This window comes from Syngnathoides biaculeatus, chromosome 4 (genome assembly GCF_019802595.1).
Source record: "Syngnathoides biaculeatus isolate LvHL_M chromosome 4, ASM1980259v1, whole genome shotgun sequence".
Classification (NCBI taxonomy): domain Eukaryota; kingdom Metazoa; phylum Chordata; class Actinopteri; order Syngnathiformes; family Syngnathidae; genus Syngnathoides; species Syngnathoides biaculeatus.
The window spans coordinates 20,642,500-20,764,395 of record NC_084643.1 but is presented as its reverse complement, the minus strand read 5'-3'; the positions used below and the strand labels follow the sequence as shown (position 1 = coordinate 20,764,395).

Below are 121,896 nucleotides of genomic sequence, written 5' to 3'. Positions count from 1 at the left end.
TTCTGTTTGAACTATTTTGCTCTTAATCAACTATTTTGGTATTTGTTTTTCCCCTGTTGGAGTCAGTGGTTCACCTAGGGTGACTATACTGACTTCCCCCTGAACAGGGTGACAAATACGTTCTGTTTGAGGTAATTCTCAAGCTTCTACCACAAGTGGCGGAGAATTCTTACCTCTGCATCCTCAAACAGTTGTCACTCAATTTCCTGTTCAAATGAGGTAGCAAACCTCCACTCACACTTTTACACATGCACACGTTTCACGGAGCTCACGTACAGTATACACCTTGCCCTTTTCTCAGTTTTACATTTTTTTTAATTAATAGTTTAGAGCATTTCTGTCAAATTGAGGCCCGAGGGCTAGATCCGGACCACCACGCGATTTTGTATGGGCCATGAAGGCAACTCTTGTGATTCCATGACTCTTCTTAAAATCTGTACTAAAATCTCAAATTATCATATTAATGATAATGTTGAGATACTACAAGCATTTTTCTGTGACCACACATGAATAATAGTTGTAAAACCCTTTATCCTTGATTTCTAACTCAAAACTAGCTCATAAAATGTTTCATTATTTTATGGTTTCACAGTTTCAGCAGAGGGCAATCGTAACTATGTGGCCCATGACAAAAATTAGTTTGACAAAAGAATGTCATTTTGCAAAAAAGTATGTTTTTACAAAGTCAAAGAATAAAATATATTTCATAAAAGTTTCGAGTATCAAGTCGTAGAACTACAAAAAACCCTCAGAATTTTACAAAAGTAAATTACAATTATGGGTGTAAAAAAAAATCTAAATTTTATTGCAAACTATTACTTGATTCTGGTAAAATTCTGATTTTTTTTTTTTTTGTTTTCCTGTTTCTACTTCATTTTCATTCATCTTCCAGCTGTTAACTATTTACATTGTTGTGTAGCTTCTATGAACCTTTCCAGTGTGTGCATGAGAGCCCCCAAAGATCTCCTCCAAGCATTGACAATACGGTGGTGTACAGTGGACTCTCACATACTTGCGTTACGACACCCACCTATTTGCAGAATTGTTCAATGTTTATGTAAGTTTAAAGTTTTTTTCTGTTCTGTGTTGGGGCCCCAACTCCAAAAATGGTTATTGATGGTTTATGACCACTTATTTAAGATTTTTGCAGGGTTAAAAAAAAAGTTCTTCAATTCAATTATACATTGCATCAATTATCTGCTGATTTAAGCTATTCATGGTCCCTATCAGCCGCAAATAGTGTGGGTTCACTATACTCGCAACTGCCTTTACACGCTTGTCATTTACGTCACTGCCAAATGCGCATTTGAGATCAGATCTGGATTAAACCCGGTGCACCAGGTTCCCTCTGGTAGTATATACAATTTGACAGGTTTTGTTTTTTCTGATTGTCATTAACCTAATTAGTCAGTGTTCCCCTTCAGTCTACCAGGGGAGGATGACATCACCGCATATGGCTGGGGAGGATGAGGAGGGCCTGTTGACTCTTCATCACATAGCCTCCCTTCAAGTGCCTCCAAAACATCGAGTTACATGCTCGACATCCTCGCCTTTTGTCTGCCTGACGTGCTCGCAAGGTGTCTGTACAAAAGAGACATTCAAATACAATATGAATATCTATGAAAACTTGAAATAAAAAAGAAGCATTTAAATTGTTGGGGTAAGAGAAGTAGGTATTGTGTGAATTTAAAAAAAAAGATGCGGTGTTACAAAAATAAATATTTTATTTATATTATACAAAACACAGATTGTAATGGACATGTTGGTGAAGGAAACAGGAAGGAACTTTGAGGGACAAATGGTGGTGGACTTTGAAAAAAGAATGGAAATGGCAGTAATGAACCCTTTTTTCCCCCAGAAGAGGCAGGAACAAAGAGTAACCTACAAGAGCGGCGATAGAAGCACACGTATATGGATTATATTTTGTGCAGAAGATGTAATCCAAAGGAGGTTACTGAGTGTAAAGTAGTGTGAGGGGAGAGTGTAGCTCAACAGTATAGGATGGTGGGGTGTCGGATGACTCTGGTAGTGGGTAGGAAGACTAAGAAGACAAAGGTAGAGCAGAGAACCATGTGGTGGAAGCTGAGAAAGGAAGAATATTGTGCGGCCTTTCAGAAAGAGGTGAGACATGCTCTCGGTGGACAGGAGGAGCTCCTGGAAGACTGTATTACTACAGCCAAGTTGATCAGAGAGACAGGCAGGAGAGTACTTGGTGTGTCTTCTGGTAGGAAAGAGGAGAAGGAGACTTGGTGGTGGAACCAAGTAGAGGTGAGGTAGCAAAGGCAAAACAAGAGCCATATGACGACATGTACTCCAGGTTAGATACGAAAGAAGGAGAAAAGGATCTCTACAGGTTGGCCAGACAGAGGGATAGAAATGGGAAGGATGTGCAGCAGGTAAGGGTGATTGAGGATAGAGATGAAAATGTGTTGACTGGTGCCAGTCGTGTGCCAAATAGATGGCAAGAATGCTTTGAGAAGTAGATGAACGAAAAATCAGAATCAGCATTATTGGCCAAGTGCGTAAAAACAAACAAGGAATTTTTCTCCGGCAACTCTTGCCTCTTCAACTCTTCCTTCTCTCTCATTTTCTTCATTCATCAACTTCTCAAAGTATTCTTTCCATCTATTTAGTACACTACCGGCACCAGTCAACACATTTCCATCTCTATCCTTAATCACCCTGACCTGCTGCACATCCTTCCCATCTCTATCCCTCTGTCTGGCCAACCTGTAGAGATCCTTTTCTCCTTCTTTCGTGTCCAACCTGGTGTACATGTCTTCATATGCCTCTTGTTTAGCCTTTGCCACCTCTACCTTTGCCCTACGTCGCATCTCGATGTACTCCTTTCGCCTCTCCTCAGTCCTCTCAGTATCCCACTTCTTCTTCGCTAATCTCTTTCCTTGTATGACTCCCTGTATTTTGGGGTTCCACCACCAAGTCTCCTTCTCCCCTTTCCTACCAGATGACACACCAAGTACTCTCCTGCCTGTCTCTCTGATCACCTTGGCTGTCGTCGTCCAGTCTTCCGGGAGCTTCGGTTGTCCATCGAGAGCCTGTCTCACCTCTTTCCGGAAGGCTGCACAACATTCTTCCTTTTTCAGCTTCCACCACATGGTTCTCTGCTCTACTTTTGTCTTCTTAATCTTCCTACCCACCACCAGAATCATCCTACATACTACCATCCTATGCTGTCGAGCTACACTCTCCCCTACCACTACTTTACAGTCAGTAACCTCCTTCAGATTACATCGTCTGCACAAAATATAATCTACCTGCGTGGTTCTACCTCCGCTCTTGTAGGTCACTATATGTTCCTCCCTCTTCTGGAAATAAGTGTTCACTACAGCCATCTCCATCCTTTTTGCAAAGTCCACCACCATCTGCCCTTCAAAGTTCCTTTCCTGGATGCCGTACTTACCCATCACTTCTTCATCGCCCCTGTTTCCTTTACCAATATGTCCATTACAATCTGCACCAATCACAACTCTCTCGCTGTCTGGGATGCTCAGAACTACTTCATCTAGTTCCTTCCAGAATTTCTCTTTCAACTCTAGGTCACATCCTACCTGTGGTGCATAGCCGCTAACCACATTATACATAACACCCTCAATTTCAAATTTTAGTCTCATCACTCGATCTGATACTCTTTTCACCTCCAAGACATTCTTAGCCAGCTCTTCCTTTAAAATAACCCCTACTCCATTTCTCTTCCCATCTACTCCGTGGTAGAATAATTTAAACCCTGCTCCCAAACTTCTAGCCTTACTACCTTTCCACCTGCTCTCTTGGATGCACAGAATATCAACCTTTCTCCTAATCATCATGTCAACCAACTCCTGTGCTTTTCCTGTCATAGTCCCAACATTCAAAGTCCCTACACTCAGTTGTAGGCTCTGTGCATTCCTCTTTTTCTTCTGACGCTGGATCCGGTTTCCTCCTCTTCTTTGTCTTCGACCCACAGTAGCTGAATTTCCACCGACGCCCTGCAGGTTAGCAGTGCCGGGGGCGGGCGTTGTTAACCCGGGCCACGACCGATCCGGTATGGGATTCTTTAGATGAACGCTCATATTTGTTTGGCACAGTTTTTACGCCGGATGCCCTTCCTGACGCAACCCTCTGCAGCTCGGAGTGACCAGGTTGGATAGGATTAGAAATGAGCTCATTAGAGGGACAGCCAAAGTTGGATGTTTTGGAGACAAGATTCGAGAGAGCAGACTTCGATGGTTTGGACATGTTCAGAGGCGTGAGAGTGAGTATATTGGTAGAAGGATGCTGAGGATGGAGCTCCCAGGCAAAAGGGCGAGAGGAAGACCAAAGAGAAGGTTTATGGATGTGGTGAGGGAAGACATGAGGGCAGTTGGGGTTAGAGAGGAAGATGCAGGAGATAGGCTAAGATGGCAAAAGATGACACGCTGTGGCGACCCCTAACGGGACAAGCCGAAAGGAAAAGAAGAAGAAGAAGAAGTCACTTCTGCCCTGGCACGACATTCAGAACAAAGAACAACAAAGTCACAAGAACGAGAGGCATGAGATGAGCAAATGAGAGGGAAGGAAGAGTAGACGAGGCAAGACCAGGAAGTGGGAATGATTAGTAACAGGGAGTTAGAAAAGCATTCAAGAGGATGAAAAATGAAAAGGCAGTCGGTCCTGTTGACATACCTGTGGAGGTACGGAAGCATTTTGGAGAAGTGGCTGTGTAATTTTTGACCAATTTGTTCAACAGAATACTAGGATGTGAGAAGATGCCTGAAGAATGGAATAAAAGTCTGCTAGTTCACATTTTTAAGAATAAAGGTGATTTGCAGAGCTGTGGCAACTATTGAGGAATAAAGTTGAAACACAAAATGAAGTTATGGGAAAGAGTAGTGGAGGCTAGACTCAGGACAGAAGTTTCTGCGAGCAACAGTATGGTTTCATGCCTAGAAAGAGTTAGACTGGAATCCCCCTGGACCATGATGTTCGCGGATGACATTGTGATATGCAGTGAAAGCAGGGAGCAGGTGGAGGAAGAATTAGAAAGATGGAGGCATTTACTGGAAAGGAGACGAATGAAGATTAGCCGAAGTAAAACATATATATGCGTGAATGAGAGGGGTTGGAGGGGGAAGATTGAGGAGATAGCGAAGGTGGACGACTTCAAATTCTTGATGTCAACAATACAGTGAGTGTGGTAAGGAAGTGAAGAAACGGGCCCAAGCATCAGCAGGACTGGAGTGTGGCATTAATGAAGATGTTGAGATTCACTCTAGGAGTGACCAGGTTGGGTAGGATCAGAAATGAGCTCATTTAAGGGACAGACAAAGTTGGGTGTCTTGGAGACAAGGTTTGAGAAAGCAGACTTTGGTGGTTTGGACATCTCCAGAAGCGAGAGAGGGTGTATATTGGTAGAAGGATGCTGAGGATGGAGCTGCTATGCAAAAGAGTGAGAGGAAGACCAAAGAGAAGGTTGAATGATGTTATGAGGGAAGACATGAGGGCACTTGGTGTTCGAGAGGAAAGTGCAGGAGATAGGCGCACATGGAAAAAGATGACACGCTGCGCCAACTCCTAATGGGACAAGCCAAAAGAAAAAGAAGATTCTGACTTGATTTGGGTTCAATTATGAGCGGTGAAGACAATCATTAGATGTCTGTACCACATGGAGAAGTCCATTTTGTACGCAAATAAATAAATACATAAATAAATAAATAAATAAATAAAGGAGTTTGAGGCGAGGTCACGTAACTACCCACCTCTCTTCTATTGGCATCTGGTGACTCGCAGCAGCGCGCACATGCTGACGCGCACTGTGATGCGCGCGTACCTCCACACCGAGCTGACCGGCCTGCGCGCGTCCCCGGCGGCAGCCGTCCGCAGGCTTTTGTCCAGCTGGTCCCCGATAAGCCGCAGACGCGCCGCGAGCGCCTGCGCTGCGCAGCCAGACGGCTCACGTTGCGCCGTGCGTCCGCGCGCGGCCTCGATGGGCAGCGGCGGCGTGCGCCGCGGCGGTGTTGGCCAACGGCACATGCTTTCTCTTTTGACGCTCCTGATGGATGAGTGTGAGAACCGTGTATGTGCAAAGCGTTTTGTTTACCGCACACGCGAATTATTCATGAGGTAGGGGTCACGTGACGTTGAACTGACGTCATGTCTCGCACCCTCAAGAGAGATCACTGGCGCCCGTGTAAATGTTTTTTGTACTTGTTTCTTTCTTGATTATTTCTTCATTATCTTCACATAGTTTCTTGCTATATTTTCAGAGTTTTATTTATTCTAAATAGTAGCTATTTTGAAGCATTTGAAATCAACTTGTTTTTTATTGTAAAATTTAAAACACGTCTCTGTTAGATGAATGATCCTTTTTTTAAAAAAAGTACAATATCCTTTATATTTTAATACAAGGTACTGTATATATTTTTAGTCAGCATCATTGTGGTCAGTAAAAACTACGTGTTATTTCATTTTTTTGTTTTTTGTTTTAAACTCAGTACTGTACGAAAGACGAATTCGCTGTGTCCGGAGGAACCATGTTTCCCAGAGCCATGTCACTTGTCGGATATTTTACAATGAAGGACACGTGTTTTGTTTTGCCTCCACGACTTCCGTAGTCGAGACTTTCCTGCCTTGTTTTGACCTTTTAACACACAATGTTACCACTTTATTCCTGACATTTCTTACGCTATGGCGGGGGACGAGCTCGCTGCATTCCGGGACCGTTGGAAACGTGAGCTGTGGAGTAAAAAAGAGGAGCAGCGGGTCGTTCCCACTGGGCCCTCGACGAAAAGGAGTCATGCCGGGGACGAAAATAATGACGCGAGTCGAGGTAAAAGCGAAATAAAATCCGAGAGTAGTGTTGGAGTGGAGGAGGCCTGTTACGTGTCCATCGCCAAGGGGTTGCTAGGCGGCAGGACGAGTCCACTTTTGGACAGACTCGAGGAGGAGAAGAGCAAGAGGAAAAGGAAGTACCAGGATGAGCTCGCCGCCTACAGGGGGTCCCTAAAGAATCCTCAGAGCAAAGCCAAGAAAGAAGAGCAGTTGGTGGATCAACTTATTCTGGATCTGGTATGGAGACATTCACACCATCTCCCCAATCGCTTCACTCACTGTGTTCTTGTACTAATGTAGAATGAGGCAAGCGACGTCCCTTTCTTTGACATGGAGTTGCCATATGAGTTAGCACTGAAGATATTCCGATACCTCAACCGAACTGAGCTCGGCCGATGTGCTCAGGTGAGTAGTTTTAAAGCCCAAGTGTCATCCCTATAAACATTCTAAAATAGATATTGTCATGAAAAATACATATAACATTATTCACATAAATGTCTATGTGAAAAAATAAATATGAGCGGAGAGCACGTCATCCATGCGCAAAGTTGCGGAAGTGTCATTTGACATCCAAGTGGTCGCCATATTGGTTGCATTTACTGTCCGTCACGTCACCCTGGGCATTTGCCATTGAAAACATCCTGTGGCCCCTACTGTAGGCCACGCTCCTTCAGCTTTCAACTTTGAGCACAAAAAGTGCAATGGTACAAGTATAAAGTCCATGTTACAAGCATAGAAATGTTAAATTGGGATAATGTTGTAGTAATTTTACCAGGCTAGTAGGAATTATGTCCAAAGCAAAAGTAAAATGTTACAAAGTTGTACTATACAGTATTAAAGGTTAGGTGTCATCCCTATAAACATTCTAAAATAGATAGTGAAATGAAAAATACAAATAACATTATTCACTTCAATGTCTAGACGAGAAAATAATTATGAGCGGAGAGCACGTCATCCATGCCCAAAGTTGTGGAATTCTCATTTGACATCGAAGTGGTCGCCAGATTGGCTGCATCTACTGCCCGTGACATCACCACAGACCTTCACCATTGAAAACATGCTGTGGCCCCTACTATGGGAGACAAACACGCCCCTTCTGACACGGAAACTCTTTTCACGACAAACCAGAGCTTTTGGAAAAGTATGAAAAGCAAATCCATTCTCCCGAGTGTTCAAGCAATATCCAGCAACACAACAAGCTGGCATTTTGGCTAACACAAAGGAACAACGAGCTACCTTCCAGCAGGTAAAACTAGGATAAACAGACGAGACCGCTTCAGTGCGCTCTTGCTCAGTACGTCACTTCCTGCTTCTTCTTGAAAACAAATCCCTCGAGAGGATTTTCATGGCAGGAGTTACAAAAAGCCATATATGTCAAAAACATGTTTTGTGGTGAAAAAACGGCTGGAATCTTACCGGCTGCCATTTTTTCATTAATAACATACGAAAAATCATGCATTTCACGACAGTGGACCTTTAAACATCTATATGTGCATCCGTCCATCCATGAGGTAGGAGAAGGTAAAAATATTGATTCATGGATGGGTATTCCTCTCCCCAGTTCAATAGCCATTCAGCAAATCCTCACAATTGCATCTCACACACACACACACATACACATATATTTATATATGAAGAGTTCAGATTCTCCAAAAATCTTGTAAAAACCTTTCTACCAATGTATAATGCGGACCTTTGATTTGCTGCTACCCATACGCTCAAAATAATAATAATAAAATAAAATAATAAAATATTTTTGTTGCAAATATATTTGTTCTGTCATTTTTCATTCCTGCATGATTGGCAAAAAGTTATTGTATTATATTTAAATTTCTTAGGTTAGACATTTCATATATTGGAACGAAAGTACAACTTTTTCACAACCCCTAGCAGAAATAAGAATAGATACATATGAAGAGTTTGTTTTCAAAACGAGACATAGGCATTTTTTTCAGATTTACGAAACTCGCCCCAAAATTATCCATTCGGAGCTGGATAATTTTGGCGCGAGTTTCGTAAATCGGAAAAAAATGCCCATGTCTCGTTTTGAAAACAAACTCTTCATATGTAGAAAAGCCTGCTAAGGTACTGGTATACATTTGTACCAGTGATTCCCAACCAGTGTGCCGGGGCACATTAGTGTGCCGTGAGAAATCTTCTGGTGTGCTGCAGGAAATTATCAATTATCCCTTAATTGATCAAAATATTATTTATTTACAACAAATAATGTATCTTTGCTCATCTATCTATGACAGTGGCATATAAAGACAGACAGAACAATTACTCTTCTATTAAATGGAAGAAAGGATATAACTGATGTGTGTATCCACTTTTTGTGACATTTTTACTTGTTGGTTTTCTGTGAGATTTTTTAAATTTAAGATATGCACCTCAGCGCCAACAGAGCTTAGGAATCATTGGTTTATGCGTTCTCCCCGTTATTCGCTCATTTTGTTTTCCGTATACCTACGTATAATACTCTGTTGACTTGTAAAGATTTTTTTTATAGAGAAAGTTATTCACAAATCATAAAAAGTATACTGAACCCAAAAAAAATCAATAAGTCACCCAAATATTACATATTCAAAGTTAAACTAGACTGTTATAACATTTATTATGAGTATATTACTACTGTGTAACAATATTTAGAAAATGTGTATGTAATATGCTGGTAGTTGATATGCAAATGGTGCAAGTGTAAAACAAAGTTAGCCCCTGCTAATGTTACAACACAAAAAACAGTAAAACAAAGTCTTGAATGACAAGCAACATTCCGCATGAATGTTATCCATCTTGCTCATTAATATCTGCAATTGTCACGCTAGTGTGAAATGTTTTGTAAAAAGCCAAAGAAAACTCCAACCCTGTACAAATTGATGGTTTTGCCGCTGGCAGGTGAGCAAGGCGTGGCGAGCTCTGGCTGAGGACAGTGTCCTGTGGTACAGGCTGTGTGCGCGGGAAGGCCACCGGCGCGGCGCCGCCATGTTTGACTCACCCTGCTGGAAGGCCACCCTGCGAGATTGCCGCAATGCAGCGGCCAACGTGCGTACCAACTGGAAGGTGAGTTGCGACACACACAAACCTGTGCATCTTTTCACCATGATGTCACATGTATGTACCTGTTAATACAAATTATTTTTATCATCAATCAATTTATCTATTACTTTTTCAATGAATCAATAAATCAAATGTAAATGTATTCAAAATATTTTATTATAAATGTATTATTGAAACAAAAGAGGATATAATGTCACTACAGAAAATCCACATATTGGCACGATCCCGCCTCCTGAGTTCCCATGTTGGTGAACTCAAATTACAGGGCACTTCCGACGATAATTTGCCCCTCCGTACAGGGCACTTAACCACGCCTCCTGAAGTTGCGTCACCCCACGCTTGCTAACCTCAGACAAACAATTAGCACAAATGGTGGCGCAGGAAGAAAAGACGAGAGTGAAATTGTCCGATTTACCAGCTGATTTTTCACTCGCATTGTTACCGAATAGTGAAATATCATTGAAGAACAGACAGCAGGGCTTCAAGTATTTCAGCGAGGGCTATTTCAATGGTATTTCCATGCATATCGACAGAGAAACCATCGATATGAGCGCGAGATCTTTCCGGAGCCAGAGGAAGACTGAGAAGCCACATAATATAATATATTATAACCCAAAGACGAATTCGTCATTGACAGTTTCCTATTTTCGTCTTACCTATCACACTTGTGTGCAGAATCTGTATGTGTATCTGTATAGCCGTTTGTGAACCGCTGTATGAAGGAAAAGAAGAAGGCGAGGCTTGATTTACGAGTTGTTTCTCTCGTTTTCTTTGTGTAACGTCACGCGCTTCCCTCAATAATTATTCTTGAATTAGTGCCGAACCTACGTAAGTCCCGACTGAGTACGACAATCACTACTTTAGTGTCCCCAAACATCCTTCCTTCAGTCTTGGTGTCTCGGTGCACGTCGAAGGCTTTTAGGACTCGCTATTCCGGTTTAGCTTAGCTCACTAGCCGCCAACAAAGAGACACGTTTGTGCACTCAGGTCCTCGCAAAGTATCGCTCAACACAGATCAAATGTGTCAATCATTCACACGTAGCTATGTTATGCAAGCGAAGAACTGCTAATTCATTTATATGAGACATGTATTGAAAATCAAATATAGGACATACCTTCGTGGAAACATAGTCCGGTTTAGCCTAGCTCGCTAGCCGGCAACAAAGAGACACGTTTGTGCGGTCAGATCATCGCAAAATATCGCTCAACACAGATCAAGTGTGTCAATCATTCACACGTAGCTATGTTATGCAAGCGAAGAACTGCTAATTCATTTATATGAGACGTATTGAAAATCAAATATAGGGCTTGCCTTCGTGCAAACATATCTGTTCCGGTTGATTTTAGATGGATTCAGTTGAGCATGCCGTCTTCCACAAAGTTTGATCCATCGAAGACATTTTTCGTACTCGGTCTTCGGTTTTGGAAAGGGTACGAATTGAACTCCACCAACTATTCTATCAGGATACCTGTCATCACTATTACAAAGTCCGTGACTACACTGCTTAACCATATCTATTGTTAAGGAACCCAAATACGTGATAAAACGCTAACAAAAGATATACTGGACCATGCGACTTTGTCAGAGGTAATGGCGGACGCCAAAATTAATGCAGATCTCTGGCCTCTGATTGGTCATCGATGCGGATGACGCAATTTCTACGGAGGGGTCAATTGTGGATTCGAGATGATGTCAATTAACTTGGATCAGTCAACAACATACTCCCCTGGCACTTATTTGCTTGCTGTGGGGGTCCTTATTCATTGCTATAAATAACTTACAATTTTGCAAACTTCCTGGATATAGAGTTCGTGCACCTACGTCATCAAATCACGTCACTGGTCGGAAGTACTGGTCAAACAACGCATTCTTCAATGCTAAATCGGTTGGAGATGGCGCTAAAATACATCTTACAGCACGACGCCCAGAGTTTTGGCTGATACTGTTAAACATTTAGAGGGTGATAATAAGAAATTGGACTATTAACCAGCTTCCGGTTGTCTTGTATCTGGTGAGTAAGTCGTCGAGATTTACACGGAAGAGTTTGAAAGCGTATAAAAGTCTGGATGCATACAAATACTTTGTTGCTGGATCTGTTCTCAATCAAGAATAAATCCCACATAGTGATGGAGCCACTCATATTTTTTCAATTCAAATACAAATATTTAAATAAATGACCCCTTTATTTACACAAACTTACATTCATTAACTAGAAAAAAGAGCGAGTCGGCTCCTCCGTACACGAAGCGTGTTGTGGCCACACGTTAAACTTTGGTAAACTTCTCTGTGACAGACATTTTTTTTTAAATATGCATCGTTCTCAAAAGACTCCAATGCGTATTTTAAAAAAGAAAATCAACCGCTGGGATAGCCTTCAGCCCCCGTACACGGTAAACCTCTGTGTGACTGTTTATTTTCTTTTTTATATCCGCATTGGACTCATTTGAGAACAATGCATATTGGAAAAAAAAGTCTGTCGGGGAGAGGTTTACCGAAAGATTTACCGAAGATTAACTTTGTTTCATATACGTTGGAGACAACTGTAATTTTTTTTAAAATGCATTGTTCTCAAATGAGCCAACTTGGCATTATAAATATCCATCCATCCATTTTCTTTGCCGCTTATCCTCCCGAGGATCACGGGGAGTGCCGGAGCTTATCCCAGCTGTCAACAGGCAGGAGGTGGGGTACACCCTGAATTGGTTGCCAGCCAATCACAGGGCACATAGAGACAAAAAGGCACACTCACAATCACACTGACAGGGCAATTTAGAGTGTCCAATTAATGATGCACGTTAAAGACTCAAAATTGTTCCGCGGTGTGTTTGTGAGGGAGACTGCTGTCTGTCTCTGTGTGCCCTGCACTTGGCTGGCAACCAATTCAGGGTGTACCCCACTTCCGGCCCAATGATGGCTGGGATAGGCTCCAGCATTCCTGGGAACCTCGTGAGGATCAGCGCCTCAGAAAATGAATGGATGGATGGACATTTTCCTACAACAATATAAATTTACATAATTTACTATTCTTTATTCTTATTAAATGATGGCTTTTTCTTTTGACAGATTTTATATTAATTATTTTCTCATTACTTATTTGTCATAGCTTTTAACTTCATTGATTCAGTATTTGCTGCGTTTTCAGAATCGTGTTGGCTCTATCAGTAAGCTGCAGTTCGAGCTGGGAAAGGTGCTGTGTGACGTCAGCTCCTGTGACAACTATGTCGTGGCGGGGTGAGGATAAAATTTTCATTTTTTCATCAATAATGAGTTTATAATTTAAAAAAAAAAATAATGCTTGTCTTGTGAAGAAACCCAGCCTGGTTCTCTTATTTTTTAAAATAGAAAATACATTTTCAAAGATAACTTCTTTTGGTGAAAAATATACACTTTTTTTTTTGTCTGTAAAAAATAGGTCGACAACAGTTCCGAATGTAGCAGTTCGCTCTTTGAGTACATTTTTGAACACACCCAACTCATTTGGGATCCACACATCACTAAACAGAGATTATCTGTGAGTTATGGTGTTGTGATGATCATATAAAAATGTGTGCAGCATAAAAGATGAGTGTGATGCTGGATGCATGACCTTCAAAGAAATATTTGTAGCTTTTGGAAGAACGATAGCAATGTACAAGGAGGAACTATCAAGGACAAAAGAAAAGAATGAGTGACCTATGATTTCTCAATTCTCAAATTGTGTTACTTTGGTCACTTATTTCGTTCTCTGTGTGTTATTAATGCTATTCCTAAAAGCTTTTCCTTGTAAAAACTTCATTGTTTCGTTTATAGCCATTAGTATTTTACTATTTCAATCCAGGATTTTCAAACATTTTGTGTCCAGCCAGGGGCCCCTTGCAATGAGTGGAGACTTTTTTTCCAAAGGACCGCATCATATTTGTAACAAAAATGAAACCTCTATTTGAGGGAAAAATTGCCCAATGAGTAAAATCAAAACTGAAATTATATAAAAAGCATGTTGATGTATTTGTATTTAATGACGATAATTCATTTTACCTGATTCCCTCACAAGATTTTGTCACATTTGTTGACGTTTTTGCAAAATGGTTACTGTATCAATTTCAAGCCACAAAATAATTTTAAATCAAATAAACCAATATCGTATTTGAATCAAATTGGCCCCCACAAATAATGATACATATCGAATTGTTGTTAAGATGAATTGTTACACCCCTACTTTACCCCCCCACACACATATTTTTCTCTGAAAAAAATTTATTACTGTTATCTGTTTCATAGTTGTTTTTAAAAGCGTACAATTTAATTAGACTTAAAAATAGAACTTTTTCTTTTCATCAAATGAATGACTATGATCCCCTTATAAAATCTCATGTTCCCCTTAAAATATAACCCTTTTTTAACAATTTGAGTTATTTTATTTTTATTTTTTTAAATAATGTGACTCCCAAAAAATTGCATGTTTTGGGGGAGGGGACACCATTTTTTAAATTTCTATTTTGCCTCAAAATACACATTTGTGTTCCCAAACAGTGTTTTCTGCATACAGATGTAATTTTTTTTGCACTGAAAATATTTCCATGAAAACAAATCCCGTTTGTAATGTTCATATTTTTTTTCATTTTGTAATAATTAAATCCACTAATTTTGTGTCCTGTTGGCAATTTCTTTTTTTCAGAAAATGTTTATTTCTTGAAAAAATAAAATAAAATTTGGGCGGCATGGTGGTGCGGCTGTAGAGCGTTGGCCTCACAGTTCTGAAGACCGGGGTTCAATCCCGGCCCTGCCTGTGTGGAGTTTGCATGTTCTCCCCGTGCCTCCGGGGGTTTTCTCCCGGCAGTCCTGCTTTCCTCCCACATTCCCAAAACTTGAAACATTGATTGGACTTGGACACTCTAAATTGCCTCTAGGTATGGTTGTGAGTGTGGCTGTTTGTCTCGATGTTCCCTACAATTGGCTGTCAACCAGCTCATGGTGTACTCCACCTCCTGCCCGTTGACAGCTGGGATAGGCTCCAGCACTCCCACGACCTTTGTGAGGATAAGTGGCTAAGAAAATGGATGGATGGATATAAGAATTTGTCTTTGTTTTTCCTAATAAAAAAAATAAAAAAAATCACCTCATACATTCATTTTTCTTGATTAAGGTTTTGAAATAAAACATTTTTAATATTCTGTTTCTAATATCGTATGACACAATTATGGCAATTGCTTTATTACCCTCTAAAAAGAAATTTTTCTCGATTTAAAAAAAAAAAAAAAAAAAACTTTTTTGTTTTTGTTTCAATAATTCAATTCTCGTGGGATGGCGTAACATAGTCGTGTGGTACTCATCAGGTACTCATCAGGTGATGTGAGGCTGTGGGACAGGTTGCACTGGGACCTGCCGTCGTCCTACCTAAAGTCTAACCGGCTGTCCGCTCTCTGCGAGCCCCGAGCGCATGTCGCTCATGTGCAGGTCGCCGGTAACGTCGCCGCAGCTGCCTACCGGGACGGTATGATAACTAGCAGCAACTTTATCTTCCATAAATAAATAATTATGTTATTTTCTTTACTTATAAATAAAATTTACTTGTCTTACAGCTCTTCCCTTAAGCACTTCTGCTTCAGTTTAATAAAAAAAATGTATTTTACAGTTTAAAAAATGTTTTTTTTCTGGATGTTTAAACTTTCAACCAATTATCTTGACCCACACATAAAAAGTATACATTTAAAAAGATACATTTTAACTTTTCAAGCCAATTTAAATGAGAAGAATGATTACATTTTGAGAATATAGTCATAAAGTGGTACCTCTACTTCCAAAATTAATACGTTCCGGAAATCATTTTGTAACGTGAATTTTCTGTAAATAGAAGCGTAGTTTACATGTAAATAGCCTAATCTGTTCCAGGCCAACCATTTAGGCCCTATCAAAAATAAGTATTCAAAGTACATAATGTAAAGAATAATAAAAAATTATGTTCATTTACCATTGGCATTGGGCGACTATGTGAAGAGAAAGATGAGTGACAAGCAAAAGGTATCGTGGAGGAAGGAGGATGAAGTAAACTTTGACAGCCAAGAGAAAACATGTACGAATGTACGCATACACACAACTAAATTCCACTAAAGTTTCTTTTGGCCCACGGTGAAGAAAGATGAATAAACTTGCAAAAAACAAACAAAAAATTTGGAAAAGTTGTACCAATATGTACTAGTGTGATTCAGTGACAGTCGAGTGTTACGAGTGTAAGATACATTTGAACTTTTCGAGCCAATTTAAATGAGAAGAATGATTACATTATGAGAATATAGTAATAAAGTGGTACCTCTACTTCCAAAATTAATACGTTCCGGAAATCATTTTGTAATGTGAATTTTCTTTAAATAGAAGCGTATTTTACATGTAAATAGCCTAATCTGTTCCAGGCCAACCCTTTACGCCCGATCAAAAATAAGCATTTAAAGTACATAATGTAAAGAATAATAAAAAATTATGTTCATTTACCATTGGCATTGGACGACTATGTGAAGAGAAAGATGAGTGACAAGCAAAAGGCATCGTGGAGGAAGGAGGATGAAGTAAACTTTGACAGCCAAGAGAAAACATGTACGAATGTACGCATGCACACAACTTAATTCCACTAAAGTTCCTTTTGGCCCACGGTGAAGAAAGATGAATAAACTTGCAAAAAACAAACAAAAAATTGAAAAAGTTGTACCAATATGTGCTAGTGTGATTCAGTGACAGTCGAGTGTTTAAGGGAAACGAAAAGCATCATGGGGAAAGATTGATGTCCCTCCTAGCCAATGGGGTACCAGGAAGATGCTCTGGTGATAACCAATGCGAGAGCAGCTCACGCCACACAAACCAATTTACAGGACTTTGGGGGCTGGGCATCCAGCGCCCATTTTTTCCCTTCGTATCCTAAATTTTCCTTTGTAACTCGAGACAATATTTTTCTGAGGAGGTGTTTCATAACCTGAATTTTTCATTACTAGAGACATCCTTAAGTAGAGGTACCACTGTAGTTGTATATATTTGTTTTGTCCACCATGGCTCCATTTGTTGTTTTTATTCATGCATTTTTCCCCCTACAATTTTTAAGAATATTTGAAAAAGAATTTTCTGGATTTTCAAGGATAAATAAGATAGCGTCTTCTTCAAAAGCGGTAGACTTTTAAACGACTGAGGCATGGCTTGTGTCACAGGTTGTGTAGACATCTGGAGCACGCAGTCAGGCGGCGAGCCCATTTACCACCACCAGATGGCAGGGAGCCAACGAGCCTTGGCCCTCAGCCTGGAAGGCTCCATTCTGGCTTCTGCAGCTGACTGTGACGTCCGACTAGATGGTGCCAACGACTGTGGTGCATGGAGGATGCTGTCTCTGACTCGCCTCCCTAAGCCTGTATGTTTGTTTTTGTTTTTTTTTCCAAATCAACATTTTATTGCATATAAGTGAGAATTCATGTCTGCATGTTCTGTCCGTCAGGTCCACAGTTTGGTGTTGGTGCCTGGCAGCAGGGCGCGGCGGCGAGCGGTTACCGCAGTGGTGGCCGGGGACTCTGTGTACCTGCTGGATGAAGAAGAACAGGAAGACCTAACGACTCTCCACTCGGTGTATGGACACCCTGTCACTTGCTTGGATGCCTCCGAGCGTCATGTAGCACTAGGGGTGAAGCATGGCAGCTGGGCCATGCATGACGGCGGCAACAAGGTGAGCATAATGTTGGGACAGGATTCGGAGGATTCGAAATATTGATGCCACAAGATGGAAACAAACGACTTAAAGATCAGATGATAAAGATTTTATGGGGTCAGTTAAAATTCACATTTGCATTGTTTATATGTTATGTAATACTTGCACATATCTTCCAGCAACTTTTCAACCTCAGTTTAGATAAGTATATTTTCATGGCGCATATTGAGTCCCTCGATGCTCAAGACACTGAGATGTGGTTACTCTATCCTCTGCACGGGCTACTAGAAGTGATGTTGTAATTGCCAAACACAACGCGCTACAAACTATACGCAATGTTGACCAATGTGTTGGAACATGTGGAGGAGGATTTCGACGTAGAGGGCGCACCAAACTGAACTTGGCACATCAATTTGTGCTAGCAATTAATTTTGGCTAATTTGGTCTTGTGAATGTGATATTTTTTTTCTGATAATTTGATTTTATTTTTTGTTTATGTGACCTGGGTTATGATTGTGTAAATGCTAAAAGCATGCTGTCGTTCCGACTAACCACAGCCTTCCAGGTCTCACTGTCATTGCTCACCTGAGCATTGAAATCCCCCAGCAGAATGATGGAGTCCCCAGAGGGAGCGCTCTCTGGCAACCCCCCACCCCCACCCCCCCAAGGACTCCAAAAATGGTGGGTATTCTGGAATGCTGTTTGGTACATAGGTACAAACAACACTCAGGACCCGTCTGCCCATCCAAAGGCAGAGGGTAGCTACCCTCTCGTCCACTGGGGTGAACCCCAATGTACAGGTGCTGAGCCAGGGGGGAATTAAGTACTGTCTACCCACACCTGCTCGGCACCTCTCACTGTGGGCAACTCCAGAGTGAAAGTGAGTTAAACCCATCTCAAGAGGACTGGTAGCGGAGTCTAAGCCGTGTGTTGAGGCGAGCCCCATTGTATTTAGTCAGAACTTCTTAACCTCACACAAAAACTCAAACTCCTTCCCTGCCAGAGAGGTGACATTCCACGACCCTAGAGGCAGTTCTGTAGGCGGGAATCGGATCTCTGTGGTCCCGGTCACCGTGCAGCTTACACTGCACCTGTTCTCTACGGCCCCTCCTACAGGTGGGGAACCCAGGGGAAGGAAGACCCATGTTACCCTTTCGAGCTGTGCCCGGCCAGGGCCCACAGGTGCAGGCCCAGCCACCAGGCGCTCACCTTCGAGCCCCACCTCCAGGCCCGGCTCCAGAAGGGGACCCCAGTGATAAATTTCCTGGTCTGGATATATGTGGAAAATTTTTTATATTTCCAAGACTTTACAGCAACTCTATTTTCCAAAAACAAAAATTATTAATACCTGAAAAAAATACAGGTGTTTTTTTTTTTAAAAACTAATAATAATTTAAGGCGTTTTGAAGCACATCTACAATGTTTGTCTAAGAGCTCAGTATTATACCATGATCTTGGTGAATACCTTAACAATAACCCTAACAAGTACTAGTGCCGATCTAAATGTCATTGTTGTTCCAAATTAACGCACGGCACGCTAAAATGCTAGATTATGGCAAAAAGCATAGTAGCCTGGCACATAGTTTCCAAAAGGTAAATGTGAACTTTGCGTACTTTCCATTTCTATGTGAAGGCAACAGACCAATCAAGCCTACGTTGTAAAATCAGTATGTAATTTGCTCGCAAATTGTCTCATCAGCGTTTGACTACATTAGTACTAGACATGTTCCACGCGTAAAATGTCTTTGTGGGCTGGTGGCTCATTATTATTCTCGCCACACCTTGGGACCTCTTAGAAGTGAATGCTGAGTACCTTTTGTATGTGTGTATGTAGGGAGGGAGGGAAGGCATGCCAAGACGCAAAATGAGCGCACTTAAATAGTGTCAAGCCCTCAGAGAGGTCCTGTCATCCCTGAGTGTAGTTGACTCAACTGTGCTCCCCAAGTGGCATGATTGCACCTTTATAAGAGGTATGCCTAGGGAGCATGCCTTACTATATTTAGGGGCCTGTATGCATCCACGAGAGGGTGCGTTTCCCTCAGGAACCAGGAGTCGTGCAAGACAGTTGCAAGAGAGGTTGACTTCAGTAGGAAATGCGAGAAAGATAAAGAACAAATGGGAGAAAAAAGTTAAAATGTGGAAAAAAAGGGACAATTTAACCACTAGAGAAAAGAGAAAATTGTGGGGAAAAAAGAAATACTTAAAATAAAGTAAAAGGGAAACTAAAAAAGAGAAAACATGGGAGAAGCATAGTTAATCCCACACAGAGAAATAAAAAATATAGTAATGGAAAAAAAGGAAAAGGAAAGCTGGAAGGTAAATGGCAAATAAGTAAAAAAAAAGAATATAAATGATGATATTTTCACCCTACTTACAATTCATGAATTTGTCTTGTGCTGAAAATCAAGCAATACCGTGGAAAAAAAAAATTCGGTATTCTCTCATGAATCATGGTTGATTTGTATTTAATAAATCATCAACTCACTTACGATACAAGGCGCCTAATAGTGGATACTAGCAAGTAGATTTGAACACAGCCATTGTCTTCCAAATGGACAAGATGGCCAATATTCAACAATAGAACATTCTAGAAAGGACAATGATTAATCAACAACAGCAAGCTGAATGTAATTTTACTTTTTTTTTTTTTTTTTTTTCATCAAGCTGCCTTCCTTTGCCCACGGGTGCTATGTCTATGTGTAATTAAAGCTCTGTTGGTCCAAATAAGCGACAGGTACACACAGGCACACACACACTCTGTTGGCTCCCTCTTGAGGCTTACATCATTCTCTTTTATTCTCTCCTGTGGAACGTCTTTACATCTGCCTGAAGTCCCTCTCTCCATCCATCTGTCGTTTTTTTTGCGTTTTACTGATTTCACTAGAAACATCAGCTAGGTATGTCGTTTCTCATTTGCATTTGACGAAAAATGTGGGGCTTCCGATGACATAATTTTATGCAGGTAATGTTTTAAGTCACATTTGAGTGTTCCTTTTTTTTGTTTTTTAAACGTTATTCCACTGTAAAGAAAACAATTTAGCCATAATATTGCAGAAATTAGTTTATGAAAAAGGGAATAAAATGCAATGAATAAAACATGAATCAGTTTGTTAGTGCTTGCTCTTTTGAGCCACAAAATAAGATCAGGTCAGGCCAGTTGCCATGATTGTTCATACTATGCGTTACAGTAACACGCTGCCAGCCTGGTGCAAGGGCCAACTCTAACCAGTAATACGGTATATAGATATCAATGCTTGGTTAAGGTTTTATTTTGAAGTCCCCATCAGAGCCCATTAAAGAGGTGTTCCCATATGGCATTGTATGGACAATTATTAAGCCTGGACTTGTCTCTGTGACTGAATTTTGTAACCTAAATACTTATTAGGATAAAGTGGTTCAGAAAATGGATGGATGGATGGATGGATGGATGGGTGGATGGACGGACATACAGTGGATCTAGTGATCTAGACTAGAGTCAGTGGTGATGAGTGGTGGTAAGTGCCAAGGAGGGGTAATGGGGCAAAGTAGAGTGGAGTTGAGCATCCTGACTGCCTGGTGGAAGAAACTGTCTTTGAGTGTTGTAGTTTTGGCCTAAATGCTCTGCAGTCTCCTTCCTAATGGCAGCAGTCTGAAGAGGCAATGGGATGGGTGAATGGAGTCACCTGCGATCCTGGTGGCCATGCGGGCGAGACGGTTGTGATAAATGTCCAAAGGGAGGAGAGACACTCATGATCTTTTTAGCTGGTCTTCACGTGTGCTCCAGGATCTTATGGCAGGAAGTGGTGCAGGTGCCGTACCATATGGTGATGCTGCTGCACAGGATGCTCTCTATTGTCCCTCTGTAAAAAGAGGTCAGCATGGAGGATGGGGCTCTTGCTCTTTTCACATTCTGTAGGACGTAGAGCTGCTGTTGAGTCTTTTTAGCCAGTGCTGTGGTGTTTGTGGTCTAGGACAGGTCTCCGGAGATGTGTGCACCCAGGAATTTGGCACTGATCACCTACTGTACTGCAGCACCGCTCAGTTAGCAGGGAATGCTCGGTGTGCCCTCTCCTGCAGTCCACTATGATCTCTTAAGTCTTCTCCACATTCACGTGGAGATTGTTGTCCTTTAACCACATAGCCAGGAAGCTCACCTCACTCCAACCACGCCCTAGGTCCTTGGTGTCTCCGATGTCGCAAAAGCGGTCAGCAGTCTTCCTCAAGTACTGCCTCTTAGCTTCTCTGATGCCACGTGATTGGGTAACCTTGGCTGTCCTCAGGCTCACTTTGTCCCTAGTTCTGAAGGCAGCATTCCAGGCCTTTAGGAGCCTGTGGATTTCCCGTCAGTCATGACTTGTGATTGGCCTTGATCGAGATGGTTCTGGAGACCATAACGTCGTCGAAGTTGGCAAATTGATACACTCATGAGATGACTCACGTGATTAGTAGCTAATATGGACGTGTACATTTGGTGGAAAATTTTAATGTTGAAGTGCAATCGCTCATTATAGAGATATATTTTACCTTTAGCTCTGAGGCTCTAAGAGCTCTAAGATAATTAATTACTGGCAATCAAACCATACTTGTTAATCTGGCCTGTGTCTCTCTTACTCAATCACTGCCATTAATTGATTTCGAAGTCGTGTCCATGTTAACTGGGAAGACTAGTAGTGAAGGAATCAAATTTAAAAAAAAACAACTCGAAGTTCTTTGTCAAAAAGTTGAAGTCCTCAAAATGTCACAAAAGGTTTTACCGAGTCCTGGTAAACTCACACTGATGTAAGTGAAACAGGGTTTTAGCAGTTAGCAGAATAAGATCACATGTAGCAGTCTACAACTTTACTAACATCCATCCATCCATTTTCTTAGCTGGAGCCTATACCACCTGTCAATGGGCAGGAGGTGGGATACGCCCTGAACTGATTACCAGCCAATCGCAAGGCACATCAAGACACACAGCCACACTCACAATCACACCTAGGGGCAATTTAGAGTGTCCAATTAATGTTGCATGTTCTTTTGAGATGTGGGAGGAAACCGGAGTTCCTGGAGGAAACTCACGCAGGCATGGGGAGAACATGCAAACTCCAAACAGCCAGGGCCGGGATCGAACCCTGGACCTCAGAACTGTGAGGCTAACACTTTACAGCTGCTCCACCGTGTCACCAACTTTACTAACATTGGAAAGTTAAATTAAAGTCCTTGTTTTAAAAAAAAAAAAAGTTCCAAAAAGTCACAAGAGTTTGTCCCGAGTCATTAAGATAAGTTGTGGTAGAAGAGAAGCTAATGTAGCAGTGCCCAACTTTAGCAGTAGATTAAGGCCAAACACCCTTGTTTACAAAAAGTTGAAGTCCCAAAAGCATCAAAACGTTTTTTTTTAGTACTAGCTAAGAGTCACAGGTGTAAAAGAGGCATGTGGTAGATGGCACACTATCCAAATGTTGCAACCTACAATTTGAAACAAGCACAAGATCTGAGCCAAAATGTTCACAAAACGTTAAGCCTCCAAAACGTCAAAAAATGTTTCTCCTGTCTCCTGTTCAGCTAACAGACACAGGAGCTAAAAAGCAGTGAGCATGAGAAACTTACAAAGTAAGCTAGAGGTAATGGGAGCAAAATGAGGAAAGCATGAAAGACTAAGGTCTCCATCAAGATATACACTCAAACGTGCCACACCAGCGGCATGAGAGCTCAGTCAAAGTTCTTACCATGCAACAGTTCTCAATACTAAATGTATGTCTTCTATTGCAGATCCATGTGTACAGCTTGGAGACAGGCAAGCCGGTGGCCTTTGTCGGGGACTCGCCAGGAGACTTCACCTGTATTCGTCTCCACGACGACAATGCCCCGCACATGATGGTGTGCGGGAACAATGACAGGCGGTGGGTAATGTCCACACACACGAACATAAAAGCATGCAAACATACACAAAAGTTACCAACATTTGGACAAACAAACAACACACAAAAGACTACACACAAACCCCAACAAATAAATACACATTGACTAACACAAATGAAAGCTGAAAACCACAGGTCTGGACAAACAAAACAAAAAATACAGAAAACACAAATCTTTTTTATTCATTTATTTTACAATGTTGAAAGACAAGTTAATATATTAAAAATGACAATAAAGCTTTGTTAATAGGGATATTTGTTTCATTGTTTAAAAAAAAGTGCAAATAATAAAACCATTAAAGTATTGGACCCATAAACAGCATCATTTATAGTAGTCGTATCACTCAAATCTTAACAATATCCATCCCTTGTACTTAGTGAGACTTTTTTTCAAATTACTGCCCCATAACAGCGCGTTGAAAATTTTCGATACAGAAACAATTAGTACTACACAAAAAAAATGTATTTCAAAACCTGAATGTAGATAGAACCTCCAAACAGACACGCAGACGCGCGTACATGCCAGGTGAGGAGGAAAAGCACAAGAGTCTTTGTTGTTTTTGTTTTGTTTTTGGAACGTATGAGTTGCCAGGCCAAGATGAATCACTTTTCTAGCATGTTTTTTCAGACTCTTTTGTGTGTCCACTCATCATCGACACACCTACCAAAATTCATGTTGCCAACTAATATGATTTGGGGGCTGAATTTTGAAACTGGTACTCCGTGACACTAAGTACACTGGTAACAAAGAGTGATTAGCGTTTTAGTCATCTTTGTGATTAAAATTCATTTGGCTTTACTTTGCTTCAAGCTTTTTGCGTGATTAGTCTTTTCTCTGCCAATAAGAGGTCAGCTAGCATGAGTGCAATGGCCCCCGAGGACCTTCAGTTCCATCTGTTGAGGCTGTGCCTTCATTACAACATGTGGGCAGTCATTAGCATATTAGTATAATCACATTGGGTTTTTCCAATTACAAAAGGTCCAACACAATCACAGTTTAATGTCCACTCTTGTCTTCTAATTTGATTTTCTCCCCCATAGGAAATAACGAAAGTAAATTCATCTGTTCCGGGGGTCAAACTGTCGTCACTCTAAAACTTTCCTCACCAAACTCCAAGTACCATTCACAACTTTGACACAAGTGAAATATTCACCACTGTATAGTTACACTAAAATACAAGTAAAATAATGTAAAACTACTCATTGCATTATTTGAGAAGGAACTGTTGCGTTTTAGAAGTATTGCTGGAATTCACAATGTCTCCATGGTCGGAGTGGGAAAAAAAAATTAAAGCTAAAAAAATGAAAACTAAGGATGAAACATAAACTTATATCCACTGTTCAAAAATGGATACATGATGTAATCTGTCAGAAATTAGAAAATAGTATACTGTACATAATAAATATGAATGAATAAAAATATATATTGTCATGGATTTCACTTGGCCAAAAGTAGCTACAAATGAGCCAAAATGCAGAATTTGAAATGAACTGTATATTATTGATACAGTAGTGACTCAGGGGTTTATGATGTTCTGTGACCACACATAACTCAAATTACTTGGATTGTTTAGTAGAAAGTTAAGAATGGGACGAAGAGAAGTAGTTATCATCATGGAGGTCCCCTGCTGATTAGCTGGTGCGGTTTTGAGAGTCTGGAAAGTTGTCCTGGGCCCCCCGCCACTCAACTGCTGACTTGGGGCGAGAATGTCCAAGGAGACAGATTCACAGTCAAACTTAAAATTTTAGTCTAAATATGGCAAAAGACAACCTATGTAAAACTTGGTGGGTCTCCTCGGAAGAGGGGGACCGTTGAACGCGCTAAAGTGTTTGTGGAAAAAAAAAAAAGAGAAGTAGGCTGTCTGAATACAATTAGAATTAATTAGTATGGAGGAACACAGTAACAGAAGTACAGCAGTTCAAAAGTTTAACAAATGCAACACTATGAATTATTAGCAATTTTCTCATTTGGAACTGAACTCTGCAATGGGAACTGAACTATGTGAATTGGAACTGATAGTGTGTTAACAATATATTTTTTTATTTCTTTGTGCAAGGGCCCACACACATTCTACGCTTGCCTCGGCGCAGGCAGACCCAGGATTTTCTTGTGTGGCCTCCTCTTTTTGTTGTTGGGTTGCAGAGCGTTCAGTTTGTTTAGTTTCCCATCAAGCCGACTCGTGCGGTACTTTTGCAAGGTGGTCAACATTTCTTCCGCATGCTACTGAAAGCCACCCCATCAACTCTTGCTAATTTGCGTCATCTGTAATTTATAGAAATACACGATCACCACAAAGTATTTTGTTGTAATGTTGCACGGTGGAGGAACAGGTTAGAGATTTAGCCTCACAGTTTTGTGCACTGGGTTTTAAATCCCAGCCTTGCTGTAAATTTTGCATGTTGTCCCCATGCCTGCGTGGGTTTTCTCGGGGCACTCCAGTTTGCTCCCACGTCCCAAAAAACATGCATTAATTGCAAACAATAAATTGTCTGTAGGTGTTATTGTAAGTGTGGCTGTTGTCTGTCTCCATATCCCCTGCGATTAGCTGGCAACCAATTCAGTTTGCTGGGATAGGCTTCAGCACTCCGGCCACCCTTCTGAGGAATATCGGCTCAGATAATGGATGGATGAATAAATAATATACAGCAATAACTGTCATGCGGTCTTGCTCTTGACATAATAAAGATGGAAATTCAGGCAAATTGTTCTGTAAATGAATTTCAAATAACAGTAGTTTTGAACATAAACTGCAAACAGAAAGTGCAAGCACAAAACTCAACTGAACCTCATTTATTGTGCTTCCTTTTCTTCTTCTCTGGGGTGTATAGGCAGCTGGCAAACCATCTTAATGGTAAATGAGCAACCAACCAACTGGTTTTGTCCACTGTTGTGTTGTTGGCTGCATGTTGTAAAGTCTACTTTGATTTGTAAGTCCAATGCCCTCGCTTTGTCTTCACAAACCTGGTCCATAACCTGCCTATCCGTTCATGTTTCGGCCACTCATGTAAGCTGATTCTGTCAGCATTTGACGCAAAACAGCCGCAAACAACACACTTCCTCACCATCTTTGCTAGCTTTTTCACTCTCTGGCTACATTTTGTCTGGATGTGACGTCACATTCCGGGGAGTTGCGGAACTTGCCGAATCTAAGTGACATTGCTAACAAAATCTTGAGATGACTTTGACGCTAATTTATTTCATTTCTGTTGTGTTGAGAATTTTTAAAATATATTTTTTATTGAATTTTAGCTACATTTGTATGATAGACAAATAAAATACAGGTCCTCTGTATTAGACCTTTAACTACAGCAAGCAGTGATCAGAGGAGCCAATGGGTGCGCAGGGGATTTCACGATATGCGTTTTTTACTACTTCTACTAACGAGTTCTTTTTCAACTTGAGGAACGGTGAAAAGTATCTAAAGGTGAATCTTTGTTATTGTCTTTTATTGTCTTTAAAGCTTTTTTTTGGCACTTAATGTCGTGGAACATCTGCTTTATTTCATGGTGCCTCCTGTGTGTGTGTGTGTGTGTGTTGTGTGTGTGTGTGGTGTGTGTGTGCGTGTGTGTGTGTGTGTGTGTGTGTGTGTAGGTGGGTGGGTGTGCGTTGTGTGCGTGTATTTGTGTGTAAATGAATGAGTTCTTTGACAATGTGTGAAGCGTATCTGTTCCCAAGATGTCACTCAGCCGCAGATGAACGACGCTCATTGTTGCGCCAATAGAAATTTACACCCATTCAAACGTGAAACCTATGTGGGTCACAGTTGCATTGCGTGAGTTCACATTCCTAAATTGAATGTCAAACACTGCGAAGGCTGGACAATAAAAAATCTGGCTTGCTGATGGAGGAATAAAGATGTGTTTTGCCGAATTGTTCCACCTTTTCCAATATGTTAATACTTTTCTAATAGATATATTTTGCCCTAATAATTTGTCCAGCACTTTTTTTTCCATTTTCCATTAAACATTAGTTGAGATTTGTTAGAATATTTTTGCATTTTTATCCCCTTAATATTTGGTTAATTTTTGTTCTGTTCTTTCCAAAAAAGAGGCAAATGTTTGGCGATTTTCTTCCTTACTATATTAATGTGTATTCCCTATTATTTGTTTTTATCTTTTAATTATATATTGTCTTTTAATTATAGATACAGCTGAACCCAGAAGGTTTTTTTTGTCTCACTGTATGAAGTCAGACAAAACCTCTCAAGTTTCAAGTCAGTGAGAATCACCATCCATCCATCATTTTTCTGAGCTGCTTATCCTTATGACAGTTAATTTCTTAGAGAATTTTATATTTTTTTCTTCAAGGTCAAAAGTTTCAATACATTTCCTTAGTATGGAGTAGTATTTCCTTTGAACTACATGACTTGGGTCAAACGTTTTGGGTAACCATCCACAAGCTTCTGACAGTACTCTGCTAGAATCTTGGCCCGTTTCTCCTGACAGAGTTAGTGTAACTGAGTCAGGTTTGTCGGTTGCTTTGTTCACACACGCGTTTTCGGATCTGCCCACAAATTTTCAGGGCTTTGTGATGGCCACTCCAACACATTGACTTTATTATCCTCAAGGCACTTTTTACCCATTTTGTCAGCATGCTTCGCGTCATTACCCATTTGGGAGACCCATTTGTGCCCATGTTTTAGCTTCCTGGCTGATGTCTTCAAATGTCGCCTTATTTTTTCCATGAAATGTACTTTCTTCATGATGCCGTCTATTTTATGAAGCGCTCTAGTTTCTACTGCAGCAAAACAGCCCCATGACATGATGCTGCCACCTCCATGCTTCACAGTTGTTATGATGTTCTCAAGTCTACAAGATTGCCTCTTTCTTCTCCAGCTTTAATGCTGGTCAATGTGACCAAACAGCTCCACTTTAGTTTCATCAGACCACAGGACATGTCTCCAGAAGTTAAGATCTTTGTCTTGGTGTCTTTTGACAAACCATAATCTGTCTTTTTTTATTCAATTCAGTCAGGATTGCTTGGCCCCGTCACTCAGTGTGGGGCAGGCTTATGGCTCCTGGTTGGCCTGGAAATGAATGGTTCACAATCCCCCTGATTAGTTGAAGTGCCCTGAGGGAGTGAAGTTTGGGCATGAGGCATGGATGCCCATGAATAAACAGAGGAAGATGGATGTATGTTTATGATTTGTCTAAAACTGTAAATGTGTAATAATTTGCCTCTGTTTGTGTGTTTTCAGGGTGCGTGTCTTTGATCTGCGCACGGGCTCATGTGTGTGTTCGTTGTACGCACACCAGCTGGGTGTGACGTCGGTGCGCATGGACGACTGGAAGGTGGTGAGCGGAGGTGGTGAGGGGCTGGTGTGCGTGTGGGAAATGAGGATGGGAACCAAGTTGTGGGAGATGCACAACAGGTGGGTCTCTGACCTCCGCTCTCGTCTACATTTCCCATTGAGGAACATTTTTTGCCTGGTCTTGTGTTATGTGTGGGTGCAGACATCCCGTGAGGCACGTGCATTTCGACAGCCGCACGCTCCTGACGGCCAACATCCCTGACGACAAGACGCCGCGGGGGGCGTGCATCACCGATGACGACCTTACGGCTCACCGCAGGTAGGACGCCCACGTGTATGCATGTTGAAAATTCACAATTATTTATGTTTCTTCAATGTTCTTTTAACCTTTTTCCTTCACCTCAATGGAAAAAAGCTAAACTACTTTTTTTTCAATTTTGTTATAATATTGTGTTTATAACATATTATCTTCATTTATTCTTCAAATTTTTGTTTGTGCGAAAAAAAAATTATTGAATATTTTATGATAGTTTTTGCTTGATTGTTTCCTGAGTTCATCAAAAAAATTGCTATAATATGATGTATTTTTACCCAAAAGGTCTGTCCAGTTTTTTCATTCTTTTTTCAATTTTTTAAAAATTATTTTTCTGCAGTTGTTTACTTTTAACATTTGTTAATATATATTTTGTAATATTTGATTTAGTATTTATTTCTATTTTCTGACACTTATTTTTTGGGGTCTAATGTTTTTCCTGTTTTGTGTAACATTTACTTTTTGGAATTTTTTTTTTTAATCATTTATGGTCTAATGTGTCAGATAGATAGACAGACAGACAGACAGATAGATAGATAGATAGATAGATAGATAGATAGATAGATAGAGATAGATAGATAGATAGATCTCTTAATTAGTCTTATATTGTTTTTTTCTTTCTCATAATTTTTAAAAATATTTTCATGGAATGTTTTGGTATTGTGCCAGAACGATCCTTCCTAGCACCAAAAAAAAGTGGTATTAAAAACAATTGAAAATGTCTTTTTTCTTCCCAAATTTATCTTAACTTAGAATAATCAACTTTGTTTTCCAAGCACTGAAAAGAAATGAAGCAACATGGAACATGAACTGTCAAACAATTAAAAACAAGTACAGGTATATGCTAAAACAAGGGCATTTTAGCCAGTCAAAAGCCCAAAGAAAGACACTTTTTCCCAATGATGAGCGACTGATTTTGAATGTGCGTTGTTCTCCTCCAGGCACCGAGGAATCATCTGCCACTACGACTTCTCGGAGGAAGCCAGCACCCCAGATGGCGTACTCCCAATCTGCCGCTCCAACTACAACCAATCTCACGGCTACAACTACAACATTGCGCTCGCCGTACCGTATGACCGCCTCAGGTGACCGCTCACCAGCGGTACCCAGTCTTTTAGGATTCCGCTTCGACAAGTTCTCATCCGGGGTATGTGCCTTCAACTGCCACACGATTAGGGACAGACCCAGTCCCATTTACGCAACGGCTGAGTGTTAATATCTGGTGTTCATTAGAGGTTAGGTGTTCGTTAGAGAGGCCCGAGTAATGTCAATGAAAATTTTAAACGTAATTAAAATAATGTATTGATATCCAACAAAACCAAATTCCTCCCCAAATGGTTCTTTTCATATAAAACACACAAAAATAAAAAAGAAAAGGTTTGTTGTCTTTATTTGTCACAAATAAAGATAAAAAACTTTGGTGATAAATTGTTTGTGTTTTGAAATTATTCACAACACACAGTGTGTCCCAAAATATGTATAGACACTTTAAATAATTGTAAACTTGATGTTTATTATAATTCAAATAATTTTCAACATGTAAAAGGATTTCCAAATATTATTTAAAGTGTGTATACCTTGTATGTGTTTGTTACATATTTTAATGCAAATTTAGTGGAAGATAACTGCTCAAATTAGTTGCACAAATAATAATAAAGTAATCATTTTTTACTATTGTGTTCTGTATTACAAAAGTAGCAAAGAATACATTCCATTCCATTCAGGCAGTGTCCCTGAATGTACCTTATGCACACAGGCTGCTGCGATATCCCTGCCTGATGTAAACAAATGCTGGCCGAACTGAATTGGTTGCCAAATTCAGGCGAATTTTGTCCTGGAAGTCCCCAACAAAGCCTGGCAATCTCAGATGAAACTGAACTTTGGTTAAAAAATTGCTCACGTATGCCAGAATGAGTGCGTCTCGATAACATTCATCAGGTGGAAATGAAAAAAAATCAAATCACGTTTGTCCAAAATATAAACTACAGTACTACGTGAACTTTCTTATAGTGACCTCCTGCATCCATCCATCATCCTTCCATCCATCCATCCATCCATTTTCTTTGCTGCTTATCCTCACAAGGGTCGTGGGGGGTGCTGGAGCCTATTCCAGGGGACACTCGAACTGGTTGCCAGCCAATTGCAGGGCACATGGAGACAGACAACAGACGGACTCACAATCACACCTAGGGGCATTTTAGAGTGTCCAAATGTTACGTGTTTTGGGGATGGGGGATGATACTGGAGTGCCCGGAGAAAACCCACGCAGGCACGGGGAGAACACGGAAACTCCACACAGACAGGGCCAGGACTTCGTGCAATCTGGTCTGATTTAAAAGTTTAAATCAGAGAGTTTCCTCTTTAAAAATGGATGACATGGAATTAATAATTTTTTTTTTTAAATAAATTTGAATTAAATGTATATATTTTGAGGTTGTGGGGTGTCGGGGGTCATGACCTCCACGGTATGATGTTCTTTTCCACAAAATATGAGATTAGATGAAATATGAAAAACAGTATAATGATTTAAAGTACAAATGATGAAACATGTTAATTAAATATAATGACCTTAAAACTTTGAAAACTTATAATGTCCCATTATTTATGGTTATGTATTTTAAACTATGAGGGGATCAGGAGGTGGCTTTCCCGCAGCGCACGGTGGTGGTATCCACATCCAAAAAGCGGATGTGCATCCGGGACTCCATCTCCAGACCTTTTAGAATCTGCACACCAGCAATAAATGAATAAATACTGTACATTTAAAAGACAGCATTAACGAGCAGTTGGATTCCAAACCTGTTCAAAATGCTCAAAGGTTATCCCTTCATAGAATTCGTCCGGTGCCTGAGTGGTGAAAAAAAAAGAAAAAAGAAAGTCTATTGGAGCTGTTCGTGTCACGCCGTTGTAATCCATTACGTTAATGAGATAAATTTTAAATAAATGATGTATATACATTTATCATGTATAATTGAAGTAAGGAAGAAATATGTGGTTAATAATGTGGTTTTAATCCACTTTTCTTGAGAAGAAAAATCCATTGACGCATTTATTCAAAATCAAGACAAGTAAATGCAATTGGTGATGTTAGTTTGAGAAATTAATGGATATACGTAGTTAAACAAGCGTTTCCATTTCATATTTGCGTCCCGTTTTATGACAATGTGTACGGTTACCATGTGCGGCACGTTGGTGCTGGCCACTTCCAACATGGCCGCGTCGGCAATGGCCTTGGCAGCCTCGTGGCCGATGGTGCCACTTTTGGACAGCAGCTCCTCCACCACCTCAACATCATCAGGGGAAAGAAAAACATTTTTTAAAGTCTGGTTGTAGGCGCCCCCCGCCCCATGATTCAATTTTTAATCAAGTATGTATGATAGACTGGCAATTCTGTTCAATTTTGATTGCACGCTGTCATTAGGTGGAAGGCGATGTGCTCGTCTCAATTTTTAAATCTGTCAATAAGTGAAATTCATTCTATTCAAATGACTAAATCAATATGTAAATTATTTGCATCTTTATTTATACCCCAGTGATTTTTTTTTGCTTTCATTTTGTAAATTTACTTCATTTTTTCATATTATTGTCTAACACAAACTTGGATTATTAGACCATATTTTGTTCATAACATTGAACATGATATATTAAGTATTTTTAATGTAATTTAAAAAAATAAACAATATATTTTATACTTCGAATTCAATTACTTTAAACCCATTAATTAGTTCTTTTTGTTTAAGAATTTAGCTTTGTTTTACATCATCTGAATAATTTAGTTATTTAATTGATTAATTAGCTATTGATCATAACATTCAAAATAAAAATACATTATTTCAATTTTATAAATTACATTTCTTTCACTTCATAATGAATGATTTATATTTGATTACAGTGATTGTTTTTTTTTATTTACATGCCATTCACTTATTTCTCCATTTTTATTTTCAAATAATTCATCAAGTTTCCATTACTTGATTGATTTAATTATTTTCCTGATTTTAATCATTTAATAATTTCACTTCATTTGACGCGATCTGATATCATATGAGGTCGTCCATTATTTCAGCGACGGACAAAAGTATTGGGACACCTAGAGCAACGGAAAGCAACGCAAAGTTGACATGAACCCACGCAAAATCCCGTGAAAATTATTTGGTACCTTCCTGTACTCTGCCAGCGTGATGGTGCCGTCGCTGTCCGTGTCGTGCATGTTGAACAAAACTGCAAACAAAGTTTTCCTTGTCATCATCATTGTCTTCATCATCATCACTAAACAAAACAAATCTCACAAACTATCATCAGAGTTCAGTAAAGATTTTGTTTTCAAAATTATTACATTTAAATAAAATAATAATAATAAAATATATAGTAACAGAATAGATTGAATAGAATAAGATAAAATTTAAGTAAATTATTTAAATCTAAAATCCTATTTAATATGGTGGAAATATTGAAATAAAAATAAAATAATTGATACTTGAAAATGAGAACAAATAAAATAAGATAAAAGTTGAACTACTACAATTGAAAAATCTGTGAAAATGGGCTTTTAAAGGTATAAGTAAAATAAAACGAAGTATATAAAATGAAACTCCATGGGTTTGAAAAATAAAATTCATCCATTTGCCCCGACTGCTGATCCTCGCGTGAGTCACCAATGTGCTTGTGTATTTATAAAAAATATTTGAAAACAAAATTACTAATCAATATATCTTATTATATATTCAGGGATATTAAAGAATTTTTTACATTTTTCCAAATTTTTTTATGTATGAATAAATAGTATTTAAATTGTGGAGTTACTATAATGATCATGAAAAATCCCAAACTTCGCAACCTGCTTTTAGATATTTGCATTTTTCTTCAAACAATAACAAACAAATGATCTTAAATAATTATATGAAGTGCAACGGCTGGATGGCACGTGCGATACTTTGTGTTTGTTGTAACTTTGCACTCATGTCCTGCAGTTAATTTTTGCCATCAAATGTCATATTTCACGTATCGTGCGGCGGCGTTAAAACGGCATCGGCACCGGAATTCGGGTCAAGTGTCTTGCCGGCTCGCGTCTATTCTTTAGATCACGAAGCCACAGCAAAGAGGCTCACAGCGCAGCTTTCGCTTCCTGATGACCTGACGCTCCTCCTCGCTGCTCTTGTGCTCGGGGGGACGGAAGTGACTCATGACCATCAGGAACTGCTCCAGGCTGATCTCCTCCAAGGAGCCGACTGGCGTGTCTTCCTGCTGCTGGTTTCTGCCAGTGCGGAGGAACACCGTGGCCAATAAGAAATCATTGTCCACCAACTGTCTAATTTTTTTTGCCAATCCAAACAGAATGTTTCATTTAAAAAAAAAATAAATCATACAATCCCTCTCTAAAATTTAACTTTTGACTAATAACCAAACAGTATGACTTCTATTTTGAGCAGGAGGGGGTGTGCCAACCATCCCTGGAGTTTTTGCATTGGGTAAGATTCCCCCTACCACAAAATAAGAAGCATCAGTGTAAACTACTTTTTGAAATTACAATTATTTTTTGCCAGAAAGGCAAGAAAAATGCACTGGACTCAGGACAGAAGTATCTGGAAGCAACAGTATGGTTTCATGCCTAGAAACAGTACCACAGATGCATTATTTGCCTTGAGGATGCTCATGGAAAAGTACAGAGAAGGACAGAAGGAGCTACATTGTGTCTTTGTAGACCTAGAGAAAGCCCATGACAGTACCAAGAGCGGAACTGTGGTACTGGTGTGCAAGTCTGGTGTGGCGGAGAAATATGTTAGAATAGTACAGGACATGTCTGAGGGCAGCAGAACAGTGGTGAGGTGTGCCGTAGGTGTAACAGAAGAATTTAATGTGAAGGTGGGACTGCATCAGGGATCCGCGCTGAGCCCCTTCCTGTTTGCGGTAGTAATGGATAGGCTGACAGATGAGGTTAGACTGGAATCCCCTTGGACCATGATGTTCGTAGATGATATTGTGATATGCAGTGAAAGCAGGGAGCATGCAGAGGAACAATTGGAAAGATGGAGACATGCACTGGAAAGGAGAGGAATGAAGATTAGCTGAAGTAAAACGGAATATATGTGCGTGAATGAGAGGGGCGGAGGAGGAAGAGTAAAGCTCCAGTGAGAAGAGATAGCAAAGGTGGATCACTTACTTGGGGTCAACAATAAAGAGCAATGCTGACTGTAGTAAGGAAGTGAAGAAACGGGTCCAAGCGGGTTGGAACAATTGGCCGATGGTGTCTGGTGTGTTATGTGACAGAAGAGTCTCTGCTAGAATGAAGGGCAAAGTTTATAAAACAGTGGTGAGGCCAGCCATGATGTACGGATTAGAGTCGGTGGCACTGAAGAAACAACAGGAAACAGAACTAGAGGTAGCAGAAATGAAGATACTGACGTTCTCGCTTGGAATAAGCAGGTTGGATAGGATTAGAAATGAACTTATTAAAGGGAGAGCCGCAATTGGATGTTTTGGAGACAAGGTGAGAGAGAGCAGACTTCAATGGTTTGGACATGTCCAGAAACATGAGTGAGGATATTGGTGGAAGGGTGCTGAGGATGGAGCTGCCAGACAAAAGAGCGAGAGGAAGACCAAAGAAAAGGTTGATGGATGTTGTGAGAGAGGACAGTGGGTGTTAGAGAGGAGGATGCGCGAGATAGGCTTATATGGAAAAAGATGACACGCAGTGGCGACCCCTAATGGGACAAGCCGAAAGAAAAGAAGAAGGGCACTAATGATGCTACGACCTCCTGACCCCCCACCCACCAAAAAGTAAAACAAATAGCTTTTGACTTAAAATTACACCATTGTACATTTTTATGGAAGTGAGAGGGGTGGAGCAACTTTGCATGACCCCCCCACACACACACACAGACCTCCAAAAGTAGCTTAAATATGAACATTCCCTCGACAGAAATGAATTTTTAACTCAAAATTGTACAGTTTTTCTGAGCCCCAGATATGAGATGAGAGGGGAATTATTTCGTGCACACAAACTACTACTTTGTGCATACAAAATATCATTTTATATGTTGTATGTAGTTGTTTGTGCTGACCAAATTGTTATAGGATGTTCACGAAATAACAGTGTCTCCATACTAGACAGGAGGGTAAGCAAATCGAGCGCACCTTCTTTCCGAAGTTGAAGCTCAAGGCGAGGCTAAAGCTCCTGAGCTACACAATGGACAGCGATAGTGATGAGAATATGGAAAGAAGAAAATAAACTCACCATGACGCCATCGCATGCGTTTTGGATGCGTCATTTGAAGCAAATCCATAAAAGAGCACTGAATTTGGTGACCCTACAGTCAAGGACGGACCCACAGCGACTTCATGCCCACGAATAATCACTATTTCATATGGACGAAGTAGTAGTTTGTGCATACAAATTAGTTGTGTGTGGAAATTAGTAGGTCGTGCACACAAACATCCTTAATTCCCGGCCTACAGAGCGCACCTAGTTATAAGCCTCGGTACAGGGAAAGAATTTAACGTTAGCGCGGGGCTAGCGTTAGCACGGTGCTAGGGTTTGTACCTAGGCTTATAACCAGGTTCGCTGATGCTAGCGCCGCATCACCACATTAACCGCAAGGTTGAAGGCGTGTGAAAAGGTAGGTTGTAGGTCGGAAATTACGGTACTGCTTTATGCGCACAAACTAGTATTTTTTTTTCACGTCATGTCTGGAGCTCTGTGCAGTTACATGTGAACCATCCTTTTAATAAAAATTTACCTTTTAATTTGAAAATCTACAATTTGACCTATTTTTGCGCCAACTTTATCAGTATTTTTTTCTCCCTAAATTATTTTCTGTTCCCTACAAATAAATGTAAGGAAATATAAATAAAGAAATAAATATGAACATTACACTATATATATATATATATATATATTATATATATATATATATATATATATATACACACACACACACATATATATGTAAACAGTTTCTTGGTTCCATTTCCGTTTGTACCCAAAAGCACACAATTTGACTCTTTATTATTATTTCTTTATCTTTCAGTCTGGCGCACCCCTTGGTGCGCAACATAGTTTGGTCTGGCCTGAAAGTCGTGTGTGGCAATAAATTCCACACAGATATGCTGTGAATGTCCTTTGATCCCGGCCGAACAATTTTTAAGAGCTTTTAAAGGATGTTTGTGCTGAATGTGGGAAAAAAAGCTCGTGCTTCACTCCTTGACTAAACTCCGCCAACTAATGGAAAACTTTTCGCAAACGTGTCTCATTACCGGGAAGGAAGATGACAACTTCAACTTTCCGAATGAGGAGCCTAGCAACCATCAGGACTCATTATTAGTTGTCATATTCCTTTCTTTTATTCTCTATTAAATAGTTATAATAGTCTATTAAATATTTATTTGAACAAATCACTCAAAAATCAAGTTAAATATAGAATAAATCAAGTAAAATCCAATAAATATGGTCTAGTCTTGTTTTAGTATTTATGAAAATACATTAGAAGCTAAAAAAAATCAAAGAATCAACTATCAATTCATTGGATGTTTTATCATATTGTTGCATATAAATTACAATAATGTGAAGCGTTATGTGATTCTTATACCAAATTGAGAATTATTTTATTACAATTATTTGTAGTCGTACAACTGTGCTTAAAAAAATTCAACTATGAATATTAATCAAGGTAACACATGTAGCATCATTAAAAACCTCATTAAACTATTATTTATCATAACATTTTTAAAGCCAAATATTGAAATTCATTTAAAAAATTTAATATATGATTATTAATACTGTACTGAAATGACTTAAAATAATACAATTATTAGTTATATTTTATTTTATTTAAAAGTATCTACATTAATTTACAATTTCTAGTAATTCTAAATTCTTGTATCCCTTATTACATGCTCTTACTTGGTTGTTGTAGCAAAAATGATAATTATTTTAAAAAGTTGAAACGTGATTTTATGTTTAAAAAAATGCAGAATTAATGCTAAAAACCATGATTAATAAAAACAATATATAAATAATAAAAATCATTGTTGATATAATCGATTTAAAAAAACGCTAAAAATAAAAGATGCCAAAGGAAAAAAAAATCCATTTACTTTTAACATTTCATTGCGTAAGCATCATCAATAATAATGAGGATTGCCATCCATCCATCCATCCATTATCTGAGCCGCTTACCCTCACAAGGGTCCCAACTATCTTTGGGCGAGGGACAGGGTACATCCTCACCTGGTTGCCAGCCAATCACAGGCCACATCGAGACAAAGAACCATTCGGACTCACAACCACACCTACTGGCAATTTAAAATCCATGCAACACGGATTCGAACCCCGGTCCTTAGAACTGTGAGGCAGACACTCTAATCAGTTGCACCACCGTGCCGTTTAATGATTTTCATCGTGGAGATTATTTGCTAACCTTTTGTCAAAGAAGGCATCGATGATTTGCTTCTTAATGGGATTGTTGGCAAGTGCTGGGATGCTGTCCAAATTCGCTCTGCTGCAGTGCGACACGCACACACATACACACACAGGTCATGGTTGGTTTTGATTGGACAATTTCCACCATTTCTCATTATATCACATCAAAATTGGACAAAACTGAAGAAACCTTGGCAGAGGTCCGTGCTGGACTGAGTGAGGTACAAGTCTTTGGAATAGATTGGCTTTTTTGTTTTGTTTTGTTTCTTTGTTTTGTGCTAGGGTGTGTATTGATCGCAAAAAGCAGGAGGAGGAGTTAAATGTAACATTTACGAGGTTTCTTCAGTGTTTGCAAAGTGATGATATGGAAGAATTTAGTCCGGTTTCCTCTTTTTCATTAAAAGAAAAAATGTACAATGTAAAGAAACAAATGCTCTTGGTGTGAATCCTCTGATCTATGCTGAACAGACGAATCATGCGACGTCTCGCAGGCTGTTTAAACTTGGATGTTTTTGCATGACTTCAGAAGCGTTATTTTATCCGTCCATCCATTTTTTTCACCATTTATCCTCAATAGGGTCGCAGGAGTGCTGGAGCCTATCCCAGCTGTTATTGGGCACACCCTGAACTGGTTGCCACCCAATCGCAGGGCACCTGGAAACAAACAACCATTCACACTCACAATCACACCTACGGGCAATTTAGAGTCTCCGATCAATGCCTGTTTTTTTTTTTTTTTGTTGTGGGAGGAAACTGGAAAACACAAAACAATCAACTCTTTCACTCTGTTTCCGTCATGTTATGCTTCACATTTTCTTCTGCTATCCTACTAACTTTGTGTGATTGGTTAGGGCTTCATTTACCCACAGTGCATCACTACACCGACCTATGATTGTGCTTTCTCTCTTGGGCTATGTTTTCAAAATAATACTCCTTTTCAAAGTAAGAGCCCGCTCGACTTTTTACCTCAGCATCTCTTCGTTTCCGCTCAGTTGTCGGAATCTTTTGTGGAGGTTTTTGATTTGCTCCGTGGAAACTGCGACACGTGCACACACAAACACAAAAGTGAGACGCCACGTGCAGAAATGTCCATTATAAAAATTGATAAGTGAATAAGGAAATGACCCACTAAAAGGTTCAGTCACACACAAACTCTCACTAGATATAATATTGTCAATACAATTTTATATCCCCTTTTTTCTAAAATAAACCCCGTTTTGATAAAAAAGTTAAATTAATTTTGGGTTTCAAAAACTGTCCTTGACATATATTCTGTAAGGATAATCAAAAAAATGTATGCGAAACAGTTGTGCAACCTATCATTTTACCAACATGAAAGTAGATGTAATGAAAAATATTCCACACAATTTGAAATCAAACTTGAAAATAAATCACTTCACATTCATCATAGACTTTTTCAATTGATCAGACAGATCGTGAAAAAAAACAAAGTATTTGCCATCTCATACTTCATTTTCCTTGAATAAATCAATAATTCCATCCATTTTCTTTGCCACCTATCCTCACAAGGGTTGCGGGAGTGCTGAAGCCTATCCCAGGAGTCATCAGACAGGAGGCAGAGTACTCCTTGAACTGATTGCCAGCCAATCACAGGGCACATCGAGACAGACAACCATTTGCACTCACGTGCACGCTTATGGGCAATGTAGAGTCTAAATCAACAATTATTGCTGTAAAAGCATCTTTTGGAAAAAAAAAAAAGAATGCTATACCGGGACACATTGGATGAATACACTTAATAAATAAAGTGACCATGCAGTGTGTAATCTCATGTGGATCGGTTCTGTTTCACTTGACTGTCAAAAGAGATCAAACAAATCTCCTTCTTCAGCAAGAAAATGTGCACACTAGTCAGAGTACAATAAAAGCATCAATTCAAAACTCAAAGCACCCCAAAGTGAAGTGTGGCCTTACATCCAGTCTTGCGGGCCAGCTCCTCATAGTGCTGCTGGCGCTGGGGACGTGCCTGCCAGGATCCCATGGCCGCTCCCGAACTAGCTGGACTTTGTGGCCAAGTCAAAGTCAGCTCACCCGCAAAGTGTGACCACCACCACGATTGGCTGCGATGCTCTGAAGGAGCCTCCCTAGCTCGCTCTCCCTCTCTCCCCCGGTCCCTCCCCTGAGTATCCGCCCTCCTTCAGGGTCCTAAATCCATATTGCTTATCTTGCTTTGACAAGTTTATGGACAAAACCATAAAGACGCTTGATACAAAAGTAGACTCTTTGTCTTCCTGACTAGTAGGACAATTCCATTTTTACTCCCAACTCTTTTTGTCCCACTAGTATATTGACTTAAAACTAGATATGAAACGATATCAAATCAATGATCAAACGGCATCATTAAAATATTTATTTGATATCCATCAATTCCAGCCATTGCCGTTTCTTGCCCATTTTTGGGCGGGCAGAAGTAATAAGTTCAACCACCCCTAAAATTTGAGTGATCAAATTTTAAAAAATAATGTTTTGTCATTTTAAAATAACCTAGTGAAGTGTTAAACCATAGAGTAGTTTGTCGAAATGTAAAACTGTTCAACAACAACTAAAAATACAATCCACCCTCCTATTGCTTCAAATGTGATTTGGTCCACCCAGTTCCTCAATTCCGTCTTAACGGTAAACTTGTACTCATTTCCTGAAGTCTGAATAAATTTGGTATTAAAATATTTTTATTCCTGAGTTTTCCTTTTTCTGATGTTTACATTTTTTTGATTGACTGAAGTACACGGCTTATACCACTGCTCAGTTCCCAACTCTGATTTCATGTTAAAATCAGACACTTTTTATGTACTCATTCACATTACAAAAACAAATGGAAATACTATTGTGAACAGAATGGATCCATGATAGCCGTAGTCCAGAATTTGAACTCAATAATAGAGTTGGCGGACCTTTTTGTTTCTGGTTTGCAAACAGTTTCAATAGGATTACGAATCTGTGTATTAATTTCCCACAATCAAAATGATAACAGGCACAGTGGTGCAACTGGTTAGAGTGTCTGCCTCACAGCTCTTAGGACCGGGGTTCAAATCCCGCCCCCCACTGTGTGGACTTTGCATGTTCTCCCTGTGCCAGTGTGGGTTTTCTCTGAGCACTCCGGTTTCCTCCCACAGCACAAAAACACCATTCATTGGACACTCTAATTTGCCCATAGGTGTGATTGTGAGTGCGGCTGTTTGTCTCGATGTGCCCTGCGATTGGCAGGCAACCAGTTCAGGGTGTACCCCGCCTCCTGCCCGTTGACAGCTGGGATGGCATGGTGTGTACCATACTAAATTTGGGGAATTAGGGAAGTCCTTTGAAGGTCAAGGCCATCAGACCATCTCAGAGCAGCTTGATGTTCCTGTAACTGCAGTTTTACATATTATCTTGAAATGTAAGATCCACAGGACTGTAGCCAAGCTCCATGGATGTGGCTGCACAAAAAAAATTCTGACAAATTGAATTGCAGGAAGAAATTATGGGTAAACTCCATACATTGTTTAAGCCAAAATGGACATCATGGGAAATGTCCAAGAAGGACACCATTGTTGAAAATAAATCATTAAAAAGCAAGACTGCATTTTTGCCACACTGCGTGTTCACATACCACAAAGCTTCTGGGAAAATGTCCTGTTGACAGATGAGTCAAAAGTTGGAAGTTTTTGGCAAGGCCCATCAGCTCTATGTTCTCTGATCCAATAATGAAGCGTATCAAGAAAAGAACACTGTCACTACTGTGAAACATTGGAGGAGGCTCTGATATGTTCTGGAGCTGAGTTGTTACATCTGGCACAGGGTGTCTTGAATCTGTGGAGGGTACAATAACATAACGAGACTATCAAAATATTCTAGAGAGAAATATGCTGGCCAAGAATGGCTAGAAGCAAAACACTGAACTCTATAAGGCCTAATCAAAATCCAATGAACATCCGTGGAATGTGCTGAAACATGTCTGGAGGAAGTTGGAGTACAAGTAGTTAAGACTGGTGGAGCAGTTAGCGCGTGACGAGTGGGCCAAAATACTGGACCTGCTGAAAGGAAGTCAAGTCTCATTGAAAGTGGTTTGACTGCATTGATTGCCTCAAAAGGTTGTGCAACTAAATATTTAGTTAAACGTGGTCTTTTTTCAAAATTCATATGTAAACTAAATGCTACAATGTGAAGTAATATTATTATTGCATATATTTTAGACATCAATTGAAAACATTTGAAAATAAAGAACATTTTTGAAATCCATGCAAAATCTGGATATGTGCCAGCTTTCATAGTCAAATCCTGAAGAAACATCCTTGACCCCGCCCCTAACGTCGCCAATGCTTAGCATTACAGACCATTCGTTCAAGCTAAGCTAAGATGCACTGCAGGCGTGGCAAACGCTGATTGGCTGTCAGTTTTGCAGCCGAGCACATTGGAATGTCTGAGCGAGAGAAGAATTTCAAAAATAGTTTTCAAATTTAGAAATGTTTCTTGGTGAAATCTGTGGATAACGCTGGCATTAAAAGAAACACTGAGCCCTCATCTACTAACTTAAAATGTATGCTCCCATCCCCATTATTTTCAACAAAGTTTTCCTTTAAGGGTGTCATCATTTTTATTCAGATTTCTTTCATGAGGTTTTTTTTTCTTAATACGTAAAATTCTGGTGAGCCACAATTCGACCGCATCCATCGATTTTCCAAGCCGCTTATCCTCAAAAGGGCAATGTTTGATTAATTTGTCTTCAATTGTATTTACTTTTGGTGGCACGGTGCTGCAATTGGTTGGAGCACTGGGCTCATAGTTCTGAGGACTGGGGTTAAAACCCCCCAAGTGAGATTGTTGCCCTGCTACTGACTGGCAACCAGTTCAGGGTGTATCCTGCCTCCTGCTCGATGATAGCTGAGATAGGCTCCATAACTCCTACGACCCTCGTGAGGATAAGCCCCAAAGAAAATGGATAAATGTATTTCGTTTTGTCAGATACAAGTTATTTCTGTGACTACTGTGGGGTATTCTCTGTTTAACTGAAGGGTCGGAACAATTTTATCCATGGATGTATATTATGTAAAGAATATTATGACGTTTTGAAGTACCAACTCGGTGATTCTCAGTGTTGTAGTCTCTGTAATGGTATCAGCGAAGAAAATGGACTGAATGAAATGTTGAAATTCATACAGTGGCTTAAACTCAATACAGTGTACTACATTCCCTTGACTACAGTTCTGTTTAAGTCCAAGGAACCCATTCAACCCTTTCTGTTTTCAATCATTTTTTAAGGTCCAATATTATTTATTTATTATAATAATCATTATTAATCTTATTTGCAATACATTTCAATGGACTCATGATTGAAGTCATTTTTGCCTGTCCAGCTGGTCAAGCTTTTTTGATGGGGATGATGAACCAACAAACAAAAAAACATTTGAAGGCCAGTCGTGGAGCAGCGTGTTGTTGTAGTTGTTGACAGCCGAAGGAAGAGGTGGTGATTGGAGTAAACTGTTGTCAAAATAGTGTAGCTTGATTTACCCAGCAGATATCAGTAATTCACACAGCAGATGTCTACTGTACAACTGATCTCTGTATTGACGAATCCCATAAATAACACATGTCAAAAGCGAAGTAATCTGTCCGAGTCGAACTGACCTGCATGTAATGCTTATTGTGATTATATTTACGGATATGTTCCAAATGTTTTTTTTGCGTCACTTGGACGTAGTCCGGCTCTCTAACGTTAAGCGGGCTCAGCTGCCGTAAATCTACCATAGAAGAAGATAAAGGCGGAAGTTAATGAGTCTTCAAGTGACTGTGTGTAAGTAAACTTGAGAGGACGTAAATGTCCAAATGTTTCGATAGTGTCTACTGGGCCAACGGATAGCATATTTTCACTGTTTTGAAGAACGATGGCGTCTTTCGAGGAGGAGGGAGGGAGAGAGGAGAACGTGCGACAACGAAAACAACTGCAAGCTCTCGGCAACAATCGCATTGTGTCCATCCAAGGTCTGCATGTCCGCTTGTCTTCCCCTTTGAGCGGTTTAATTTGTCAGGAAAGTAAGGGCGTTCTCGGTGATTTTGCAACGTTACAGCAGGTAACGTCAGCAGATCATATTTTTCCTTTCCCCCCAGTTTGCCTTAATAATCAGTTCGTTCAGCTACATCAGATGATAGTCTGGTCTATCACGAAGTGAACCCCCCCCCTCCCCAGGATCCCTTTTGACAGCGAAAATTCAGATGATCCAAGCGTATCTAATTATGAAAGCAAATTTATCCACGTAAACAGGTCAGATGAATATCGACCTAAACAATGATATCGTCTCAGTTTACTCATAAATGTACTTCGTGTGAAATGTGGGCGTGTCAAAATGAAGACAAAGCTGATAAACTCGAAGAAAACCACGACTGATTCAACTTCTGTTGTTTTTTATTTGGAAGGCTAAGACCTGCGATGAAATTACAGTATTGCCTGTACTTAATGAAATTAAGGAAGTCATTTTGTAACGTGAAACTTTCGTTAGTAGAAACTCGCTTTACATGGAATTAGCCTAATCTGTTTACTCTCAATGTTTCCTGAAGTACCAATCCAAGTATGTTTGCCTTTGACTGCTTTTAATAATCTTGCGGAAATGTGCAAGGCAAATGTCATCGAAAGGAGCGATCGCCCGACTAGTTAACACATTTTTGGAGTTAACACAAGATATTAATGGTGAACCAACTCGTCGATGTCCTCGCTTGTCCGTCCAGAATCCTCATGGTGAACCAACTCGTCAATGTCCTCCTTAGCCTTTCCCAGCCAAACAATTTCCTCAACTTCAGGTTCAACCTCCACTTTGAACCTCTCTAATCGAGAATCAACGGCATGAGGCCACATGGCGGCAGCATGACGGCCCTGGCCATCAATTTCTTGGTGCCCACGGTGAAAAAGATGATTTAATATGCTAAGAAGTTTTAAAGTGTGCCCGAACGTATGACAATGGATTTGGTGACTAACATACAGGAAGTGCATCACGGCTAAAGACTGACGTCGCGCCGAGCCAATGGAGGGATGTGATGCCAGGAAGATGCTACGTGGTAGCCAATAGGTGGTGCTGCTCTATTGTGCCACGCATACCAAGAGACAGGATGTGCGTCATGGCTAAAGATTGACATCTCTCTTAGCCAATGTGATGCCAGGAAAGTGCTCCAGCGGTAGCAATTTGGAGAGCTGCTCTATCGCACCACTTTCAAACCGAGACTGTACAGGATGTGCGGCGGCACAGTGGGTCAGCTGGAAAGTGTTGGCCCCACAGTTCCGAGGTCCGGGTTCAATGCCGGACCCACGTGTGTGGATTTTGCCCTCCGGTTTCCTCCCGCATCCCAAAAACACGCATTCATTGTAGACTAAATTGTCCCAAGGTGTGATTGTGAGTGCAACTGTTGTCTTGTCTCTTATGTTCCGTGCAATTGGCTGGCAGCCTGTTCAGGGTGTACCCTGCCTCCTGCCCGTTGCCTCACGTGAGGATAAGCGGCTAAGAAAATGGATGGATGGAAATTGAACATGCAGTGTTGGAAATTGAATGTATTCAGTCTCAAAACATAACTTGGGGTCACCCGTAGAAGCCAGACCAAGCAACAGTCGAAGCAGGCAAACCATGTTACGCTCTTTTGGTCACATGCGCTGACAAACAGGGACATGCAACTCATTTTAATAGAATTTTTCTTATCTGGTGATGAACTGCACATATTTAATACGCTCGAGTATGATTGTTAAATCTTTGCTTCAATGTCAGGTTTTCCACATGCTCTCAGCTGGTGAATTTCAAGAAAATTGCATTTGCGTCAACCCACCCTTCAAGAAAGCTCCCGCACTGACTAGAGACCGAACACAAAGCCACACGGAAATGTTCGATCGTAGTCTCTTTTTGACTGAAACTTGAACCTTTTCATTTTTTGTGAGCATGCCGTCGTGTTGACTAACCCTAGCAGTAACAACAACAAAAACTTTACAGAACACTGTGGCTGGAAATCATAGACAATTAATGGCATTCTCCCAGTGGTCCAACAACTTTTTTTCCTGCGCTTGTTTTTGTCGGGCAGCAACATGCTTTAGAAAGACATCTCAGACTTTAAGCCAGTAGTTGGACTGTCGTGACATCATTGACTTGCTTGTGTCCTGCAGACGGCCAGCACCTGAATGGTCGTCCCTCTCAGCTGCAGGGTGAAGGCTCCAGTGTGGAGCAAGAGGATCTACTGGCACCCCACATGAAAGAGGAAGACAAGGATCAACAAGTCCGCACCATTAAAGAGGAAGAAGAGGACCGAGAGGCCCTCAATGTTAAGGAAGAAGAGGAGGAGTTTGATGTCAGCCATTTGCTACTGACTGTTGTCTCCGTGAAGAGTGAAGATGAGGAAGATGAAGCACCTGAATGGTCACAGCTTCAACACCAGAGTCCGAGTGGAGACCACCGCAGAGGACCACCCCCAGACAACTTCTTAGCTCCACTATCAGACAGCGACAACATGGAAGACATGAATGATACAGACTGTGAGGGTGAGGACAAACGGTCAAACAGTTCTGAAAAGGAAACAACTCTCGGCAAGAAAACATCTCAAATACGTGCCAGACGGCGTACACGTCAAGAACTTTTCACCTGCTCAGTTTGTGGTAAAACAGCGACTCAAAAGTCCAACCTGGTAAAACACATGCGAATACACACGGGAGAAAAGCCGTTCAGTTGCTCAGTTTGCAATAAAACATTCAGTGAAAAGGCAAAGGTAATAAAACACATGAGAAGTCACACAGGAGAAAAACCCTTCAGTTGTTCAGTTTGTGGTAAAACATTCACTGATAAACAAAATATGGAGTCACACGTCAGAACACACACAGGAGAAAAACCCTTTAGTTGCTCGTTGTGCGGTAAAAGATTCAATAAAAAGTCATATGTGGTCATACACATGAGAACACACACAGGAGAAAAACCCTTTCGTTGTTCTGTTTGTGGTCAAATGTTCACTCAAAAGTCAGATATGGTTCGACACATGACAAAACATACGGGAGAAAAACCCTTTAGTTGCTCCATTTGCGGTAGAACGTTATCTCGAAAGGCCAATGTGGAGTCCCACATGAGAACCCACACTGGAGAAAAACCCTTCAGTTGCTCATTGTGTGGCAGAAGCTATACCAATCGCAACAGTTTTTCAACACATATGCGGACACACAAAGGAGAGTAAATGTTTGAAAAGAATCCCCCTGCAATAGCTTTCATGCTGTTTGGGGACTATTTTGTTCACTTCAGTTCCATTTTAAGATCAACATACTTGTTTGTGCTTTTTCCTGACTAATGAGACAATTCAGCTCCACCTACAACAACTGTTTCTTATTGGAAACATTTTTTCCACTACTCGTGCACCACTATATAATTAAACCTATCTTGTAAACCAAGGTGCTACACCAGAAATGTATTTAAACTCAGCCTAGTTGGTGTGAGACATGCACTAGTAGCAGACTTATCCAATAAATGCTCAAAGCACAGCTTTTGTTTCTTGCCCACTACTAGTGCCACTTTTGGCCCTACTAGTACAGTACATAAGTAAACTTAACCAGTAACTGTGCTGCATTAGTAATACTACTAGGTCCAACTAGTAGTAGGTAATTGTACGTTCTTTCGGACTAGTCAGCTCTTGGTAGAATATTGCCTCACCGTTTTTTTTTTCTCACTACTTAGTACCGCTTTCAGCCCACTAATCTGTAAATAAACCTTACCAGTTAACTACTATGCTGCACTAGTAACACGATTAAGCCTAACCAGTGGGTATCTGTCATGCACTCAGTCATTATCAAGGATATCAAATGAATTATCAAAGGGCAGTGTTTATTTTATGTCCAGCTTAAGTTCCATGTACTAGTATGCTCTTTGTCCTCACAATGAAAACAAAAATCAGTGCACCAGTGGAACGAATGTCTTAGTAATGGACTTCTTTTTAGTAGTACAGGAACATTATTTAAGATGGATATCAAGCACAGCAAACAACTGCTATTTGATATTCAGCTTAAAGTACATGTACTAGTACATGCTTAGTTGTAACTGATAAGACTGTTCAGCACAGTAGTAGAATAACTACGGCAACCGATGACTGATTTTTTTTTTTATTTTTAACCACAGAGTGTCACTTTTGACTAGTACATACACCATTAAACACTACTGGCAAACTACTGTGCTGTACTAATAACACTAGTAGCGCCAACTAGTAGTTTCCCCACACTAGTAGCCTCCTGGGCCCAACTAGCAGAACTAAAATGTTCGCTCTTAGCCTTAGCTTCACCTTGTGAATAACGTAGTTGTCCTATTAGTGTGCGTAAATATCATACCGTAGTGGGAATAAGGAAAGACTGTCGTTCTCCTAGTATGCTGATTTGTCCTACTGGTGAGGACAAATTGTGACCTTGGGCTGGATTTCAAGGGAATGGAATATATGCTGAAAGGGGTTTCCCTTACTAGGTATCAAATTGTCTTTGCATGTTTTGACTTTTAAGTCCTGCTGGCCTGGTGATACCACAGAGGAAAAATGTGCATGAAAAATTAATTTGACAAACATTTTTGAGGCTTTCCTACAAGCAGTCCTTTGTTTTGTTTGTTAAAGATGAATGACAGCATCTGGAGTTTACTGTCCTTTCTCTGTTTTGTTTTTAACACTCAACGCACCGTGGCACTTTATTAGATATACCTCCATAGCTTCTGTGGGCTCTATGGTGTGATTAATTGTGATTGGTTAATGTGTCATTACAGTATAATTATTACTATTAATGCCGTGTGATCCTGTTTATTTTGGGCCAAAGAAACCGTAAACCAGTGTGGCTGACTATAAACCTGCAGAACCGGATCAAAAGGAAAACATTTTTTTACAATAAGCATAATTAACCCCTCCAAAAAATTAATACTTTTATAAATTATATTGGTAAATACATTAAAAAGCTATGAATGTAAATTGTGGAATTTATTACAGTATTCTGGCTGGAAAGTTAAATAGCTAAATTGTTCAGTATTCAAATAAGAATTTGACAAAGGAATGTTACAAAAGTAAACAAAAATTAAGGTAAAAATACAAAAAAAGTCAAATTACCCATATCAAAAAAATATATATATATACTGCTTTTATATTTTTCAATTAAAATTATTGAATACCCCTCTTATCATCATGAGTGTAATTATTATAAGTGAAGTCTGAACTTTATTACTTATAATCATAGAATTTCACTTTAGAAATCAATGTTTTCTACCATTTGCAATTTATAAAAATAAATATGAACCTTGTGTTTCCCTAAGGACCACAAGTAAGTCTTTTTTTTTTAACATGACTTTTTTTTTTTCATTGCATATATTAAAGTATTGTATAATTTCTCTTCAGGATCACAGTTAAAGGAATTAACTGTTTTTGTACTTGTATATATGTTTTTTAAAAATGTATTTATTGTAATTATGATAAAATTTCACTTCAGGATCACAATTACGAGAAAAATGATTTTCTTTTTTTGTCCTTTTAAATTTTTGACATTAATTGTGGTTAGGATTCTTGACCTTGATCATAAATACTGTGTTAAAAACACATTGAACACAAAGTTGACATACGCATACATGACAGTTACAGTATCTTTAATATTAACAATTACTGTGGTTGGTGGTCGGCATTCCTAATATTTTGGTGGCCTGAATGAGCTATGCGACTATAAGAAGAGCTTTCCTCGCTCCTGTTAAGTGAATAACTTTAAAACAAAAAAAGATGACTTTTTGCATGGGATTTGATGTAATTAGCCTGTGCAGGTGTACCTAATGAAGGGGCCAGTCCACGGGGCAGTCCACGTTTCTCGCCCTGTGTTTTCTTTTTCATGTTAGACATGAACAGACAGCAAATGTTGTGGCTACATGGGTGTGGGCGGGCGCACATGCGAGTAGAGGTCGCGCGCCACCTCCTCCATGTGGTCCGAATCGTCGGGGTAGCGTGTCCTCAGCTCGTCGTTGGCCACATAGTGCGTGTAGGCAAACTCGCAGAAGTACCGGCCCACCTCAGGGTGCCCGATCTCAGGAGGGTCTGAGTGAGGCTCCAGGTTCTCTGGGGGGAAGAGGCGGGATGAATAATGAAAGTGAATAAAAAGAAATAAATTTAAAAAAATACACACTCAAATATATAATCGTCATCATACTTTTCTTTCTTATAAATCTAGTTATAATAAATAATTGTTTAATTTTCCGTAACGCTTATCCTAAAGCGGGTCTCGGGCATGCGGAAGCCTATCCCAGCTGACATTGGGCGAAAGTGGGTGGGGAGTGGAGTAACACCCTGAACTGGACGCCAACCAATCGCAGGCCACGTATAAAACAAACATTCACACCTTTGGGCAGTTTAGAGTCTTCAGTCCAAAAATCACAATCTCGATAATATTCTTTTATGAATATAAAAGCCCAATAAAGAAATCAAATGTTTTCATTTTCATGACCTTTTTAAATTTTGAACAATAAACATAAAATTATACATAGTATTATGAATCTAAAGTTTTTTTAAATAAAAAAATATCGTTTTTATTTTAAATATACATACATCTATTTAAAAAGCTTTTTCCTCTATGTTTGTGCACCCTCATTAAGTAACCTTTTGCAAAGTTGTATTTAACGCTTAAAAAATACGATACACTCATTATGTTTTGGAATAATTTTACTTTATATATTTGTCTTAATTCACAAATAAACATCTTTTCATTTCTGCATGACATCTCACATTAACAACAAAAAAGGTGGCACGGTGGCTCAGCTGGTAAAGCGTTGGCCTCCCAGTTCTGAGGTCCTGGGTTTAATCCCAGACCTGGCTGTGTGGAGTTTGCATGTTCTCCCCGTGCCTGCGTGGGTTTTCTCCGGGCACTCCGGTTTCCTCCCACATCCCAAAAAAACATGCAACATTAATTGGACACTCTAAATTGCCCCTAAGTGTGATTGTGAGTGTGGCTGTTTGTCTCTATGTGCCCTGCGATTGGCTGCCAACCAGTTCTGGGTGTACCCCCCCCTACTACCCGTTGACAACTGGGATAGGCTCCACCACTCCTCGTGACCCTTGTGAGGATAAGCTGCAAAGAAAATGGATGGATTAACAATGAAAGAGTAACTTATTTCTGCATTAAAACAAAACCAGCATCCATCCATTTTCCATAATGCTTATCCTCATGAGGGTCACAGGTGCCTTTATTCAAATAACGATTTTCAAATAACGATATTAGAAGATCCTTAAAATGACAATATACTCAGATTAAAGCCATAATGTTATTCCTATGATCCCAACATTCAATATGATTGATACTTTAAATGTTGTGCTTTGCATTGGTTGGCACCGGTCACCTTGTGCTGCATATCGGCAGGTGCCGTCCTGCACCAGGACATTGTAGAAGGGTTGTTCAGCGCCATCGGGGAGCTGGTGGACCCTCATGGTGGTGATCCATTCCTGGCTCATGGTACACTTGGGGTCCCAGCCGTAGATGACGCAGTTGTAACCCGACCTGTGACGCAGCGGAGATGGAAAGTGGAAAACCGGGGCGGGGCAAAGGCCAGAATGTCTGCGCCGCTCCCGAACGCACCTCTTGTGCTTCATGACGAGCCCCACGGAGTAGCGGATGTCCCCGTGGTCGGCCGTCCCCCGCCGCTTCACCTCGGGGGCGGCGGGGTGCTTCTTGTGCTGGATGTGCTCCAGTGTGTGTTGGACCAGGTAGCCCACTGCGACATGTTGCGACGGGTCCAACGCCTGGATGTGCTGCAAGATGTCCAGAACCTTTCCGGAACCGACCGACAAATGCACCGTGTCACAAGGAGGAGGGGGTGCATGAGAGAGTGTAAGTATGAGAAGTACATTGTGATGGAGACCTTGACAGTCAATGAGTGCGTGAGAGAGAGAGAGTTGGTCTGATAGCGTGAGAGCGAGCACACGTCTACCTTCTCGGGCCAGATGCCGAGGTGGAAGTAGAGTCGGGCCTGCAGCAGAAGGTACGAGACGTTGTCTGGGTTGATGGTGAGGAAAAGGTCCAGCGTGTCCCTCAAGAGCTGGTAAGACGTCTCGTGGCCTTCCCTCCAAAACAAAACCAAAACAAACAAACGAGGCTTTTTCTTACCTTCTCATCACAGGTTCAACTTTGTCTTTTGCGTGCTAAGCCCTCCTCTTGGACGTAGCAAGACTAGCTAACTGGGATTAATAAATCAACTTTACATTGCTTATCAATGTTAGGGTATTTCTTAAAACCAGCTTTATATATAGTTTTTAAATATTTTCAAAAATAGTTATCTTTAAATACAACAACTTTCAAGAATTTTAACAGTTTAATTTTTTTAATTTAATAGTTTTAATTTTAACATTTAAAAAAAAATAATAATTTTCCCCTTTTTTCCCATACTGCAAAGCCTAATTTTTGAAATGCTCTTCTTTTTTTAGTTTCATCTGTCTATAATTGCAGACTCATTATTTAAAATAATAATTTCATAAAAAGAACTCCATGTGACACTGCTGTCTGGATATTTTTATAGTGATATTTTGTAGCTATATTTTCACAACTGGATACATATTTAAATGAAAAATATATTTTTTTGTCATGGATAGTTTTCACAATAACAGGGCCTTCACCATCCATCCATCCATTTTCTTTCCTGCTTATCCTCACAAGACTAATGGGGAATGCTGGAGCCTATCCCTGCCACGGGCAGAAGGCGGGGTACACCCTGAACTGGTTGCCAGCCAATCACAGCGCACATGCAGACGAACAACCATTCGCACTTACAATCACACCTCGGAGCAATTTAGAGTGTATAATTAATGTTGCATGTTTTTGGGATGTGGGAGGAAACCGGAGTGCCGGGAGAAAACCCACGCAGGTACGGGGAGAACATGCAAGCTCCACACAGGCAGGGCCGGGATCGAACGCAGGTCCTCAGAACTGTGAGGCCAACGCTTTACCAACTGACCCACCGTGCCGCCCAGGGCCTACACCTTTATCTTTAAATGCAAAAATAGTTTTTCATTCCGAGCAACTGCAATCAATAAATATCTTAAATTGCTTGATTAAAAAAAAAAAGGAATTTTTTTAAAATAATTTTTATTAGCAATATCAACTACAGATATCATTTTTGGACATAACTACTCCAGGGTTCATACTCAGTCTGACCCAAAAAATTTAAGGGCTTTTTAGGGGCATTCTTAGGGGCTGACACGAAAAATTTAGGGCTGCCACGGAAAAAATTTAGGGCCGACACGAAAAATTTAGGGCCATCGTGGGAAATCAAGAGTAAGGAAAAAAGACTCACCCAAAGGTGCCATCGGCTCTTCTTGGTTCATCAAACGTTCCAGTACCTCAGTACCTGTGACAGTGATCACCTGTCGCGCCTTGTGGTAGTTCTCATTTATATGACCATTGTCAACGTCTTCACATAGCAGTATACAGAAAAACAGATTCTAACTACAATTGCAACTATATACACACAAATGTCTTCTACTGATGTCTGTCTCAGCACCCCTACTCTAGCTCCTTGAGCCTACCCAGTGCCTCCTCTATTTGTTGCTGCAGAGGTGCCAAAGTGACTCTCTTGTCATTTGCTCTGCCTCTGGGTGCATTGGCCTCGGTGATAAACCTCAGATTCCTCTTTTCTTCTGCCTCCTCACACAGCCTCTCAATAAGCGTTCTCAATAAGCGTTGATATGTCAGTCTCTATTCTGGCTTTTAAAGGCTTTGAGGCACTAGAGATGAAAAGTGGGCAGCGATGCCAAATGTAGCCAGGTACGAAGTCTTCCTTTCCCCACAGTGGTAGTTTTTAGGAATGTCACTGTCTGGGAACATGACTGCAAACACTTTCAAATTATTTTCACAAGATTTTTAACTGTAATGGCTGCAGATCACTTTTAAAGTCCACACGATCTTTGCCTTTAACGAGTCCGTCTTCATGTATTGAACTCCGTTCATAAAGCCTGACATCTGGCTGGACAACTGTAGGTGCGCATTAGGAATCGCAACCGGTTACAAATAACCGGTTATAACCGGCTTTCGTTTTTTTTAAACCGAAACTGTAATTGGACTTTTGAAATCGGTTGAAATTTCCAATCATTTCTTCCTGTTCTGGTACTCCACATTGCGCTATTTTTTCAACATCATTTCCACTTTTTTCAAGTTTCGCTGTTAGAGTAAAGTTGGACTCAAAAGTTGGACTTCAGTTAAATCAAAGAAACATCAAACATGGGATTGAGGAAACGCTCCAAAGTATGTGAGTAAACTTGTTTTTTTGGCAGACATCAAAACACTACTCGCAAAACGGGGGAACTCTGTGAACTCGTCACTCCGGAAGAGCAACAACAAAAACAGTCCGTGCGGAACCCCGCACCCCAACTCGAGGTCCGCAGGTGAATTATGTAAACACCACAATGGTACCGGTTTTAAAACCGGTTAATCGTTTTTTTGCTACAGCTGTTCGGTTAAAACCGGTTATGAAAGTAAGCATTTTTTTGCGATCCCTCGTGCGCATGCACTGCTAGTACCACTGCCTGAAGTTGATGCTTCACTATCTTGATATTTTAGAAACAGATTCATACTAACGGAAGATGAGAGAGTCTTCGCCAAATTAGCGTGTCTCCTGTTTTTCCGGTGCGACTCCAGCGCTTTTACGCCCATCTTTTCAAGATGGTAACTCTGCTTGCACAGATGGCAGTAAAACATGTGCCGATCTTTTGGATCTCGACCAACCCAGCTCCCAAACTCCTTATTTTCAACCCAAGCTTCTTGAAAAATGCACTTCCCCGTGATACAAGTTGGATCGATGAAAGAACTACGCTACGTCGTAACGAAGATGAAGTGAAATGCCTACTCACGGAAACAAACAATGGAATATCGACAAGATGGCGACTAGTTGTCAACACGGTGACTTCCATTGACAATTTCCACCTGACTTGGACGCCAGACGGATTGCTATTTTTTTTTAAATAAAAGAATTTATTTTTTAGGGAAAATTTTGGCAGTAGAGGTCCTCCCTTTGATTTTTTTTTTTTTTAAATTTAAGGTCTTTATAGGGGCTTGACCGGTTTTCGCGGATTTTAAGGAATTTTAGGAGCCCCTAAATGCACCTTCGAAAATTTAGGGTTTTTTAGGGACTTTTAGGGCCGCGTGCGAACCCTGTTAACTCCTACGTTTCCTCACTGTTGACTTTCTTGTGTCTTCCTATGGAACTAATTGTCCCCAGTCACTGGCTATAGCGCCCCCTGCTGCTTTGGAATGCACACTTCAAATTTAGGAGCTTGAGTGAACGGTTACCCTCGTTTCCCGATGTTGAGCAGGTTTCCCACCATCCTGAGCAGCACCTCAGTGGTGCCGATGCCACCGTAGTAGTCGGCGCTGGCCTGGTGCCCGAAGAGGCACTCGCACTCTTTGACCGTCATCTGGTTGCCTCTGCCGAAAGCGTCGATGTACACGTAGTCGTAGATGTCGTCGCTCCTTTGGGGGGAAGGGGCATTTAGCAAATATAATGCAAAATGCGAAGGCAGAAAAGCGTGTTGCCTTCATGTACCCTTGTGCTTTTTGGCACCAACGCAGAAGGAAGTGGCTGGGGAAGTTGACCGGCTCCAGCTTGACGCCCAACCTCAAGGCCAGTGTCATGTAGAGCACTGAGAGGCTTATGGGGATGCCCTTGCGGCGAAGCATCACCTGCCAGGTGGAATTCGGGGTCAAACGATAATAAAGATAAGACTTTTAGCGTCCGCAAAAATGTTCCTGATAAAACGACTCGTTTTGATCATGTACTATTCTGTGCTGCCATTACGTACAGTTTGTTTAATTGTTTTCAGGGACCACCCTTGTAGCTCCGAACACTTGTATCTCAAATCGTGTTTCCCCACTGAAATGAATGGAAATGCCATTAATTCATTCCAGGTAATCGATCGACTGTATCGATGCTGGATTTATGCATGGCAGTCTCTAACAGAGATCCTCAAACTTAGGGTGCAGGTAAGGAGTCCCTAAAATGGAGCCATATTTCCAAAGAACCTTTTGATTTCCCAAACATAAATGCCAACCTCTGAAAATCTACCTGGTGCATGTAGGAGTTGAGGGGGTTATAGTAGTCCAACTGGTCACCCTGGTACTGCAGTTGGTCGTACAAGACAGTGTTAAGAGCACAGAACACCTGACGTTGAAGTTCAAAATCCTCCAGCAGGAAATGCTCCCCACCTGCAAGACGCCAAAGTGGGCATCAGCACAGATGGACAGACACTTGTAACGGATTTTTGCCAAGTCACCTGCGACAACACGAAGGCTGGGGTGGGACGGATTCTTCGCCCGCAGCGTCTTCTTGACCATCTCCGTGACGTCGTCAACCTGCGCCGATATTCCGTCCAGCGTGACTTCGGTCAGCGGGTTGCAGTACTGGTCCACCAGGACGGCACCTGGAGATACACACAGTACATACCACAAGCCGTTCTTGGATGATTATTAGTCCTGTTTGAGAATTAATCAGATCAAATCTGAAGGAGGAGTTCCCCTTTGGAAAATTACCGGCAAATTTGAAAAACTTAGCTTCCTTGTGTCTTTTCAAGCATGACTCTTTAAGATTTTTTTTTGTTTGTGTATCAGTGCCCCCCACCCCCAAAAGTGGTACGGTTCATTAACCCATGGGCAGGGAGGCAATTTTTTTGCCTTATTGAGATAAAATTCTCCTCACAGGCCACAATCAAGGAAATAACACTTCTTTTTTGTTTATGGTTAAGTTATATGACAACTTTACTCATTTATAATCTCATCCCAAAAATGGAACGCTGCCCGCGAGAGGGTACTTGGGTTTTCTTAGGAGATCGTCCCCAAAAACAGAATCAGAATGAGATTAAAACACTTAAATATTTTGATATACTGAAGTATATAATGCGTGAAAATAATGATGTCCCAAAAATGGGACGCTGCCCACGAATTGGTAAAAAACTGGAGAAGCCTGTGAGCCTTTGGGGGGTTGCTTGGTAGAATATGAAATCTTGCAAAATTTAAACTGATTTCAGATGGTTGCTTTTTTTTTTATGCAAAGGGGGAGGGGTCCATCTTGGTAAGAATGCTGCAAAATGGTTATAACATGGCCACTTTAAGAAAATGGCTGACTTTTTGCGTGTTTTCAGTTATGGCTTCTTGAACCGTGGTCCAAAGGTTGTTTTCTCACCTGCGAGTGCCGACTGCTGCTCGGGCGGCTGCTCCAGGAAGCTTTTGAGATTGCGCAGGATGTTCTGCTGTCTCAGGAAGTATAGGATCTTCTTTGCATAGTACTTCAACGTCAGGCTTTTCCTTTATGGGCAACCATAGAGAGGTGTTAGCAACTGAAGAGAGTACAGATACTTGTGCAAACTAAAACTCTTGTAAAAGTACAACTACAGATCTGACTGTTTTACATAACTAAAAAATAAAAAAATGACACCTCCTCAATTTTTTTTTATGTTGTTAATGAAAACTTGCACTAAATTGTATAGAATAGAGCGATATCATAAAGAGCAGTTAGTGAACATACTGTCATATGCGTACTTTCAAGGGGTCTCGTGAGTGACATGAAAGGGTGGAGCCAGGTTATGTCCCTCGTGGACAACAGCGCTTTGTGACCGTTCTCATTTTATATTTGACGTTTTGTCCTGTCATCATCTGTCATGATGATGATTCATAATTGGAAAAACTAATCTCAGTCACTCATAAGTCAAGGCACGAGTGCACTTGTACTTAGTTACTTTCCACCACCGGTTAGTAACATGAAAAGATGCCTCACCTCCTATCGGTGTGAAGAATGTAGAGCAGCTCATCCTCGCAGAAGTGCTCAGGCATCCCGAGTGACTCAATCTCAGTAAAGCTGTCGCCCAGCACCTGGCCGATGCACGGCTGGAATAAAAATCAGTTTCAAGATGCTCAGTTTTCCCCACGTTCAGTGAAGTACACTGTTCCCCTGCTTTTATTTTTATACATATGGAGGACTTTGTTTTTTGACATTATAAAATACAGATAAGTGCAAAGCTGAGGTCTACAAGAAGACACACAGGGTAAATCAACTGCAGAAGAACCAGAGAAGGTACTGAAGTAAGCTTCAGTAATTACGGTGTATAAACATGCAATGTTTATTTGTTTTCACTGTCTACTCACCACTTCCATGAAGAAGCGTTTGGAGATGGACTCCACCATCCTCCGGATTTGGATGCCCACCCGGTGGCGGGTTTTGTACTCGCGCAGCCAGTCGTAGCTCTCGTTCTGAGGGTAAAACCTTTGCAGCCGTGGCCATCTAAAAAATGTCATCAGGTAGCAGCGTTCAAATTATGTTGCAGGTTTGAACTCAAAACAGCACACGTTTAGGAACACGGGTTATTTGAAATGCTAAATTTGTCCCCTAATGCGAAAGAAATTTAAAAAATGTATTCACATAATAACAGGATTTGGCAAGACATCTTTTAAAACAATATTACAAATACTTTTCAAAACCTTTTCATTTTGTGTGCAATAGGCTTGCTGGCAATAATATTTTGTGTTTTACATCATACATAGTTTAACCCCACATTTTTTATTTTAGTTCGATGATCATTTTCAGGTGAAAGTTGGTTGACTCCTGAATCTTTTGTCCCCATCACTTTTGAAACAATAAGTCACTGTTCCATCACTCCCGCTACCCTTGTGAGGAGTAGCGGCTTGGAAAATGGATATGGACTCTCCTGCATGAAACAGGGCTACGGCCCTGCTGTATTGTTAGTATAGCGCGCACGAGGCCATGCATTTACGGTGTATAAATCTGGCTGTGAAAAGACAATATAAACGAGAAAAAAATGAATAATCGTTAAGGTTCGTCTGTCTATGTAAAGAATTGCATGCCTTGTCCGAACGTCAACCAGGAAGAAGATACGCAGCGACGTTCATCTCAGAACATGACGAATAGTAATAACCCTGCGCGTGTATAACAATCATATAAAAATAACAATAATGACCTGAGTTTGTACTGGTGGCCCCACACCTTCCCTCGGCCGTGGCAAACGTCGCGCAGACGCAAGCAGCAGCAGGACACATTACAAATGTCGACGTGCTCGAGCACCGGCAAGCACAAGATGTGCTCCAACAACTCGGTAGGCAAATCTGTCAACTTCTCGCCGAAGCGGTCACGACTCTCACTCCTGGCCCTGGTAGAGTTTGACAGCCTATCTCCGGCGACACACGCCGCCATCTTTTCTGTTTACTCGTTGACCTCATCGCCCCAGTCCCGCCCCCTAATGGTGCAGGGGGCGGGGCAGAAAGTTAGTACTGTTGCATGATTGGTTGGTTGCGTAAAAAGAGCGACAAGATGCACTGAACGCAGTTTGTGAGCGTTCCGAAGATTCCCAAATGCATCACATGGCTATTTGCTAGTTTGATTTAAAAGGGCGGGATTAGGGGTGATGCCTTTTGCCTCGGGATTAACGTGATGTTACCCTCATTTCAGTTCCCTACACCCCAAAATAGAAAACGACGACAAAACACACATTATTGTTGTATTATGGCAAAACATACATTCGTTCATGATTCTATACACCCGTTTATGATCTTAAATGTAGCGTTTGTCATCTTAGTAACCAAATTCCCATACGGTACTTGAACGTACCACCGTTCCATCGCGTGGACATGAAGCAAATCTGCTAGCTAGCCTCGCGTTTCGGAACAAAATGGAAATGTATGTAACTATGCGATAACACTTTTGCGTAGAAGACGTGTTTTTTTAATAAATGGTACCAAACCCTCACATCTGGGTATTATGTGCGATTACCAAGCCGGGAGCATGTCTGTGTCGGCCCCACCGCAACTTTGCTCCAACGTTTTGCTTGAGAGATTCAAATTATCTTAGAAGCTGGACTGTCCCAGGCTGAAGACGCCGGAATGTGCTTTAAAATGGCTTGACGGTTCCTTGGAAACCTTGGGCTTGTTGGGAACTTTTTGGTGATTGTTTTTATTGGATGTTTTTTTGCGGCCATGGCGAGCTACTTGGTGGGCAAAATGGGATTTAACTCTCTGATGAGGAAACAAATCAGGAGCTTCAACGTGAGGATCTGCACAATGGAGTCGGACATGGAATTCAGCTGCGAGGTTAGTCGACAGACAACGAAAGGAACAAAAAACACAAACAAACCACAAGTGGTATTCGCCGCAGTGGGGAAGTCTCCTGTAATGACGCTAGATGGCAGGATAATCTATGAACGCAATATGTACTTCTCCCACGACTAACAATGACGTGCAGCCGTGTAGCCGGAACGGTGGAGAAGCTGGAGAGCGTTGGTCTCACAGTTCTGAGGTCCCAGGTTCGAACCTGGCCCCGCCTGTGTGGAGCTTGCATGTGCTCCCTGTGCCTGCGCGTGTTTTCTCCGGGCACTCCGGTTTCCTCCCATGTCCCCAAAACATGCAACATTAATTGGACACTAAATTGCCCCGAGGTGGGATTGTGAGTGCGGCTGCTTGTCTCTATGTGCCCTGCGATTAGCTGGCAACCAGTTCAGGGTGTACCCTGCTTCCTGCCTTTTGACTGCTGGGATAGGCTCCAGCACTCCCACGAGCGACACTTGTGCGGATAAGGGGCTAAGAAAATGGTTGGATGGATGCATTTTTGTACATTTATTTTTGATGGAATAAATCTAATAATATCATTAAATACAAAAATTGATAAGTGTGAGAAGCTCGGTCATCCATCCGCATTGAGAGGAGCCAGTTGAGGTGGCTGGGGCACCTGTTTAGGATGCTTCCTGGTCGCCTCCCTGGTGAGGCGTTCCGGGTACGTCCACTGGTAGGAGACCCCGGGGATGACCCAGGACACGCTGAAGAGTCCATTTCTTTTGGCTGGCCAGTGAACACCTCAGGATCCTGAGCTGGAGGAAGTTGGTGGGAGAGCGGAGTCTGTGCCTCCCTGCTAAAGCTACTGCCCCCACAACCTGACCTTGGATGAGCAGAAGAAAATGGATGGATGATAAACAAAAAAGATACTATAGTCTACAATGGTTTAATTTTACTTGGGCATACAATTTAAATACGTCACCAAATTGGAAACATGGAAAGGAAACGTCACTTATATCAACTTAATTATTATTATCTCTGCCCTCTATTGGAAGGGGATGCAATTGTTCTGCCTACGCTGTCGCTATACATCCCTAACTGAGGTAGTTGAACATGGATACATTATTTATAGCACATAAACAATCCTTTTAGGACAAATCACACGTCACACGACCTAACCCGGAAAAGAAGTTTGCAGGTGTCCTGGGTACGCTAACGAGCATAACTTCGGGTTGATGGGCATGATTGGAGTAAACTTAATATTTTGTTTTCTCTCTGGCTGGTGTCGTCACACAAAAGTTAAATGTATGTAACCACTGTGTATCATTTATTAATATAAGTATGAGCTGATATAAGTAAAAACAAATTAAGGCGAAACATGGCATATTGTCATCTTTGATTGCTCTTGAACACATTTTTCCAAAACAAAAGACATTGTGGATGTTTAAGGTTCTTAAAGATGCTTTGTTGCTGGGTACTGTGTGATTCAGATGAAGTGGAAGGGAAAGGATCTGTTCGAGCTGGTTTGCAGAACTCTGGGCCTGAGGGAGACCTGGTTCTTTGGCCTTAGATACCACGTCAAGGACACGGTCGCCTGGCTCAAGATGGACAAGAAGGTGAGATGCTTTGACGGCCGATATTGGCAAGCTAAGCAAAACAATCAAAACAAATCCCATTAAAAAACACAAAAGCTCCGGTTTGAAAGGGCACAACATTTCCACGGGAGTCTAACAGGGAATTTTAGAAATATAAGGGGGCATGGTCTTTAGAAACGAAGAGTGAAAATCTGCAAATAATTCCAAATTACCGCTAAAAGATTTATACTGTAATTGTTTATGGATGGGCGAAACGGTAGCTCAGCTGGAAAGCGTTGGCCACACAGTACTGAGGTCCCAGGTTCAATACCGGACCTGCCTGAGTGGAGTTTGCATGTTCTCCCCGTGCCTGTGTGGGTTTCCTCCAGGCACTCCGGTTTCCTCCCACATCCCACAGACATGCAACATTAAATGGACACTCTAAATTGCCCCTAGGTGTGATTGTGAGTGCGGCTGTTTGTCTGCATGTGGCCTGCAATTGGCTGGCAACCAGTTCGGGGGGTACCCTGCCCTCTGCCCGTTGACAGCTGCAATAGACTCCAGCACTCCCGCGACCCTCGTGAGCATAAGCAGCTAAGAAAATAGATGAATGGTTGGATGGATGTTTATGGATGGCACAAGATGGCGGCAAAGCACTATTTTAGTGTAAGTGAAACACCAGCGCACTTCAACATAGTTCCATGGCAATAAGATATCACAAGATGGCACCAGGGTGATACTTAATATTTAGTAAGTGAATTCGATGTCTGTCTGCTTATAACTAGAAAATAAGATGAATTCCCAATTTTATTAACATTTATTCAGTGAATACATAATTGTAATACATGTTTGTTTATATGATACACATTAAGACATTTTACATGCATTATTTATTTTCACACCTGCTGTAACAGTTGTGTTTCCCCTCTATAGATCAATAAAGGAGGTCTTAATCCCCCACAATTTTTCCAAAACTTTGAAAATTCCTGAAACTTTGTGACACCTGACAGCCAACATGTGTGTCTCAGGTCCTGGATCAGGAAGTCCCCAAGGAGGAGCCCATCACCTTCCACTTCCTGGCCAAATTCTACCCGGAGAATGTTGAAGAGGAGCTGGTGCAGGACATCACACAGCATCTCTTTTTTCTGCAGGTCTGGTTCATATTCACATACATTGGCCCACTTTTGAGTTTTTTTCAAATGAAGATATGAGCAGACGAAGACAAATAATTCTCAATAGATTTTGGCTTTCAACTGGTAAAGGGTAACGTTGCATCCGTCTTTTTGTATATCCACAAGACTCTATGTCAGGGTTGCTCAATGTGTTGATCGAGGCAGTTTTGGTCAATCGCGTGACGGCGTCTCCCCCCCCCCCAAAAAAAAAAAAAAAAAGACATTAGCTTGGTGGCCCATTGAAATACACTTTTTTTTTATAATGGTGAAGACAAACAGCTTGTTAAAAAAAATCATGTGAGTTGCACAATTTACATATCTCCCATTTAGTACTGCAGATACAAGTGCATGAATTATACTCACTAGTTCCAAATAACCTCATTTATTTTGCTGTCTGGAATACCGTGAAGGCGAAATGGCTGCCTCATCCTGGCACTTGAGCTCACAGGTCCCTCTGGTGTATTGCACTGATATAATAAGCGGCATTATTAACAGTAAAAACAGTTTGAGTGAAAGGGAAGGACCATTTGTAAAAATAAATAATTGTTTTTTTTTTTAAAAAAAAAAAAAGGATGTCTTTTCACACTGCAGGGCTTGATGCACAACTGCGAGGCAGCGATTTTACACTAGTTCCGTGAATGCGGCTCGACACAGAGGTCTTGTCATGACAATGACCCGTCAATTTCAAGGATTTTGTGCAACCAGGGACAACCTTTTCTTATATTGATCAGTTCTAAAGCATTATCTTTTCACCATTGACTATTTTCTGCCGTTGTTGTTTTGTGGTATGCCCAATTGTGACGTTTGTCTCTGTGCGATGACAGATGGGTCGGATGCTTGGCCTGTGAGCGTCCATATTTCATTCACGTCTGATACTTATCCAATTTTTATTCGGATGTGAGGAGCACTGGGTCGGTTATGAAAGAAATCTGAATTACACTATTCGCACTGACATTAAAAAAAAAAAAGATACTTGTGAGATTGGGCAAAGAAATCTAAACTGACTGACCCTAACCCTATTTAGAAAAGGGAAACAGAAAGAAAGGCAGCACGGTGGAAACTTTATTTTGGACACCTAACAGTAGAGCCTTTTTGGCATTAAAAGTAAAAAAAATCAACAATACTCTCCCCCCCCAAAAAAAAACAAAAAAAAAACCAAACTGCACGATGGACAACTGGTTAGCACATCTGCCTCACAATTCTGACCTCCTTGGTTCCACTCCCGCCTCCACCGTGAGGATTTTGCTGTTTTTTTTCCTTCACTCAGTGTTTTTTCTCGGAGTACTCCGATTTCCTCCCATATCCCCAAAACATGTATGGTGGTTCAATTGAAGACTAATTTGTCCGTAGGTGTGAATATGAGTGTCAGTGGTTGTTTGTCCGTATGTGGTGATCATTTCAGTCAGCTGGGATAGGCTCCACCACCTCCCCGACCCTAGTGAGGATAAGCGATACGGATGGATACACAAACCACGTCCTAACTGTGATTGATGAAATGGTATGAAATGACCTATTTATTATTGTTATACTGAACAATAGGTTCTTTGGGCTGCAGGGGGTGAGCTTCCCCCAGACTTTTTCCCCTGCCTGCCTGGTTGTGCATGTGTGACTGAATGTATGATGCTGCAGCAGCCTCTCAAGTGTAATGTCATCGGTTGCCCACCCCTTCTCCCTTCTGACCAATTAGGCTTTACGGGCTGTGTTATGGGTTCCGTTAATAACATATTTTCCCTGGGAGTCCTGTGTCACGTCTTGCCCCTCAGCCTGATTACTTTGAGTAGAGAGGGGCACCTGTATCGCTTTTCAGCCGCCCACTTAATTTATTTGGTCAGGACAGAAGAAAAGAAATAAAGATTACCAATGGCTCTGTGTTATGGTATTAATTCCTGGCACACCAACAGCAGGCGTGACAGCAGGATTAGTTTTTAGCCACAAGCGTCATACGTCAGCCGGAACAAATCACAAAACGCATGCACGCACACACACGCTCTCACTCTCTCTCTCTCGCTTTCGCTCTCGCTCTCTCTCCTGGTTCGTACATCTAGTTTCAAGTTCTGAGTATTCTTTCTCCGTCTTTCTTTCTTCTGTTTAGCACATCTACTTTCAAGTTCTGAGTACTCTGATTCAAATCCCAGCCTCACCTCTGTGGGGTTTGCACATTCACGTGCCTGCGTGGGTTTTCTCCGGGCATTCAAGTTTCCTGTGATTGGCTGTCAACCAATTCAGGGTGTACCTCGCCTCTTTCCCAATTACAGCTGGGATAGGCTCCAGCACTCACCGCGACCCTCGTGAGGATAAGCAGTGAAGAAAATGGATGGATGGATGGGTTGTTTGTCATTATTTGGCCTGCGATTGGCTGACTCACCAGCTCAGGTTGTACTCTGCCTCTCTCACAGAGTCAGCTGGGATAGGCTCCAGTAGGCCCGTGACCCGTGTGAGGATAAGCGGTATGGAAAATGGATGTAGTCATATGAGGGAGATGTCATCATTCCCCGCATGTACTTTTCTGGATTTCCATCTTAAATAAAACATTCACCCCATTAATATTGATGTGGATAGTCCTCAGTGGCTCACCACCACTAATTGGGAAATTACAGAACGCGGTACCATTTTTGGAATTATTCTGTTTGAGTATCATTATTCAATGGTGTGTGGGGAAAGGAAGATGGCATCATGCATACCAAATAGTGCAGCAGTTCCCAAAGTCCAATGTCCCAAAGTCCAATGTGGGACTATTTGCGGCCCACTGCACATTTTTTATTGGCCCACCACGTAATTCTAATAATGAAATTAAACTGGGCCTACATCAGAGTGTCAGCCAACTCTTTTTTTTTTTTTTTTTAAATTCGCTGAAACCCACGTCACCCACCAGGCCAAGCCCTACTTTATAAAGCCATACACACTCAAAAGTCAGGGATCATACAGTCTACAGTGGGGCACCCACCAATTGTACAAGTTCTCCCACTTAAAAAGCCTGTAATTTTCATGATAGGTGTACCTCACCTATAAAAAACAAAATGAGAAAAAAATCTGATTTTTTTTTTTTTTTTTTTTTTAGCAAATTATTGTGAGAAACAATTTGATCAATAGTTACATCTCAATACTGATTGTACGTGTTATCCGCACCATGAGGTGCACGCAAAAGCCTTTCATTTTCTCAAAAATCAATAGTGCGCCTTTTAATTCGATGCACTTTATGCGTGCAATGAGTTTCAAAATCTGTAAAAATGTTGTCCGACTCTGGTAAGTGCCTTTCTTGATTGACTGTCAGAACATTTTCCTCTCTCACAGGCACGTAATAGGTATACTATGTTCGCTGGCAGCGATAAACCAATCAGAGAACTTTACGTAGTATGTACAGTATGTATGCTGACCTCCGCCACAACTCTGGGAGGTGCGCTCCTGGTATGCTGCAAAACAACATTTGTTTGTCTAAAGAACCCTCAAAATAGCAGAGACATCCTTACAAGAGACAGTTTAAACTACAGGCTATCAGTTACATGGTTCTAAATGGTAATAGAGGAGCCACAAAAGAATTCAACATCAATAAATCTATGTTTCGGAAGTGGAGGAATCAAGAAAATGGACTGCTTCAAGTTAAGAGGACGAATCAGAGTTTCCGCGGGAACAAACCGAGGTTAGAGAGTATATATGAATATATTGGAAGAAGGGTGCTGAGAATGGAGCTGCCAGGCAAAAGTGCGAGAGGAAGACCAAACAGGAGGTTGATGGATGTTGTGAGGGAAGACATGAGGGCAATTGGTGTTAGAGAGGAATATGCAGGAGATAGGCTTACATGAAAGAAGATGACACGCTGTAGCGACCCCTAACGGGACAAGCTTAAAGGAAAAGAAGAAGAGGAAGAGAGCAAGGTGAGAGAACATACTTGAATAATGGCTTACTGAACACGGAACAACTGCGATAAAGTCTCTACAGTCGACTGAAGCCAATAACAATAGCACAAAACGGGAAGATATAACACTTTCAAGGAGGTTCTTCTTGAGGCTTTCGTTTTATGAAAAGGCGTCATCTCTCAATCTGCGCGAGGACTAACGTGGTACAGCAATTGCCAGCGGATTACAAAGAAAAGATTGAATTAAAAAATAATGTGACTGTATTGTTAAAGAATAGAATAAAGTTGAATCAAACTCAGTTTTGCATCTGTTACCTTTTTTGGAGACCTTATGTTTTAGCATGCAGCCTATACTACAGTGCAATGCGCCAAATATATGTGTTAAATTCAGCAATAGACCCTGTAATTGACACTACGCTTTATAATCTGGTGCGAAAAATACATTGTATACCTTTTGTTAGCAAAGACAGAGGTAAAAAATTGTCTGTAAGATTTCACACACATTTGCTGGCATTTTGGCCCATTCCTCCATGCAGACCTCCTCGAGAGCAGTGATGGTTTGGGCCTGTCGCTGGGCAACACAGCCTTCCAACTCCCTCCAAAGATTTTCTTTGGGGTTGATATATGGAGACTGGCTAGGCCACTCCAGGACCTTGAAATGGTACTTACAAAGTCACATCTTCCTTTACCAGGTGGTGTGCATGGGCTCGTCATCTGAAAGACTCTGTTATATTTCATCGTTAATGCCATTGCTGATGGAAGGAGCTTTTCACTTAAAATCTCACACTACATGGCCCCTGCTTTACAATAGGTGTGTTGTTTTGGGATGCAACTCGGCATTCTTTCTCCTCCAAACAAGTACAAGTGTATTTTTTACCAAAATATTTTTATTGTGGATTCATATGCTCAGAAGACATTCTCCCAGTCTGCTTCCTGATCATCCAAATGCTCTCCACCAATCTTCAAACAGGCCTGGACTTGCACTATCTTAAGCAGCGGGACACGTCTAGTACTGCAGGATTTAACTCCCTGACGGCCTAGTGTGTTTACTAATGGTAGCCTTTGTTTCTTTGGTCCCAGGTCTCTGCATGTCATTCACTTGATCCCCCTGTGTGGTTCTGGGATTTTTGCGCCCCGTTCTTTTGATCAGTTTGATCCCATGGGCTATGATCTTGTGTGGAGCCCCAGATCGAGGGAGGTTGTCAGTAGTCTTGTACAGTGAAGAAAATAAGTATTTGAACACCATGCTATATTGCAATTTCTCCAACTTTATGTAGGGGTCTGAAATTTTCAGGTGTATATCCACTCTGAGAGAGATAATCTAAAAAGAAAAAACAAGAAATCACAATGTATGATTTTTTTTAACGATTTATTTGTGTGATACAGCTGCATAAAAGTATTTGAACACCTGAGAAAACCAATGTTAATATTTGGTACAGTAGCCTTTCTTTGCAATTACAGAGGTGAAATGTTTCCTGTAGTGGTTCACCAGGTTTGCACACACTGCAGGAGGGATTTTGGCCTATTCCTCCACACAGATCTTTTCTAGTTCAGACAGGTTTCTGGGCTGTCTCTGAGAAACATGGAGTTTCGGCTTGCTCCAAACATTTTCTATTGGGTATAGGTCTGGAGACTGGCTAGGCCACACCAGAACCTTGCTATGCTTCTTATGGAGCCACTCCTTGGTTTTACTGGCTGTGTTCTTCAGGTCATTGTCATGTTGAAAGACCCAGCCATGACCCATCCTCAATGCTCTGACTGAGGGGAAAGAGATTGTTCCCCTAAATCTCACAATACATGGCTGCGGTCATCCTCTCCTTAATATAGTGAAGTCATACTGTCTCATGTGCAGAAAAACACCCCCAAAGCATGATGCTACCACCCACATGCTTCACAGTTGGGATGGTGTTCTTTGGATGAAACTCATCATTTGTCTTCCTCCAAAAATGGTTTGTGGAATAGTGGAATTATGACCAAAAAGTCCCATTTTGGCCTCATCTGACCACAAAACGTTCTCCCACGATTCCTCTGTATCATCCTTATGGTCATTGGCAAACTTAAGACGGGCCATTGACATTTGGTGGTTTAAGCAGGGGAACCTTCTGCGCCATGCATGATTTCAAACCATGACGTCTTAGTGTATTACCAACACTCACCTTGGAAACGGTGGTAGGAGCTCTTTTCAGGTCATTGACCAAGTCCTGTTGTGTAGTCCTGGACTGATTCCTCACCTTTCTAAGGATCATTGAGACCCCACGAGGTGATATCTTGCATGGGGTTCCACTCCAATTGTGATTGACCGTCATGTTTAGCTTCTTCCATTTTCTAGTGATTGCTCCAACAGTGGACCTTTTTTCACAGAGCTGCTTGGCAATTTCTCCAGGCATGAGAATTTTCCACCGATCGGCGGATTTCCGACTTTTTCAGACCAAAATGACCATTCTCGAGATAAGTGCAAATCCGTTAAGAAAATTTCAGGGGGTAGGGTATCGTGCGCCTGCCTCTTGGTGGTGGGCTCCGAGCTGCAAGTTCAGCTTCGTGCTAGCACAAGCACGACTATCATATGCCGTTCTAACATGCTTGGTAGTGTAAATATTTGCATTTTGCGACATAAACATTAAAACTTGTTTGTGGCAGATTACTCGATTGGACAACAGAGGTATACAATATAACGATCCAATCGTGTTTGTGGTTAATCGAGTTTCACCATTGCCATGTACATGTGTTCTCGGTTCTCAGAAATCGCAGTGTTACTTGTTAGTTAGCCGAGTAATGGCGTGTGGGACTTAGATAGCGCGAACTGAGCGACGATGTGTTCAAAGTTTTACGATGGCGAAAGTGTTAGAAAAAAAGGATGAAGATCGAGCGAGGGCAATTGACAAGGATGCTGGAATCAAAAACTGTTTCAGACGGGCATGGCTTGAAAAAAGTGTAACCGTTGAGATAGGACCGAAAACGGTATTAACATGTCTAACTGAACACATACAAAAACTGGACATTCCCGGCAAAGTGCTGTGTACTCTGTGTTCCAAAATGAGCAAAAAATATCCAGGAGGACACTCAGACACCCCCCCCCTTTTCTGCTTGGGTCCCTGAATTTGTAAGTTAGGGGCTCTGAATACTGTGGATATCTTTTTTGCTTTGTCACCAATTAAAAGTGATCTGATTTACCTGTTCTTTGGTTATTTTAGCTGCCTGACATATGTTGATTTACAGCATTTGGAATTGATTTTCACACGTTTCCTAAACACAAGGTCAAGTTGCCCCTCTGTTCTAGCAATTTTCTCTATGTGGCCCTCAGTGGAAACATTTTGGATAATCCTGAAATGGGTTGTCAGTGCTCATTTGTTTTTAAATCACTCCACAGGTTAAGAGGAAGATCCTGGAGGAGGAGATCCACTGTCCTCCAGAAGCTTCTGTGCTGTTGGCCTCGTACGCCGTACATGCTAAGGTCAGGATCGCTTTGGACCTTTACTCTCTGATGGCCTGATTTGATAAGATTGTGTTGACAAACATTACATTGCAGTTGGTAATTGGTGGAAAAGTGGTGGAGTCTTATTTAAAAGAAGGTTTTGTACTTAAGGTTTTCACCTTGGGATAATTGGGAAAGCGCCGTGAGTGCAAAATGAAACTTGAACTGATGGAATTTAAAGTGTCAGTGGAAAAGCCAAGCTAATCCTGGATAGATGGCATTTAGAGAATGAGAGTGCTTACGGTTGAGGTATTTAAACTTGCTGTCTGAGGGTAAACAAGTTGCATATGAGCACAGTCTATTGCTCCAATAAAAGCAATGTTTTTTTTTTTATTTCCCTTAAACCAAGTGCTTGTGAATTGAATGTACTGTATGTATGTGTCCCTTCTGCGTATCCACTCAGCACACACAGAAATACTGCTCTGGAAAATAGCAGTACCAAATGTCAGTGCACTGAAATGACTCAGATGCAAAGAGGCTAAGGTTTGTAAGACATGTTGACTCCTGGGAAGGTGTTGAACCGATTAATCGAGTTTACCACTCCACGTCAATGTTTTAAGATTGAAGTCAACTCATCACTAATTACAATTTTGGCAACTTGTCAACAAATCTGACAGTTTAGAGAGGACTTTCAATTCGACTGGCTGCCACTGTCACTGGACTGTCACACTCCATGGAGCAACGAAATGTCTGATAAACAAGGTGATACAGTCTTCATACATCTGTATGGGGCAGAGTACAAAAATGTGAGTACTCTTACTTGAAAGTAATATGACTCAAGTAAAAGTATAAAATACTCCTCCTAATAATTGATAATGAATTACATCCGTAAACTACTCAAGTACTGAGTAGATGGGGATCAACTGCTGATTTGTTAGAGCATGAGCATTAAATAAAATACACCCAAAACTATAACATAACAAAATAATCGGTGAATGTGCAGTGTGTGTGTGTGTGTGTGTGTGTGTGTGTGTGTGTGTGTGTGTGTGGCTTACATTAGAAAGTATACCAAATGTTTTGCAATTACTTATGACTATAAAACAGGGCTAACATGAGCTAATATCCACAGCCAAATAAATAAAAACCATTCAAAACTTACAGAAAGCTGCTTTCTCAAATTAGAAATGAGCTAAAATATCTGCATTTGGACAGACAGTGCCAGGGAAATAATAAAGTGCAGGAAAACTGTTGTTTTTGTAATCTTAAATATAAATACATTGTGCGGGGTTGCCTTCTATGTGACGACATTTCCAACACAGCCGTCAAGTAGGCACGTTGATTAGTCAGGCTGGTTTATCTCATCTTTACATTTCTGCCTGCAAACCCCAATAGAATGTAGTCATGTGACTGTCTTTCGTGGTTTGATTAGTGAACCTGAGTTAAGCGTCACTTTTGTTTGTACTGGCACAATCAGTGTCCAATGTGGAAGTCGTCATATAAACAGATCGTAGATGAAAAAAAAATGATTAATAAGCAATCAGCGATAAATCAACGTAGCAAGGGACATGTAGATTTTTGTAACAGAGATAAAGTACTGTTCCTTGCATGCTGCAATAATACTACCTTGACAAGTACCGTATAATTAAAAATGTGGCTTGAGTAAATGTCACGGGGAAATGTAGCTCGTTCCTCCCCACCTCTGTCAGTGGGACTGCGAGATTGGTGGCGAGGAATGAGGGCAGTAACCGTCCTAGCACTTGTCCCAGCACAGTCACTTGGAGAATATGCTCGTCAAGCCTCAAATGGTCCACGCTGCATCAGTGATGTAATCAATTAATCAACTTTGACGCAATTTTCATCACATTATACTCCACTGCAACAAAATCTTTGTTCATGCAATCGCTACTTCTAAAGACGATATGCTCCAAGTCAGCCCTTAATTCGGTGGTTCTCAACTTTTGTTTGATCGAATTCAGGGATTCTGTGAGCTCACTGGAGGTCAAGACACGCGCAGTGTGTACGTGCGTGCATCTGTCCTTCCGTCTGTCTCTAATAGCCTTTTCACACCGCACTTGGCAGGGTGAAGTGCATCACTGACTAACCCATGAATTGTTTATGTGCTGTGGATACGTGACGATACAATGCCGAGTCATGTAGCAAGGCTCAAGTTGGGCGTTTGGTGTCGCTGTGGCACACCACGCCTCGAGTTGAAAGTGGCGTCACTGTGGCATCAAATGGTGCATTAAACAAGAGAGGGGTAGACGGTAGAGCTCCAATGATTAAAAGACTGCTGTTAACTAAACTCTACATAACCAGCTCTTGATAATCTTCACATTGTCTCACCTTCGTCTCATTGTTTCACTCACAACCCACCAACTATGGCGAGCTCTGGTATGGACATCAATTGATCTTCAAATCCCGAAAATTGCCAGTACACAAGAAAAGTTTTCAGAAATCCCTCAACAAGAGAGCCTTCGAGCGATCAGAGACGTTGGGCTTGAGTGAGCCTGTCTTGCTTAAGTTGACAGAAAGAGAGCCTTTTTGACAAGTGGACAGGGTCTGGAGAGACGAGAGGTTCTACCTTGAAGGTTGGTAACGACCCCCAAGAGGCTTTCCCCTCGCTGGCACCCAGACCTCCCCCCCCCCACCTCCTTGCCAATTTAATAGCCTGAGAGAAGCTGCAGTGCGGATCAGGGAAAAAAGCACATAAGCTGTGTGCTGCCCACAGTCAGTATTCAGCAAAAATTGTGAGCTCAACACTCTGTTTTGGTTTAAGCAGCAATCGGCTTTGATTAGAGTCGTTTAATAAGTTTTCTCTGCACAGATTGTTGTTTGGCCATGTGGTAGAGTGTAGCTCATTTGATTTGCTTGACTTGGCTGGCGCTCGCTCATTATTATGCAAGGCCGTAGACAGTGTCAAGTGTGTTCCGAGACTCCTTGAAGGAGTTTTATCTTCATTGCACGACAGGCCCCTAAATCGGAGCACAAAATGGCATATAGCTCAGGGGACATTGTAAAAAGCCACGTCGAGCAAAATGTATACATTGTTACACATCATACAACAGATTTTTTTAAGCATATTCTTTGGCTTTTTGTATGATAGCGCCATGGAAGGGTGAGGACTGCCATAGAACTAAAAATTTATGTTATGTGGAAAGGCTCTGGCTTTGTCAACTTGTTGACTGGCAGCTGTTTTCAAAGCAGAGCTTCCCATCTTGCTGTCCATTTTAGAGCATTTTGACTGAACTTTCAAGACCCACAGGATGCTGTGTTCTGTGACAAAATGATCACTGAAGCTACCAAAACAAAGAATAGAGATAAATGTTGTTGTTTGATCTTTTTCAATTTTTTCACAACTCGTAGTATAAACATGGATTGGTTTCACTAAAACCACTTTCAACACCTCAAACCACAAGAAAACTAATAAGATTGAGAAAGCTTTTGATGGCAAAATGTATTTACAGGTTTTTTTTTTATGTTGCCGTTCATCATTCACTTCATGAACTGCATCATATTTTCTGCTGCCTTTCACTTCTGACCTGCTACTGTACCAATGCCTGGAACCTTGGAATTGACATTGGTACTCAATGGCCCCAATTTTCAGTACTTTGGTGTCTTCATGTGGTAATAAATAAATTCTCCAATAATAAAATCTACAAGTTTTTTTATTTAACATTTATTTTTTCATTCTTTATATACATTTTGACAAAAATAAAAATCATCAAGGTATAATAATGTAGTGAGTGACAAACAAGGTTTATTCCTATACATTATTAATAATAACAAAGTATCCTGCAAACAATGTATAAAATATTATCAATAACAAAGTCCAAAACAAATTTCTTTTCAATCAACTGCACAAGAAGAAAGATAATAGTATTATGACATACCTTATGTATGGACTCCTCAACTCTTTTTGCTACTACTGGGGCCTCCACTCCCTGAGAAGGGTTGCGTCAGGAAGGGCATCTGGCGTAAAAACTGTGCCAAACATATCTGTGCGTTCATCTGAGATGACGCACTGTGGCGACCCCGAAAGGGATAAGCCGAAAGAAACTTACTATAGTTCAATTTACTAAAGATTGTCTCATATGAATGTTGGCCTTTAAAACAATTTCTTAGACTCTGCTTGCTCAACGTAAGACTTTGCAATCCCAAAACTGTAGGCAAACAGTTTAGCTCCCAGCAGCGACTGTTTCATCAGTCATCAGACAAAAGCTAGCTATGGCAATCACTGTTTTGGAACTTCTGTGGCTCACCTCCATGCTGTGTGGCTACATGGATGGTCCAGACATTTGGGGTTCCCCACAAAGTACTGGCGGACCAACCGGGCCAGCTCTCCTAGCTGCGTACCTGTGCTAGCCACATTCCTCATCTCTGGTTCTGCTGTGGTTTAATTTCGCTGGCACTCTCCCATCATGTAGAATATTAATCTGTTCTAAATGGATTGGGATATCTGTGTGTGATACATTATTACTGTAATCTATGTCCGATGTTTGTTGTGAACTCAGGCGTGAGTGATGTTACTACACATTGGGTGTACTTGGGTCCCGAAATATGGTACCAATTAATTTTACCTTGATTTGGTACTCAGTTCTACTGACAGAATTTGCTCTACAGGGATCTAGAGTGTTTTATAAATCTCATTTTCATAGACAAGTTGGACAAAAGACTTTTCCATGCCTACACATTGAAATATGTGCTTGCCAAATATATATTTTTTGCAAAAAACAGTTGGGTTCGAGTTGATAAGTATGAATCTCCATAACATTGGATAAGTTGAGGGGGTGTGGCCGTGTGAGTGACATGAAAGACATGGCCAATTAATATTTGTGTGATTTGTGTGTGAATTTTGTCCTATTTTGCTTTTGTTCATTTTGTATTTGTGTGTTTGGCTACTTGTCTGGCTCCCTAAATGGGTGAAAGTGCTTTGGCGACTATGAATGTCTTTGCCTGCGTGCGAGGCCATTACACTATCTTAAATGACCCATTTTTTTTCCTTCACTTCACTCGGGCAGCAGCGTATTTGAAGCCCTCTTGTAATTTTAAAACTTTCCCCTGCTCACAAAAATTGGTCGTTAAGTTGTAGGCAATTCTAAACAATTTTGGTTGGGTTGTCAATTACACACGTTTTCTTTCCCAATTTACAGCACAGCTCAGTCTCTTTCTCCCATCAGTAGCTGGGATTTACTCTATACAGAGTAAAGTATCAGTTACTTGGTTGGCCACTAAAATTGGGCTAATTTCAGCAAGAAAAACAATGGGTTTGTTTTTAAAACACCTGGGAACTCATATATAGGTCATAAATTCATATTCAGATGATATGCGTTCACGGCCGAACCGCCTCCCTGTCCGATCCACTTCCGCGGCGGAAATGAGCCACCGCGGCTCGTTGCAGCAGGTTGGGGTGGCTCATTTTCGGCGCCGAGGTGGCTTATCATGCAGCCGAGCCGGGCTGCTTTACAGCATTGTCGCCGCCGTCTGCGATGAACAACACCGTCGAGCCGGAGCGCTTTACCGCGTTGTCGTCGCACGCAGCTGAGTGCGCCATTGTCATTGTCGGCAGAGTTCTTCAGAGCCGCCACTGTCCGCGAGCCCGACGGACAGGCTTATCACAGAGCCCAGCCGGGCTGCTTTATGGCGTTGTTCATAGCTGCCAACATCCATGACGAACAATACCATAGAGCCGGGGAGCTTTACGGCTTTGTCGTCGCACGCGGCCGAGCGCGCTATTGTCGGCAGTGTTCTTCAAAGCCGCCGCAATCCGCGAGCCCGAAGGCTGCAGGAGGCGAGCCCGAGACCGTCCGACGCGCACATGGACACATTTGGCACGCCTGTCATACGTACACAGATCTTTTGTTACATCATGAGGTACGGATTACGTGGTCCGCCCCAAACTATTATATTTTTAGTAGCTGTATACACACCTACCTGTCATTTGGAATCCACAAAGCTCTCGTCCATTGCACCCATGCAATCCATTTTTCATGACAAACCGGGTCTCTTGCAAACTTATGAAGGGTAAATCCATCCATGTCCAGCAATGCAACGAGCCGACATTTTGGCTAACACGAAGGAACAACGAGCTACCTTCCCGGAGGTAAAACCAATAGAAACAAACGAGTCCCCTTGAGGGCGGTCCGGCCATTTACATCACTTCCTGCTTCTTCTCGAAAACAAATCCCTCGATAGGATTTTCATGCCGCGAGTTACAAAAAGCTGTATTTGTCAAAATCATGTTTTGTGGTGGAAAAAAGGCATGGGTCCATGTCGGCTGCCGTTTTTTTCATTAATAACATACTAAAAAAATCATGCATTTCATGACAGTGCCCCTTTAAATTGTGAGGGAAAAAATGCATACTAATAATGCTGTTAGTGTTTAAAACAAATGTAGTGGTAGTGAGGGTGAGTTGTTGGTTGAATTAAGTTTTGCTTTAGCACTACCGAGTAATTTGCACTAAAGAATCTTGCCTAAGTAACACAAGACGGTAGATTTTGTATTTCATGCTCATCCTGGATCAGTGGATCTGCAGGGGCTTCTCCCTGCTATTTTGTATTCTGAGAGCGAGCGGTGCCACAAGTGGATTTTGACAGGGCGCTTTGGAGATAAAGCCACTCCAGGGGGAAAATACAGAGGGAATCATCTCTCTGATTCAGAGGCCTGGTCGAGGATGAGCTGGACGTGTCTGACGAAGTGGGAACTGAGACGAGGGGTTCTGAAGTGAGACGCCGAGCTCTGAAGTCGCCCTCCCCCAGTCACAAGTCTAATATTTCTTTTTATATTTAGCTTGGGCAAACTGCAGAGTCCAGCCAAGAAAACGGTCAAGCGTTGACATGCTTTGTTCCTCCCTGGATGAATTACCGCCTGTAATGTTGTCTGCAGTAATTGGGAGTAAGGGGAAGGTGTGGAATCACAATGTGGCTCGGGTCATGGCGTATTCATGGTTTTGGCAACAAGTGACACGCGGAGGGGATGCAGTGAGGATGTGAAGAAGCTGCAGGGAAAAACATGCAATCATTGGCTCCTGCGTTACACTTTATTTGCAATTAGACCAATATTCCACTCTTCGTTTTCAGAATGTCCCCATGTGTTGACTGTTTGGAGAGGGGATGCCTTCAAAACAAAGACGTTTGGTCATGTTTTATGGCAAGACCTTAAACTTTGCTACCAAAGTAGACCTTAGAATTTAGCGTTGTCTATCTGTCTAGTATACGTGGTTTAAATTTGGTAGCAACTAGATAAAATTGCTTTGAGTTTGTCTTTATTGGACCTCAGTGAATGTCCCTAAAATGGCCACTTGAGCCTTTTTTGATTCTACTCATGATTGACACGTCTCCTAAATTTCATGTTGCTAAGTGAAACAATCTTTGGGGCGGAGGTTTCAGTCTTTGGGAGTTCATTTCTGCAGGACCCCTGAAAATGTCCTTAAAATGGCTGTTTCAAACCAAAATAAGTAAGATTCTTTCGGCTTGTCCCTTTCGGGGCCGCCACAGCCTTAAATCATTGTTGTTTTTGACATGGCTTGTTGAGACAGTTTTGTGGGTCTACTCACATGCCTGACAAATTTCATGCTCACAAGTGACATTGGCCTTGCAGGCTTACTTTTTTTAGTTCATCTATGTAGAATCACTGGAAATGGGCCTAAAATGTCTGCTTCATACGAAAATAGCTTGATTCCATGTCTCTTTAACCATAGCTTCCCGAGACATCTTGTCATTCAGTTTATAATAGATTTGTTTCCAAATTTAATGTTGCTCAGTAAAACTGTTTTCGGGGGCTACATTTCCAAACACTAATCCAGTGGTGTTTGAGTAATTGTTTGTAGACGACATCATTCCATTGTTGAAATTCATATAATGCTTCATTTCCTTGCAGTAAATGATTATTGATAACTGGTGGTCAGCAAACCTTTTCCCTAATGAAAATTTAAACCCTGCTCTCGCTGTGCATACTGCAGAAAATAGTCATTGTCAACTTTACGAGGTATAGTACAATGATCAGACTAATCCACTTTTTGCAAAAGCATTTGTCCCGCAAAAACTAGATTTGAAAAATAGAAAAGAATAGAATAGAAAAGGAAAATTGAAACAAGTAAACATAGCTAGTGTCAGCCACCTGCCCCAGAAAATCTTAAATGTAGAATATTTATACTGCCTACACCCATTCAGTAGAATTATGGTAAGCGTGGGTTTGAGATATGACTATTCCGACTTGTGAGTTTTTCCAGATACATTCCTTTTGACTTGCAAGCAAAAATTATAGAAAAATACAAGGGCTGGATGGTGGCAGTGAACTCAAATCACTTTAAAAGAGGCAGCAGTTTAGTTGATCGTGATCACCTCAAACCAAAAAAATTCTACTTATTTTCCTCTCCCAGTGTAGGTTTACTGTCAAACTAAACATACTAAGAGAATTACACAGTGTATTAAAAAAAATAAAAATACTGTTTTCCGCGAGCTTAAAGCTAACATAATAGGAAACACCTTGTGACAAATCAATGGCACGGGGATGTCGCTTTAAAGTTTTTTAATGTCTAATTTCAAATGCAAATTATCTTCTCTCGATGAAAATATATCCTCAACTGTACCATAAAATGCATAACCTTTTCAATACTTTTACCAAAAACATAAGTGTTTATGAATTCAAGTCCGCGAACTTTGACCTAGTTTCCCGTGTCTGAAAAATAACTCATTTCGGGGGCGGAGCCTCCTACGTCACTAGAGGTGGACCTGCTGTTGTTCGACTGATACTGTCTGGTTATGGCATCAGTTTACCATGTGAAATTATATTTATAGTGAAACAAGATATCACCAACTATTGCTCTCAAATTAACGTGGCTACATTTGTTTGTCTGTTTGTTTTGGTGCGATAATAAACCAGCCTTGTACACGCAAATTAGTGACGCATATCATACTGCAGATAGTTTCTCATATGAGCACAGGCAGATCCATCACGCTGTACAATGAACGGCCGGGTGGTCGCGTACCTATGTAGGAATGTGACATCATAGCCAGTGTCAACAATGGTGAGCATTGGAATACATTTCAGAACGATGATGAATTTTCCAATATTTTGAGCGATGAACACTATTCTGAAGGGTCCCACGAAGACGGTCAAGAATATGAGCTATATAAAGGCGCTTAAAGTTATCAATTTGAGCCAGTTAGACAGCACATACGTTCGAATGCTGACGAAATAGCTGGCCAAGAAGAAGGTGCCAAGCACGCAGGGAGCAGGATATGCCTCGTGTTGGAAACAAAGACTGGTAAGCATTTTTAAAATTCTTGTTTTGTTTAGTCAGTCATAAATTGATAAAAAGTAAAGGCGTCGATATCCTGAATGTATATACGGAATTTTCATTCTTGTTTTAAAATTATGCAAACACAATGTATTTAGTAGCTGTTTCCGCTTCGTTTTTGTCTTTTTTCAGGGATAATCGAAAAATAAAAATACTTCCTTCATAACGGAATTCAGATTCTAATTCTGCATAAAAAAATTGTATAATATTAGCAAAAAGGTGCACTGAGGACATTCCATACACTTTACGCAACATTTTAACACGAGCCAGGAGCAACACACGTAGACAGATAATACAGTGAAAAAAAAATGGGTATTTGAACACCGTGCTATATAATCTAAAAAGAAAAATCCAGAAATCACCATGTATGATTATTTTTTCAAAACGATTTATTTGTGTGATACAGCTGCAAATAAGGATTTGAACACCTGAGAAAACCAATGTTAATATTCGCTACAGTAGCCTTTGTTTGCAGTTACAGCGGTCAAACGTTTCCTGTAGTTCTTCACCCGGTTTGCACACACTGCAGGAGGGATTTTGGCCCACTCCTCCAAACAGATCCTCTCTAGATCAGACAGGTTTCTGGGCTGTCGCTGAGAAACACGGAGTTTCAGCTCCCTCCAAAGATTTTCTATTGGGTTTAGGTCTGTCGACTGTTTAGGCCATGCCAGAACCTTGATATGCTTCTTATGGAACCACTCCTTGGTTTTCCTGGCTGTATGCTTCGGGTCATTATCATGTTGAAAGACCCAGCCACGACCCATCTTCAATGCTCTGACTTAGGGGAAAGAGGTTGTTCCCCAAAATCTCACAATACATGGCCGCGGTCATCCTCTCCTTAATACAGTTCAGTTGTCCTGTCCCATGTGCAGAAAAACACCCCCAAAGCATGATGCTACCACCCACATGCTTCACACTAGGGATGGCATTCTTGGGATGGAACTCATCATTCGTCTTCCTCCACACACGGTTAGTGGAATTATGACCAAAAAGTTTGGTCTCATCTGACCATAAAACTGACCATGACTCCTCTATATCATCCATATGGTCATTGGCAAACTAAAGACAGGCCTTGACATGTGCTGGTTTAAGCAGGGAAACCTTCTGTGCCATGCCGGATTTCAAACCATGACGTCTTAGTGTATTACCTTGGAAACAGTGGTCCCAGCTCTTTTCAGGTCATTGACCAAGTCTTGTCGTGTAGTCCTGGGCTGATTCCTCACCTTTCTAAGGATCATTGAGACCCCACGAGGTGATATCTTGCATTCATTGCTTCCATTTTCTAATGATTGCTCCAACAGTGGACCTTTTTCCACCAAGCTGCTTGGCAATTTTTCGTAGCCCTTTTTGCAGCCGTGTGGAGTTGTACAATTTTTTCTTTGGTGTATTTGGACAGCTCTTTGGTCTTGGCCATTTTACAAGTTTGGGTCTTACTGATTGTTTGGGGCGGACAGGTGTCTGTATGCAGCTAACGGCCTCACTCAGGTGGATCTGATTCAGGATAATACATGGAGTGGAGGTGGACTTTTAAAGGCGCACTAACAGGTCTTTGAGGGTCAGAATTGTAGCTGATGAACAGGTGTTTGAATACTTATTTGCAGCTGTATCACACAAATAAATCGTTAAAAAAAATCATAAATTGTGATTTCTTGATTTTTCTTTTTATTATATTATAAATATATTTTTCTTCACTGTATAACAATACTCAAAGGGAAAGAACCACTAATATTAATGCAGCTCACTGAGAAGCTGAGACTGTCTCCATATATGTTTAGGGTTAGCATTGGCAAACCTCCTAGCCAGGCCTAAATGTTATGATGAATGATATGAAGAAGAAAGCGTCATTTTACTTCATCATGGTGGAATATTGATTTATTGAATAACTTAATGACTGGGAAAAGTCTAGTACGTTAAAATAACGCTGTTGCCAGTATATAGAAAGAAAGTGTATTGACACAAATTACGCAAGATGTGAGTATGGAGTCAATTAAAGTCGTAAACTGTCAAATGTTAATGTTCTTATTAATAAAAGTAAAACTGTTGAGATGATTCACTTGTTTTTATTTGAGAATCATCAAGAAGGATCTGAAGGACTGAATATAAAATGTTCTCAACTTCAGACTTTTTAGTCAAAGATAATATTCTTTATTTTGTTGGTAAATATCAGTAGGCTTTAACTGTCGGTAAATTGTAACAGATTTCAAAAGCAGGACAAAGTAGATTAGATTACATAAGGCATAGGCAGGGGCCTGTGACTATGGGCCTGTCGGGGGGGCATGACTATGTTTTCTGAATGACAAGTGAGTTACGCCCTGGTTCAAGCCAGTGCCGCGGCCGCTCAGCATGACAATCTAGGTGGGTTAGTGGGTCATGAATTGATGAAGAAGGGATATGGATAGTTGTGAGAGCTCATGTGAATTGCGGGACACAATGATCATTGACATTTCAAACGCACATCACAATAATAAATATACATGATTAAATTCGGTGCCAAGTGGCATCAGATGCTGTCTTCTCTGATGGACTGCTCCCTGGAGCTGGGAAAATCCATGAGTTTGACTGCTTAGCCAACAGTGGTTAAACAGCAGATTAACACATTTTACAAATCGGGGAGGACTAAACCATTAACATTGCTCACACATTGCAAAGTGAGTGCGGTCATTTTAACTTTTAGGACAGGCTTTTGAGTTGTAACTCAGGCAAATTTGATTTGCCAGCATGGCGAATGTGGACACTATTCTGGCAGCGTGAACTCTACATTTGTATTTCTGTATTATAAAAGCTCCCAGGTGGCCAAGGTACACATACAAGAAGGAGCAACAAAATGTCCATTGAATTGAAACAAAAAAAAATTTCAAAATATGTTTAAATGATTGAAATTCTGTTTGAATATGTCATTGTTATATTTATATTTATTAACATTTATATTATATTTAAGTACATTATCATGAAATGTTTTTTCTTATTAAAAAAACACGTTACAAACAATTTTGGGGTGTTAGAATTGATTATTGGCATTTCCATTCATTTCAGTGAAAAAGGACTACTTGATAGCCAAGTTTTTTTTAATTTACAAGGACATTCAACAAGATGAATTAAACTCATATCTCAAGGCACCACATTAATGTCAGACAACATCCGAACATTATTTTTTGTTTGGGACGGTTTTGAAAAAATATATATTGTAAGACATATTGTTAAGCAACAATAAAACAGCGGGCTTGCTTTTGTTGTACTGTATTACTGTTTAGTATTTGGGATAAAAGGGTGGCCAAGATAAACTGCTTTCTCTCTCAATTTTTTCCATTTCCATTTCAAAGTGAGGTTGTCATTGTTTTGTGAGGTTTTTTTTTTATTACGTTATTAGTTGCTTCTGTGATATCTGGTGAGGGCAATGGCTGCAGTTCATCTGTCAAGGTGAAATAATATTTAAAAAAGAATCACATTATTGCAATTTGTCATCCCTTTCCCTCTTTGACCCTTGGGCGTTAAACCGCCTGGGAGCCGCCGGCTATGTAAATCTCATACATTAGTTTTAAAGAGCTTGAATATGATTATAAAGGACAGATATGATGATCCTTTCACAGCCACGACACTTAAAACGTTACACATTTTATTATGCAGGAGGAAGGGTGTTCATTTGAAAGGCATAACTAAAGTGTGTGGCTGCCGAAAAGCGCTGAGGTCGGAATCTTAAAATTAAGTAAGCAGAAGAGATTTTGATTTAGTTTTGAACCAGCTTGTCAATTGGACAGCAAAATCATCTGAATGGTGTAACTTCCTAACTGACTACGTCTCTAGACTCAAACACTGGTTCTCATCTAACTTTTTACAACAGTGAAAAAACTCAAATCCTACTCATACAGTTGAAGCCAGAAATTGAAATACACAAAAAAATCCCATATCTTTAAAGAACGTGGGGAAGCCCAAAAGATGAGATCGTGAATATAGAAACTCTTAATTGGTTAACTGACAACCTCTGAGTTAATTGATGGTACATGTGGCAAACACTCTGCTTCCTTCTTTGGAATCATTGGAAAATCAAAAAAACTTCGCCAGGATATCAGAAAAAGAATCGTGCAGCTCCACAAGTCTGACCCATTCTTGGGTGCAGTTTCCAGATGCTTGAAGGTGCCATGTTCATCTGTTCAATTACATGCAAGTATGAGACATGATGGGAATGTTCAGTCATCTCACTGCTCAGCAACGAGACGGGCTCTGTGTCCCAAAGATGAATGTGTTTTAGTCCGAAATGGGAAAATCAACACCAGAACAGAAGCTAAAAGACCATGTGAAGATGCTGGATGAAGTTAGTAAGAAAGTGTCATTGTCCACAGAGAAAAAAGACCTGCACCGACATGGGCTCACTGAGAATGAAGCCGTTACTCCTCAAGAAACATAAAAAAGACATTCTTCTTTTTTTCTTCTTTTCCTTTCAGCTTGTCCACTTAGGGGTTGTCACAGCATGTCATCTTTTTCCATCTCAGCCTATCTCGTGCATCTTCCTCTCTAACACCCACTGTCCTCATGTCTTCCCTCACAACATCCATCAACTTTTTCTTTGGTCTTCCTCTCGCTCTTTTGCCTGGCAGCTCCATCCTCAGCGCCCTTCTACCAATATATTCACTCTCTCGCATCTTGACATGTCCAAACTGTCGAAGTCTGCTCTCTTGAACCTTGTCTCCACAACATACAACCCTGGCTGTCCCTCTAATGAGCTAATTTCTAATCCTATCCAACCTCCTCACTCCTAGAGTGAACCTCAAAGTCTTCATTTCTGCCACCTCCAGTCTGCTTCCTGTTGTTTCTTCAGTGCCACCGTCTCTAATCCGTACATCATGACCGGCCTCACCACTGTTTTATAAACTTTGCCCTTCATCCTAGCAGAGACTCTTCTGTCACATAACACACCAGAGACCTTCTGCCAGCTGTTCCAACATGCATGGACCCGTTTCTTCACTTCCTTACCACACTCACCATTGCTCGAGATTGTTGACCCCAAGTATTTGAAGTCATCCACCCTTGCTATCGCTTCTCCCTGTAGCCTCACACTTCCCCCCTCCACGCCTCTCATTCACGCATATATACTCTGTTTTACTTTGGCTAATCTTCATTCCTCTCCTTTTCCGTGCATGCCTCCACTGTTCTAATTGTTCCTCCACCTGTTCTCTGCTTTCACTGCATATCACAATATCATCTGCAAACATCATGGTCAAGGGGATTTCAGTCTAACCTCATCTGTCAGCCTATCCATTACCACTGCGAACAGGAAGGGGCTCAGAGCTGATCCCTGATGCAGTCCCACCTCCACCTTAAATTCCTCTGTCACACCTAAGGCACACCTCACCACTGTTCTTCTGCCCTCATGCATGTCCTGTACTATTCTAACATATTTCCCCCCCACACCAGACTTCCACATGCAGTCCCACAGTTCCTCTCTTGGTACTCTGTCATAGGCTTTCTCTAGGTCTACAAAGACACAATGTAGCTCCTTCTAACCTTCTCTGTACTTTTCAATTAGCATCATCAAGGCAAGTAATGCATCTGTGGTACTCTTTCTAGGCATGAAACCATACTGTTCGTAGATACTGACTTCTGACCCGAGTCTACCCTCCATTACGCTTTCCCATAACTTCATTGTGTGGCTCATCAACTTTATTCCTCTATCATTGCCACAGCTCTGCAAGTCCCCTTTGTTCTTAAAAAAATGGGAACTAGCAAACTTTTCCTCCATTCTTCAGGCATCTTTTCGCCCACTACTATTCAAAAAGACAAGATAAAAAATATTAAATTTCTGGAGACATGTCCTGTTATCTGATAAAGTTAAAGTGGAGCTGTTTGGCCATAATGACCAGGGGAAGCTTGTAGTCTTGAGAACATCATACCAACTGGGAAGCATGGAGGTGGCGGCATCATGTTGTGGGGTTGATTTGGTGCAATAGAAACTGGAGCGCTTTCAGAAAACAGATAGCATCATGAAGAAAGTACATTACATGGAGATATTAAGGCAACATTTGAAGACATCAGCCAGGAAGCTAAAACTTGGGCACGAATGGGTCTCCCAAATGGGCAATGACCTGAAGCATGCTGACAAAATGGGTAAAAAGTGTCTTGAGGATAACAAAGTCAATGTCTTGGAGCTGCCACCACAAAGCCCTGATCTGAATCCCATCAAAAACTTGTGGGCAAATGTGAAAAGGCGTGTGGGAGCAAGGGAACTGACGAGCCTGAATCCGTTACACCAATTACGTCAGGAGGAATGAGCCACAATTCCAGCAGAGTATTATCAGAATCTTGTGAAAGGTTACCCAGAACGTTTGACCCAAGTCATTCATTCAAAGGAAATGCTACTCCATACTGAGGAAATGTATCCAAACTTTTGACCTTGAAGAAAATATAAAATTCTTTAAGAAATTCTCATTCTCATTACTGTGGGTTTTCTTTTTTTTTTAAATATGATTGGGGTGATCCTGATTGACCTGAAACAAAAGAGATTTAGTTGATTTCAGACAGTGAGACCAACAATGAAATATGTGCTTTTGCACTGTCTATGTAAACCTCTGGCTTCAATCCACGCTGGACAAAATTGCTCTTTCCCTCCCTTCCTTACAAACACACATAAATAACATCACCCGGTCTCTGTACTTTCATTTTATGAAGGATCAGTCGCCTCTGTCCATCCCTCAACCCCTATACTGCTGCTGTTCCTGTTCGTAGCTCTGTCACTTCCTTCCTGAATTATTGCAACTCTCCTGTATCTAACTCCCCCACTAGTCACTGCAAAAACTACAGCTTATCTAGAACTCTGCCGCTTGTATTATCACAAGGACCCCCCTGCACTCACCATATCACTCCTGCCCTGCAACATCTCAAAGAGCTCCGTCAACCAATATATTATATTGGCTGACTTTATTACACTAATCTGCATCTTCAAGGGCATTAATAACCTTGCCCTCTCATATCCCATACCCTCGCGCTCTCTCAGATTTTTGCCCTTCATCCACTTCACCTTCCATTCTGCCTGACCGCCTGCCTGCCCCCTCTCTTTGAACTCACTGCCACCTGACCTCTGAAACTATTCAAATCAAAACTCAAGACAAACGTATTCTGGACTGCCTTTTCTAGATTGCCAGTTAATTTGAACATTTTCCATTTCATTTGTTGTTTTTAATATTTTATGTTTTCTTATTGTTATTGTATTGCTTGATTTCTTTCAATTACGGTGACCTTAAGTGGCTTAAAAGGCACCGTTAAATAAAATGAATTATTATTATTAGAACTCACTTCCTTCAAGCAACAGGCAAAATGCTGTTTCAACTCGCTATACACCGTCTGAGCAGCCTTCTGCAAAATCCATTTATTCCAAACCAGGGCCACTCATTTTAATTCTGTTGCTGAATTTGCCACTCACATGATCTAAATTCCCAAGAGAAATGGAGAAAAAACAATTTTCTGTTTGGCTGCCTAAATAGGTTGTGCTCAGAATCTTAAAATGAAATAGGAATAGAGTTCGGTGCATTGGTGATCATTACTACATGTTGGCACAATAATCTGATTGCCAGGTAGTAGAGATGCCTTCAAGGAAGAGAAATTGGTGGTTTCACAATCCGTCTACCCCCCACCCCCTGTCTCAGCAGTCCTCGTCAAAATCAATTTATTCCAAACTGGGGCCACTCATATTTTCATTCTACCGATGCATTTTTCATCCACATGGTTTGAATTCACAATCTATTCCAGACTGGGGCCATTCATTTTTGTTCTGTGGCTGTATTTACAGTACCATCCACATGGTTTGAATCCATCAAATAATCTGGACTAGAACATTGTTAAATGTTCCTTTTCAACTGTAGACTGTTTAATCACAAAATCCGATGGCTGGCTAATTACATGATTGTGACACATTAAACAAAACTAGACTTTTTTTTTTTTTTTTACATTATTTTATAGTATGCCGATTACAATCCAAACATTCACAAGCCTGGCTTTTTGGCTCAGGAGGAGCTGCTGCCAAAAAGGGTGAGTGGTTCGCTACCGTCTGCATTACTTGTGATTAACACAACTTTAGCTCTGATAGGTCTAGTATTTTCACCCATACTTTGCAGGTGATCAACTTGTACCAGATGACGGCAGAAATGTGGGAGCAGAGGATTACAGCGTGTTATGCTGAACACAGGGGTCGGACGAGGTAGGCGTGCTCACATATTTATACTTCTTTGTTTCATTTTGGCTTATCCCGTTAGCGGTCAGCACAATGTGTCATCATTTTCCGTGTAAACCTATCTCCTGCATCCTCCTCTCCAACACCAACTGCCCTTATGCCTTCCTTCATGACATCCATCAATCCTCTCTCTGGTCTTCAGTCAGCTTTCTTGCCTGGCAGCTCCACCATCACCACCCTATTACCACTATACTCACTCTGTCCTCTGAATGTGTCCAAACCATCCAAATCTAGTCACTCTTAACTTTGTCTCCAAAATATCAAACCTTGACTGTCCCACTCATGAGCTCATTTCTATTCCTATCCGCCCTTGTCCCTCCAAGAGACCTCCACAATATCTTCATTTCCGCCACCTTTTCCTGTTGTCTGTCACCAGTACATCATGGCTGGCCTCACCACTGTCATAAACTGCCCTTCATCCTAGCAGAGACGCTTCTATCACATAACACATCTAGCACATTCCTCCACCCATTCCATTCTGCGTAGACCTGTTTCTGCACTTTTTCACCACACTCACCATTGCTCAGCACTGTTGATGCCAAATCAACCAACTTGACCTTGCTATCTCTTCTCCCTGTAGCCTCAATCTTCCCCCTCCACCCTTCTCATTCACGCACACATATTCTCTTACTTCACCTAATCATTCCTCTCCTTTCAAGTGCAAGCCGCCACCTTTCCAATTGTTTCTCCACCTGTTCCATGCTTTCACCGCAGATCATAATGTTATCTGTGAATATCATGGTCCTTGGGAATTCCAATCTAACCTTATCTTGTCAGCTTATGTAACAATTGACCCCTCCGTACAGGGCACATAACTACGCCTCCTGAAGTTACGTCACCCCACGTGTGCTAACCTCAGACAAACAATTAGCAAAAATGGCGGCGCAGGAAGAAAAGACTAGAGCGAAATTGTCCGATTTACCAGCTGATTTCTCACTCGCATTCTTAGCAAATAGTGAAATATCGTTGAAAAGCAGACAGCAGGGCTTCAAGTATTTCAGCGAGGGGTATTTCAATGGTATTTCCATGCATATCGACGGAGAAACCATTGATATTGGCGCGAGATCTTTCCGGAGTCAGAGGAAGACCGAAAAGCCACATTATATAATATATTATAACCCAAAGACGAATTCGTCATTGACAGTTTCCTATTTTCGTGTTACATATCACACTTGTGTGCAGAATCTGTATGTGTATCTGTATAGCTGTTTGTGAACCGCTGTATGAAGGAAAACAAGACGAGGCTTGATTTATGAGTTGTTTCTCTCGTTTTCTTTGTGTAACGTCACGCGCTCCCCTCAATAATTATTCTTGAATTAGTGCCGAACCTACGTAAGTCCCGACCGAGTACGACAATCACTACTTTAGTGTCCTCAAACATCCTTCCTTCAGTCTTGGTGTCTCGGTGCACGTCGAAGGCTTTTAGGACTGCTAGTTTGTGCAGTCAGATCATCGCAAAATATCACTCAACACAGATCAAGTGTGTCAATCATTCACACTTAGCTATGTTATGCAAGCGAAGAACTGCTAATTCATTTATATGAGACATGTATTGAAAATCAAATTTAGGGTTTACCTTCGTGCAAACATATCTGTTCCGGTTGATCGATTCAGTTGATCATGCGGTCTTCCTCAAAGTTTTATCCATCAAAGACATTTTTCGTACTCGGTCTTCTGTTCCGGTTGGTTTTAGATGGATTCAGTTGATGATGCTGTCTTCCACAAAGTTTGATCCATCGAAGACATTTTTTGTACTGGGTCTTCGGTTTTGGAAAGGGTACGAATTGAACTCCACCAACTAGCCTTTCAGGATACCTGTCGTCACTATAACAAAGTCCGTGACTACACCTCTTAACCATATCTATTGTTTAAGAACCCAAATACGATAAAACGCTAACAAAAGCTATACTGGACCATGCAATGTTGTCTGAGGTAATAGAGGATGCCAACAAGGGGCGTGGTTTATGCAGATCTCTGGCCTCTGATTGGTCAGCGACGCGGATGACGCAATTTCTACGGAGGAGTCAATTACCTCTGCAAACAGGGAGTGGCTCAGGACTGATCCTTGTTGAAATCCCAACTCTTAAACATCTTAAACACACCTTCACCTCAAACTCCTTCTGACCTTCTTGCACCTTTCCATCAACATCCTCAAGTCAAATTATAAATATATGGTATTCTTTTTAGGCATGAAACCATTCGGTTCCTCACAAATACATCTGTCCTGAGTCTACCCTTGACTACTCTTTCCCATAACTTCTTTTTCAATGTGTAGCTCATCAACTTTATTCCTCAGTAGTTTCCACAGCTCAGCACATCACCCTTGTTCTCAGAAAAGGTCACACTACAGGTATATCATCAGGACCAACTTTACATTTGTTATCCTCTTTGAGTGCCTTTCTAACTTACCCTTACTAATCATTGCCACTTCCTGATCCACCACACTTGTCTCTTCTACACTTCACGCACCCATTTTCCCTATTCATCAACTCTTCAATGTACTTTTAACATCTATCCAGCACATTACTGGCACCAGTCAACAAATTTCAATCCTTATCCTTAATCACCCTAATCTACTGCTTATTCTTCACATCTATATTCCTCTGTCTGCCCAACCTGTAGCGATCCTTTTCTCTTTCTTTAGTGTCTAACCTGGCATACTATGTTCAGTATGTCCAAGACCAACTAAAATTTTCAATATTCATCAAAATACAAAGAACCAGTCTAGTGTTGCCCAGTAAGACTTTTCCATCATAAAAATGGCACAGATTCTCTATTCTGAATGACCTTGGAGCTATCTATCCATCCATTTTAGTCGTTTATCCTCACAAGGGTCACGGGAGTGCTGCAGCCAATCCCAACTGTCATCGGGCAGGAGGCGGGTTACATCCTGAACTGGTTGTCAGCCAATCGCAGGGCACATAGAGACAATACAACAGTGGCACTCACAATCACACCTTGGAGCAATTTAGAGTTTACAATGAATGCGTGTTTTTGGGATGTGGGAGGAAACCGGAATGCCCAGAGAAAACCCATCCAGGTATGGGGAGAACATGTCAACTCCACACAGGTAGGGCCCCGGGATTCAAACTCCAGTCCTCAGAACTGTGAGCCCAGCTCGCTAACCAACGCTCTAACCAGTTGGAACACCATGCTGCCAGCTTGCAACTAATTTAAAAAAAAAATACTTGAAAAATATTTTTTAATACACAGGGCCTTCAAGACGTCCTGCAGTGGAACATTCCAGCCAATGCAATGATTATATAGATTGTGGCTATAATAGAATAGAAGTTAAATAGCTTCCACCGAAGGCGGGGAACAGAATGAATGAAAGTGTTTCTCAAATAAGCAGGGTAAAAGGGAGCGGAAGAAGGAAAAAGAGGTGGAGGTACGGACGAGTGGTTTTGCGTTTCGATGGTCAGGCGACTCCATTCTGGCCAGACCAATAAATGAGTCACTTGCACTGATCGATCAGCTTTTCAAAGGCGGTGGAGGGAAGAGACTCTCCATTTTCGACTTCAGTATACGATTCAATAGCTTGCAAAGGCATTCACAAAAGGGAGTTGATTGCCCACAAGTCGAACAGAACCCCCACTTGAACGAGTGTGTGTGTGCATGAGCGTGCGAGCAGGCTTGCACATGTGTGTTTGTGCGTATGTAGATTTCAAGTCTGCCATCAGCAGGGAACCAAACATTGTAAGACAGCATGAGCTGATTATCTAAATAAAATCAAGTTTTAGCGATTATTAATGTTACAAGGTAAAGGTCAAAATTTAACAAGCAAAATATTTTAACGTTATTGTTGATGAAATATCCAGAAGAAAAACGTTTTTACAAAAATGTTCTCTAATAAATAATATACAGTATGATAATGAAAATATTCTTGATTAATAAATAATAATATGTAGAGATAAGGCGGCATGGTGGCTCAGCTGCAAAGCGTTGGCCTCACTGGGTTCAATCCCGGCCCGCCTGTGTGGAGTTTGCATGTTCTCCCCGTGCCTGCGTAGGTTTTTTTTCCGGGCACTCCGGTTTTCCCCCCCACATCCCAAAAACATGCAACATTAATTGGACACTCTAAATTGCCTCTTTATGTGATTGTGAGTTTGGCTGTTTGTCTCGATGTGCCCTGCGATTGGCTGGCAACCAGTTCGGGGTGTACCCTGCCTCCTGCCCGATGACAGTTGGGATTGGCTGCAGCACTCCCGAGACCCTTGTGTGTATAAGCAGCTAAAAAATGGATGGATGTATATATAATAAAAATATTCTCTAATAATATTCAAGAACTCCAGTTTTTAAAATAGCATTTTTTTGTTTTAAAAAAATTCAAGTAAAAAGCATTTGTATTCTCAAAGAACTTAACTGTATTCACAGAATATTTTTTAAAGTACATTTTAAAAAAGTCTGTACATAAGTGCTGTTTTTCTCAAAAACGTTTGACCTTTTTTCAATTCGGTGCAACTTTTGTTTTGTAAGATTAATATTTTTCCAAACAAACATGCACTCTGACATATTTTTTTTTTAAATCAAAGCTTTATTCTCATCAGGGCTCCACTGTTTCTTAGCATTTTGTCAGAGGTATGACGTACAGTAGTATATTTTCAGTAGGGATGAGCTTTTTTTAAATATAACTCCCCCCAAATTTTACTTCCATCCATTTTCTGAGCCGCTTATCCTCACAAGGGTCGTGGGAGTGCTGACGCATATCCCACCTATCTTTGGGTGAGAGGTGGGGTACAGCCTGTACTGATTGCCAGCCAATCACAGGGCACATGGAGACAGACAACCATTCGCACTCACAATCACACCCAGGCGCAATTTAGAGTGTCCAATTAATGTTGCATGTTTTTAGGGATGTGGGAGGAACCCAAGTGCCCGGAGAAAACCCACGTAGGCACGGGGAGAACATGCAAACTCCACACAGGCGGGGCAGGGATTCAAACCCCATTCGTCATGTAATATGTAACTATCACATTGTCAGTTTATTTATCCATCCATCTATCCACCTATTTTTTTGCCGTTTATACTCACAAGGGTCGCGGGGAGTGCTGGAGCCTATCCCAGCAGTCAACGGGCAGGAGGCAGGGTACACCCAGAACTGGTTGCCAGCCAATCACAGGGCACATCGAGACAAACAGCCGCACTCACAATCACTCCTAGGGGAAATTTAGAGACTCCAATGAATGTTGCATGTCTTTGGGATGTGGCAGGAAACCGGAGTGCCCAGAGAAAACCCAGGCAGGCACAGAGAGAACATGTAAACTCCACACAGGGAGGGCTGGGATTGAACCCGGGACCTCAGAACTGTGAGCCCAATGTTTTACCATCTGATCCACCGTGCCTCCCCAGTTTATACATTTGTTTTTATTTAATGTTTTTGTTTCACTCTTTCTGCAGCCAAAGCTGGATAAGGTTCCAGAAATAAAAAAATAGCATTATGGACAACTGTCAGTTTTTCAAAACACCAGTGAGAAGTATTTATTATCTGTAAATGTGTTTTCATGACCAGATTATATATAAAAAATACACACACACACACACACAAAAACCCTGATTGTACATTGCAAATATTTATTTGTGCACATACAACCAGATAAAAACAAATAAACAAAGCTGTGTTTCTTTTACTTGTCCTGCACCTTGGCCTACTCAGCATTTTCGCTGTCTGGAGGTGGCCCTGCCTGGGAAGTTTGTTTGTTTGTTTGTTTTTTCCACCGCCCACACTGACCTATCAGGAGGAAACCGGATCCATCGTCAGAAGAAAAAGAGGAATGCACAGAGCCTACAACTGACTGTAGGGACTTTGAATGTTGGGACGATGACAGGAAAAGCTCAGGAGTTGGATGACATGATGATTAGGAGAAAGGTTGATATTCTGTGCATCCAAGAGAGCAGGTGGAAAGGTAGTAAGGCTAGACGTTTAGGAGCAGGGTTTAAATTATTCTACCACGGAGTAGATGGGAAGAGAAATGGAGTAGGGGTTATTTTAAAGGAAGACCTGGCTAAGAATGTCTTGGAGGTGAAAAGAGTATCAGATTGAGTGATGAGACTAAAATTTGAAATTGAGGGTGTTATGTATAATGTGGTTAGCGGCTATGCCCCACAGGTAGGATGTGACCTAGAGTTGAAAGACAAATTCTGGAAGGAACTAGATGAAGTAGTTCTGAGCATCCCAGACAGTGAGAGAGATTGGTGCAGATTGTAATGGACATATTGGTAAAGGAAACAGGGGCGATGAAGAAGTGATGGGTAAGTACGGCATCCAGGAAAGAAACTTTGAGGGACAGATGGTGGTGGACTTTGCAAAAAGGATGGAGATGGCTGTAGCGAACACTTATTTCCAGAAGAGGGAGGAACATATAGTGACCAACAAGAGCGGAGGTAGAAGCACGCAGGTGGATTATATTTTGTGCAGACGATGTAATCTGAAGGAGATGACTGACTGTAAAGTAGTGGTAGGGAAGAGTGTAGCTCAACAGCATAGGATGGTGGTGTGGAGGATGACTCTGGTGGTGGGAAGAAAGAATAAGAAGACAAAAGTAGAGCAGAGAACCATGTGGTGTAAGCTGAGAAAGGAAGAATGTTGTGCGGCCTTTCAGAAAGAGGTGAAACAGGCTCTTGATAGATAGCAGAAGCTCCCGGAAGACTGGACTACGACAGCCAAGGTAATCAGAGAGACAGAGGAGAGTACTTGGTGTGTCTTTTGGTAGGAAAGGGGAGAAGGAGACTTGGTGGTGGAACCCCAAAATACAGGGAGTCAACAAGAAAAGAGATTAGCGAAGAAGAAGTGGGACACAGAGAGGACTGAGGAGGAAAGAAAGGAATACATTGAGATGCGACGTAGGGCAAAGGTAGAGGTGGCAAAGGCTAAACAAGAGGCATATGAAGACATGTAGACAGAGCTGTGGGAATTATTGAGGAATAAAGTTGATGAGCCACATAATGAAGTTATGTGAAAGAGTAGTGGAGGCTAGACTCAGGACAGAAGTAAGTATCTGTGACCAACAGTATGTTTTCATGCCTAGAAAGAGTACCACAGATGCATTATTTGCCTTGAGGATGCCAGTGGAAAAGTACAGAGAAGGTGAGAAGGAGCAACATTGTGTCTTTGTGGATCTAGAGAAAGCCCATGACAGAGTACCAAGAGAGGAACTGTGGTACTGCATGCGTAGGTTTGGTGTGGCTGAGAAGTATGTTAAAATAGTACAGGACATTTATGATGGCAGCAGAACAATGGTGAGGTGTGCCTTAGGTGTGACCGAAGAATTTAAGGTGGAGGTGGGACTGCATCAGGGATCAGCTCTGAGCCCCTTCCTGTTCGCAGTGGTAATGGATAGGCTGACAGATGAGGTTAGACTGGAATCCCCTTGGACCATGATGTTCACAGATGATATTGTGATATGCAGTGAAAGCAGGGAGCATCCAGAGGAACAATTAGAAAGATGGAGACATGCACTGGAAATGAGAGGAATGACGATTAGCCGAAGTAAAACAGAATATATGTGAGTGAACGAGAAAGGTGGAGGAGGAAGAGTGAGGCTACAGGGAGAGGAGAAAGCGAGGGTGTAGGACTTCAAATATTTACGGTCAACAATACAGAGCAATAGTGAGTGTGCTAAGGAAGTGAAGAAACTGGTCCAAGCAGGTTGGAACAGCTGGCGGAAGGTGTCTGGTGTGTTATGTGACAGAAGAGTCTCTGCTCGGATGAAGGTCAAAGTTTACAAAACTGTGGTGATGTACGAATTAGAGACGGTGGCACTGAAGAAACAACAGGAAGCAGAACTGGAGGTGGCAGAAATGAAGATGTTGAGGTTCTTGCTCGGAGTGAGCAGGTTGGATAGGTTTAGAAATTAGCTCATTAGAGGGACAGCCAAAGTTGAATGTTTTGGAGACAAGATTTGAGAGAGCAGACTTCGATGGTTTGGACATGTTCAGAGGCGAGTGAGTGAGTATATTGGTGGAAGGGTGCTGAGGATGGAGCTGCCAGGCAAAAGAGCGAGAGGAAGACCAAAGAGAAAGCTTATGGATCTGGTGAGGGAAGACATGAGGGCAGTTGCGGTTAGAGAGGAAGATGCAGAAGATAGGCTTAGATGGAAAAATATGACACGCTGTGGCGACCCCTAACGGGACAAGCCGAAAGGAAAAGAAGAAGACACTGACTGACTTATCAGCACTGATGATCCGCCAGTGGAGAGGCCCCATCCGCCGGCTTTGAGCCGGTGTTCAAATGGACCGCGTCGCCTTCGACGCGGCCGACGTGGGGGTGCACGCTTGTGTTGTTCTCATGAACTCTTGTGGATAGCGTGCTTCCTTTTCTCTCCTCCGATAAGATAGGATGCCACAGTAAAGGGCTTGAACTATTGAAAAACTATTTTATACTGTTGTTAATCATTCCTGCTGCAGTCACCTGTCTGTGATCAGGAGGACCCATATTGTGATTTTCTCTCGCGGTAAGGGAGCAAAAAGTACAGAGGTAGAGTAGATTCATTGTGGGCTTTTTGGGTGGGTGGGTGGGTTGGTGGGGGGCGGGCTTTATGGGGAGCACTGCACATTATATTGAGTAACTATTCTTTAAGTCTCTGGCTAAACTGTCCCCAGTCTCAGCCTATATCGCTGCCAAAAACGTACACGCACCTCATACGTGTTCTCACTTTGTGTGTGCACACTCACGTACAAACACACACTTGCACACACACACACACACAATGAGCTCCATTTGAAATAAACATCCTTCAATATCCACAACACTGTACCATAATGAGTATAGCATGTTAGAGAGACGTGTACATACAACAGTGGCTACTCCTGGAAGTGCGGCTGGTTATCAGCCTGATTCTGTTAATTGGACCAGTAAATAACACTGTCCAAAATGCAGCACTAAGTGATTTTGACAATTGCAAGGCATTTTATGTTCCAACCAGATGCCACGATGGTATCTGAAATCTGTAAAGTCTGTTTTTTACTTATCAAAAAGAACTTTCATTAAAGTATAAATATGACTTTTTTTTTATGACAGATCATTACTTCTTTATACAAAAAAATATTTTTTTCTCCCTAAATTAATTGGTTTTCTCTTTAAATAAAATGTTCCTGGAAGAAAAATTCCAACTTTTTCTGCAAAAATAGACATTTTTATTCTCAAACAAATGCCACAATTCTTGTATGATTTAGTCTCATAGTTCAAGGAACACAGACTGATCTTTTTCCTTCGCCTCTCAGGGAGGAAGCTGAGATGGAATATCTGAAGATTGCCCAGGACCTGGATATGTATGGCGTCAATTACTTCTTAATCCGGGTGAGCATCTCTCTCGTATTTTGTGACCCCCTGCTTTCAATTCATTTTTCCCACGTGGTCCTAAATGATGCAGTGAGTTTGTCGCCTCCATGGAGTCGAAACAAGCTGACGAGGACGCCACCTTGGCCTTGATCGATGCATTTTCTAAAAGGTCGGGACATTTTCAAATGCCATCGAGGAGTAGAGTAATCCGCTGTAGCGTTTAATCCGGCATAAAGATGATCCTCGGTGAAGGAGAATAGGTGGCTGCTGCTTCATTCTCATAATTTTGAGGGAAATAAATACAATTTAGTCTCTTTTTTTTTTTGTTGATAAATTCTAATTCTAAAACTAGTTTCCCACACACCCCAAATCCCCCACCCCTAAAAAAAGGCTATTCAGATGATCAATATTTCTTGAAAAGGTCACTAATGATTTTGTCAAGGAAAAAAAAACAACTTAATTGTATAAAGTGTAGTTTCAAAAATATTTAATATCATTAATAAACTTGTAGAATATTTTCTTTTTTCTTTTATGGTAAAACAAAGCAAACCAAATTTATTTATATAGCACATTTCATATGCAAGGTAACTCAATGCGCGTTACATGATTAAAAGCATTCAAATGCATAAATAAAAACATTTGAAAAGGTAAGGAAAACAGCTTTTAGTGCAAGAAATATCACAGAAAAGTGGAAGTACTCTGAAATGGATGACAAAAAAAGTTTTTAATCTGGGTTTGAAAAGATTCACACTTTGGGCTGACATCACCCTGTTGGCCATTTATTCCATTTGTGTTCAGCATAGTAGCTAAATCCTGCTTCGCCATGTTTGCTTTGGACTCTTCACTCCATTATTAAACCTGAGTCAGTCAATCTCAGCGCCCTACTGGGTTTGTATTCCTTTAGCATTTCTTTCATGTACTCAGGACCTAAACCATTTAGTGATTTATAGACCAGTAGCAGAACTTTAAAATCTATTCTAAAGATGACTGGAAGCCAGTGCAAGGACTTTAGGATTGGAGTTATATGCTCTGACCGCTTGGTTCTGGTCAGAACCTGAGCTGCAGCATTCTGAATGAGCTGCAGCTGTTTAATGCTCTTTTTGGGTAATCCACTCAAGACAAATAATTCATACTTGAAATCAAAGGATGGATGAGCTTTTCCTGGTCTGCTTGGCACATGCAAGCCTTTAATCTAGATCTATTCTTCAGATGGTAGAAGGCAATTTTAGCCACTGATTCTATATGACTGTTGAACACCAAGGTTTCGAACTTGGTCTTTGCTTTCTAAAGATGGTGAGTCCAGGTATTTATGAACAGCAATCCTTTTTTCTCTATTGGCAAAAACAATTATCTCAGTTTTGTTGTGGTTTAGTTGAAGAACATTGTTGCTCATCCAGTTATTTATCTGTTTTAAACAGTGGCACAATACCTCAATTGAACTATAGTCATATGGAGACACTGCTAAATATAAGTGTGTGTCATCTGCATAGCTACGATTGTCAATATTAAAGTTTTGAAAATTTTGACCCCAGATAGCATATACAGGCTGAACAGGAGGGGTCCAAGAACTAACTGACCCTTGAAGGACCCCCATATATCATTGCCATTTGTTGAAATTGAGCACTTCCAATGATTACAAAGTAGCTCCTTTCCTCCCGGTATGACCTGAAGGGTCCATGGAAGCGTGCAATGGTAACAATTTTTTAGATGACAAAAAGAACTCACAATTGTTTTCTCTCAAAAAATATTGGACTTTATTTTCACTAGTTGACTTTCCTTATAAACATTTGTTTTAAATGTTCCTACATTTTTGGGTGAGAGAATGAATAAGGCTAATTTGAAATATGTAGTTTTCTGGAGGGAAAAATACCAGCACCAGCATGATGTCGAGAAAACCTTTCCCGATTTTTTTTTTTTTTCTTGTATTTTACTGGATCTTTTTTTTAAATCAGAAGAAAATATGGCTTTATTTAAAAAATAGACTAGTATTTGTAAAGGAAAATACGTAGCAGATGTTCACTATTTTAAAAATGCAGAAATTTTTTCCAGGGCAATTTTTGGTGGAATAGTAACAATCCAATTCAAGACAGAATATATGATTGCAATTTGTAAGAAAAAATGTTTTGCTCATTTTTGGGGTGTCATTTTTAGTTTTATTTTTTTTCCCCAGTTTAACTGTTTTATTTTTTTGTTTTCAAATGTTTTTAATAGATACTTTTCAGTGACGTCACGCCGAGCACATGTTTTTTGTTTACAACGCCATCTTGGACAGCAATATTGTGTCTATTTATCATGGCAGACTCGTCATCGTAGGACCTAACCTTGACAGTTTTATCAGTTATTGCACAACAGTTGGACAGTTATCACAAACAACGATATACAGAAAAGGTATAAGCAATCCCCTCGACACCACCACCACCAACGTACATATGTACAGAACATACACCTACCAGACCACCCTCCGTCTTCATGGCAGATACCCATCTGTCGCACCTTTCTTTTTAGGCTGGGAAGTGTTAAAAATGTATTTTGGCTACGGTTATCATTTGATCTTTTATCTTGAAAAGTTTTTTGACAAACGAACACTGTAACCAGAGGTGATTGTGGCACTTAAACTGGAGTGAGGAATAAAGAAAGAAGCCACATGTGAAAGTCGAGAGCAAGTATCGTCTCGTTATTATTAGATTGAGCTATCGTACTTTTTATATACAGTAAGTGTGGCGTGATTGTGATTGTGTTGACGTCAGCGGGGCGCGACGAGACGGGACGATAAGGAAGTGAGCGAGAGAGGTTGGCGGGGGAGAAAGCGAAATAAACATCACCCACGTTAAAAAGTACAGTTGGACTCACGTCTATGTTTTCCAATAACACGACAGCAAAAGCAAAACATGGTTTCAGAGTGACGGTAGTATAACTACGGACTCACAAGAAAAGAAAAAAAAAACGAACAAAGGCGACGAGGAAGCATTCGGTGTTTCAACTCATCCAATTTACCAGATGCGTGGTAGAGATTCAAGTAACACGCTGAACTCATGCTCACGGGACCGGTTAAAAACAGAGCTCAAGAGGAAAAGTGCAGTTTCCTACTGCTGTGGATCAGCGATAAAGGACGGGATGTCAGCAATACCTGGACACTGACCGGAGACGAAGATAAGTTGCTAAAAACTTATTACGAAAAATTCTCTGATTACCTCACTCCGAAAGCAAACCCCATATTTGCTAGATATAAGTTTCACGAGAAGGCGCAAAGTGACTGTGAGTCATTTGAGCATTTAATGACAGAACTCAAGCTTTTGGTTAAAGACTGTAACTACACAAGCAACGTTGAGATGGTCAGAGACCGCATACTTTTCGCTACCAACTGACAGAGTGTGCGCGAAAAGTTACTCAGCCAGGGGCCGGAGCGCACGCTCGAAAAAAGCAATCGGCATCCCAGGAGTTATCAAAAGCGCAGCTAAAGGCTATGGCTATCGAAAACAACGAGTTTCACGTTATCCACCGCAAACCTGGAATGCAAAATATTACTGCGGGTACTAGTAGGCATATTGACAGCCCAAAGACCTCCGTAAATATATGTAACAAGTTTTGGAGGGTACCACAGTAAATTAGCTGAATGCCCAGCAAAAGGTAAACAAAACCTGAAGTGTCAGACCCTTTCCTTTTTTCTGTCCGTTCTTGCAACCACAAGTCACACAATGAAATATCATGATGAAAAGGCCGTAACATGCTTATAAGCATGCCAATATTCACAAAAAGATCACTAAAAAACGGGAGTTGTATTGTAGTTTTGCTGGCCAGTATGGCTTCGTAAACAAAAGTCATGTGACTCGTGACGTCACGTGAAAAGTATATCATATAAAGCACATTGGGTTACCTTGTGTAGGAAATGCACTATCCAAATAAATTTGCTTTGCTTTGCTTACATATTGTGCCATTTCCTGTTCAATGCTTATTCTAAAAATGTTGATTTTGTTTTTTTTTTCTCTTAGAATAAAAAGGGGACAGATCTGCTTCTTGGTGTGGACGCTCTGGGCCTGCACATCTATGAGCCAGACAACAGGCTGACGCCCAAGTGCTCCTTTCCCTGGAACGAGATCCGCAACATCTCGTACAGTGACAAAGAGGTGCCTGCGTCTCTTCCTTTACGTTTCCAAATACAGTCCTGCCTTGAAATATGAGTTGATTTTGTTCTATGATTACACTCATAACTCAAAGCACACCTTTTTCTGATTAATCCTTCCCCTCGGGTTCATAAATTCTGAATTATCACTGCTAGTTCTATTGCCCTGTCTGTGGTGTTTTGCATTTTATGTTAGCATTAAGATAGCAGATTTTCTTAAGGCAAATTTATTTGGTTTGGTTTTCTTCTAAAAATGTGACTTTATTCATGTAAGATTGTATTTTGTAGAATTCATTTGGATAAAATTCTTATTTTTATATTATCCATCCATTTTTCTTAGCCTCTTATCCTCACAAGGGTCACGGGAGTGATGGAGCCCATCCCAGCTGTCAAAGGGCAGGAGGTGGGGTACACCCTGAACTCGTTGCCAGCCAATTGCATGGCACATAGAGATAGACAAAAGTCAGACAAGCGATCACACCTGGGGGCAATTTCGAGTGTCCGATTAATATTGCACGTTTTTGGGATGTGGGAGGAGACCGCAGTGCCCGGAGAAAACCCACGCAGGCACAGGGAGAACAGGCAAACTCCATACAGGCAGGTCCGGGAGCGAGCCCCGTACCACAGAACTGTGCGGCCAACGCTTTCCAGCGGACCCACCGTTCCGCCCTTGTTTTTATATTACTACTATTTTATTGTCAAAAAGTCTGACTATTCCGTCTACTTTATTTTCCTAAATATGAATTTTCTTTTGAGATTCCTACTTTTCTTGACATTTTTATTTTTATAAAAAATGTGGACTTTTTTCTTTCTCCCAAATTCTTCTGAAAGACCAAGTTTTTCTAAAAAAAAAAAAAAAAGCTTGTTCATTCTCAACAGATTACTACTTTAAAAGAAGTTTTTTCCTTCTAAATAAACTTTTCCTCCTCCAATTTTTTTCACTCCCAAAAAGTTTTTTTTTTTTGTTTTAATCTAGCCGTTAAATTATTCAGAATCTGTTAAACTGCTGCTTGTTGTGAGGTTCGCTGCCACTATCTATCACTCATAACTCGAATTTTTTCCTTTAGCATTCAGCAAGCACATCATCAGGAGGCACCTTGGATTTTTTTATGGCATAAAAGGTTCCAAAGTAGTGGTCTTTTAATCGGGGGTTTGTGCCTGACTCAATTTCCAGCAAATTTGATATCAAGTATAAGATGACATATTAGCAAAAGCTCAAAAGGAATAGTCCCCACAAACATTTTTTTTGTGTGTTTTATTATAGTCTATTATACAAGTGTTTACGTGTGCTTTTATCGCACATACTGTACGCACCATCAAATTTGACAGAACAGAATGATATTTTCACATTTACATTGTCTTCCCCTTCCTGATTAATTATAGTCCATCCATTCCCTTTACCACTTATCCACACAAGGGTCATAAGTGTACTGGAGCCTATCCTAGCTATCGTTGGGCAAGACGTGGTGTACACCCTGAGCTGGTCGCCAGTCAATCGCAAAGCACATAGAAACAAGCAACCATTCACTCTCACATTCACACCAACGGGCAATTTAAAGTCATCAGTAACCAACCTCACATTTTTAAACAATAAAAATTTGACCTTCAGTATAACATGATTCATACTTTTTTTAATTATTACTTTTGTGGAAAATAAGTATGACTTTATTCTGAAAAAAATAACTAATGGTTGAGATTAGAAGAACTTTGTTTTATCATTATTCTCATAAAAATTAGACTTTTTTTCCTTGAAACTTTGACTGAAAAGATTTTGATATTTTTTTCGTCAACACTTTTTTTTCAAATTATTCTGTTAAGGACTAATATTACCACTTTTCTCTTTTTTTACGATTTCACATTTTTCTTGAACAAATGGCCTTTTATGAAAATATGACTTCATTCTTATAGCTACATTTTTTATTCAATAAATTACAACTTTTTTCACACTTTTTTCTGAATAAATTCCTATTTTAAAGATAGTCTTTATCTGAGACACATTTGCCTAATCTTGATTTTTCCTGAGTCCTCAAATTTTAAAACTGTTTACCAACCATCCATTTTCCAAGTCACTTATCCTCACAAGGGTTGCAGCAGTGCTGGAGGCTATCACAGCTAACTTCGGGATAAATGCAGTTTACACCCTGAACTCCACTCGCCATTTAGTCACAGGGCACATATCGACACCATCACTGAGTGCAAACTGAACCCACGCTGCCGCCACCAAAGTCAGGCGTGTGTACCACTACACCATCAGTGACTCATTGTGTTTATCAAAGTTTTGATTATTTTTGTAAGATTTGAACCTTTTAATTACTTTTTAAAAGAAAATGCTCCTAAAAATGTTTTTTCCTTGAGAAAAAAAGGAATTACTGTAGTAAAATGTGTAGTTTTTCCTGTAAAAATGCTACTTTTTAATCCGAATTTTTTTTTTTTTTTTTAACAAATTTGACTACACAATAATATCCCACAGCTCACACTTTGTAGTCCTGCTATACTGTAATGGAGATTTTTTTTTTCTAAATATCATTACAGTTGTTTCTCATTTATTAATTGTTTTTGTGTTATCCACTGCTGTTGTTCTGTCATCATTATGTGTAAAATATGTATTTAAATGTGTTTGTATTGTTATAAAAGTGTGTTCAAATACGAGAAAAAAATTAAGTATTTCTAATATTGCGGATTTCAGTCGTTCCAGGTTGGTCTGGAACAAAACCACACAGCAATGAAGGAGAGACTACAGTACTCTCAAAACATTTGATTATAAAGATTCCTTAAAAAGATTATGACTACAAAAGGGCTTTTCTTTCTTAAAAAAAAACAAAACAAGATTTTACTTGTTAATATTTATTTTTTCCTCTAAACCTGCAACTTTTTCACAAGCTAAAATGACTTGGAATACACAAATAAACAGATGTTGTTGTTAAATTAATGTTTTTTGATTTGCTTTTAGTTCACCATCAAACCTTTGGACAAGAAAGCCAACATCTTTAAGTTCAACTCTTCACAGCTGAGAGTCAACAAATTGGTGAGTTGTGACGACCAATGCGGGGAAGTAACCAAATACAAAAACTTTCTCATTATACATACAGTATTGTAAATTCATTTACCAGGCATTCCTCCTCTACTTGAGTATTCATTTTTCTGCCCCGTTTTTACTTTTACTCCCATCGATCCATATGTTTTCTGAGACGGTTATCCTCACAAGGGTCGCTGGAGGGCTGGAGCATATCCCAGCTATCATCGGGCAGGAGGCGGGGTACACCCTGTACTGGTTGCCAGCCAATCACAGGGCACAGAGAGACAGACAACAGTTGCACTCACAATCACACCTAAGGGCAATTTAGAGTCTCCAAATAATGCATGTTTTTGGGGTGTGGGAGGAAACCGTAGTGCCTGGAGAAAACCCACGCAGGCATGGGAAGAACATGCAAACTCCACACAGGCGGGGCCGTGATTAGAACCCTGGTCCTCAGAACTGAGGCAGACGCTCTAACCAGTTGGCGCCACTTTTACCCCCTACATTTGCAAATTAATATCTGAATAGTACTTTATACTCCTTAGTTTATCAAAATAGGCCTCTGCCTTTTTTTTCGTACTTAAGTCGAGTGTTGTTCATTGAAATTAAACACGTTAATTGGGACTTTGCCCTGCAGATCCTCCAGCTGTGCATCGGCAGCCATGACTTGTTCATGCGCAGACGCCGTGTGGACTCACTTGAGGTGCAGCAAATGAAGGCCCAGGCCAGAGAGGAGAGGGCCAGGAAGCAGGTGTTCACATCCGCTTTCTCATATATTTAAATAAATCGACAGTGAACCGCTGTCATTTTTTTTCAAGATTATTTTTCATAGTTTTTTCCAGTAAACAAGTGAGTCTGAAAATGCAGTTGTGCTTTCAGTGTAGTGGCACTTTGTGTTACAGCATAATTTCCATGAGCCTGTTCTTGGTGTTTTGTATCAGCATTAAGCCGTGTAAACTTTCGTTTCATTGTGGTTTTGATTCTGCACACTGGGGCTGTCCAGGTGGAGAGGCAGCGTTTGCGCCAGGAGAAGCAGCGTCGGGAAGAAGCGGAACGCATCCGGGATGAGCTGGAGAGACGACTCATTCAGCTTCAAGATGAAGCGCATATGGCCAACGAGGCATTGGTGGGTTCCAAACGGCTGTCTGTCCGTTCACATACATGTAAACAGGTCTGTCTGGTTGCATGCAAACAAAGAGAAAAGGTCTTTCAAGCACACACGCAACAGGTCAAAATCCTATATTTTCAAATTGAATGCCATGAACTGTCAACTCACATAAGGAGGTATTCAAACGAACAGTCTGTTTATTCAGGATCAGTAGGAACTTTTTTGTCCCAGAGGAAAATTCGTTTTGAATCGTACAATATTGCTGCATATGTATCCAATCGTTCATTACCTCACATACCCGCACAAATATAAAGGGATACTGACACCTAAAGCATGATTTTTAGTATGTCTTTAATGAAAAAAGGCAACCGGAATGGACCCATCCGTTTTTTCACCACACGTCTTGATGTTGTCGTATATGGATTTTTGTATGTCCCGCAATGAATATCCTCTCGAGGCATTCATTTTGGAGAAGCAGCAGGAAGTGACGTTTTTTTTCGAGAACCCCACACTGGCCGTTTCGTGTGTTTATCGCTGTTTTACTGGTGTGAAAGTAGCTGTTTTTTTCCTGCGTGTTAGCCAAAATGCCGTCTCGTTGTATTGCTGGATATTGCTTGAACACTCAGGAGGATGGATTCACTCTTAACACATTTCCAAAAGACCTGGTTTGTTGTGAAAAATGGACAGCACCGGTCCAAAGAATGAGAGCTTTGTGGGTTCCAAATAACAGGGAGGTGGGTATAGAGCTTCTAAAAAAAATAATAGTTGGGGGGAAGGACGTAATCCTTTCAGCGAGCGACCGCAGGCGGCCGCGAGCGATGACAACGCCGCATGGTCACTCACTGAAAAAAGGATTATCAGTACTGAGTACGGTACATAGTGTCATACATACTGTCGGGAAGTCTGTTGTCAGTTAGAAATGATCCCCATATAATCTAAATATGGCCCCGGTCACTTCACTTGATTGTGACATGTTCTCTTCTTCAAAAAGAACTTCCGTGTCAGAAGGGACGTTGGAAAAGTCAGAAAATCTCTGTTGTTCGTCTCCCATAGCAGGTGGCACAGCATCTTCTCAAGTCCCAGTGTGACATCCACATCCACATGATTAAACCTAGGCCCCAACCGATTAATTGGCCAACCAGTTTTATTGCCCAATATTAGCCCATTTCTAGTTGCCAATTTTGTAATTTATTTTACATCCAATTTTTTTCTTTCTGTTGTATTGTTAAATACAAAAGGAAAAAGTAAAGTAAAACAGTCAAATAGTCTGCCTATAGAAGTAAATTGGTGCCACCAGGATTTGAATTTGAAATGCCACAGAAAACAGGATTTTAATTTGAAATGGAAAGTGATCACATTTTCAATAGTTAAGACAATTCTCAGGCTGAAATTCAACTGGCTACAATCCGCTGTCTGAAATTCGCCGTCTAAAATTCACCATCTGTGCCACCAGGTAGGGTTACTTCAGGTCAGAACCAAACAGCCAGCCAATCCAGTTACACTTTCTCAGTATGTGACGTCGCGTGATTAAGAAAGCTTAACTGCAATTGACCCCTCCGTACAGAGCACTTAACCACGCCTCCTGAAGTTACGTCACCCCACGTGTGCTCACCTCAGACAAACAATTAGCAAAAATGGCGGCGCAGGAAGAAAAGACTAGAGCGAAATTGTCTGATTTACCATCTGATTTCTCACTCACATTCTTAGCGAATAGTGAAATATCGTTGAAAAGCAGACAGCAGGGCTTCAAGTATTTCAGCGAGGGGTATTTCAATGGTATTTACATGCATATCGACGGAGAAACCATTGATATTAGCGCGAAATCTTTCCAGAGTCAGAGGAAGACCAAGAAGCCACATAATATAATATATTATAACCCAAAGACGAATTCGTCATTGACAGTTTCCCATTTTCGTGTTATATATCACACTTGTGTGCAGAATCTGTATGTGTATCTGTATAGCTGTTTGTGAACCACCGTATGAAGGAAAAGAAGTTAAAAGATAGTTTCCTCTTGGATAAATTTTGTTCTGGGCCAACAAATCTCCTTCCTCCTGTTTCGTTCAAATGCAGCATGTTTTTCAAGTTTGCTCACTGCTTCTCACTGCTTATGGCCCTAATCTCTAATCAGATCACATTTGTCTCTGGGCCCACATTCCTCATTCAATGCAGCATGTTTTTCCCCATTCGGCACAGTGTTTGTCACACTTTTGGTTACTCTTTGTGTCCTTAATCTCCTCTCAAATAAAATTAGTCCCTGAGCAAACTTCTGTTCAATGCTGTATCTTTTTCAAAAAATGTTCCCCACTCTTTGTGCCCTTAGTTTACTTTGTGATGCCCTTAGTCTCATCTCAGATAAAATGTGTCTCTGGGCCGATGTGCCTTGTTCATGTTTTTCAGTTTTTCTCACTTTCTGTCTTTAGTCTCCTCCCTGATATATTTTTTCTCTCTGCTCCATTGTGCCTCGTTAATGCTGGTGTGTTTGTCATAGCTCACTCCATGCGTCCTCTCCAGTTGCGCTCGGAACAGACGGCGGATCTTCTGGCAGAGAAGGCCCAACTCGCAGAGGAGGAGGCCAAGCTACTAGCCCAGAAGGCGGCTGAGGCGGAGACCGAGATGAAGCGCATCAAGGTGACGGCCATGCGGGGCCATGAGGAGAAGCGGCTCATGGAGCACAAGATGGTGGAGACCGAAAGAATAGCCCTCAAGATGGCGGAGGAGTCAGAACGCAGGTAACCGCTACACGGTTCTTGGAGTGTCTGCCCATTCACGTTTACGCATAATGCAAAGCACCATATGCAGTTTTCATTCTATCCATTTACAAACGCATCCATACACACCAACACATGCACAATATGTAATTTTCTGTCTTTCCATTCACCTATGCACATACGCCCATGCACACAGAAAACAATATATCCAGACACTTACACAATATACTGAATGCAATTATTACTGTCCATTCATGTACACAGATCACTTAAACCTCTGTTGAAAAGAAGAGCAAAAAATTATTTTTATTTCATTGCGCAGCGGTGCGGCTGAGGTAATCCTCACAGTCGCTCAGCTTGTAATTATTTTTTGTTCTTTTTTTGTTCTGCCGCTCGTTGCTACGCGTCAGAATGGTGACCTTTAATTTACGCTTCTAACTGGATGAATTGACTATGTTACTCCCTATCATCACATCATCTGTTAACTGTTCCAGCTCCACCAGGCTTGAAATGGTTTTTCATCTTTGGCTTTAGACACATGCACACACATGGTGTCCTCGCCATTCCATTCTCACACTGGGGTTTATCTGCTTTCAAGTGTTGATGATGGTACTGTGGCCACATCATTCCACTTCAGACTGCATCTGCCAATCATCTTTAATCGTCTTCCATTAGCCACTGCTGTGTAATGCAATATTTTGGGGAGGGCGACCACTCCACACGCAAGTGGCCACTCGAGGAGCCCACACAAGCCCAAGGTCTAAATAGGATTCGGTCTCAAAGATGTATGATGTATTGATACAGCTTCATTGAGACACAAGCGTCCTGTGTCGGGGATAAAGTAAGTTTAGCCTGGGTTGTAATTGGAAGTTACAGGTGACTGGTCGGCTTATCTAAATTACATTAGATCAAATAATCTTGAGGGTATTTATATTAAGTATAATGTTTCAACTATAATAACTAGTCGGCCACTATGCTGCTTGAAACAAATTGAAATGCCATTGTCTTCTTCCAGCCTCATTTTTTTTGTTAGGTGTTTTCAATAAAGGCAGAAAGTACTGCATTGTACAAAAATGTAAATAAAGATAAGAGAATGCAGAGAAATTTTACGCAATGTAATTTTTGTAGGCTAATGTGCTGACCAGCTGACCTCCATGCAAAGTTCACAGGAGCTGGTGTCAAATCCGGCCTCACCTTTGTGAGGTTTGCATGTTCTCCCTGTCCCTGCATGGGTGTTCTCCATGCACTATGGTTTCCTTACATGTCCCAAAAACATGCATAGTAGTTAATTAAACTATAAATTCCCCATAGCACCCCACTCCTGGGTGCTGCTTTATACATGATAAATCACTCTTGTGAATTTTTTTAGTCCATGTCAATGATCAACATGTTGTTCGGTACTGTTATTTATCCATTCTCGCGTGCGTCTATTTTTATATTTTCATTATATTTGATTTTAATTGTTCATGTTTAGATTAAAAAATATATCAGTTAACTTGACTTAACTTTAACTTGAGGTAGCAGAAATGAAGATGCTGAGATTTATCGCTTGGTGTGAACAGGTCGGATAGGATTAGAAATAAGGTCATTAGAGGGACAGCCAAAGTTGGATGTTTTGGAGACAAGGTTAGAGAGAGGAGACTTTGATTTTTTTGGACATGTCCAGAGGTGAGAGAGTGAGTATGTTGGTAGAAGGGTGCAGAGGATGGAGCTGCCAGGCAAAAGAGCGAGAGGAAGACCAAAGAGAAGGTTTATGGATGTGCTGAGGGCAGTTGGGGTTAGACAGGAAGATGCAGAAGATAGGCTAAGATGGAAGAAGATGACACGCTGTGGCGACCCCTAACGGGACAAGCTGAAAGGAAAAGAAGAAGATCTATTTAATCACAAGTTACTCTTTATTTAATTGTCTTTGAGTACTTTCTTTCTCTTGCGTCAATAAACATTTGGATAACTACATTTACTTTTACTTGAGTCAAATTACTTAAAAGTAACAGTTTCTTGATTGTAATACTTTGCTACTTTTAACATCCCTGGTTGGGACATGCTGACAGTCAGAAAAAAGGAAAACAACTTTAATGTTTTATGTTTACCTTTAAGGGGCGTGCATAACTTGCTTGCTGAGTCTGAGTGTGGGCATCTGGGTGTGAGTTGTGGTCTAAAGCAGCCTCTTACTAACGTTTACATTTGGTAATTGCGTGTTTGTCCTTTTCAATAAACATCTGTAAGTGCATTGCCTACATGCAAAGACATTAGAGTACTTATTTTTTTTAACTTCACTTGAGCGGCAGTGTATCTGAAGACCTGATAACTTTTTTTTTTTTTTTGCCAGGGCCAAGGAGGCAGAACAATTGAAGCAGGATCTGTTGGAAGCCAGGCAGTCAGAGCACAGGTCCAAGCACAAGCTCCTGGAAATTACAAACAGAGTGTACACGGTAAGATCTTTATCTAAAATTCTTTTGTAGCAATAACAGTTTACGCCTTCGCTTAGTAAAAGTCTCTTTTTTTTTTTTTTTTTTAAACATTTGGTCAATTCCGGATATTTTATATTAAACCTTGTACTTAGTGAAATGAACTACGAATGCAATGTCAACACTGGGGTCCGATTTAATTGACTGACTTTTTCAAATAGTCAACATTTTTGGCAATTTTAACATTCCTTTTTTCCTCTCACCCACATTAAAACATAAGACAAATATACCATTCACATTCAATTTATTCATTACATTCAGACAAATATTCCTCCCCACAAGATCTACACAACGATGCACGTTTTTTCAGGGTTTTTTTCTCTTTTGTAATGTTAATTACTAGAGAACAAAATAGTGTTCCCTTATTTGCCGGGGTTACAGTCCTTATCCCCCTGCAAATAAGAAAACTGGAAATAATGGACGCAGTATTTGAATACCTATGTATGATATGTACCATATTTTTGTATTCATGAGGCATACTTCAAAGTCTTACATTTTCTCCAAAATAGACAGTGCACCTTATGTCCACAATAATCTGTAAATGTTGTGTGACTGCTCCAATGAAGTACACTTGAACACACTCACTCCTCACTATCTCGTGAGCACCTTTATATGGTACCTTACATACACGTAGGAAGACATGTTAGAATGCATGCTAACAATGTAACCAGTCTGTTCTAGTGTACTTCATTGGACTAGTCACATGGCAACATTTACAGATTTTGAAACACAGTGTGCACATAAGGTGCCCCTATAAGTGCACCTTGTGTTCATGAAGATATGGTATATTATTGGAAAAAAAAAACACCAAAAACTTTGAGAGCAAAATCCGCAAACTTGTGGGGCCACAAACGGTGAACCACGAATGGGCAAGGGCACGCTGTATTGTAAAACAGCCAAATTTGTCGTAAGCCTTAAGGGATTTGAAAAAAAAAAAAAATAATTACTCTGACAAATATTGCCCTCATAAAATCCATAATGGTAGTGCAGGATGAGATGGTGTGTAATTTTAAAATTCCACCTTGGCAATTAACCTGCCATGCATGTTATTGGGATGTGGGAGGAAATTGGAGTGCCTGACAAAAACTCACTCAGGAACAGAGAGAACATCCAAACTCCACACAAGTGAGGCTGGATTTGAACCCGGGTCCTCAGAGCTGTGAGGCAGACACTCTAACCAGACATTCACTGTCCTGTGAGTGAACATTGAGTCATTAATTACCGTTGTTGGATCAGCTGGAAAGTGTTGGCCTCACAGTACTGAGGTCCCAGATTCGATCCCAGACCCGGCTGTGTGGAGTTTGCATGTTCTCCCCGTGCCTGCATGCATTTCCTCCAAGCATTCCGATTTCCTCCCACATCCAAAAAACATGCAACATTAATTGGACACTCTAAATTGCCCCTCGGTGTGATTGTGAGTGCGGCTGTTTGTCTCTATGTGCCCTGCGATTGGCTAGCAACCAGTTCAGGGCGTATCCCGCCTCCTGCCCGTTGACAGCTGGGTTAGGTTCCAGCACTCCCCTGCCCTTGTGAGGATAAGCGGCAAAGAAGATGGATTGATGGCTGAATGAATGGATGGATGGATGGATGGATGGATGAATGAATGGATGGATGGATTACCGTTGTAACAATAAAATCGACCTTTGCACACAAGTGATCTAACCTGTCAACTGTTTCAAAACAATTGGTCAATACCAGTAAGTAAATACTCCATGACTATTAACATGGTAAATACAATGAAATATATTGCTAATGTAATGTAAACACACCCGTAAAACACTCTACTCTTTTGCTAATGTAGCAGTCTACGTTATAGTAATTATAATAGTTTAGATATAGTTAGTCAATAACAGGGAGTAAACTATGAATCACTAATTAACCGTGTGACCTAACAAACTCAACCTCTAATGTAGTTTAAATTCAGACATACAGTATAAACCTATTGTTCCCAAGTTAATTAGCCAGTCGATGGCTATCTATGGAAGCTAAAACTCAAATGCACTAAATCTTTCACACAAGATGAATAAAACTCCTTGGTTCCCTTTTGACCTGCAAACACTCACAAGCACTCCATATGCAGTCAAATGTGCGCGCCAGACGCACTGTTGGCCATCAAATTGCCCTCTCAAGTTTTACTGGGATGCATTCATGTTGATTGTCTGCCCAACTGTAGGATTTCCATTGAAATTACCTTTAAGGCGTTAAGATGGCATGACTGCATGCATATGCGCATGTGTGTTCATTCCTCTGTGCTTTCAGTATGTTTTCTGTTTGCTTTCATATCCTGTTTTTGTTGTGTTTGTTTATTCCTCCTCGTCTGCCAGTGCCCTGCGCTGCCGGTGGACTGCATGCCTCCTGAGTTGAGCTTCAGCAGGGAGAACCTGAGCTTTGACTTTAAAGACACCGACATGAAACGACTCTCCATGGAGATCGAGAAAGAGAAGTGAGTCAGCGACGACATTTTCAGGACAACTAACTGCTGTTTTCAGTCACTACCCCTCCTCTCACCTTTTCCTTTTCGTCCAAAAATGGATTGGCTCGTTTTATATTTCTTAAAATTCTACGCATAATTTCCACTGAGGTGCCACAATCGTGCAACTGGTTAGAGCATTGGCCTCATAGTTCTAAGGACCGCGATTCGAATCCCAGGCCTGCCTGTGTGGAGTTTGCATGTTCTTCCTGTGCCTGCGTGGGTTTTCTCTGGGCACTCCAGTTTCCTCCCACATCCCAAAAACATGCAACATTAATTGGAGACTCTAAATTGCCCTTAGGTGTGATTCTGAGTGCGACTGTTGTCTGTTTCCATGTGCCCTGCGATTGGCTCGCAACCAGTTCAGGGTGTACTGCCTCTGCCCGATGATAGCTGGGATTGGCTCCTGCACTCACGCGACCCTCGTGAGGATAAGCGGCCAAGAAAATGGATGGATGGATTACCATACCGGCTGCCGTTTTTTCATTATTAAAATACTAAGAATCAAGTATTTCATGACAGTGCCCTTGAAGCAGCGCATACTCTTAAACAACCTGTCAGAGTTTGTGCACTCTTTGTGTGATCTCTACCTCCATATTTCTCAAAGGCATTTCTCCTTTGGTAGGGTGGAGTACATGGAGAAGAGCAAGCACCTCCAGGAGCAGCTGAATGAGTTGAAGACAGAGATTGAAAGCCTCAAACTAAAGGAGCGCCAGACCCCACTGGACATGGTCCACGACCACAATGCCGAGCAGGGAACTAGCAAGCACAGCAATTTTAAGAAGGTATCCTGACACTCCGACTTCAACTGCGAGTGTGTGTTCACTGCCACTAATCTGATTACCTGCAGATTGATTCGATTACACGGCCGCCGCTGTGCTTTTAGCTGTTTAAACTGCAACCAAGCAGGTCCAAAAATGCCATGTACATTCGACACAGCATAGAGAAGAGTAAGAGTTAATAGGTCTCTGAAATCTGAATGATTTTTTTTATGCTAATTATATGAAATCATGTTTGAAAACTTGCATAATCAGCTCTCAGCTCTCAGACGCTTTGGGCACGTTGAATGGATACGCCAAAAGGAATCAAACACCTCATAAACGTTATATGATGTAAAATCATATTGGGAGGTTGAACTTCAAAACTTCAATTTACCCTCGTTGTCGGTACCATAATGTCAATGCTGAACACGGCACCTGACAATAGCGGGACGATAGGAGGAAGCTCAGGTATTTAATACTACCCTGATCGTTCATATTAAGTTAGCCACGAAGCCATGTAGTGTCAGGTAAACATTTACAAAATTATCCGTCATAAAATGCGCACAGCGGAATCAGCTGGCAGTAGTTTGGATCTTCAGCTCACCATCTAGGTGTGTCTTCAAAAAGTCAACCCGTCGCTTTTTTATTCGCGAGTAAGTATCAAGTTGACCAAAACTGCAGATCAAAAAAAGTGCTCTGCAGTCGACTGGTGGTGTGTTGATGTTCAGCTTGGCATCCGCATGTCTTGAAAAAGTCAGTCCATTCCTTTTTTATGTCCTTGTTTTTTGGGGGCTAAAAAAAAAAAAAAAAAGCTGTTCTGTCAATTGAGGCATCCAGCGAAGACCCATTTTTGAGGTGTAACCATTGTTAGCTTGTTAACTGCACACTGGAGTGGTAAATGGAGCTTGTTATGAAAGCTGAACACAGAAAACACTTAAAGCCCAAGTGTCATCCCTATAAACATTCTAAAATAGATATTGTAATGAAAAATACAAATAACATTACTCACTTCAATGTCTATGCGAAAAAATAAACATGAGTGGAGAGTGTGTCATCCATGCGCAAAGTTGCAGAAATGTCATTCTACGATATCCAAGTGGTCGCCATATTGGCTGCATGCTCCGTCCGTGACGTCACCCGGACATTCGCCAATGAAAACACGCGGTGCACCCTAACTATGGGAGACAAACGCGCCCCTTCTGACACGGAAGCTCTTTTCGAAAAGGAGAACACTACACAACTGAGTAAAGTTACCGGGGCAATATTACACTATTGTTTCGAGCCTTTGGGCAATATTACACTATTGTTTCTAGCCATATTCAGATGATATGCGATCACGGCCAAACCGCATCCACTTCCGCGGCGGAGATGAGCCACCGAGGATGAGCCAGCCGGTGTGTCTTATGACAAAGCCGAGCTGTCCTGCTTTAGGGGGGTGTTCACAGGCGCCACGGTACTGAGCAACACGGTCGAGCTGGGGGGCTTCATGCGCACACGCGGGTGAGTGAGCCATTCTCGGCTGGGTTCTTCAGAGGCGCCCCCCTCAGCAAAGCCCGACGCGCAGCCTTCGCAGAAGCAGTGACCGCCGTACGCGGTGCCTCAGCCAGTGTGGCTGATTTTCAGCGCCGTGGTGGCATATAATAGAGCCAAGCCATGCTGCTTTTAGATGATGTTCAAAGCCGCCGCAGTACTTGTTGAACACCGTCGAGCCGGGGCGCATTACTGCCTACTTGTTATTTGGAACCCACGAAGCTCTCGTCCTCTGCATCCGTGCAATCCATTTTTCACAACGAACCGGGTATCTTGCAAACTTATGAAGGCTAAATCCATTCTCCCGAGTGTTCAAGCAATATCCAGCAATGCAATGAGCCGGCATTTTGGCTAACACGAAGGAACAACGAGCTACCTTCCCGGAGGTAAAAATAATGAAAACAAACGAGTCCACTTGGGGGTGCCGCTGTCCTTTATGTCACTTCCTGAATCGTTTCGAAAACAAATCCCTCGAAAGGATTTTCATGGCGGGAGTTACAAAAAGCTGGATACATAAAAATCATGTTTTGTGATGAAAAAACACATGGGCCCATATTGGCTGATATTTTTTCATGAATAACATATTAAAAATCATCCATTTCACGGCAGGAGCCCTTTAAATGAGCAGCCAAACAGAATAATTGCAGTATGTCCTTATATAGTGGGGTTGGAAACTCCCGCTGAAAAGTATAGAGCTTGTGCACCTATGTCATAAAATCACATGACTTTTGTTTACCTCGCCATATTGCCGGTCAAGCTAAGCATTGCTCAATGCTAAGTCAGTTGGAGACGATACGGAAATATGTCTTGTTGCATGACTCCCAGAGTCTTGTCCAATCCCGTTAGACATTTAGAAGGTGAAAATAGACGACGGTACGTTAATTAGATAAACTCGTCATAGAGGACCCATATTTAATACTGAAGTCAATGTTTACACCGATAAGAAATTTGACTGTGAATTCACATCCGCTTGTCTTGGACAACTGAATATACACACGGATCTGGCGAGTAAGTCGTTGAGATTTACACGAAAAGGTTTGCAAGCGTATAAAAGTCTGGATGCATACAAATACTTTGTTGCTGGATCTATTCTCATCAGGAAGAAATCCCACTTAGTGACGGTTTTGATGGCTTGAGAACGCGTAAGCGTGTTCGGCAACACGTTAACCTTTGCCGGAATCCATCGATCTTTTCAGCTAGTATTCAGTAAATATACTAATGTTTAAATAAATGACCCCTGCTTTTACACAAACTCGCATTCATTAACTATGTATGAAAAAAAAAAAAAAAAAAAGAGGACGGAGGAAGCGATTGCGGCCAGAAACTTATTGTGTCCTGCCCTGACCTCTGCCAAAGTTTTCCCATCCTTAAAAGAACCTTCAAAGTGTAGCATGTCCTGAGCGATTGTTCTTTTGGCTTTTCAAACATGATGACGACCAATTGGCAGCTAGCTAATTAACAGCTTGTTGGATATGCTATTGTACCGGTCTAATATTCACTCAGTGCTACTTGTCAAAGAGATGACTGAAATCATACATCTCACATATTCTATATTTTGTTTACAAATGACCTTTCCAGTCAGTAGCTTGATGGCTGGTTAGCAACTAGCACAAGATACTCCCATAACAAACTACGTCATGAGTCAGTGATCAATCAAACACCACAAAACAGATTAAGTAAATGTCCATTACATTTTTTTCCCATGTGGCCTAGCCAGTTAGCAGGTTGATAGAAAGATAGATACTTTCTGTTTAGTGCAGTGTGCTTACGTGGTGATCTATGGACTTAAATACCCATTTAAAACTCTCACTTCTGTTCTCAAGTGACTTAGTCCTGGACAATCAACAGCAAGCCACTTGGCAGCTATGTCGCTATTAGCTGACACGTGATGCTGACATTACCCTGCTGTGTCATCATTCATCACTCCTTCTCGTCTAACTGATGTATTAAAATGCATATGAAACACTCTGCCTTTTGTACACAACTGACTCAGCCATTTGGCAGCAAACCAGCTCAGTACATAAGAGCTAGAGGCTGTAATGAGATGCTAACCTAGGAATCTATGATTTCGATCCACATTATAAAATCCACATAAAACAATCTACCTTTTATTCACAAGTGACCTAGCCAGTCGGCTGTTAGCTAGTGGCTAGATTGCTAGTGGCTATGCTTAAGCAATAGTTAACTATTAAACAGCACAAACAGATGGAGTCAAATGCACATCACATAACGACTTGCTCATTAGCAAAATGCTAACTTAGCAGTCTATTTCGTTTTTAAAAGTAAAGCCTAAAATGTTGTGATGAAAAAATTCTGAGAGAGAAATTCATCAAGTACAAACGGTCAATTCTGTTTCAGTGCAAAAAGTAAATTCTGTCTCCAACTTTTGACAAACTTGCAAGCTCAGCTTTTTTTCTTTTATCTTCCTGTACTGATTATCCATTTTCCTCAATTATCTAATAAGGCAAAAGAAAAAAAGAAACTGCATTTACGCTTGTTAGTGCAAGTGCTGGTTGATTTTTTTTTTTTTTTTTTTAGCGCACACAAGCGGCGAACATTCATCTTGTTCTCCAGGAAAATGGGCAGCGTTTTAACATGAGGTTAAAGTCCTGAAGTGCAAGGTGAAGACGAGCAAAAGTGGAACAGAGAACACTGGAGGCAGATGCTCCGGATGATTAATGATTGATTGATGATTGATGATGCACTTCCAATGCGGAACATTACACTCAGGACCCTCGGAAGGAGCAATTTTCCAAAATTAAGTCAAATTAAATATAAAGAAAATCACAAAAAATAAAAGGAATGAATTAGATGTATTTTACAACATAAATAATCCGTCCATCCTTTTTCTGAGCCCCTTATCCTCATAAGGGTTGTGAGAGTGCTGGAGCAGAGTACACCCTGAACTGGCTGCCAGCCAGTTACAGGTCTCATGGAGACAGACAACAGTCCCACTCACAATCACACCTATGGGCAATTTAAAGTCTCCAAAGTATGCATGTTTAGGGGATGTGGGAGGAAACCGGAGTGGCCAGAGAAATGCCATGCAGGCACAGTATGAACATGCAAACTCCACACAGGCGGGGCCGGGATTTGAATCATGACTCTCAGAACTGTGAGGCCAGCGCTCTACAACTGTGCCACCGTCAAGCTGTAATAAAAAAAAAAAAAGTCACAGCAATCATTGCAGCTTGGCTGTCTTGAGTATTCATAGTTCTTCAGCAATACTTCTGAAGTAATTGCAAAAGTAAATTCAAGATTCTTTTCATCCTCAGAGGTTGTCAACATTCTTTTTATGAAAGTAAAATAATGGCAGTCAACTCGTTTTTAGTTTTTTGAGGTTTCACACTTTGTCATAAATACTCCTTAAATAATTGTCTCAAACTATTTCATTCATCATCCAACGTTGTCAATACTTGGTTTATTAAAATAAAGTAAGGGTGATCAGTTTTTGTGGGCCACCTTGAGTCTTTGCACTTTTTTAAAATACTCCTTAAATATTTGCGTCAAAATAATTTGGTTTATTAAAACAAAATAAGGGTAATCAGGTCCTCTGAGCTGTCTCAAGTCTTCTTCAAAGATACCCATTAAATAATCGTTGCAAAATTTTACATTCATAATCCAAAGTTATCAATGTTTGGGTTGTTAAAACAAAATAACGCCATTGGGCTTAGGTCCTTACTGTCCTTGCTTGTTTTCAAAACAGAAACGAAGTTTGTGTTTTGAACAGATTGGATGGCAATAAATACAAATGAACTCTTCTGCTTAAAATGTAGTTATTCATGTAGTCATTATTGTAGTCATTATTATTATTATTATTAATATTACAGCAGTCAACACTTGGTTCATTAAAACAAAGTAAAGGCTGAGATTCTTCACTTTTCTTTTTACGTCTTGAAGTTTTTCATTCTCCAATGTTATTTACATTCGTTTTATTACAACTACACAATGGCAATTGTTCTTGATTGAACCTGTTTTGTATAACTGGTGACCCTTATAAATACTCATGGAATTATCTGCTCAAAATACAATTAGTCGAGGACACCTGGTTCATTTGAACGTCAAGATCTGGACCATTTTTTATCCAATTTTTGGTCACATGATAACAACATGAAAAACCAATCTAGCCAGTTACTGACCACGACGTTCTCGTGTCGCCGCACTTTGTATTATATCCTCCACAGTTGACGCAACAGAGCACCAAGTCCAGAGTGGCCTTCTTTGAGGAACTTTAAGAAAGCCTTCTCCAATCCTTCTACATCTACTTGGAATAAAACTAACTAACTAAATAAATGATCACTATTCCAGCATCTTCAGGGGCCTCACAGACGCGCAAACATGGATGCTCGTTTTCCTGCTTGACATTGGTGAGGGATAGATCATATTTTTAATATATAATAATCCTGCAAATACATATCTGTAGATAAATGCTGGAGGATTCTCGTGTCTTCTGTGTGAAAATTAAATAAGGCTCACCAGAGTTAACAAAGAAATCACTGGATGCTCATTTTCCTGCTTGACATTTGGGAGTCATGGCTCATATTTTTAATATATAACAATGATGCAATAACGTGTACATTTTTGTAGATAAATGCTGGAGAACTTTCATGGCTTCTGTGTAAAAACTTAAATAATGCTCACAGAGGGAACAAAGAAATCACTGATTTAAAATTGCTGGTGGTTGTTTAATCCAAATCTGTTGGTAGTTTTTACATAAAATAAACAAGAGTGAAGAGAAAACAAACTGCTGTAAAATCATGGGATAGAAATCCTTGATTTTCTAGTTTTTGTCTATATTGACAGACAATGGCAAAATAAAGGTATACCAAAGAAACCACTGCTGTTAATACATATGATGGAAATCATCATTGGTAGGAAAGAAAAAACAGGAAACTTTAAAAAGTGAACACATGGTCAATTTCTATGACCCCTCAGAAGTCACTGTTAAGTACTTAAGCATCAATGCTGTAAAAACAGATTTTTCCCCCAAATCTTGATGTATATTCATTATCTAACCACTAAGGGCCAACAAAGACTAAGATCTTGCTTCATGGCATGCCTTAATGTGTCATCCAAAAAAAGCATTTTCCTAAATAAATTGTCCTTTTATGGCTGATTGTTTACCCTAAAAAAAAAAAGTTTTATGGCAAAAAATGCATAACATTATTTAAACTTATGTTCTTATGTGACGTTTTCCTAATAAAGCATGAACTAGTTTAACGTTTTATAATAAGCCTACTGTTGCGCGCTGTAAATCCTAATGTGTGTGCGTGCGCCCGCATATAAAAATTCCCTGACATACTGTATGCAGTAACTTGTATTTTCCAATTTTCAAATAAAATAAGATCCCTACCATGTGTAACTGATGTGTTTATTTTGGTGAGAATGGGCTGCCTGTGGCCAACCCCCCAACCCCTGGTGGTGCCGGGGTGGTCTGTAGGGAGACACACCAGGAAAAGTGACAAAATGCTCGGAGAGAAGAGGGTTGGTCGTCTCGGGGTTCGCCATTGACGTCACAAAGTCTCCCGGACATTGTTAAAGGTTACAATTATGCATTCTCAACTGTCATACATAATGTATGAGTAAAAACCACAAGACTATGCTACTGTAAAACAGGAAACACCAAGGTACACTGTACTGTCATTGTATGTCATCTTTACAGCTTTTTACTTTTGTGATTGGTTAGTTGGTTCTTTTTCTTTTCATCTTCAGTAGTTGGCTTTTCAGTTGGTTGGTTCTTTGATTCTACTAGTTGGTTAGTTGGTGGGTTATTTAATTGGTTGTTTTTTTTGTACATTTGCAAGTTAGTCTGTTAGTTATTCAGTCAATTGGTTGGATGGTTAATTCGTTGTTTGAATATCTAGTTGGTGGCGTGGTTAGTTGGTGAGTGAATATGGTATTTACTTGGGTGTTTGATTTGTTATGTCATTGTTTATTTGGTTTGTTATATTTTTAAGTAGCTGGGTGCTTGGTTGCTGAGTTCATTGATCGGACAGAACAGTTTGCCATTTAGTGCGTTAATAAGTTTGGTAATTTATTGAGGGTTATTCAGTTGGTTTTCTGTACTTTTGTGGCTTGTTAGTTGTTTGGTTAGTTTTCCAGGGAGTAAATCTGTTGTCTTATTTATTGGGTGTTTTTGCAGTTAGGTAGGTAGAGAGATAAAGGTTAGCTATTTAAATGTTTCGTGAGCTTGTTGTTTTATGAGTTGGAGACTTGGTTGGTTGTTGGTTAGTTTGCCAGTGGGACCATTAGTCATTTACGCAATGGGTTGGCAGTCTTTCGGTTGCTTGGTAAGTTGGTTGTTAGGTCATAGCTTGTTTAGTTTTGAAGTTATTTTTGGGCTTAGTTTGGTCAGTCATTCGTTGTTTGTTTACTTTAATTAGTTGCATAGATGGTCGCGCCATCGTTTCGTGTTCCTTCGAGTTGCTGAAAAATGACACAAGCATAACAATGAATGGTGATTGGCGTCGCAGAGCTTTTCACGGTCATC

The 121,896-nt window shown here is 40.9% G+C and overlaps 5 protein-coding genes across 12 annotated transcripts; 3 read left to right on the top strand and 2 right to left on the bottom strand.

The window, feature by feature from the left end:
- Window positions 1–6,521: 6,521 nt before the first annotated feature.
- On the top strand, window positions 6,522–31,316 carry fbxw8 (F-box and WD repeat domain containing 8). 3 transcript variants are annotated; one of them, XR_009794748.1, is made up of 14 exons: window positions 6,522–7,044; window positions 7,108–7,212; window positions 9,703–9,867; window positions 13,008–13,096; window positions 15,178–15,335; window positions 17,035–17,231; window positions 17,316–17,540; window positions 22,371–22,403; window positions 22,526–22,630; window positions 23,253–23,383; window positions 28,600–28,773; window positions 28,856–28,972; window positions 29,908–30,113; window positions 30,977–31,316. XR_009794748.1 is itself a non-coding variant. In XM_061818138.1 (13 exons), the coding sequence occupies exons 1-13, from the start codon at window positions 6,664–6,666 to the stop codon at window positions 30,053–30,055; spliced, it is 2,028 nt and encodes a 675-aa protein (XP_061674122.1). In that variant the 5' UTR covers window positions 6,522–6,663; the 3' UTR covers window positions 30,056–30,637. The 3 variants fall into 3 exon arrangements, 2 of the variants coding, with proteins under 2 accessions (XP_061674122.1, XP_061674123.1); XM_061818138.1 differs by lacking the exon at window positions 30,977–31,316 and having other exon boundaries at window positions 29,908–30,637; XM_061818139.1 differs by lacking the exons at window positions 22,371–22,403; window positions 22,526–22,630; window positions 30,977–31,316 and having other exon boundaries at window positions 29,908–30,637.
- Window positions 31,317–31,502: 186 nt separating this feature from the next.
- tesca (tescalcin a) lies at window positions 31,503–40,497 on the bottom strand. Its single transcript, XM_061818168.1, has 8 exons — window positions 40,320–40,497; window positions 39,351–39,420; window positions 38,383–38,463; window positions 34,075–34,220; window positions 33,126–33,187; window positions 32,143–32,250; window positions 31,766–31,813; window positions 31,503–31,692 (listed from the first exon to the last, which is right to left on the bottom strand). The coding sequence occupies exons 1-8, from the start codon at window positions 40,384–40,386 to the stop codon at window positions 31,600–31,602; spliced, it is 675 nt and encodes a 224-aa protein (XP_061674152.1). The 5' UTR covers window positions 40,387–40,497; the 3' UTR covers window positions 31,503–31,599.
- Window positions 40,498–44,067: 3,570 nt separating this feature from the next.
- LOC133499804 (gastrula zinc finger protein XlCGF8.2DB-like) lies at window positions 44,068–47,729 on the top strand. Of its 2 annotated transcripts, XM_061818153.1 has the most exons (3): window positions 44,068–44,175; window positions 44,263–44,363; window positions 46,519–47,729. In XM_061818153.1, the coding sequence occupies exons 2-3, from the start codon at window positions 44,267–44,269 to the stop codon at window positions 47,568–47,570; spliced, it is 1,149 nt and encodes a 382-aa protein (XP_061674137.1). In that variant the 5' UTR covers window positions 44,068–44,175; window positions 44,263–44,266; the 3' UTR covers window positions 47,571–47,729. The 2 variants fall into 2 exon arrangements, with proteins under 2 accessions (XP_061674137.1, XP_061674138.1); XM_061818154.1 differs by lacking the exon at window positions 44,068–44,175 and having other exon boundaries at window positions 44,214–44,363; window positions 46,551–47,729.
- Window positions 47,730–49,973: 2,244 nt separating this feature from the next.
- fbxo21 (F-box protein 21) lies at window positions 49,974–59,592 on the bottom strand. Its single transcript, XM_061818141.1, has 12 exons — window positions 59,334–59,592; window positions 58,504–58,639; window positions 58,136–58,245; window positions 57,545–57,666; window positions 56,640–56,786; window positions 56,432–56,571; window positions 55,913–56,049; window positions 55,660–55,839; window positions 52,310–52,442; window positions 51,958–52,148; window positions 51,722–51,879; window positions 49,974–50,447 (listed from the first exon to the last, which is right to left on the bottom strand). Exons 1-12 carry the CDS (start codon window positions 59,564–59,566, stop codon window positions 50,257–50,259), a joined length of 1,878 nt encoding a protein of 625 aa, XP_061674125.1. The 5' UTR covers window positions 59,567–59,592; the 3' UTR covers window positions 49,974–50,256.
- A 232-nt stretch (window positions 59,593–59,824) lies between these two features.
- On the top strand, window positions 59,825–120,758 carry nf2a (NF2, moesin-ezrin-radixin like (MERLIN) tumor suppressor a). 5 transcript variants are annotated; one of them, XM_061817706.1, is made up of 17 exons: window positions 59,947–60,459; window positions 61,908–62,033; window positions 63,020–63,142; window positions 70,384–70,467; window positions 87,675–87,743; window positions 87,830–87,912; window positions 97,165–97,240; window positions 101,212–101,346; window positions 104,293–104,367; window positions 104,996–105,109; window positions 105,362–105,484; window positions 107,981–108,198; window positions 110,507–110,609; window positions 112,970–113,088; window positions 113,741–113,900; window positions 117,945–118,027; window positions 119,591–120,758. In XM_061817706.1, exons 1-16 carry the CDS (start codon window positions 60,346–60,348, stop codon window positions 118,017–118,019), a joined length of 1,797 nt encoding a protein of 598 aa, XP_061673690.1. In that variant the 5' UTR covers window positions 59,947–60,345; the 3' UTR covers window positions 118,020–118,027; window positions 119,591–120,758. The 5 variants fall into 5 exon arrangements, with proteins under 5 accessions (XP_061673693.1, XP_061673690.1, XP_061673691.1 ...); XM_061817707.1 differs by lacking the exon at window positions 117,945–118,027; XM_061817705.1 differs by lacking the exon at window positions 119,591–120,758 and having other exon boundaries at window positions 117,945–118,856.
- The last annotated feature ends 1,138 nt before the right edge of the window (window positions 120,759–121,896 follow it).

Coding starts and splice junctions, on each gene's coding strand:
- fbxw8 (XM_061818138.1), top strand. CDS start 6,664: ATGGCGGGGGACGAGCTCGCTGCATTCCGGGACCGTTGGAAACGTGAG. Junction 17,232..17,315: donor TGACTCGCCTCCCTAAGCCT/GTATGTTTGTTT, acceptor TCTGTCCGTCAG/GTCCACAGTTTGGTGTTGGT. Junction 23,384..28,599: donor TGCGGGAACAATGACAGGCG/GTGGGTAATGTC, acceptor GTGTGTTTTCAG/GGTGCGTGTCTTTGATCTGC.
- tesca (XM_061818168.1), bottom strand. CDS start 40,386: ATGGGATCCTGGCAGGCACGTCCCCAGCGCCAGCAGCACTATGAGGAG. Junction 38,464..39,350: donor GGAAACGAAGAGATGCTGAG/GTAAAAAGTCGA, acceptor GTCGCACTGCAG/CAGAGCGAATTTGGACAGCA. Junction 32,251..33,125: donor CGCTGGCAGAGTACAGGAAG/GTACCAAATAAT, acceptor GATGATGTTGAG/GTGGTGGAGGAGCTGCTGTC.
- LOC133499804 (XM_061818153.1), top strand. CDS start 44,267: ATGGCGTCTTTCGAGGAGGAGGGAGGGAGAGAGGAGAACGTGCGACAA. Junction 44,364..46,518: donor TCGCATTGTGTCCATCCAAG/GTCTGCATGTCC, acceptor TGTGTCCTGCAG/ACGGCCAGCACCTGAATGGT.
- fbxo21 (XM_061818141.1), bottom strand. CDS start 59,566: ATGGCGGCGTGTGTCGCCGGAGATAGGCTGTCAAACTCTACCAGGGCC. Junction 56,787..57,544: donor GCAGCAGTCGGCACTCGCAG/GTGAGAAAACAA, acceptor GTGTATCTCCAG/GTGCCGTCCTGGTGGACCAG. Junction 52,443..55,659: donor CTCAACATCGGGAAACGAGG/GTAACCGTTCAC, acceptor TTTGTTTTGGAG/GGAAGGCCACGAGACGTCTT.
- nf2a (XM_061817706.1), top strand. CDS start 60,346: ATGGCGAGCTACTTGGTGGGCAAAATGGGATTTAACTCTCTGATGAGG. Junction 105,485..107,980: donor ATATGGCCAACGAGGCATTG/GTGGGTTCCAAA, acceptor CGTCCTCTCCAG/TTGCGCTCGGAACAGACGGC. Junction 113,901..117,944: donor AGCACAGCAATTTTAAGAAG/GTATCCTGACAC, acceptor TTTTTTTTTTAG/CGCACACAAGCGGCGAACAT.